Source organism: Azolla caroliniana, unplaced genomic scaffold, assembly GCF_043228905.1.
Source record: "Azolla caroliniana isolate FFs.n. ecotype wild unplaced genomic scaffold, voAzoCaro1.0.p SCAF_18, whole genome shotgun sequence".
Classification (NCBI taxonomy): domain Eukaryota; kingdom Viridiplantae; phylum Streptophyta; class Polypodiopsida; order Salviniales; family Salviniaceae; genus Azolla; species Azolla caroliniana.
The window spans coordinates 17,778,722-17,911,950 of record NW_028230453.1 but is presented as its reverse complement, the minus strand read 5'-3'; the positions used below and the strand labels follow the sequence as shown (position 1 = coordinate 17,911,950).

At 41.1% G+C, this 133,229-nt stretch overlaps 6 protein-coding genes and 1 long non-coding RNA gene across 12 annotated transcripts; 4 read left to right on the top strand and 3 right to left on the bottom strand.

The window, feature by feature from the left end:
• The first annotated feature begins 7,716 nt into the window (after positions 1-7,716).
• LOC147852569 (uncharacterized) lies at positions 7,717-10,307 on the top strand. 2 transcript variants are annotated; one of them, XM_087334365.1, is made up of 3 exons: positions 7,717-8,659; positions 8,693-9,012; positions 9,639-10,307. In XM_087334365.1, the coding sequence occupies exons 1-3, from the start codon at positions 8,101-8,103 to the stop codon at positions 10,080-10,082; spliced, it is 1,323 nt and encodes a 440-aa protein (XP_087190491.1). In that variant the 5' UTR covers positions 7,717-8,100; the 3' UTR covers positions 10,083-10,307. The 2 variants fall into 2 exon arrangements, with proteins under 2 accessions (XP_087190491.1, XP_087190490.1); XM_087334364.1 differs by having other exon boundaries at positions 8,690-9,012.
• Positions 10,308-13,405: 3,098 nt separating this feature from the next.
• On the bottom strand, positions 13,406-18,822 carry PAP18 (purple acid phosphatase 18). The gene is made up of 6 exons (XM_087334366.1): positions 18,635-18,822; positions 16,432-16,732; positions 15,215-15,591; positions 14,930-15,118; positions 14,747-14,835; positions 13,406-13,806 (listed from the first exon to the last, which is right to left on the bottom strand). Exons 1-6 carry the CDS (start codon positions 18,764-18,766, stop codon positions 13,602-13,604), a joined length of 1,293 nt encoding a protein of 430 aa, XP_087190492.1. The 5' UTR covers positions 18,767-18,822; the 3' UTR covers positions 13,406-13,601.
• A 3,052-nt stretch (positions 18,823-21,874) lies between these two features.
• On the top strand, positions 21,875-27,872 carry LOC147852567 (cyclin-L1-1-like). 4 transcript variants are annotated; one of them, XM_087333890.1, is made up of 11 exons: positions 21,887-22,158; positions 23,879-23,960; positions 24,054-24,194; positions 24,298-24,467; positions 24,585-24,855; positions 24,935-25,385; positions 26,531-26,569; positions 26,671-27,042; positions 27,342-27,411; positions 27,525-27,586; positions 27,682-27,872. In XM_087333890.1, the coding sequence occupies exons 1-8, from the start codon at positions 22,007-22,009 to the stop codon at positions 26,760-26,762; spliced, it is 1,398 nt and encodes a 465-aa protein (XP_087190016.1). In that variant the 5' UTR covers positions 21,887-22,006; the 3' UTR covers positions 26,763-27,042; positions 27,342-27,411; positions 27,525-27,586; positions 27,682-27,872. The 4 variants fall into 4 exon arrangements, with proteins under 4 accessions (XP_087190017.1, XP_087190016.1, XP_087190015.1 ...); XM_087333891.1 differs by having other exon boundaries at positions 21,875-22,158; positions 24,935-25,379; positions 27,525-27,872; XM_087333889.1 differs by having other exon boundaries at positions 27,525-27,872.
• A 5,094-nt stretch (positions 27,873-32,966) lies between these two features.
• On the bottom strand, positions 32,967-37,059 carry LOC147852566 (Ssu72-like family protein). The gene is made up of 5 exons (XM_087334342.1): positions 36,941-37,059; positions 34,769-35,023; positions 33,684-33,829; positions 33,482-33,600; positions 32,967-33,400 (listed from the first exon to the last, which is right to left on the bottom strand). Exons 2-5 carry the CDS (start codon positions 34,984-34,986, stop codon positions 33,299-33,301), a joined length of 585 nt encoding a protein of 194 aa, XP_087190468.1. The 5' UTR covers positions 34,987-35,023; positions 36,941-37,059; the 3' UTR covers positions 32,967-33,298.
• An 8,574-nt stretch (positions 37,060-45,633) lies between these two features.
• Positions 45,634-60,283, top strand: ECA3 (endoplasmic reticulum-type calcium-transporting ATPase 3). Its single transcript, XM_087334477.1, has 34 exons — positions 45,634-45,782; positions 47,962-48,012; positions 48,181-48,214; positions 48,974-48,991; positions 49,593-49,729; positions 49,813-49,887; positions 50,314-50,359; positions 50,444-50,503; positions 50,611-50,691; positions 52,344-52,429; positions 52,507-52,608; positions 52,917-52,970; positions 53,711-53,812; positions 53,891-53,949; positions 54,113-54,257; positions 54,342-54,449; positions 54,555-54,707; positions 54,794-54,898; positions 55,057-55,253; positions 56,402-56,513; positions 57,290-57,388; positions 57,480-57,625; positions 57,740-57,797; positions 57,869-57,961; positions 58,036-58,086; positions 58,160-58,291; positions 58,369-58,470; positions 58,905-58,959; positions 59,047-59,132; positions 59,207-59,355; positions 59,475-59,580; positions 59,676-59,729; positions 59,815-59,863; positions 59,958-60,283. The coding sequence occupies exons 1-34, from the start codon at positions 45,750-45,752 to the stop codon at positions 60,026-60,028; spliced, it is 3,009 nt and encodes a 1,002-aa protein (XP_087190603.1). The 5' UTR covers positions 45,634-45,749; the 3' UTR covers positions 60,029-60,283.
• Positions 60,284-61,496: 1,213 nt separating this feature from the next.
• On the bottom strand, positions 61,497-62,021 carry LOC147852564 (uncharacterized). Its single transcript, XR_015531456.1, has 2 exons — positions 61,674-62,021; positions 61,497-61,588 (listed from the first exon to the last, which is right to left on the bottom strand). It is a non-coding gene; the product is annotated as an uncharacterized LOC147852564 (long non-coding RNA).
• A 5,830-nt stretch (positions 62,022-67,851) lies between these two features.
• On the top strand, positions 67,852-72,533 carry LOC147852563 (BTB/POZ domain-containing protein At5g48800-like). Of its 2 annotated transcripts, XM_087334031.1 has the most exons (5): positions 67,852-68,128; positions 68,602-68,680; positions 69,091-69,587; positions 69,624-70,434; positions 71,620-72,533. In XM_087334031.1, exons 1-5 carry the CDS (start codon positions 67,992-67,994, stop codon positions 72,262-72,264), a joined length of 2,169 nt encoding a protein of 722 aa, XP_087190157.1. In that variant the 5' UTR covers positions 67,852-67,991; the 3' UTR covers positions 72,265-72,533. The 2 variants fall into 2 exon arrangements, with proteins under 2 accessions (XP_087190157.1, XP_087190156.1); XM_087334030.1 differs by having other exon boundaries at positions 69,091-70,434.
• Positions 72,534-133,229: the final 60,696 nt, after the last annotated feature.

Sequence of the window (133,229 nt, the reverse complement as noted above, 5' to 3'; positions counted from 1 at the left end):
AGATACGTGAAGAACCTTGGTATCTTATTTCCTTACTGTGTCGGTAAGTGTGCCTAATAATCCATATGCAACACAAACATTTCATCCAATGGTGTGAAATGTAAGACTGGATATTATGTTCACAAAACATGGACTTAAAGTGTCTCAAACATACACATGTCACATTCAACAGTATGGCATAGGCCCATTAAGAGAATAAATCAATATAATAATATAGCTAAGTTTTCCATCCAACGATACTAATTTGTGTAACCTTCAATTGTAAACTTCATTTATAGTCATTGCATGAAATATTTGCAAGCATGCGGTTCTCTTAAATAAAATCTAATATGTTCTTCCTTCGTCTTTTGCTTTGTTGTGAGGCAGGATGAAATTTGAATATTTGTGAGAAGTATGAATATCTAAAAACTAAAGAATGGATGACAAAAAAGGGTTTCAAGAAACCAATAACTGATATAGTTTGGGCATTGGTTTATGTGATGAGAAATTGGTGCAAATAAGAAATTGAAGCAAAGTTTTAAAAATATGCAATGTTGATAAATCGATGTATAGATATTTTAAAGTACTATGGCGTCATGACCCATTGCTTGAATAGAAGTGCCAACAAAAGATGTAATCTCCCCCATTAAAACGCAACAAGCAAATCAAGGTTTAGGTTTGGGGTTTCAGAGGAGGTGAAAGAGAGGGGTTTTGGACCTTGGTCACTCAATTAAGAATTGAGCATGATTAACCGTGCATTATTCAATGGGCCTCTCGATTAACAATGTTGTATGTATGTGGACACAATTTCCATTTTGTACTTTAGTCTTAATATATCAATCACAAGTTAAGCAAAGCAAACCAAAATGCCCATAAAATTTTATTATGCTAGAATATTTGAAATTGTCCTCTATAACAAAAGTATATACTAGATTCTATTATCCGACTATGGATAATGGGACGGAAATGAATGGGCCACAAGCTAAATGTCAAGACAATATATGCGATATAAAAGTAAGTGTACATAAAGCATACGATCAAATGAATTGGGAATTGGTTTACAAGTTATACTCGGAATAATTCTGGAAGTTAGATATTAATTCTCCTAGGACGAATGACTTCTTACACGGTTATAAATGGAAAATAGTCCAACGTGGTTATCATATAGCATGTGACATGTTATTTTCCTTGTAGTTTTCCTTTGCAATGATTGTTATGGAATGAGGAATATATCCCTGAATTGAAGCAAAAAAGATATTGGGAGGCCTCTGACTACCTATTGGGCAACACCTTTGCTTAGAGATATTCAGTTTTAAGATGGCCAACTCAAGACGCACAAAACTCTTTGGGTAAAATGGTGACACGTTTTTCATTGTTTGGTTACAAAAGAACTTTGTTGTTCGGATACATGATAAAAGTTCAAACGGTTGGTTGAAAACTATGGGAATTCACGTGCTAAACTAGACGAAGGGTGCAAAAAAGGCATTGGGTTCCCTTTCGGGTATCAGGAAAGTTGGACAAAGAAGGAACCATCAATGCCTCAAACCACAATAAAAAAGTATCTGACATTTACATCAACAAGATTTTATTTTGGTTGTGATATATTTACTTTCTTATTGTAGACACTAAAATCACTAATCAACAATGCTTGGAAGAAATGGTTAAAAACATGCATTCGAAATGAGCCAAGGAAGGGATGAGTACATATAGAAGATTGTGTTCACTTGAGATGGGAAGTGAGATTTTGATCACTAATCCGTCAATTTCGTTGAACTGAGGTTCAACAATAGTTGCATTAGCATATGGCAAGATGACTTAATGCCCCTTAACAAACCTCACATCAATTCTCTTCATGCAAAACCTTCAGGCTTCAAATCTAAGAGAAATAGGTTCCTAACTTATCTCACACAATCCTCTTTCTATAGATTAAATTGCTTCATGAAATAGCGAGGCAATCCAATGGCTCTTTCCTACGTTAATATGATACTTTCTAGGAATAAAGCATTGCATGGCCTTAAGGAATAGTCATACATGTCCATATAGAATAGTCAGATTTTTAATTCATTTCGGGAATCTACATGACAACAATGCCCATGTTGCCTAGATATACCAAATATTGCACAATGTGGAACAATTGTGTTATAAATATTAATGATGGAGTTAGCATTAGCATAGTAAAATAAAGGGAAAAGTACCAGGATACCCCTAGAAGTTCGTCTATTTACCAGAATGCCCCTGGAAGTTCCAAATTTACCAAACTACCCCTATGTCCAAAAAAATACACTTTATAAAATAATTATACACTCAAATCTACAAGCCCTATTTACCAGAATACCCTTAAAACACAAATTTCTTTACTTAAGAGATTCTTTGGGTCCTTTGTACTTACTTTATAAAGTGTATTTTTTTGGACATAGGGGTAGTTTGGTAAATTTGGAACTTCTAGGGGCATTCTGGTAAATAGACGAACTTCCAGGGGTATCTTGGTACTTTTCCCTAAAATAAATTAATGGTGTGAAGATCATTTAGCTTGTATGAAATTTACATTTTGAAAGTAGGAGTGTATCTATCTCTAAAGTGTCACGTTAACTTTACGAGGGATTCCTATCTTTAAATATATATGCTTGGCCATGATAATAGCTAGCTCATATTGGTTCATGTTATAAATTACAAGCCTATGTCGATTTCATTCTTACATGGAGGTGATGTAGGTGTAAGCAATGATGCGAAAGCTCAAGGTTGCATGCAATTATATAGTAACAATGTAAAGATGGTCCTCTTCAACCGCAAAACTTACACACGCAATGTAATGAATGTCCAAAAAGCACACCTTTGCTTAGGTTCATATATGTCATAGAGCTTTTTCAAGGATCTAGAATAGGGAAAGTTAGCAATTTTCTTGATCAAAACTTATTAAATGTAATGTTTCTAATCCATACACTTTTGTGCTTCTTTTATGCATATTACATAAGCCTCCTCATGGAACCGCATTTGATCATATTGTGCATGTGATCCGTACAAATGCATTTGACTAGTGGAATCAGTTAACGTTTTACGCGTACATCTTAATGATCCAAGTACATATGTTTCTAACTTTGAGGGATGGATGGTTATAAAATGAAGATCCTCAATGTAAACGGTTTTCCTTTGTAGGTTACATTGTTGAAGTTATAAACTGACAGCCTTCCTTTTATTGAAATTCAGCAAATTGAACTATAACTTAAATGGGCTTGTACTTGTGCGAATAATGCACGATCTCGTGATTGTGAACTACTTTAATCTTCAAACACTCTCCTTATCTGAATTCAACTTATGTTGAAATTAAAGAACAAAATTGCATGTGGAACTACATGTCATGTGATCAATGCCTTCTACCATATTGTTCATATATTTTTGATTGACCAATGTGTACAGGCAATTGGATCTCAAAAGAAAATCCCATCTTAGGCTCAGGCTCTTTTGCGCGCTTCTGGAAATTGTTGATGTGCCACATCGAGGAAGTCTTGTTAAGTGACGGAAGGGGGATTTGCAACCTTATTTGTTACCTCTTTGTCTTGAAGGTGTGTAGAAATGAGAGAAAGTCCATAGCCATTACATCAAACGACCATAGTTGCACCATTTCTCACACTTGAGCTCCTAGATAAACCCTTCCCAACTCATAGCATATGAATAGAAAGGATTTTTCATATTTGATCCCTTATCCTTAAAAAAAAATGTTGTTCTTCCAAATATCCTTTAAGCTTGCATTGTGGACCACCCAAAATCACAAAATAAAATATGATACCAATCTTTAAAGAAATCGTGCTTCAATTAATGAGTGTGGGAAATAGTCAAAAGATGTCCAAGAGGTTCACATCTTTAGCCCTAAAGATAAATGATTCCTAGAGAAACCTAACTACACAAGGTCGATTTGACACATTTGTAGTTATAAACAACAAAACATCAAATGGTAAATTTGAGTATATATATCCCTATTATATGCCTTGAGAAAACAACACCTACAGAAGCGCATCATGGCTAGCCATATCGTATGCATTGCAAAAAGAAGCCCCACAAAGTATAAGCAAAAGTATAAGCGAGCAAAGCACTAAAAGCGTTACTTGGCGGCTTGATTTCAAATTCATTAATAAATAACGACATTAAAGCAACATGAAAAAATTTAGTTGTGTCCCTTTGAACATTAATTATCGTTGACAATCGAATCGTGGTAGGTAATGCTTGGGTTTACAAATTAGGTAAGAAATTCTTTCAACGGTTGAAAATGTGTAGACCTATTTTATGCTCGTGTTAGCATGCTTATAAGCCAAACACAAAACTTTTGAAACACCCGTGTTTACGAAAGACATCATTAGTATACAAAACAATGGGGACATCAGTTTGAAAGTGTTGGTATTTTGTAGTATACAATGTACATTCATCTCTATGCACCCCATAGATGATTGCTCATGCATTCACCCTGTTACCAATTTCAAATATTTTTAAATCAAACAAGCTCGTGGATTTGTGACTCTAGTATCAAGCAATGTGGTATCTATAATGGAAACTCATTATAAGTTTAGTTTTGAGATCAAGTACAATATGGATGTTCCCCTAATAAAAATGGTTTTGCATTCACATTGATATTCACGCATTTTCTACATAAAATGAATCTTCCATGGGGCGCGTGTTATAGAATTTCTTCATAATCTTAGTTTGAGATCATTCTCATCGTTGATCAATTGTCCTATGTTTCTGTGGCATTTTGCACTTAAGTCTTACAAGTTCCTTATTTTCTTTATCCCTCATATATACATTCAATGTTTCAAAAATTCAAACTATCTCCTTCCTAATATATTTATCTTCTTATAATGCTTTTCAACCATTGTATTTGATTCGGTTTGACGAGTTGCATAGGCTAGACAATTATATGTCTGTGTCATACACAAACATCTGCAGTGATATAGAAAAATATTGAAAGACTACTAAAGGTAATGAATCCTTACTATTTGTATTATGCAATGGTGTGTCGTTGAAGCATATACAAATTTTCCACGATTTCTATCAATTCTCCATTATACTGCTTCTAGAGAACCCAGACACGATAGTGGGTGCTTTATGATCCATATTCGCTTATAATTGCCGAAGCCTTGCATTTGAGAGTTAAATGTTTTCTCGATTTTGGTGACTCATCCTCTCTATGTCTAAAAATGCATATATTCTAATCGGCACAATTATGCTTTTCACTTTTTGCACATCAACCAAATATGTGGTAAAACCCAACCAACACCAATAACATCTTTCCAAAGTTCATCAAGCATGTGTTAGTTCGTGGCCATTTTGTGAGAAAAAATCAACATGAGGATCACGACAAGAGTGCCTCACTTTGGAAATGGGCGAATTGCGAATTTACATCTATACAATGAGATTAGTATACTATTTCTAAAATGGGATTTTGTGCACATGAACGGGCTTTATTACTACATATTTCCAAACTCGGATTTTGCAAATGGAGGTATGTGACAAATTGCTTCAACTTGCATCGATCCTGTTGTATTATAATATTATATCGAAATGTTTGATTTGAGTGGCCAAGAATTCAAACTCATCAAAGTCTTCTTCAATAGTAGACATCATCACTTAACGAGACAATCGATGATTATTGAAATGTCCTACATGTAAATTGATCAATGTGTCTCTCTCGGCATCCATGATATTACACTACTTATTGACAAAAAGGTTCTGAATATTAAAAAGCCTGCACCATGCTTGACCATAGCAACCATCATACAATAGACAATTTTTTGGATAACATTCATAAAAAGATTATCATGTTCTCGAGTTGTTGGAAGAATTTTATAATTAATGGCCACAAGATTACAAAGATCTGGAATTTTATCACACACTAATCGACAAGGCAAGATCAAAAGAAGCACACAAGAATAGTGAGCATGCGAGATAACTCTTGTTAAGGCACATCCTTCGATGGGTTGTTGTGCTATGAAATGGTTGGAGGATAACATAGTTTGATGAGTAATGGTAAGAAGCCTCCACAATTCACTAACATCAATCTTATTCTACAATGACCAAAGACAATAAGAATTCAATGAGAGATGAAGACACACTCACAAATGATTATGCATTGTCATACTACATGATCAATGGGATCTAGAAAAAGAGTAAGTGTGAGAGACTCTCATTTGTTGACACATAGGGCATATATTCCCACTTGTAACTAATGCAATTTTCTCTAAGATTATCTCATATGCTTAAGTAGAGTCCATTTCTATGTCTATATATATAAATGGGGTACAAAGAGGTGCGAGGAGGAGACAAGCATGGGAAGAATACAAGGTCGAGCCATTAGGTTAATGGTTATCATCATCTCATGAGCTCTCATACGGGTCACGTTGGGCATCACAGTGTCAGAAGAAACGAACGCAGTCGTAGATATAGACATACAAAGGCATGGGGGGCACAAATGCAGATATAGGTTCAACAAAATGTGAGCAAGGAGGGACACAAGCACCCACTTGTAGACATAGACAAAGGCACAAGCATAGGTGTAGATATGGATGCTAGCTAACATAGAAACATGAAGGGCGAACGAAAGGGGTACGAGCCATTGCTGGGGTGGGGTGGGGGGGGGGGACCCCGACACCGACACTGACATCGACACTAAGACTAACATCGACTCGGATTTTAGACACACTAATACAAACTTAATGCAATAGGGCTACAGGGTTGAGGGGTAGGAATTATCGTTGAGGGATCGTGACACTAACACTAACACCAACACTAACACACTACACACTACACACTAACACTACACACTACACACTAACACTAACACTACACACTAATAGTAACCCTAACAATAACACTACACACTACACACTACTACTAACCCTAACAATAACACTACACACCACACACTAATACTAACCCTAACCCTAACACTACACACTAAACCCTAACACTAACACAAACATAGACACCGAGATTGACACTAAAACTGGCATTGGCATCGACATGGAGTCTATCTCGACACTAATGGTGGCGTAAACACATGAGGACTACGAGCCAGGATAGAGAGAGAGAGAGAGAAAGATATATTAACGTCTTCTAAGGCCAAATTTGGCCCACGAGAGAGAGAGAGAGAGAGAGTAGGGTCGTGAGACCCACCTCTTGTGGGAGGAGGAGGGTGAATGATGGATTGGGGAGGCACGCAGAGGGGGGCCAGAAACATAATAATCAGAAACATCAAGGTCAGATATGGGATTTAGGGTCTAGATTTCTGAGGCGATGGAAAGAAGAAGGGCGACAATCTCTGAGAGACATGGCAGCCTTTTTCCTTTCTTCTCTGTACACCAATCTCTCTCTCTCTCTCTCTCTCTCTCTCTCTCTCTCTCTCTCTCTCTCTCTCTCTCTCTCTTTTCCTTTACAAAAAGCCCTCTTATGCCATCGCCCCCACATCATTCCTCTTTCAAAAATTCCTGCCTTCCCTTTTCTTTTCTTTTTCTTTTCTTTTTCTTTTCTTAATAACCCTAATTCTAATCCTGGCTTTGCGACCCACTTCTGCTTTTCCATTCTCCTCCAAACGCTGTGAATCTATTGTTTTTGTCGCTCCCTCTCTCTCTCTCTCTCTCTCAAATTTGCCTTCTGAATCTGCAATTCTTTAATGAGTTCGGTTTTGATTCAATCAATCGGACCTGTGTAACAAGATCCTCACTAACCCTACACCCTAAGAAATCACTGGTTCTTCATTGACAAACATCATTGAAGATTTTATACTTTGCTTCATTGACAATCACTCCTTCATCCTCGTTGAAATTCGCTCCCAAAGTTTTTTCTTTCTTAAAATTGAGCAATGGCGATTAGAGCAATGAGAAAAGCCAAAAACCAGAGAGTAGAGCAAGGCAAGAAGGAAGCAATTATGTATGTCTCTAATGAGATGAAGGATTTCTGTTGAGAGAAAGAAGAAAGTGTGGTGTACAAATATCTAACTGTGGTGTTTTAGAAGGAGAATATGGAATTCAGTCCTTTTTGAAGGTACGGATTCTAGTACCAAAATGGGACAACACTGCAGCTGCTATGCATTGTAAATGAATGTGATTCTTGCCACAAGTGTAGCAGAGATTTATAATGAATGGAGTACTAGAATTGTTGTCGAGGCCGAATCGAGGATTGATGGGCGGCGGATTAATCGTTTCGGGAGAGTCTAATAAATTGAATGGGGATTCTTCATATATTCAGATAGGCATGGAAGGCATGATGAGTGGGAATGGAGATCTAAAATCTTCCTCTGCCAGTCTTTGGCCAAATATAGTGACCATGCCCACCACTGCAACAACAACCATATCTAATTCTTCAAATGCCCTACACAAAATGCTGGCTGAGCTCACATACAATGCTAGTAGTGGTGGAAGTAGCAGTAGTAGTGGTAGCTGTAATAGTAGTAGTAATACCAATACCAATCCAAATCCAAATCCAAATACGAATATGAATATGAATACGAATACGAATACGAATACGAATACGAATCCGAATACAAATAGTGCCCCTAGTCATCAATCTCCACACTTTCCTGCCTTGGTACAAACAAATTCATTCTCGCGATTTCCGGATCCCCTCGGAGGCAATGGCGGTGCCGCCTCTCCTTATTGGCTTGGCCATCTCCGAGGAGAAGGCGGCGGAGGAGGAGGTGGAGGAGGAGGAGGTGGAGGAGGAGGAGGAGGAGCTAATTTCTCTGAGTTTTACCATGGATTTGGTCCGGATTCGGATGACCATAGCCTTCGCCGGCATCATCATCATCACCACCACCATGGTCCTCGGCATAATAGTCTTACACAACAACTCTCGCTTAATGGCGGATCCCTCGTTCTCGACACCACGAGGGGTGAGCTCGTGAATGCGTCCAAGATGACCCCCAAGGAGCTTCTGGAGGCTAAGGCCCTCGCCGCCTCGAAAAGCCATAGCGAGGCGGAGCGCCGGAGGCGCGAGCGCATCAACACGCACCTCGGCACATTGAGGACTCTCCTCCCTAGCTCTACCAAGGTAATGGTGAAATGCATTGCATTAGGGATTTAGTAGAGAAAAATATGTATACATAATCCCCCCCAACATTGCATTCTGGTTCTAGGAAATATGTATGTATGTATGTATGTATGTATGTATGTATGTATGTATGTATGCATGTGTATATGTATGTATGTATGTATGTATGTATGTATGTATGTATGTATGTATGTGTGTGTGTGTGTGTGTGTGTGTGTGTGCATGCATGTGTGTATTTATCTATGTATATATGTATGTATGTATGTATGTATCTATCTATCTATCTATCTATCTATCTCCGAAGCATGTGTTTACTAATTACCTTAATTTACTAATCATGCATCTACTTAGAAAGTGGGTTTGTGTTAGTAATTAAGAAAGTCATAAACGATTTCTACTAATTAGTAATCTTGGTTAGAAGCCGGCTTCGGTTAGATGCTACATTAATCTATTCGATTCATTATTAATCTTGATTAGAAGCAAGCATAAGTACTAATTAATGGATATTGTTAGGCGCGTTTTAATTTAATCCTTGGTAGTTATGAGTAGGTGTGATGGGAGGTTGTCTAGTGTGTCTTTCATTATCTTTCTCATTTTTTATTTATTTAAACCCTATTGATTGTTAGACCGACAAAGCTTCGTTGCTCGCCGAAGTGATCGAGCAAGTCAAGACATTAAAGCGACAAGTCTCGGAGATTTATGAATATGGCCCAATGCCCACTGATCATGACGAGCTATGTGTCGAGAAAGTTGCTTCATCAGGGGAAGGAAAGCTATTGATGAGGGCATCTCTATGTTGTGACGATAGGCCAGACCTTATGAGTGACCTTAAGGATGCACTTGATGCTCTAAGCCTTAGAACTTTAAAGGCTGAGATATCAACCTTGGGGGGGAGAATAAAGAATGTATTCATAGTCACCGTGAAAGAGGACATTGGAGAACACGACAAGGACATATCGGAGAAACATGTCCAAGAGGCCTTGAGGCTTGTCATGGATGGGTCGGGTGGTGGGGAGCTCTCACCTGGAAGTTCTAACAAGAGACACAGGGTCTCAACCTGCGAGTCCTAAGGTGTGTCCTCATTGGATGGAGAGAGTTGTAGATGTTCTAACGAGAGACATAATATCTCAACTTGTGAGTTTTTAAGGTGTGTCCCCATTGGATGGAGGGATTCATAGATGTTTCCTAATTGCATTTACAATGTATACACATAAGGGAATATAGCTAAAAAGCTTTCTTGTTACTTTGGCTATGAACTTATCTATAGCGAGTTTTACAATGTCACTCGTTCTTGACATGATATGACTCATTGTAATATTTTATCTTCATGCATATATCATCCTTCCCTTTCTCGAATTGTCGTTTTCTATTTAATCTTAAGGCCTATTGAACTAGAGCATCCTATGTTTCGATATCTACTCTATCCAGATTCCACACATTACAGGCCAATGGATCAACTCAGTTTTATTGAATTTTTAATGTTGACATATGCTCATGCCACTTGATTGGTCCATGGTGTTAAAGTTATGACCATATCTGTTCAAGTCCTCGAGAGGATCCAATATTGATCATGAACAAAATTGAGAAACAATCACATTTAGAGATGGTCTTGTAAAATTGTGCGAAGTGGTGTGTCAAGAATTTTGTCAGTAACTCATTGTGAAAAGCATGTGTGAATTTTGGGAAAATGTTGTGCTTGGAATGTCATCAATGACTCATTATAAGAGCGTGTGTGAGATTTTGGAAGAAGAATTTCCTCATTCCATTCCATGTGCGAGTGTAGATGTGGACTCAATTGATTGAAAAGTATTGGCACAAGTGTAGGATATATCCAAACGTTGCTAATAAGATGTGAAATGTATCATTTGCAACTATAGAGAAAGTTGTGTTGATATTTTGGGGTCATCTTAAGAAGATCCAATATGCAATGGTTGGTGCCTAACATAAGAATGCCTTTCAAGTAGAGAGAGAGAGAGAGAGAGAGATTATGGATTTATTTGGGAGAAATTACAAGATATACCATTGTTGCAAGGATATGTGTCATTGAAAACAAATTTTGCACCTTGGGTAGATTGGCGGTTACAAGATGGTACACGCTTGTTACAGGTCAATATATTGTATCATTATGTGATGGCATCATTATCTTGGTTATCTCCTAAAGTAGCGAAGTTGTAGAAGTCAGATGCAAGGTGGTGGAAAATATTACAACGTGGTTGGCATTCCCATCTACCATTTCGTGCAAAGGTATTCATATGGAGTCATATGATTGGTGGGCTCCCATTAGGTTCGGCAGACGAGGACTAGGGTCTGGCACTTGTTTCTTTTGCACCGTTCCATTGGAGGATAGTACATTAGTTCAGTAAATGTCCTATGGCGTGTACTATTTGGCAAGTTTTAACCCGTTGTTGTTTGAGACCTCAACAATGGGTTTTTTATCAATATGTTCAAAATGGTTCAAATGATGAGATGGAGATATTGTTCCAATTTTTACGTTATTAGGGTCCACAACACAATTGGAATATGTGTAATGTTTTCATGTTTGATAATAGACATGGGGTGAAAGGCTATATAAAGAAGCTGAAAGGTATTCTCATGTGGAATTTTTGGATGTTAAAGAGTATGTGGGCATTATTTCCTCAAATGCATATTCAGGTTTTTTAATAGCATTACGAGACGTCCCTCTCCCTACATAGGCATATGATGGGTAGAGGGGACTAAGAAGTGGTTTAACTAAGTGGATTTTACATACAATTAATACAATTGTGTGCTTTTACCAAAGAGAGAGAGAAAGAGAATTAGAATTAGAATTAGAATTTTTATCGTCCATAAAGAGGCCAATTTTGACCTATGGGACCAGAGTATACATGTGTTCTTGATATGTGTCTCCTTCCTAAGACGGGGTATTCATAGATTGAAGCACAAAGTCTCTATGTGTGAATAAATCATACACATATGAGCTCAACCTTCTCGGTGGTGTCTTAAGTATGGCACTTAAGTTATCACTCCCTCTTAGTATGTCAGCATATCTTGAACGAACTGCACTATATGTCGAGCATGTGAAGAGCAAGTGACATTCATCCTCTACCATGCCTTTGTTGCATATTTTGCATGTCTTCAAATTAGTCACACTTTGATACCATGGTGCAACTTCAATACCTAACTTGTGAGATCGAGTGTGAAGTAGTTTAAGGGCTCTACGAGCATTATTGCTCATATTGGTAATGAGATAAGGTTGGATACAATCAATAGGCATTCTTGCTTTATATTGAGACCAACATTGAGGGTTGACATTTACAATGTAGTATTCTAGTTTTGTCCTCTTAGCATCTTCCCACTTCATCCTTAATGATTCCACCAACCTTTCCTCACTCATTACATACTGCATAGCATTGCCCGAAAGCTCTAAAAGATCTTCCAAACCCCATCTTCTAAACCATTTCCTTATGTCAAAAACCCAACCAGATGACATAATCTTACTTTTATGATTCTTTTGTATCTTACATCCAACATTCCAAGCAAGATGTGGTAATCGATGATTCGGCATACTTTGATTCTCATGTTCTAAAAGATCATCCAAACCCCATCTTCTAAACCATGTCAACAACCCAACCGGATGACAGAATCTTACTTTTATGATTCTTTTGTAGCTTATATCCAACATTCCAAGCAAGATGTGGTAATCGATGATTCAACATACTCTGATTCTCATGTTGAAAGCATTTTGATTGGAAGTACATGAATTGGGTGGATGATGCCTTTGTCAATTATAATGTTTTGATGTTGCCTAGTATGCTCTCTTACAAAAGTATGATGAATTGTCACGGCCTTATTAAGGCATTGTGTCCCTTGATGCACCTCAAAGCTGATATTTGTTTAAGATCGGATCGTCTTGAGTTTTCTTAGTGCTTGAAACTCCAAACTTATCATTTTTGCTACCTTGATGTGTTATGCAAAAAAAACCTTTCTGTCTGATTTCTCACCCTCTACATAGTTTAACATACTCTCTCATGGTTCAAATACTTATTTCCCTTGCTGTCAAGTGTCTGATCATACTATAATTCAGAGCCAGCCATTTATAATGCTCTCCAATAACATCAATGTCTAAAGGTTCCCAATTATTTCTTTTTTGATCAAGTTACCACATGAAAACTTTGTGATGATGGAACGGCTTCAATGTTTTCATAGAACTTGAGTTTTGCTCCTAAACTTTTCATACTATATACACTGGACTCCGAAAGGTGCTTCCATGTTGATCAAACTTGATCTTCTCTTAAATCAAGAAATGCTAAATACTAACTCGAATGAATAGTCCTCCGAGCTAAAATTTGATTTATTTTGGTAGTTGAATAATATTCAATCTGATTTGAGAAAAAACCAGCATTGGGCAAGCATGTGTTAGAAGGTTGTATCTGACAGATCTGTTTTAGTTTTAAGTTGACGTTATGATTATATTTACAAATGTACAGGCAGACTAAAAGTCGAATATGCTGCCTTTCCAGTTGCAATATGCCTGAATGTTCACTATCGTATATATAGTTACAGTGTACATAATCTGAATAGTGGAATATATATGATGAGAAAACATAGCATTACAAAGATCTATTTAGTGCTTGTCTGGAGCAGATGGGCTTAGACAACATGCTCTCTAACCAGATTTCATCCGCATCAAGTTCAGCACTATCTTGATTCCGGTGCCAGATCCAATGTGCATGGGTTGCATTAACCACTTTCAAGATACCGTGCCCATAGCTTGCATCGCGATGAACTGACCATTCAGGCACTGGATGTATGAAACTGCATCATTCAAAGCAAACGAAAGATCAGAAAAAAGAGAAAAGCAATGAAGTTATTTTCATGTCTACTAAAGGTCAAAGTCGGCCTATCCAACAATTCAGATATGTACAAAAAGTAGAGTTTCCAAGGTATTACAATTGAATAAACAACCTACAATGGAGAAAATATAAATGTAACAAAGCATGTAGTCAGAAAATCCGGGCATTCTTTTCAAGTTAATATCTGATGGGAACCATAGATAAAACCACCGTCAATCTTCAATGAAACATAGTTATCCCACATACGCAAACAAACATAATAGAAGTCTAAATGACAGGAAGAGCAGAACTCTGATGGTGCACAAATAGATAATTTCTACTTTAAAAAACTAATTTAGGTGAAGCTAATAAATAAAATAGGAACCAACCACCAGCTATTATCTTTAACTAATTTAGAGATTGCTTGTTTACCACAGCACGATTAAAAGAAACGAACACTCGAAAGAAATGCCACTATCATCAGATGACAGAAGCGATTCCGTCAACGAAATAACCACTGTTACAAAACAAAACATCCATGGACTGAACTCCAAAGTCACTAAATCCTAACGACCACAATCACAATGATCATTCCTAAGCTTCAGCAATATGCATGATTACCAAACCCTAACTAGGTCAGTGTAATTTGTGCTATAAGGGGTTGGAACAACCACAACTCATGATTCATGACCAAACAGGTGCAGCTCTGTTGGTAAGGTTGTCCTGTGAAGAACAAATGATCATACAGTCAACCTACACATTCTGCACTGCCATCTAGTAAATTACTGAGTTGAACACAGGTCTATGGGTTAATAAACTACCACTTACCCCCCTAGAGTTTAGTCAAACAACAAAAAACATCAGGGTCTAAAAACTCATTTTTTATGATTCCAAACATTTGTTAAAATGATGCAAATTTTTACTTCTGAGCAAGTCCTTCTCGGTTTCCACCAACCCCAACAGTTATATGAACAATTCCACATTCATCCAGATTTCCATCAAAAACCCTGGACTGCATGAATAGGAAAAATATGGTGTGTCAACATATTAACCTGACTACAAAACACTATATAGTTAAAAATATATATGGAAAAGAAACTCATTACAGTTCTCTCATAGGCATGGACATGGCCCGCAATCAACAAGTCTGTGTTTGCTTCTTTTAAAAGAGACTCCATAGATCTCATCATTGCATCACCTTCGCCCTGATGCTTATAATTGCTGTTATACCAAGGTACGTGTAGAACTGCAATCAACCATGGGGTTCTGCTTCTATCCACTTTCCTTAAATCCTCCTGGGGTATTTTTGTAAATAAAATACACAAAATCTAATTGACATATATCACATGATAACAAGGTTAATGGAAAGTATGAGCAGGATTTTAACTTGCCTGAAGCCATTTATATTGATTCGAATCTTGGCTGACATCAGCATAAGACCCAAGCATGAGGACATGAACACCACCAACCTCAAAAGAGTAATAGAGATTTGAATCAGATCCACACTCTTTATAAGGCATCTTCCATCGAGTATTGTAAGCTTTAAAAGAGTCTATTAGTAATGGAATCTCCTCTTTTTCATGGTTTCCTTGTGTGACCATGAATGGGCGAAAACTTGCCAATGGCTCAACCAGGTCACCAAATGAATCCCAATAGGGTTGATAGTAATTGGCATAAGATAAATCCCCAGGAAGTAGAAAGAGATCATAGTTTGACTGTTGAACATACTTCAGAGTTAAGGCAGACTCATCTGTCTGTCCAAGGTCACCTGTGTAATATCTGTGTTAAGCAATATATAATATGACCTGTATAATGTCTGTGTTAAGTAATATTTAACTTTAACATGCGACATGCTTATAGATTCATTCTTTCACTATGCATGCCAAAACAACAATGAAACATGGAAATCAAGCACAGTAACACATAAGAAAGAAAGAACGATATATTAACATCTTTTAAGAGGCCAAAATGGCCTATAAGACCAAACAAGAGATTACATCTTAAGTGTTGTCTGGTCTTTGAGAACAACAAAACAAAATAAAATAAGTATTACTCAGTAAATATAAAAGTAAATAAGATAAAAACAGACGAGGGAATCTGGTTTTCGGCACATGTGAGATTCTCAAGTTTTCGGCACATTGTAAGAGAAAACATTGTATGGACTTCTACAATCATTCAAAGAGAAGACAACTTTATTTACCTAGCTTTTGCAACAGTCAGACATAATGTTATATCACGCTCCAATATGTAAACCCATGTCTAAATCTTCTCAAGATTTGATTAATTCTACATAACACGATGAACTTTTTCAAATAAGAGTGAGGAAACTATCCAAAACAAGCAACTGGAGCTGCGCAAAGACAGATTCTAATGGACACAGAGCCTATTAATTTCTTACCAAAACAACTACTAATCATACCAACGATCTGTAGTAATGCTGATGTTGGACATGAAATGTTCCTCCAGTGCCAATAATCACTTTAACATTAAGATAAATTTGTTCATCCGTGACACATGTGCATTCCTTTAAGTCTTTTGAAAGAATGTGGCATGAAACATATATATTTAAAATGTAATATAAATCCAATATAGACAAATCAACGCTTACCAGTAACTGCAAAAGTTACTTCATTTTGTGAACCAAGTGCTGGTGGGGTTCTTAGAACATACTCTGGCTCTGCACCTCCACATTTGTAGTAATAAATAGAGCTTGAATTTAGGTTTTCAAGGACAACATTGTGAACTTGGCCTGACTTATAAAACATGAAACTGTAGTAATCGCTGTTCCCAACTGCAACCTTATCATATGATGCAGACACTGTCCCAAACTCCACCACAGAGGGAGCTGGAGGGCCAACAGTAACCCAAGATATCCTGATACTATTGGATCCAGCTAGTGATACATGTACCTGAAAATATTCATCTCTCACTAAAACTCTGCTCTTTTTTCTCAAACTCAGTCTCACATTCAAATACAAACGATTACCCCCATTACTCTCAGAAAAGCAGACTAATATCTGCAAGGAGTGCGTGATGATGATCAAACTTCAGAGGTCATCCAAATTCTTTAAAACATGCATAATCTCAAGATTTCTGTTGTTTTGAATTTTCCCTGTCTACATGTTTATGAACAAAGGATATACAATGCTCAAGGTGGAGCTTGTCAAAAGAGGTTTTGGTCTGTTTCTCATGGACTTATAAACACATGGGACATGTTTAATGGATAGCATGGAACCAGAAATTGGCATTCCCTGTTATGATCAGAAGATGCTCAAACAAAACAAATGATAAACTGAAAAATGGCTGTCCAATGTCAGACTACACATAAAATGCGTGTAATTATTTCAAAGCCCTGTTTGTTAGACAAAGGCATGCATGGTATTTGCGTTTATGGCTCAGTATGTAGTTTACAAAATTAATTAATCAATGTGAATGAGGTGGATTAGATGGAATTATAGAAGACCAAAAATGTGTACATGCTTGGAACTATCACACAAAAGAAAATCATGATTGCACTACATTATCAATGTACGGAATTTCCTATTTATGAGAGATTCCAGAGCTACAATACTAGATCATTTGCAACAGGCAATCAAATGCTTATCCCAAAAATTTGAAGCCCACTTATACATAGCAAGTTCAAGAATACCTTCCAATAAGCAATTTCAAAACTTCCGAAAAATTATAGAGGCCAATTTGTTTGCAGGATATTATAACATTTTTTTATTTACATACTCTAGATCCTTATTTGTTGCAGTGACATACAGAAATGACCAAATCAATCCAAAATGGAAATCATGCCCATCTCCACAACCAGACAGATTTTGGAAATGCTAGAATTATGTTACCATTCGGGGGTTTTCCTGATTGCATTAATAACATAATTATTTGAGAAGACCAAATAGAAGATACAGATTATGTCTTTCCAACCCATCCACATTCCCGAGCTCAGAACCCATTTGTTGAAAGATTGGGTGCATCCATACAATGCCCAAAGGCAACTGATACATCCACGGGATGTAAAGATGCATATGAGACATAGCCAACCATCACTATCATCATAGAGGAGGGGACATCCATGTCATGAGCAGATTCCACAATATGCCTCTAAACAATTTCTAGAGCTTAGTTAGATGTATGCATGGAGTGTGCTTCAAAGGGTGGGCCTTCACTCAATACATCCAATAACAGGAGTAGTCCAAACCATATCCTATCCACCCTATATGCTAACTGGCCTATGACAAGATTTTTACATACTTCTAGATATGGGATATGTGTGGAGCTCGTCACTAACTCGTAGACAACTTAGCTGATTGGGGCAATATGTTAATCGGTGCACCCATCACCTCTTAATGAGTTCTAATACCTAGCCAATAAGCCAATTAATAGCAATAACCCTATCTGTAGAATTTTAGTGACTTCTCTGGCCTGGCCAAGTTGAGTGTGTGCTCATTGACCATAGAGACCATGGTTTCTGCTTTACTATGTGTTTTTTCGAACACGCCTATTCAGTATTAAGGTCAAGATTTTGCTTTCCAATGTGTTTTTTCCAAGAAAATAGCTATTAAACATGAAGTTCGTGACTTTGCTTTCCAACGTGTTTCTTTTTCGAGAAAATGTCCATTCATTATAAAGGTCCTGATTTTGCTTATCCGATGAGTTTCTTCTCTGAGCAAAATACCTAGAGTCGCCATAAAAAGGTCATGAATTCTTTTCCACAGATGTTCTTTTGTCATCTACTACATAATCAACACAAAAAGGTCATGATTTTTTTTTTATCTTTTTCCGACAAGTTCCTGTTCTGAGCATACCTGGCCCGGCGTGGCGACATATCGATGGCCCGACAAGAGCTGATCCGATCGAAGGGAGGAGGGACGATGAGAAGAAGACTGAAGGAAGATGAGACCGAGCACAAGAAGCGCGGTTACATACACCCACACCATGGCCTGGATCAAGCTCTGTTTCTCAGGAGATAGACAGAGGAAATGATTCCTTCTTCTCTCTGGTCTGTTATATCATTGAGACCACAAACACAGAGACCATGTGAGGAAAGGAAGAACAGGGGAGAAGTGGGCATTTTTAAATATTAATTAAATTAAATTATTGGTTTTTGGAAGGAAAAAAAAAATTAAAATTAAGTTTGAATATGTATTAGCAGAGAAAAATAAGGCATCCCATCCATCCCCTGCCCCTCTCATCAGTCTACTTAATTATATTTTTGAGGAAATTAGAAGAAATATTTTAATTATTTTTTCCAAAAAGAAATTAGAAGAATTACCTCCCCCCATGTAATAATATTTCTCACTAATATCAGAAAATACCCTTTTCTCTATTTTTTCTGAGTACCCCTCTTGAGATTGTTCCTTGTTGTATATTGAACTGTTTTGGTTTGGTTTGATACTTGCGCAAGCAACCGCGTCTACACTCTCTCGAGAGCACAGTGCTTGGAGCATTTTTTTTACGTGTATTCTAGTGTTTCTAGAGGAAGGTCCAATCATGCACGCGCTAATTGTAGAACCCAGGACTTGATCACATCACGACAAATTAGGCATACCTATGAGGTGCTTCTTTAATTCTTATGATGAAATGTGCATCATGCCATTGCAACGAATTGGGCATACTGATTTAGGAGGTACTTCTTCAATTCTTATGCCTAAAAGTGTGCTACGGTAGAGCTATAAATATCGTAGTTTTCAATAACATGCGTCTAGTTGTTATAGATTCCTTGTAAAAGGGTATTCCTACTAGTTTTTACTTAGAAAAAGGTGTCCACTCCCTTCTCCCCACCCCCTCCAAATCAAACATCGTGGGTGTGGTGTGTTGGTCGAACATGTGATAGAGGGAAGCCAAAAAACATAGTTTCTTAGAGTTGTGTCTAGTTGTTTTGATTGCTTGCAATAGGTACTTCTCTTGTTTTTTACCCATAAAATAAGAGAGGTCAAGTTATGAAATGTTGGGATCAAAGCCGACCACAACGGTTTATACTCTAGCGTATGCGGGTGCAAAGATTTGAACATCAAGAAACATGAAGCTAAAATACACAAGTTCAATGACATAATATGGCTGTGGAAAACCCGAATTGGGAAAAACCACAGGAGCCCACATACTCTGAACTATCTCACTATCAATAAGAGGAATACAATAAGAACCTGCAAGGCACGCGACCTTGAGTTCTTCTTCGTCTAAGCAGACAACTATGGAGAAGTTACTCGCTCTCACTCTCTTACACTCACTTAGCTGCAGAGGCAACTACACGCTATAACTTTTCAACAACTACTGATACACTACTACTCATGTCATAATGATTGCACTAGATGTATTTATATTTATACTAATACAACATTCTGGACTACTCACAAATATAGCCCACAAAGGACCCAGTAACTCTATCTATAGATATAGCCCCGAGTCGGCTTCGATTTTCGGCCACGACCGAATTGAACAATCGGTTTGATTTTTCGGCCTCGGCCGATTTGCTGTTGATTGGTTCAGTTCTCCCTTTTCTTTGACTCGTGCTCCTCTGACCTGTTTACCTAACATGAAAGCATTTAGAAATGAAAGGAATTGTGTCACATTGAGCTTTAAACATAACATACTATGAGTTGAGCTGCTAAGTTTGTGCATGTACAAATATAGGGTCATGATTGTTACGTTCTTTGTGATATGTTATTCTAAGTCGATAATCAAGGATAGACTATCGTGTATTAGTGCCAATGAGCACCACATTTCAAAATTGCAACGTTTTTCCCACAATCAAAGAGCCATACTACCCCACCCAACCACAAAACAAGACCTACATTACCGTGGTATTTTAACATAAAACTTGACTTTGGGGAAATCCAAATAAATATGCATTTTTTGTTGGGTCTACATGCTTTCAGTATGAGTAAGACACACACAGGACATTCCATGTCCATTTACCCTAATCAGACAATGAAACTCAATGTAAGAGTTATGTTCAAATTCTAGACATTACGATGATGAAGCTCGTGTTCACGTGAACGACATGGAGTTATAGGGGTAGAAGGGAAAGAAAGCGTGGTATCCACCTTAACTATGGAACTTTTATACTAATCCTTGTATGCAATGGCCTTTTTTTTCACGATATGTTTTTATTCAAGTGAGAGGATGGGGAACATGTGCTAACCTTGAGTGATGGGATGTCAATAACCAAATGGGCGATTATCGTTGGTCCATGTACCCTAAAACCGTACAATGGTAGGCATAGGGACTTGATTCGTGACCAATCGATCAACTGAACAGATCGTTCGTGCGTCGAGAGTTTGCATGTGTTGAAGCTGAAAAAAAAGAAGTCGGGTAGGGTTTTTACACAGATTGACTAATCCATCTGGCATGGGCAGGAGGGGATGGCATACGCGACCATGGTGAGAGAGAGGACAACATGTGGGGGGGACGAGGCGTCCCACGCACAGAGAAGGTCATGCCTATTCAGATTGGCATCTAGTGAGTTATAGAAAATACCTATTCATGTATAAAAAAAAGGGAAAAGTACCAGGATACCCCTGTAAGTTCGTATATTTACCAGAATGCCCCTGGAAGTTCCAAATTTACCAAACTACCCCTAATTTTTTTGGACATAGGGGTAGTTTGGTAAATTTGGAACTTCCAAGGGCATTATGGTAAATAGACGAATTTCCAGGGGTATCGTGGTACTTTTCCCATAAAAAAACAAAGGTGTGAAATGGGGTCTCGAACCCAAGACTTATTGTTGCCGGTAGTCTAAAAACAACTTATCACTAGGGTAAAGCTAATTCACCACAGAAGAGAGAGAGAGAGGCCGCCGCCGTCAGAATTAACGGCCTGCTGGGCGCCGTTAAAGATGACGGCCATGAGCGGGGGAGGGGGGGGGGGTATGTTTCTGCGCTCTAAGCTATTTTGCTTTTGCTTTTGCCCGTGTCTCTGTCTGTCTGTCTGTCTGTCTGTCTGTCTGTCTGTTTTTAGGGTTCTTCTCTGCAGGTCCGCAGAAACGGAGCAGACGAAGACGCCATTCTCTCCTCGAAAGCTTCTTTCTGTTCTTCTAAGTTTCGCAGAAGCTTTTTCTGCCTTTTCTTCATCTTCATCTTCTTCTTCTTCGTCCTCTTCTTCTTTCTGTTCTCTCTTTCCTGTCTTCTTTCTCTGCGTTTTCTCTTTCTCTTTCTTCCTGTGATCTCTGACGCAGCTCCATGATCTACACCGCTATCGACACGTTTTACCTGACGCAGGAGCAGCTGCTCGACTCTCCTTCTCGAAAGGATGACATCGACGAACAGACAGAAAATAATCTTCGTCTTTATGGATGCGAGCTCATACAAGAAGGCGGCATACTGCTCAAACTGTATGTTACTATCTCTCCCCCCCCTCTCTTTTCCTTGTTCGTTTTCTGTCGGAGATTTCGTTCCTGTTTTTCTATCTGTGTCTATTCTCGTCTGTCTGCGCGTAGTTCAAAGGATTGAAGCTCGGATCATCTTCTATGACTAGGTTATCTGGAGTTCTCAGTATGATTTTATAACTGTTCGTCTGTTTCAATGTATACGTATATTTTACATAAAGATGCAGCTGGTTTAATCTGATGGAGTTTTTAGATACTCCCCTAAAGTTGTCTGTCTCATGCCTCTCTGGATTTCAAGGATTATGCGAGTCTGTCATGGAACAGAGAGATTCACTGTATCCCTATTGTGATCTTTTTCATCTTGTTTGTTTGCCAGGAAAACCTATATATGTAGGTTAAACGCTTTTATCTTTTCTTTTTTTCCCTGATTTTGGAGGTTTAGATTAATCTGAAAGTATGTTTATGTCTTAAGGATTTCGTTTCTTTCCCATCGTCTGACTTCAGAAATTCCTTCAAATTTGGAAATAAACAATGATGTTTACAATAGATCTTAATCCCTTCAAGTTATTATTTTTACCTAGTTGTCACCGTTTCATGTATAGGGTTTTTATCATCATCTCACATTAATTTGAGTTTCCATGCTAATATGCAAAAAAGGTCAGTAAATTTTGCCTCATCCTTATGCTTTAAGTAGCCATAGAGTTGTTCCCTTTACTAGTCTGAAGTCCCATACCAAGATGAACTCTATTTTTTCTTGTCTGGTTTTGGAAATTTTGGCAAATCAATGCATCTTTAATGAATGTTAAGATTTATCATGGGCTTATGCATTAAAGAATTTGTCAAATCATCTATTCTAGGTTCTTGGATAATTATTTTACTGACTAACTTTTTGTATTGTTCCCTAGACTCGTTATAGATTTCTGTATTTCGGCAAAATTGCAATGTGGCAATAATACTCACCTCTCCTTTCTGGATTGACCTATGCTAGAGATCCTTTGATGATAAAAGTTACAATATATCTAACTTGAGAATCTCACATGTACCGAAAACCAGATTCCCTTGTCTGTTTTTATCTTATTTATTAACTTTTATATTTACTGAGTAGTACTTATTTTATTTTGATTTGTTCTCTAAGACAAGACAACACTTAAGATTTAATCTCTTGTCTGGTCTTATAGGCCATTTTGGCTTCTTAAAAGATGTTAATATATCTTTCTTTCTTTCTTTGACTTATGGAGATGTTGAATATGAGTCAGTGATTTTAGATTACAATCTTCTCTTTTATGCATTTAAACTTTTATGATCTTCTCTTTTTTGTATTCATTTTTAAGTCTTTTGATCCTCTCCAATCTTGAGATAATTTGAAAATTGTTCACTACATGTTTGCTACTATGGGAAATTTCAACCTCATAGTCATCATCACATGTCTAGTCCTTTTATTTTATGGTGTCTGACATGGATATTTTTCCAAATTTACAATGGGATGGTAAGGTTCACCACATTCTATTGACATATGAACGTGTGACTGTAAGTCCTAGAATTCACCATATATTTTTATGCCTGAACAAGGCATATACATTCACTAGAACTCTGGGTCATAGCATTTATCATTGTAGCCTACTCTTGTGCATTCAATGTAGATTTCACCTTTGCACTAATTACTGATAGCTTAGTTTTCTTTGGTGGGAATTCGATTTTCTTATGTTTTATCCAATTGTCTCCGCAGACCTCAAGCAGTCATGGCTACTGGCCAGGTACTGCTTCACCGTTTTTTCTGCAAGAAGTCATTTGCCAGGTTCAATGTGAAGGTGTGCGTTTCTGTTGTTTCTTTTTCTTCACATTCTTGGTTTATGATTATTTTTTAAAATTCAAAACGTAATTATGGGTCTCTTCATCCATAGAGAGTGGCTGCTAGTTGCCTGTGGCTTGCTGCAAAACTTGAGGAAAGTCCAAAGAAAGCTCAACATGTTCTGAATGTCTTCAATAGGATGGAACGCCGTCGGGAAAACAAATCTCTTGAGTTCCTAGATCCTTTTTCCAAGGTTAGCTTGATATCCTTTTAGAACATAGATGCATGGTCAGTCATAATGCAACATCTAATGTGTTGGACGATATGCCCTAATATAAATAATCCTTTCTTTGCAGAGGTATGAAGAACTGAAAATTGATCTTATAAGAACGGAACGCCATCTACTAAAAGAGATGGGATTTATCTGTCATGTAGAGCATCCACATAAGTTCATTATCAATTATCTGCTGCAGCTTCAAGCACCTCCGGAAATGATGCAAGAAGCATGGAATCTTGCGAATGACAGGTACTCACATCTAGATAGAATGTATTGTGTGACGAATGCATTGTTATGTTGATTGACATGGCAAAGTGATCATTTTGATGGTAGTAGCTGTGTTTCATATCCTTGTTTTCTGCTCAGCTTAAGGACTACTCTATCAGTTCGCTTCAAAAGTGAAGTAGTTGCGTGTGGTGTTGTCTATGCTGCTGCTCGGAGGTTCAATGTCAGTTTGCCAGAATCTCCTCCCTGGTGGAAGGTATTTGATGCCGAGAAGGATGAAATTGATGAAGTATGCAGAGTTTTGGCAAACCTATACAGGCAGCCAAAGGCTAGCTATGTTGAGGTTGCCAAAGATTCAAAGTCATTTGTATTGATGAGTAGGGCATGGGAACCGCCACCATCTAGTGTAAAGGTAAGTTACATACTCAAGAAAAGTAATGAACTATAGTGAAACCTTTGTTTCCATTTATGCTTAGGCCTTGTAATTGCAGGATTCTTTGGCAGGTGCCGCCGTTGCAAATGGAGGTAAAGTAGAACAAGTGCCTGCATCAAATGCAGATAGTTGTGATACTTTGATTAAAGCAGCACTTGACAAGTTGAAGAGCTCGTCATCAGACCAAGGGAAGCCATATGAGGAAACTGTAGTGTCCAATGCCAATGGAGATGTTTCAGAGGAGGCAGGGAAAACTGCTCCACCTGAAGATGAAGCTTCTGATAGAAGTAAGGAAATGAATCCTTCAGACCGAAAAATCAAGGAGAAGGAAAAAGATAGGTCAAAATCTCGAGAGAAAGGAAAGGAAAGAGACCGGGACCGGGACCGGGACCGCGATCGGGAGAAGATGCGAGATAGAGACCGAAGCAAAGTCCGGGATAATGAATATGAAAGAGAGCGAGAACATGCAAAGGATAGAGATCATCGTAAGGATCGGAGTAAAGGTTCAGGTATTTCTCAGTCTGCTTTCCTCTAAATGATGTTGTTCGAAACTATAGTTTTTGTGTAGCTTTTCTGCAATATAGATTTTGACCCTTACATTACATTGAGGTGCATAGGAGAACTGTTTATCTGTTTTTGCTAATTTGTAAACATTGGGTCAAATTGGAAGAGAGATAAAACATGTATTTAAGTAGACCACAAAGATACCATAAATCTTATCCATGATCATAAAGTTTAAGACTCAGTCTGAGTACTTGTCTGTTCCAGTATATTGTTGATCAATTCAGTTTTTTGTGAAGGGCTGGGATACACACACAACTGGATCAGTTGTGATAATTGCCATGTGTAAACAATCAGGAATCCTTTGCTTGGAATTGCTAGTTTCTGCCACTATATTTACAAGTCTTGACTGTGAAAGGGGGAGGATCTGTACTCGGACCACTTGAATCATACATTACTATGGCTGTCCGCAGTTCAGTATGACATATACTGTTATTCAATAATCAGTTTCATTATGTACAGAACTCGCCTGAACTAGACGATATAGAGTGTTAGACGTATTTGGTTCTCTTGTATTATACAAAGAATGACGATGGCTGCTCACATTTCAGTATGACATCTACTATGATTCAATAATCAGTTTCATCATGTATATAGCTTGTTTGAACTAAACAAAATTGACAGTTAAGACCATTGTTGCTTCTCATGCAAACGAGCCGTAAGTTCATATAGATTAGATACTTAATCAAAGGAATTTTAAAAACACTGTATATTTAGAATATATTCATTGTAGTCAGATGTGGTGGATATTCAGAACTAACTAGAGTCATTCATGATACAGAATGTTGCCATTGTGGGCATAAGTACTAGGAATCTAGTACTTATCACGACGAATAACATGGTTTCTACCAACACCATATATATATAGTAAAGCCCTTGTAATCAAATGGACTGAATAGCTAAATCGATCTGAGTCTTAGAGGCAATTATGCCTACGTTTATTTCTGACAGCTCTTTGATAAATAGTTAAAACTGTATTTCAGTGCATTCATTTGGCCCGTCAATTTCATTTATAAGACTGTAGAACCTAGCTTTGATCATTAACAAGCTAGCATCACACAGGAATCTCACGTTTTATTGTTCCTTATGCCAGGATATTCAGAGAAGGTCAGGCATCATGGATCTAGCCGAGGTGTGCTTCTTTGACATCATTCTGTCATTTTTATGTGGATCAAATTGTCTTGCACTATTTTGTCGAGAGTTGTTAATTTGTTAAAAACGTGTTTTTTGCAGAGAGGGAGTATCACAGCTCTGAAAAGGATAGTTATGGCACATACAAAGTCATAAGAGACAAAGAACGGCCTCGGCATCATCCTTATTCTTGAAGAAACCCAACCCTGTTTCTCTCTTGGTTTCCACTTTGTTTTATGGATAATTAATGGTCCAACAGTGTCTAAAATCCAACACTAAACATTCATCTCACAAGGATTATTGATTCTGATCACTAGCTCTGCCAATTTTTTTGCTTACTGTTACCCGTAGTGGGAACTTCTTGTAGAGATGACTCTGCTTGGCGAGGAAAATTTTCGAGGAAAAGTTAAAACCAAAGCTCAAGAGGAATTGCTGTAATCGATCTGGTCTTCGAATCTGCTTCATAAGTTCACGGTCGGTTTCTGGACCCAATATGTAGTCTTGAATGCAAAAGCTTTCGAGTAAAACATATGGAATGTAATTTTATTAATTTCGTCAAGTTTGGACATTTATATTGTATCAATCTGATAAATGTTTTTAACTGCAAAATGTTCTCCCGTTGTTGGCCATATGTTTCTGTGTGATTGATGTGTAAACAAATATTTGTACATTCTTGCATGCTTATGTGTAATAACGTGTGTATGCCTGCATTAACTGTATTAGCTCCCTTGTATCAAAGTACCACACTATTCTCATGCGGGGAAATGTGGCAGGAAGTTCTTATCCTAATTTGGTGTGTAAGTGCGGATTGGATCAAGAGCTGAAAATTTAACTTTGCAGCAGGTAAAAACACCTACAAATAAGCCTATACTCGAGGGCTTATTGAGCTTTCTGGATCTTCATTTTTAAGGTTTTAATCCTTGAACAGTCTTCACTAAGTATCTTCTATTTTGTAGGAGATAAGGAAACACATCAGAGACTGGAACTGTTGTGTTTCAAAATTTAAGACATATCATGGGTTAGTTGTGGTGTATGGTTGATAGTGATGGTTCTAATTTTTTTGTGTTAGATTTTCAAATCCTTGAACATTTTTGGCATTGATGCAAGTAACAGGGCGTGATGGATTTTATTTTGATATGATTGGAACCAAGCCCATGACTAATTAGTCTACAGCTTGGTCAAGAAAACCTGGTAAAACTTCAATTCTCTACTATATTAATCTATCAATGGAACCTTTAATGATGTCTCATTGTTAGTTACTTGTACATATATAGTGCCCTGCTAAGAATTTCAATCTTCTGTACCTTATGAGCAATTTTATTTCTGAACTACATTATTCCCCCCTGCTGGTTTTCTATTTTACCTGTGTAGAGATGGATATCTTCTTGTATGGGATATAATTTCAGAAGATCCTCAAACATTTGTTTTTTAATACCTGTTAGACGTTGGGTAAGCTTAGTATCCCAACCATCATGTCAGCTTTGCCATTGTCTTTAATATTCATTAACTTTAGGGTATACTAGTAAGGCAAGGTTTCATTTATCGCGATCTGGCCTGGCCAGATCTTTTATTCTCTTACTCATTAGCTAGAAGCCAGAAATTACCACATTTCACAGATTCTCTAGAAATGGTCTTCTGGCCAACTATATTGAAATGTTTGAATATGTCGGTATACGTCTGCTGAGAAATAGGTGAATCTCATCCGTCTTTGGTAAATGCCGTACTGTATTGTTCTGCATCCTTGTTGAGATATCCTTGATTATTTAGGCAAATTATTAAAGAGCATAGCAGTAAAATCTCAATTCTTCTTCCCATCACTATTTACTGCTCACTTCTGCCAATTTTACCCAAATCCAAATAAAGAGGTATTATGTCCTTTAAGATGTGAGCCTCTTTAAGATGTTTTAATTGGAAGTTATGCCCTAGAATTTTTTGAGGTGAAGAACTAGATAATATGATAAAGACATTAAAATGTTTGTTGAATTTGAGTGCGCTGGAAGCAGTAAAATGTTTGGGTGTAAATCTGAGGTTATATTATGGAACCGTGTTGGAAATAAGATGTCCTTCATGGGCTCATTCTTCTTTGCGCTTTATTATTCTGTCTATTTTTTTAGTTCTGAATCTTTCATAGTGTTGTCCATTGAGAAAATTCATGTATGTTTTCGTGGTTAAGAAACTATACCGTAAAGCCAGAATTTGTTTGCAGGTAATGATAAAAGTCTTATTTTTTTTTTGATAGTCATAATAACATGCGAATGACAAATTACAGTTCCATTGAGAAATTGGATAGACATTCCACTACCTTTGATGATATTGCCTAAAGACAAATATGTGAATCTTAAGAAACTATATAGATTTGATGGGAAAATTAACAGGGGTTTGTAATTGAGGTGATTGTCTCAGTCTTTAGTGATGTTATTGCAAATAGAGGGTGAGCTGTGTGCTGTGTGCAGTAGGACATCGGCGTTGGGTTACACATTATTGGCTATCAATATTGAATTTGATGTGGAGTTTTATTCGTGGGCACAGAATTCTATGTGGTCTGTGTTTGCAATTACTGTAGTTCTTGTCCTCTTCATTTCACCAATGATGAAAATTGGCGTGCATCTTAACAATGTTTCCATGGTCACTGTGCAACTTCAACAAAATGTTGGTAGAGAAACTGCAGTCAAGTTAACGGTGATTTAAACTGCATACTGTTTTGAGATATTAAAACATTATGACAGTTTAAAATTCAACTCATTTCCTTCGTTTCTCTTATGTTTGAAAGTCACCCCAATCTGTAAACGTCTCAAAGGTGAATGTAAACTCTTCATTTTGGATACTTTGGTTGAAACATATTATTGATTATAAGCCATGATATATTGGAGTGAATGAAGGATATCAAATTATACTATCAGTAACTGTCATCATGAGATAACATTAGACTTTATGAAATCTACCTGTGTTAATAAGATAAAATTTTCAACTCATTTCCATCGTTTTTTTTTATGTTTTGAAGCCACCTGTCTGTAAATGCCTAAAAGGTGAATGATTCTTCATTTGGGTAATACGTTGGTTGAGACATAAGTGATTATAAGCCGTGATATTGTTGGAATGAAGAATATCAAATCATACTAATCAGTATCTGTCATCATGAAATCTACCTGTGTTATCTACCTGTCATCATGAAATCTACCTGTGTTAATAAGCAAACTCCCCAACATTGTATATCAGTCAAATCCCATCTTGTAAGTAATAATATTAAGGAGTACGGATTAATAAGATTTGGTGTACCACTAGGATATGGTGCATCTCGTCACTCATTATGTCACTCGAGACTATGCAACCATTCTATTGAAAAAATTTAGGAGCTTTTGAAGCATGAGCATTAGGAAGATCCCAATCTTGATAGTCAAGTATTTTGCCATTTATTTAGGAATCTGATTCACTATCATTACTTTGGATGCTTATTTCTTATTATTTTATTCTCTGTTGCTGGTGGGTGCACTTTCATACTAAACTACATGCCATGCTTTATTGGTCATCATGACTTGCTTAAACTAATTCGTAAGATTTTCTTTGTAATATGCAATTGAGTTCAAATTGTTGAAAGGGAGGAAGGTACGATTGAGCACCCATTACTAAGTACATGCCATAGAGTTCACATTTGATGGGCATAAAGTTTTATTGTATGTATTAAGTTTTATGCTCGCTATTTCATGCAATTGAAGATAACTAAATGGTGTTGCTCTCATGCATTTTCCCAAGTCTGCTGAGTATGTGAAATATATCATGTGAGGCTCGCATGAGGATATGCAACACTAGCCAATGTTGCTTGAATGCGTACTTCCAAGAACCTTGAACCAAGGTATGGTTATTCAACGTTATGGTCACCTCTACCCTCATGTATGGTGCATTCATATGGGCTTCATGCCTCCCCATGCACATCTGGATGCAAATAGAGCATCCACTATTGCAACAAGATACATGGCAACTCTATAACACTAGAAACTTGGCCTACACAAAGGGAGCCACTTTTGACGAAGATGTCCTTCTAAAAAGGTAGTTGTAAGATCTATGGATGAGCACTTTGCATGCCTAGAGCTAGGAGATTCCACAAACTATGCTAACAAGAGATTGAAAAGATAGGAAAATGTTTTTTGTAGGTGCCATGCTACCCTCTACATGGACTCCACCACCATTCAACAAATGGTGGGGAAGGTTGACCATGATAGTTTGCCCAAAATGTTGCTAGAGTTTCAAAAGCATAGGAAATCAACCTACACGTTTGCATCGAAAATCACACAAAATTAATTTCTTCCATAGCTCTTTCATTCACTAATGACATGTCAAGCAATCATCGTAGAATGATTAGAGAAAAGTAGTACGATAATAAAGGCATAATAAAGGAGCTTTAGGAGACATAGAGCTTTTATTTCTGTTGTTAGGATGGATGACATGAATTCCCCCGTATTTGAATAATGATTTGTGTCATAGGCCCATTTTGGCTCCTAGGAGATAGCAGTATCGTCTTCTATAGGGGGAAGGAACAAAGGAGAGCCCACGCACAGGCGCTTAGCAATTCACTGTACCCACCAAAAATTGCTCGTTGGTTGAAGAGATTGAACCTGCCTGGGTGAGTATTTGTATGACATTAACATTTCTCTTGAGGATAGGTTATTAGGGGCACTAATGATGAAGTGGTGTGATGCTAAAATGTCAAATTCGAAATATTACATTGAAAATATTAACCCTCAATGTAGGCCCCTAGTACAATAAAAGAAACTAGAATGTATCCAATTACATCTCACTACCCCCAAGAACCTTGGCTTTCAAAGAGCCTTAACACTTCTCCAAACTCGCTCACACAAGTGAGTTGTTGAGCTAGCATCATGACATGATCACCAAAATATGAATATATTCAAGATATGCAATGAAACCTGGTGGAGGATGAATATCACTCATCACATGCTCAACGTATAAGGTAATTCGCGAGCAATATAATGACTTGTTGGACAAGCATAATAATTTAAGTGTGATACTCAAATGTCCACAAAGATTATTTTCACATAGAAAGTTTTACTCATGGACGATAAAACATCTCTCTCTCTCTCTCTCACTCACACACACACACACACACACACAGTTGTCAAAAATGATTAAACGTTTGGTTCCATAGGTCATAATTGACCTCCAAGGACAAAAGAAAAGCTCTCTCTCACACACATACACATAGTAGTTATGTGCATCATCCATGTAAAACCATCTAAAAATCATTAGCCATCTCATGCATTGGGATCATTTGTATGGATCTTTAGGAAACCTAGAGCTTCTATTTTGTTTCAACATGGATAACTTGAATTTGTCCATATTTGTATTCATGATTTTGTCTCATATGATCATTTTGGCCACTCATAGGCATGCATGTGTCCTTCCACTCTTCTCTCAAAATACAAGTACAACAAATTCTCTTTGTATGATAGACAACAAAAAATTGGCCTCTTGTGAGTACATCCAAGAAGCTCATTGTCATGTTTCCCCTTAGCCTAAAGAGTGGTTGTGACATACATCATGAGCAAAGGAGTCTAGGGAAATTGTTGACAAATGGTATACATGTGACTCCTAAAGGTCATCAATGAGTGCTTTCTTGCGGTTAGTAGCCTTCATGTTCTTCAATGGAGGATGTAATTGTTGCAAGCATGTATGGCTTTTGTTTTGTAATTACTCACTTTTAGTTTGCCATTTCTAGCTCTTTCAGACACAAATTCAAGTTGCCTAGATAAAGATATTCACATTCATTACTACTATATTAATGTATATAAGTGGTTCCAAACATAAGATTATACTTGCTTTAATGTGAACTACAAAAATTGTATGTTGAATCTATTCAACAATATTATTACGATGTGACCAACAGCTGTATCTAAACCCTGAACCCTTGATGAGGAAGCACAAAATAGCTCTAATTATGCTCATTGACTGCATTAAGATACATGTCAATTGTCATGTAACACTTTAGGCAGTTTCCATGAATTTTGTATGCGCAAATTCGACGAATATTAAAAAGAAGGGCAGAAATCATAAGATCTACTTTTCCACTGCCCACCAAACAAGGCGTATCTACTTCAAATTTCCTTCAAATTTCTTTTTCAGCCGTAAACAGAGTTTTCTCTTAAATAAACACATGCCAAATTCAATTAGAATGTTTGCAACATAAGGAAGGATCCACTAGAATTGTAACCTTCACATAATCATCAAAACTTTTAATTTCAAAATTCTAGAAATAGATATATATTTGTGCCTTACGTTGGATTTAATTTTCCAAAGTCCACCCAAAATGTCACCAACAAATTTCGGTGCCAAAATACTTTGTCAAGGAGAGAAATAACTGTATCCCATTTTACTATTCAAAACCATGAGTATAATCCTATATATAACTTTCATAGCATGTAATACATTGTGAGATAATCACCAAGTATCCCGAGATCAATCCTCAAATGATACAACCAAAAGGCCCCTAGGTTACGAGATCTTCACTGACACTAACATTTTCCTTGTCATGCCATCACCTTTTCAAGTAATCATTTCTGCAACTCTCTGGGTTAAGCATAATTGCTCTGAATACTGATAATTACAAAGTCACAAGCTGGGATAATTGCATCTTGATCGCTTGCTTTGCAAATCAGTTTAAAGAGGCAAAAAGCCAAGTATGTGGGCTGTGTCTTTAGCTGGTATCTTCTCAACTGAATCAATAGAAGCAAACTGAGTAAATAGGCCTCCGTCGATATTGTTTCTCAAACTTCTGAGTGATGTTATCAATCTCTTCCTCCCACGACTCAACCATCTCAAGCTAGGACAAAGATAAAATAGAAAATATAATAACAAAATATGAAATGCAAAATAGATTTATCTTCAACATGATGAGACTCACTTGTCGGCAAAACTCAAGAGCCAGCCTCGCACCAGCAGCTGCACCTTCATGATTATCTTTCACATCAATATTAACCACCAATGCACTCTTCATCAACTTCATGTCTCGATTTTGCATGTCTGCATGTTTATATTATAATGACCATGCTCAACAAAATAGATCATAAACAAAATAACATCAGAAGCAATAACAGAATATATACCTTCAATAACCATGTCAAAAACCCTCCCTTCAAATGTGAATATAACATCAAATACACCATCAGCTGCATTCTCTTGCCAGCGTTGAGGTGCTTCTTTAACACTCAGATTTCTTCTTAGCATTTGTAGCAATCCATTCCTCTTATATCTTTGAAATGGGTTAAGGTTCAAGGACCAAATAATTTAGGAGTAGGGATACTGTTTGAAATATTCTGACATACACCTTTTTAGGCTGTCTAAAAGAGATTACCAGACAAGATTGAGATCAATGTGACACTAGAAAATATAACTTGCACCTTACACCAAAGGCGAGCTGGCCAGGACATTGATTGCCCAACCGTATTTAAGATAATTGGGGACACATTAGTAAGCCCACAACTACTAATAGTTACACCTAACCTTAAATCCAATGCCCACGCCATTTCCAGCAAGTACCCATGCCATTAACAAACCTAATATGCTTAGTATTTACTAGAATATCCCTAAATCTCCAAGAATTACTCACCACTGACCAAAATGTCCCTCAATCAAGCAATTAAAAGTATTTTGGTCTTTTCCCATTTTTTAAATGCATCCTGATGATTTAACAGAAAAAGAAACCAGATCTTGAAATTAGATAATACAAAACTAATTTTTATTGCAGTGCCTCTTGCTGAATTTATAGTCCACTCTCCATCCAGACAATGATTATAAATCAAACAATGGACCAGGAATAGCAGACATGGCTGCAAACATCCTCATTCAAACACATTCTTATAGCTGACAACGGATAAAAACGAAAAGGACACATGGCAATAAACCGAAGGCAATTGGACCCACTAACTTCATGATTATATTCCATACCCCATCCAGATAATTTAAGAATCAAACTGACCACAGATGCACCATATGGCTGAATTTTATAACAGAAAATTGAACAAATCCAATATAATAAGTTAAAGTGTATATAGAATGTCTCAATAACATGAAAATGTACACACTGTGACAGAATAGGACATAATTCACAACCACTCACATTACTTCTTTATAACCACATCCCTTCAATGTCCCACAAAAATGGTGTCCATGTTCACAAGTAAAAGGATACAATTCAGAGTCTTTGCGTTTGAGGTCTTCAAACATGGTTCGATAAGGTGTGCCAAATTTGTAAATATTTGGCTCCCTGATAGAAGGTCCGGGCAGCTTCACATGGGCACCAGTGCCATAAGAACTCACATCAAAGCCTCGCTTCTGCAAGAGAGCATGAGCTTCCATACTACGGTTCTGATTGGAAGCACACACCATTGCATATCGGAGCTTCATCATGTCTTGTATGTAAACTTGTTCCAAATACTGATGTACTCTGAAATAGTTTCAATCACCAGGAAAATTATTATGGATTAATTTTGAAACCGAATTTGGGCTTGTTATTGAGCTCTACCTTGAGCTAGATATTATTAAATTGCATCAATCACAAACCAATCAGGTCATTCAATCACCATGAAAAACATTGTGGCTAAACTTTAAACTATTTTGGGGTCCTAATGAAGCCTAGACTTTTTTTGAACGTTGCAAAAGTGAAACTCAAAGATATGCCCAAGATTGCCTAAAACATAATTACATATAGGAGACAAAAGGTATATTGAATTTTTTTGAGAATGATCAAAATCTAAAACCTTGCAAGAAATAGCAATGGATTCCCATCTCTCAAACCAATCATTATAATCAACCACTGGAGAAAAGATTATGGATTGACTATAAAACCAGTTTTGGGCTCCAAATCAAGCATGTAATTTTGAATAGGGTGCATAAGTGAGACTCAAAAAAATATATAAGATTGCAAAAACTATACATAAACTATGATTATGAGATAATCGAGACAACATTAGAAGATTCTGAGAGCAAAAGACAGCAATCCATTCCCATCACTCAAATCAGAATGGGAAAGTAGGAAACAAAGATAAAACTTCACAAATTCGTATAGTAATTAACTATCTTGGGTGATTTCTCCTACTAAAGAATAATTCCTTGCTAGGACCATTGGAAGAAAAGGATAAAAGGAAAAAGACAAAACAGATACCCATGAGATATCTCGGCTTTGTGATATCAAATAGGTTGTGCCAGATAATTACTGTCTCCTTGAAATTGCTTCACTGACAACCAAAGCACATCTATAAATCAGGCATTGCTTCAGGTTACATTTTCCATAGCCAGTGAAAGAAGAGGTTATTCATACCATGACAATGATGAAATCTATACACTACATGTAATGTTTTATTGTCATGAATTTGACGATGAATCCTCTCGAAAGATAGGCATCAATCAGTATTAAAACATACTGCAGAAAGCTAAAAGATCTGGAATTTGGACAGACATTTTGCCATTTTATTAAGTGGACGTTTACATATCAAGTTTGCTATAGCTAGCAAGATAATTAAGCGTTTCACCTCCTAGAATAATTTCTTACTAGGGTCATTGAGAGGAACACTAGGATGGAGCAGAAAAACCAATAAATTCTGATCATTGAACACTCAGAAAGGATGCAGAAATACGGAAACTCAGAAAATAAACATTTGACAGACAGAAAAAACATCAAAATTCTGGACAGAAAAAATAGCTGACACAAATTTTGGTTGTGAGAAGCAAATTCACCCAATTATAGAAGACTTTCTTATAAAATGTTGGAACAGGAAAAAGTTATACATGCAAAACGAAAAAGGGAAAGGTAAAAACGCAGCGAGATCAATTAGAGAAAAGACGGGGTAAAAGCAGAAAAAGAAAATGATCAAACATTAAAAATCTGTATATGCATCTGCACGTGTGCTTAAGTGTGTGTTTTGTAAAGATTATACGTTTTTGGTTCTGTGATGGGCACTAGACAAGTTTAGAGGATGAATGTAGTGAGTCGTTTACATGTTTGTTTTGGTCTGCATATGAGATTCGCCTTGTTTTGGGTTGTCAAGATCAAATAGTTAAACCAAACAGAAAAATGCAAAACGAATCAAGAACAAAAAACTCGGGTCTAACAGAATTTCTTACAGGAGAATATGATCAAACACAACAAATCAGAAAGAAAAATAGAATTAAGGCATTCGAGAAGCCATAGGAGAATATCAAATTCAGTTTAAATCGTACAACAGGTAATCCGAGCAAGCAGTCAGAAGAAGGACCATGACATCTAAACCCTAGAGAAAGAAAGAAAGAAAGACCAAACAGAGTTTTGGGTGAAAAAACACGAAAAGAAGAAGAAGAAGGAGAGAGGCACAACAAAAGAAAAAACCTGGATGAGATGATCTTCTCCCCCTTTTTTGTTTCTTCACGTCTTTCTTCGTGGCTCTCTCTGTTTCGGATTCTGCATCTGCAGATACTCTGTGCAGAGAGAGCTGCAAATGAGCTCTACTCTGTTTCTTTGTGATTATGTATGTATGCATGCATATAAATTGCATGTATGTATGTATGCATATAACATGCATGTATTTGTGTGTGTGTGTGTGTGTGTGTGTGTGTGTGTGTGTTTGTGTTCTCTCTTATGAAACATTAATGTGTATGTATTGAATATATGTATATGGGTTGGGCTTGGCTTGGTTGGGCTTCCTGGAAACCCGCTCTCATCCAACCGGCCTGCCGATGGCCTCTCATGACTTTTTCCGAGAAACATGCCCGCCCATCGGTGATCATCTTGTTTGCAATCCCAGGATCGTCATGTTCGGACTGCCCGCCCAAGATTGCAAACAAGACGATCACGCGATGGGCGCACGGTCCGAACACGGCATGTTTCTTGGAAAGAGTCACGAGAGGCCATTAGCTGGCTAGCTGGTTGGACGAGAGCGGCTTTTCGGGAAGCCCAAGGATATATATATATATGAGTTTCAGCGTACAATCAATGACCAACAACCACACAGTGTCTTGTCTTGTGGCCTCTTACGCACCATCGTGATATGCTTCAACGTTTCAATTTGTATGTGTACATATATACATACACACACACACACACATGCACATCTTAGTCTCTATCCTGACCATTCGTCGCTTGCCATTTACTCTCCATGTTTGGCAACACATCATCTTGACTTCGAGCCGTTTATTTTGAGATAAACCACAATATCTCGATGGCTCATATTCTCGCATTGGTTGTTTGCCTACGTATTGGATAGCTTGTTGCACCTTGTTTCCAACGACATCGATTCTTCGAGAGCTTACTACGCCAAAGTTTGAGAAAAAAGGTAGGCTCAAGTACCATATTGATGAAAAGTTGTGTTGTGTACTAGTTGCCTTTTGTTTATAGAAGGTTTGGCTTGAGTGCCATATCAAGACAATATTGCCTCCGCTACTTATTGCATTTCCCTTCTTAGTTCATAGAACCATCTTGTCAATTGCCAGTCGTGTGTCTTTTATCTAGTTCTAAGACAATAATGCCCTCCTTCACCAAAAAACATCATTTGCATTTTGAACTCAGAATGTGAATTGAAAATCTTTATAAATCGATATGTTCTTACGTAAACATGCAAATTTCAATTAAAGCTCCTACAAAAATGTAGATTTTACCGCCACCTTCAATTATTTCAAGCGTGAGAATGGGAAGTCCATGGAAATGGGGAAAAAAAATCCCAAACAATTCATCATATAATCCAAGTTCACTTGTTTTTTTGTTAAATACTTCATTTATGCTCCAAGTTCACTCATATTTTTGTTTAAAACTCTATTTTTTGCTAAACTTCTCTACATTCACGTAGTTTTACCTTTGAGAAAGTAAGATGTCAAACCCATGAGGCTCATGCCCTTTGTATAATTTGCAGTGGAAACATGCATCATTGCTTTATATTGCATAAAATTTAAGAACTTCAATTAATTAGCTTAATTGATTTAAGTACTTAATGATTGAAACTGCAAATCACTAAGTTAACAATTGCAACACTAAAGAGTGAAGAGAAAGAGAGGCAAAGTGACTTATGAGATTTCTTAATCTTGGAGTTTGTATCAATGATAACCATTAATTACACTAGGATATAAGTTATAACACCTCTCTCTTTAATAAGTTTATGGGTTTGTACTATGTTGTTACAACTACTTTCTCGGTCTTTATTTACGTGGGAAACAAATTACGTAAGCATGTGGTGTTATTGTTAACCCTAGCTCTATTGGCACCAATCTTATCTTAAGATGCAAAATTCTTTCAAGACTCCTAGGTGCATGACTCTTGCATGGATGGAGGTTTTTCTTGTCACAGTTTTTTACTCAACACAAAATTGACCCTAGGAAATAACATGGCTTGCTCAACTAGACTCAACTAAAGTTTTGTTTCTTTCAAGTGGGTTGGCTTGAGACCCCTGGAGCCAAACCGAGTTGAGTCATACTAATTTTGATTCCTAGTTCAGCATGGTAGCTTCCATTAGTTAGCAAATCATGCTTCCATTAGTTATGAGAACCACAAAGATATACAAGAGTATTAGTGTAAGGTTTATAGTAGAATGCTTAATGTTAATTTAATGAAAATGAGTGGAGAAAGAAGAAGAAAGAAAAAAGTATATATTGGACCTTTAAATACCAAACAAGAGATTACATCTTAAAATGTAGTATTGTCTTCAAGAAACAACAAACCAAAATAAATAAAAGTAACCAAGCAAAAAAGTAAATTGAAATAGACTAAGGCATGTCAAAAGAATCTCATAATATATGCATGTAAGATTTTCAAATTAGATATATTATAAAATTTGTCATTGAAAGATATAGAGTGTAGGTCATGGCGATGGAGCTTTTCCAAGTTGAGTCTCGAAGTAAGAGGCTACACACAAGATTCTTACCGCTATGTACATTGACTGCTTAATTATCCTGGTTTGCCTTTTTGTAGTTACTTGTTTGAGAGATGTAGGGATGGGATTATCTCATATGCATATCTCACGAGTTCTACTCGGATACTCATTGGAGTTTCGTTTCTTTATTTTGGTCTAATTGCACACGTATTGATCTAGGGCTAGGGTCTTGGTCTACTTGTGGTTGGTCTTACTTAGGCATTCCTTCAATGTTACCCATCGACACCTCTACTTATTATTCTTGTTGGAATATATCATTTTACATAAGCACATAATGCTATCATGCATTTGCTCTATTGGTGCCAATCTTGTCTTGAGATGCAAAATTCTTATGATGGAGAGGATAGCCATCATTGTTTCAATATCCACTATGCCCATTATTTCTGTCTTCTTATTCATGCAAGGTAGATAAATGAGTTTATACATGCTATATTGTTGATAAGGTATATGTGGCTAGGTAGCTAAGTTTTGGTTAGGTCTAAGTGAATGGGATATATGGGATGTGTTTGTTTGTCTGTCTTTGTTCATCACATGCTTTGCACCAAGGGTGAAACAAGACATAATCATTAACGAGGAAACTTTTTTTTGTTGATTTACAAATATCGATAGGGTTTCTTTGCATGGTACAAGGATCAATAAGTTATTTCATAATAGCCAACCCTTCCTCATCATAAACATTTTATATTGATCATGTACATCCCAACCACGATGATGAATGCATGGATCCAACTCATCTCTTGGATGAGGTTTTGAGCCTTCAACCATTGATTTACATTCCAATTGAATTCCCAAGGATCTTATGGTTGTAAGCTAGTAACCCTACTTCGAATTGGTGGTCTATGAGTGGATTCCCTTATTGCTTGTGTATTTCTTGGGTGTAAACTTGGACACAATAGATCTTATCACATTTTTGCATGTAAAATACACAAATGTCCAAAGTCCAATAGGAACAAAGCAAGCCTTAGGAAAGGTCATCCATTCGAATTGTAAGAAATTCATTGGTTGACCTCATGACCTTGTGTTGGGATTTCGGTCCCTCCGGATGGGATGTCCGGAGATGAATGACGGCAAGCCCGGTTCCGGTTACGGAGCCGGATGACGAAGACCCCGGCTACGGAGCCGGATGATGAAGACCCCGGGTACGGAGCCGGATGATGAATGTACCCGGAGAGAGATCCGGATGCGGGGACATACTTGTGAATATGTTTGCCAAGAGCCCTTGAGGCTATATTTGTAAATAGCCCGAAAGTCATATGTGTATAAATATGACTTAGGGCAAACAGTTTTAGTTGCTGCTTATTTTTCTGTTTTTTCCACTCAAGGGGAGTGAAGAGAGAGCAGCCGTGAGAGAGGGAGAGAGATAGAGCGCGAGAGACGAAGAGGTAGACGCCTCTGTGTATTTCCGCCGCCTGTGGCGAGGACAGCGAGCTCAAGGTCGTCGCCTTGCAGCTCGCCATTGTATACTTCTCTGTATAGTGTTTGGTTTGGAGTCTTGTACTCCCGTGGTTTTTTTTCCCGTCTAGGGTTTTCCACGTTAATCCCTGTGTACTCGCGTTTTATTTTGTTTCTCCGTGTGGTTCCTATTTTCTGCTCCATTGATCCGCGATTAATCGGTTGTGGCCGGTCGTAGAAGGTGAATCCAAGCGTTGATTCCCGACACCTTGAACATGAGTTAGAACTCAACCTCGTACACCTCAAACTTTCGTTTGATTATCATTTCCTTAGGTCTTTGGTTGAACCATCCACTATTCTCAACTTTACATCTTAAACAACCATTTTAGGGATACCCTAGTTATTCCAACAATCATGGTCGATGAAGCTCTCTCTCTCTCTCTCTTGTAATTGGTGTCATGGGCACAATCATGCCACTCGTTGTTACTAGGAGAGTGAAGTTAGTGTTGTTGCTCAAAAATTGGGCTACTAAGACATTGACCAAGTTTGTTGTTTAAAGGGTTTCATTGACAACCCATTACTTTGTGGTGCCATCACTATAGACTCCTTGTATCTAGTGTATAGTTCTTCTTGAACCCCCTTAAGAATGTCATACCAAACCTTTGTGTTTAATTATAACATCTCCTCAACATGTTTCACTAGAATGTGATCAAGGCCTTTATTTTCTAGGCCTAGGAGCCTAATCATCCGACACATTTCTTATATGTGTAGCTAGACTTTGAGTGTAAGGATTTGTTGCAAAAAAATGCAACCCTAACACCACCCTCCAAATGCACATTTTTGTTTAGTTGTGCATTGGAGTTGATGCCTATTGGCACTAATAACCTTGTCTCTTACATTTGTTTCATGTGGACGGCTATCCTCTACATGTTGGAAAGTCCATTCTTCGAGTTGGTCAATCCATATACTAGCTTCAATAGTTTTATGTTGTTATTCTTCTTGTTCTTGAAGGAGATTTGTATACTTTTATACTTACCTTATTTTCTCTCTAAGGTTTGTATACGCCACTAAATATGTAGGAAATCTTTCTTCTTGATCATTTGGTCTCACCTTATTTTCCTTGCCTTTTGATATTTGACCAGTTATTGAGGTCATACGATGTGATGCCTTATTGGGTTAGGACCTCCTTGGTTTCCATTCATATTTATGTATTAGTTTGGGTTCCCTGCTCATATTGCTCTAAATCTTGTGCAATTTGTTATCATTAGGTGACTACTTATACCCCCTACTTTTAATGACACATGAGAAAATAGGTTTGTGCCACAACCTTGACATCTGGCTTGTTTTTAAAACCAAACAATGAAGTCTTGAGCTTCTTGGTTCATAAATGTGGTTGGCTTAAAAAGTAGCAAGATGCCTATCTTATTGTATACTCACCTATTGGTTGCATGATTATGAAGAAATAACACAAATACAAAACATAATCATACATTGAGAGGCTTAATCTTCGTGGTTAACCTCACACTTTCTCATTGGGACATCTTCAACATAATTTATCATTTAAGTGGCTCCCCCACCACTAGTATGCAATTGCTTGCCTCAAGAGCTCATTGATTGTCTAATTGTCACTGATAATGGCGCAAAATTAGATGTGTCACCTCTAGTTTTGTTGCATAAAGCATGTGGACGTCTCTTGGTCAAAGTTCCATCTCCTTCCTAAGGACATGTCACAAGGTTTGGTTGTCATTTACCCTTTCATTGGAAAAATGGGAAGAGTGCTTTCAAACACTCTCAAGCTACTAACACTCATGTATCACAACTTAAACAAACTTTTCCTCTCCTCTCTTAAATAATTATTTTAACTAAGAAGCTAATTGGTGCCACAATGTGGCTTAATCATTCAACCCAAAATCCAACAAAGTGGCTCAAATTGAAGTTCAAATTTAATAACTTGAGCCATAACTTGCCAACTCGAGTGGCTCAAATTGAAGTTCCAATTTAATATAAACTTAGGAGCAACTCGGCGTGAAACCCAAAGTTTAGGCTAAAATCAAGTGACTCATTGTTGCCTCCTTAATCACCATTTCTCAATCCACTCAAGCCAATAAGCCATGGCTTTGCGGGGCTTCCGTGTGCTTTCACTGGAACACATCTATGAATTGATGAAGTTATACCTTATGTCGATGTTGTTGGCCTAGGATCTTAACTGGCGTATACCCTTTTGGTGGCGAACAAGGCCAAGGTGGTTGTCGAGCACCTTGGAGCTACTAGTGTACTTAACCTTGATTATTAACACTTATGCTCGCACACAAACACACACACACACACACCCTCTCTCTCACTCACTTTACTTTTTGTTGCACATAGACATGAATGCAAAGACAAAGAAGATATAAGAAATAATACACCATTTCTTATTGCAAGGAGGCTTAGCACCATACAACTGTGAAGAGATTGATGTTTGTCTTAATTAGCCCTTGTTGAGAGTCGAACTCAGCTTCCCATAGATAGGTTTCACACTAGCTCATGGACATGTTGGGCTAGTTTTGTAAATAGTAGAAAGGGCACTTGCCCTAGCTTAGTTGGTATATAAACCAACACATTGTAACTTAGTTACTGTTGGATGTTTTATGTTTGATGCATTTTTGGTTAATATACGTTTTATCTATCTCTGCCTTAAGAGCTCTCTCTCTCTCTCTCTCTCTCTCTCTCTCTCTCTCTCTCTCTCTCTCCCTCTATTGCCTCTCTCACACACACACACACACACTCTCAATCTTCTTCCGCTGCATTGCAATCACTCTTGCCTCCCATTCCGTTACAACCCTTAACTCTCTTAGCTCTAATGGGAGATTAAGGGGATAGAGTAGGAGCTCTACTGCGGTAAAGGAAAGAAGAAAAGCTATGATCGGAGAAGAGTTACAAATGTCACCAAATGGTGGCTTTTATAGCTTTTTACAAGGTTGATAAGTTTCTTTCACACTAAGTTGCCCATTGGCTTACATTTCTTCCTATTTAGTTTGCTATATCCCCTTCTTTCCTATGGTTTGTTGAGCTCAGTGTCTCTTGTTGGTGCCTCAATCTCCATAACCAGTGTCTCGGGTGCCGGACACTTAACATGGCTCAAGTGCAAATAAAGTTTTTTTTAAAAAGTGGTCTTAGCTCAATTAGATTCATGATTGAGCTCAAGGTTTGCTTTTTTTTATATGGATGAAAGCTAAGCCAGTTGGCTTGAGACCCTTCAAGCCAAATTGAGTCGAGTCACCCAGACATCGATTCCTAGTTCAACCTACTAGCTAATGATACATAAAAGCATGCACAAGTGAGCAAACAATGCTTCTAGTAGTTATGAGAACCACAAATGACATACAAGAGCATTAGTGTAAGGCTTAGAGTAAAATACTTGTAACTCAAGAGTAATCTCATTAAAATGAGTGGAGAGGGGAGAAGAGACAATGAAGAAGAAAGAAGTATAAATTAACTTCTTTTAAGAGACCCTTTTTAATGTAGTCTTGTCTTTGAGAAACAACAAACCAAATTAAATAAAAGTAACAAATATCTCTAGCATAGGTCGATCCAAAATGGTGGTCTCTAAAGTGAGGGAAGTACCTACAATGGCGTACAAGAAAGAATAGAATAAATGTTTTTATCATTCATGAGGAGATCAATTTTGACCTATGGGACCAAATAAACACAATATATTGTACGTGAATCCTTGTTAAGAATGGGGTTTACTACTCTGTGGTAAAAATTCTCAATGTGAAAATAATGCACACACATTTGTGATCGCCCTAAGCAAATTCATTTCAATCTCATTGCTAGTCCGCACTCTTGGGTAAACTCATGTCTTGTCTTGAAGATCACAATCTAATTGTGAACTTAGAGATTCTTTCATCAACTTCCACCAAATACTGTTGCCAACCTCATGTAGCCCTTGATGTTTCCACGATCCCTCTCTAGGGCCAATGCTCCATCTACTTTCGCAAGTCTAATCAAGGTGGACGTCTCACCTGTTTACTTCAAGAGACTTGTCACGATCTTGTTTTGTGAAGCAACCTCTTTCTTGTGCATTGTCGAACACATTTGAATGTATATTCTCCGTTTTGCCACAAAGTAGCTCCTCCACACCCACTCCACTCGCTAAGATAGTAACTACCCACAATGTAGTAAGAGTTTAGTGTCAATTCATCTCAGCTTGATTGTTCCATATCTTTTTATCTCGTCTAGCCCGTACTGTTTTTGCGATCCCTCTCTAGGGCCAATCCTCCATCCACTTTCACAAAAGCCCAATCCAGGTGGACATCTCACTCACTACATGTAAGGATCTAGTTAATTGAAGCACCCTCTTTTCTTGTTGCTTTGTCAAACAAGTCTGAATGTCGTATCTTCTCCACCTCGCCACAAAAACGCAGCTCCTCGGGGTCCATTCCATCTGCCAAGTTAGTCGCTACCCACAAAAAGTAGAAGAGGGTCTGGCGGTAGTTAAATCTTTGCTCGAGTGTGCCATACATCTGGGGTGTTAGAAACGGTACAAATCCTGGGATTTGTTCGGCCGATTTCTCGAAGATGAGATGGACGGGCGGCCGAAGCCGAAGGCCGATCGATGAATGAGAGGCAAGGCAAAGAGAATTGAAAAGAGAATGAGATTTCTTTTTGTTTTCTTCTTCTTCCTCTTCATGTGGGGCAGAGCACACGAGAAACAGGACTGAGATGGAATTGAGACACTGAGTGATGCAGACGCTTCTGTAGGGAAGAAGGAGAAGAAGAGAGGACGAAGTCCCTCCCCCTTCTTTTTCTCTTTTTTGCTTCTTTTGGTCTCAGCATCTGGCTTCAGAAAAAGACAGTGAGAGTGATAAAGCAAAAAGAGAAGGGTATCAAAAGAAGAAGAAGATGGAGGATGCTTATGCTCGATCTGTACATGAGGTTTTTCTCAGACCTTTTTTCTATGTAGATCTCTATTACATCACGTGTTACATCAAACTAAATTTTTTGGTTATGTTGATTCAGCTTACAATGTAAGTAGCTTATACGGCATAATTTGATGATAAATTGAACTGTCAATGTATAAGTGGAAAATTCATCCTTCTTGATACTGATCATTATCACATATAGCAACAAGGAGACATTTTTCATTGATTTATTAAGTTAGTTCAATCCTGACAATTATAGCAAAAGAAAATAACTTCCAATATAGGTGGACATGCATGTCATTTGTGATAAGAGGAGGAATAAGATGTTGCCATACATCTTCTAGAGGTTCGATAGCTCATGTCATATGATTATAGAACATGGATCCATTCTCTGTATCCATGTGAAATGTCACAGTGAATCCATGTGAAATGTCACGATGAATCCTTGTGAAACATCCAACCCAAATATTATGACAGGAACACGAGAAACTTGGAGTTGTGAAAGCACATGAAATCTTTCCTCTTTGCATCCAAATCAAGATTAGTTACATTCAACTTACATAATAATCTGCTCATTTTATTTGGACTGATATATATTCTATGATAATATTTAGATTAGTCCAACTCAATGCTCCTCGAGATCACCAGATAAACTTAGGTCAGTGACCTTTGTCCATAGAATATAACATGGGAGTATAGAACCAACAGAACCACTTCTTTAGTCTTGCAAAATCTTGCAATATCTCGTGCTATGTGGTCTACTACGACATTTACAAACTAGATGCCTCTATTAATGTGCATGCATATTCCTTTTTATAAGAGGAAACAAGAATCATTTACATCCTCTAAAGGCCTCTATCTATGTTCCCATTCTCTACATGCGACCTCATGTGATGATGACTGACCCATGTGAAACTTTCAAACAAAGTATTACGATAGGAACACAAGAAAGTTTGGGTAATGTAAGAGTATGAGATCTCTCATCTTTGTATTCAAAGAATCATTGTTAAACTAAGCTTACATTTAATCTTTCACTTGATTTGGATTGCTATACTTTCTATGATAATCTTGGATTGCTTATATGAAACAAGCCTCTTCATTGGTCCCTTAGATCAATAAGAGACTTAGATTAGTCACCTCTATTGTCAGAATACAACCAGAGAGCATGGAGCCAATAACAATAAACCATTTCTTTATCAAACGTTTACAGTTTTAGAGGTGGTGGTTCATTGAAGCCATTACCATCCTTGACTTAAAGTTCTACATAATCCATGTTTTGATCTAGTGTAGTACATCCTCAATGTGTTTCGATACAAAAATTAGTATCGTGTTTTGTAATTGAAATCGTTTGTTTATCATCATAAAACGTAGTATGTAATTTAGGCCTTGATCTTGAAATTCCATCTTTGATCAGTTAGGGTCTTGTCTATCTCGCGCTCAAACATCATTATCTGAAATTAGGTTTCACACAAAATCATCCAATGGAAACATTGTGCTAATGTTACCCACATATCCATATTTCACTAGCTATATTTTGTTTTTACTGTAATTACTAATGTATGCTTATATATAAAATATTTCATATGCTCATGGATATTGATAAAATAAGCAAGACTGCCAGGGCATTTATTACTTCTCATGGTGGATATGCTGGGGTTTCCATTGTGTTTTTACTTGTTGATTTGATTTTCTAGGATTAGTTTTGTGTAACAGCTTTAATAACTCCTTTTGTAACCATTGGAGCTGATTAAATCGAGGCTTGAACAATGTCATGTTATGTAGGTGATTTACTTTGATTGATTTGGACAATCATTGTTTCAGTGAGAATGTGCATTGAAATCTATATTCTGCTGTATGACACAACTTTCATAGATAAAATATAGTTTCCTTGACTGGATCCCATCAAAATGATTAGTTGTCTATGTCTGCAGAAAATCCCTACTGTAGTCTTAAGTGTTACTGCTGCTCCTTTTGGAGTTTTGAGATCAAAATAATATATGTATTGAATTTATTGTTTATGTGTATAAACACATGGGATGTAAGGTTTGAAGAATTACACTAGAACTATGCTGGTTACAATGACATATGTTTACTATATCAACTTTATTAATTTGAAAACTTTATCATTTTAAACTTGAATTTATAGCTTTGGAAAGTTCCAATATTGTTTTGTGAACTTCTATGTGTTTCAGGTCCTTGCATTCTTTCAAGTGAATCAAGATAAAGGGTTAACTGACTTACAGGTAACTAAGCACATTCATCAGCTCCATATCTTGCAAGATAAGAAGTTCTGTCAGAAGATATTGCATCTTCAGTGATTGGACTTTGTGATCACTTACATTCATGTTTCATAGGTTGGTCTATGGAATATTTCAAATTGTTTACAGTGGCATTATTTTGATCATCTGTAGGTGGCAAGTAGCAGATCTGTACATGGAAGAAATGGTAATTGATTTCTATAATTTCATTGAATGGAACCGTATTCTTTTGTATGAATGTCTTCTTCCACATCTTATGCTGGATTCCAAAAGTTCCTTCATGTGACATCAAATACATCGGATCCTATCCTCATTGAACTGGAAATTGGGCCATTACCCTTCCCTCCCCAGGGGTATTCCAAAGTCTCATTATGTTTTTGAAGTACATGGGGTAAGAAATTGGGCTGGTGGATCAAAGGACTTTTAGGTAAACTCAAGATGGAGATAACTGGAACTGTAGACAGTATCATCATACAACCCTTCAGCTCTGAACACCAAGGATAGTGTATCAGCCACTATTGGGCTGGTGGATCAAAGGACTTTTAGGTAAACTCAAGATGGAGATAACTGGAACTGTAGACAGTATCACCATACAACCCTTCAGCTCTGAACACCAAGGATAGTGTATCAGCCACTAAGGATGAATATTGTATGTGCCGACAATGCTGTGGCATTGTATATGTGTAGAGTCAAGAATTTTATAGTATCTTTAAAAAGATGCATGAAACTTTCAACTAGTAGAGGAACTACTTCGAATATGAGTAGCTCCAGTAAACAGATGAATAAAAACAAATTTCCTCAATGAAAAATTTCTTTATGTATGGATTGATGGCATGTGAGAATTCTGCTGCATGTATTCTTTAAGCAACAAGTTTTACGTGCTTTTCACGACTAACTGATATCTTTATGGTGTTTTGGCATGGGAAATCAACATCTTTCATTGCAGAGCTTCCGCCAGAGGAACGTAAGTTGGTTAAATGTTTATAGTTGGTGTGAAACCATAATTATGTTAGCTTTTGAAAGACGGAGATCTGAATAATTCTTTTTCTGATGGCATCTTGTTTATACTTGATAAATGTTCTTCCTTAATTTCTGTTGATGACCATATGGAATGAGCTGAACTCTTGTCTTTCATGAAAAGGATCAGAACTTCAATTTCTTCTTATTCATTGAGAGTGCCCTGTTTTATATTGTTTCTTTCTGATTTAGTTCAGTTCAAATGCATTTAAGATATCAGATCAGTTCGAGTGTGTGCCCATTTAGGTGGTCTCATATGTATTGTAGGCATCCATTCTCTCATTTTCTTTGAGTTTTAGGTTTCTTAGAAGGAGCTTTTTCCAAATCATGATATGATCCTTCATATATGCTTGGAATGGGAATTGTTTTCATGAGTTGACAAGCATGTATTTTAGTGTTGAAAGTAATGGCATAATGGTAGAATATTTATGGCCATGTAGCTTTTGGTGCAGATTAGAAATACAGAAAATGCATACATGTTTATAACCCAAAAGAAGTTTCATACATTATTTTTGTGATCCTAAACTCTATATGGATTTTCTTGTCAGGCACTCCTTTCTGGAAACTTATACTCAAGCAGTTTGATGACTTTCTTGTGAAGATCTTGATTGTTGCAGCAATTGTGTCTTTTCTTTTAGCTCTTATCAATGGGGAAACTGGTCTAAGTGCTTTCCTAGAACCAACCGTAAGCTTTCGCTCTGACAACCGTTTAGCTGGATAATACCAGATTATGTCAGTTAAAACATTTTTGCTGACTTGATTTACCAGGTTATCCTGATGATCTTGGCTGCAAATGCAGCAGTTGGGGTGATAACTGAAAATAATGCTGAGAAAGCTCTCAAGGTGACCCCTTTCTATCTAACTCAAGGATAGTATTCTGTGTGATACATAAATACAGACAACAATAATGCAAACTTTGGATATTTGAGGTGGTGCTACCCAACGAAATTCATGTCTTGCTAATCATCATTAAATCCGCAATGTCACAAATTTGGGATATCTGATGTTTATAATGGCAATGGGAAGGAAGCAGTAAAAAAAAAGGCGAACTAGAGTGTGAATGGGAGAAACAATATAATAATGCCATTTAACCACACCAGAGGATCTGTGAACTTTCGTTTATTGAAGGACAACCTATAGGATATCTCATAATAAATATACTTAAAGACAGTACTAGATCAAATCCAAAATACACTGTCAAATGCATGTATCTTTGACACCCAAGATCCATACCTCAACATCTCATCATATGTTTTTAATTTTTAACAGGAATTGAAAGCATACCAGGCTGAAGTGGCAACTGTTTTAAGGAATGGTATGGAATGCTTGTATGAGTTCATTTTGTGTTATGGTAAATTCAAACAGTCAAGTCATAGTTTTATACTTCTTTTGGGTGCAGGTCTTCTGTCAATTGTACCGGCTGCAAATCTTGTTCCAGGAGACATTGTTGAGGTTTCAGGTTACAAGTGAAACACTTCCGTTGCAATCTTTGGACAAAACATGTGCTCTTTATTAAACTCTTCCTTATGGAAAGAAATGATACAATTTGTTTTTGTTGTATTTCAGTTGGATGCCAAGTACCTGCTGACATGCGAGTGGTTGAAATCCTAAGCAGTGAATTGAGAATTGATCAGGCCATACTCACAGGTTGCCTTGTTTTTTCAACTGCTACATTTAATAACAATTCTGAATATAGTAGAGGGAAATGTGTCAAGACATCCCATATGTCTTAAACACAATATAGACGGTTGCTAAGATGCTTTTGACTCTATGAAAGGCTAAATTGTATGCCAAACAATGACCATTCTTACGTCGTACCTTGTTGGAGCTCTTTCAGTTTTCAGTACTTGCCAAATATCTTATTAGAGACATTATGATGTTATCATGACATCACTCTATTGTAGGAATATCAAGGGTCCTTCCAAATATGAATTTAGAAAAGGATTTTAGATATTCTGTACTGCACCAATTAAGCCATTATTGTTCATATTGAACAGAAAGGATGAGAAATGTCAGGTTGCGCTGCCTTTGAATTCATGTTAGTAATTCTACCTTCACTAGCTGTCTGTATTTTTGTAGGTTAAATGATACTGATAACATTATAGGTTGCATGCTATTTCTTCGGATATTAGATTATTAAGGGAATAACGGAACTTCCATAGTGATTCATTTTTTTGTGAAAAACATACTTGAGAATAGTTTGACTGAATAAAAGCTAATGGGATTTTTGCAAAAGCTTTGTCTACCCAATCAACAAAAGGGATTGGTGGACTGTATTGATTCATTGGGTATGGATAAGGTGGAATGAAATCAACGTTTTTGAATGTGTAAAGTGAAGATGTTGCAATTATGAGCATGTTTCCACTGTCTTTAGCTTTCTATCTTAGATAATATACAGAAGCTATTCCAAATGTCTATTGTGAATTACATAATTGGGCTTTCTTAAGAGGATGCATGTGCTGTCATGCACCTGCTAAATTCCAAGGAAAAAGGTTGTAAAATTGTGGTTATTAAAATTTACAGCTTTACTTGTGTAAATCACAGCAAGGTATCATGAATTTCAACTTTTGGATGTAATTGATGTTTTTCTTCCTAATTGACTTATAGGAGGTATTTGTTTGTGGATAATTCCTTAGCAGATGAATTATCATAGTTTCATTAGTATCTCTTCATCTCCCACAAGTCACGAGGATAACCTTATGGGATTATAGCAACCCACCTGTCAGTGAAACTGCAAATTGGCATCCCAGAAGAAGTGTTTCTCTAGAGGCAACACACTCTTTATTATATCGTTGGTCTTCGTTTCCATCAGTGCATGTTCCAGACACAATTGCAACATGCACTCACATATGATATGTAAAAGATATATTTTATATTATCTAAATTCTGAAGTATAACACCATATAAATTGCCATATTGTATGTTACAAAAGATCCCAGACCCCAAGTACCCTCATGGATTGCAGCTTAGCAATATATTGGGAGACTCTTGAGAGCCAGGACCTTCACATGGCAGCAGTAAACAAAGTGCAGACTACTGTTGACAAAAACCCATACCTTTGATGCCTGTCTGCTGCCACTGGCATCCTGGTGAAGTCTACCTATAATATCACACATAACAGAATCATGGTCTGTTATTCATGCAATAGTTTTGAGCATTGATGGTATTCTCACATATTTATGTATATGGTTTGTATATTAAATATATGTAGAGACATAAATGTATTTAGACATGGATTTGTTGCAAATGTTTTTTTATGTATAAAAGAGGAGCGCATCAATGATATGTTTGAAATACAGGGGAAAGTTGTTCTGTGACTAAGAACATTGATGCTACTAGTGCTGAGAGGGCTGTTTATCAAGATAAGACAAACATATTATTCTCTGTGAGAAGAACATTCTCGTCTCTGTTCTACTTTTGTGTGAACACTATGATGGTAGTATGCTAAAGCTGTTTATGCAGGGTACTGTTGTTACGGTTGGACGTGCCAGAGCTGTAGTTATCAGTATTGGCTCAAAGACAGCTATGGGGAAAATTCGTGATGCAATATCAGAAACTGCAGATGTAAGCTTATCCCTATTTCAAACTTTTATCATGGCTTAATGATTTGATCATAATATGTAGAATCATGTTTGAATATATCCTTAAATGTAAACGGAATACATGAATGGAAGCTTAGCGATTGTCACATTCTACAACAGTGGCTATATTACTAATTTATTAGCTCATTTAGGATTGTCTTTACATAGATGCTCAGTATAATTGCATTATAAACCTTATTGCTTCGTATCGAATGTCTTGCTTGCTCACTAGTACATTGGATGAATGGATGGAGGAATAGCGAGACCACTAAAAGTGATTTATTAATGCAGGAAATGACACCACTCAAAAGGAAGTTGGATGAATTTGGGGCCTTTTTATCGAAGGTATACATAATGCCTTTTTTTTAGAATATTTACATATGTCATATGAAGAATCAGAATGGATAGAGAGGTACATTGAATGTATTTTATAAGTCCCAAAGACAAACAAGTACTGCAATAAATTTGATGCATCAGAAGTATATATCCTATAATTATGACGAAGGTATCAGTTTAAGGCTAAAGTTAGATTAGCGAGCTCATTCAATGTGAAGTCTCAAAGGTTTGCAAACTATTGATGCCATAATAGAAACTGAATGGAAAACCATAAAAGATTGATTGACTTGCTTATGTAACTTAGTATATACAATATGTTCATACATTTCCTTTCAGGGGTTTATTGGTTTCTTTCCTATTCCTTCTGCAGACATCCTCCAAGGGTGATTCTTATGTAGCTATGATCACAGCGTCATGACTATAAATAATAAGATAAACCATGACTCAAGAAAACAGTACACCAGAGTTTAAATATCGACCTGTGTTATTACTCTATTGATTTGATTGCATTTGATACTCAGCTTACACTCAGGTTGGGATAATGTTAATACATTCTAAATATTTGAGAAGTATTGTTTCTAGAAAGGAAAACACCACTTTTCAAATCATAATACTATTACTGCTAAGAGAGGCATGGATCTTTTAGTAGGTTCAAGTGATACTGGTTTTATTTTGTGCACTTTAGTGTTGCATAGGCAGTGGAAAACCACGATTCACTAGGTTTATTAACCTGACCACTATTGATACAGGTAATTGCTGTAATCTGTATACTGGTCTGGATAGTTAATATCGGTCACTTTCGTGATGCAACACATGGAGGATTACTAGGTGGCGCAATCTACTATTTCAAGGTATTGTGGTTGTTTTTGGTTCTATTTAAACCATATCCATGGCGTGTTAAGTTTCACCATGTGCTGGGTTGTTGACAGATAGCAGTTGCATTGGCTGTCGCTGCAATACCAGAAGGGCTTCCTGCTGTTGTCACAACGTAAGAGCAATCATATTTTTCCATTCAGAGTATGGATATTGAAATGATTAAGATAAATATTATCCCATTGTAAGAAGTATCCTGGAAGGAATGATCAATGAACTTCCATTCACTATTGTTCTTATCCCACATGATTCTAAATAATGTGCACTGCCCATACCAGGTGTCTAGCACTAGGTACGAAAAAGATGGCCAGGTTGAATGCTATTGTGCGCTCATTGCCATCAGTAGAGACTTTAGGTTGTACAACTGTAATATGCAGTGACAAAACCGGCACGCTCACTACAAACATGATGTCTGTCTCCAAGGTGATTGTAGCAATGCTTTAGCTGTCTACATTTTTGGAAAAACAGATTACGTACAAGTGTGATAAGTTCTTTTTATCAATGCAGATATGTGTTATTTCATCTGTGCATAAAGGTGCATTATCTGTTCAGTATGAGGTTACTGGAACAACCTATGCCCCTGAGGGACTGATACTAAATTCTGCAGGTGTCCAGGTTTAGTATGCTTCATTATCTTATATGTTTTGCTTTTGATTATCTTCTATATTAATTATTAAATGATCTGTTTTCCCGTTCTTTTGGGGGAACATGGACCTGCAGATTGATCATCCTGCTCATCTACCATGTTTATTGCATATCGCAATGTGCTCTGCCCTTTGTAATGAATCATCTGTCCACTACAACACAGACAAAGGGGTTTATGAGAAGATTGGAGAATCCACAGAGGTTGCTTTGCGGGTTCTGGCTGAGAAGGTTTGAAACTGCTAAATTAGGATATTTATATAGACACTTCCAACAGTAAATAATCTGGTCGAAATTTTGATATTGTTTTTATGCAGGTTGGGTTGCCGGGCTTTGACTCTATGCCAACTGCATTAACAATGCTAAGTCGTATTGAACGGACTGCATACTGTAATCACTATTGGGAACAACAGTTTAAGAAGGTGTGCCTTTGTTAACATGGGTTTGACATGTTTCTGATTATTTATTGTATATCAGTCTTTATGCACTCTGCGATTCTTGTTCTTGTAAATTTGACTTTCTGCTGTATTAATCATTAAAAGTAGGACCTTTGTGAGTGACCTTTTTGTGATGATGACAGGTTGCAGTGCTTGATTTTACCCGAGAAAGGAAGATGATGAGTGTGCTATGTACAAGAAAGCAACAGGAGATTCTGTTTTGTAAGGGCGCTCCTGAAATAGTTATTGCAAGATGTACATATGTCCTTTGTAATGACGACGGTTCAGCGGTTCCTATGACTTCAGAAATCCGTGCGGAGCTGGAAGAAAAGTTATCCAGGTATTATTACCCGAGTTTCATTTGGTATTGTTTTCAGCCTTTTTAATGTTTCTATATTCTTTCCATGTCCTGTTTTTTGTTTCTCCACTGAGCACACTGAAAGCACTTTTCAACTGCTGCGGTGAGATATATGCGAATGTACTTGTTCATTATCCAATTTTCTGTCTAACAGGAAAGAAAGGGATATACCTGAGGTATCACCAGCTGGACAAAAAAAACGTACATGATGGGCTCACGTGTATAAAGACTTAAGAGACATTATGAATTATATTGCTTGCATTGCAAATGATTTGTATACATGACTATAGACTGAGGAATGTCTTCCCGTTCCCCTTTCTTGAAGCTGTTGGTATGTGTGTGAAAAGCCTGGTTAGGAGTCTCTACTTATCCAACAAGTGAAACTGATCACTGATGCGCAGCATGCCTGTTATAATAAAGTACAGTCTAGTGCTCGGTATCCACTCTCGTTAGAGTTCCTTGATCTCTGACCAAGATTCCTGCATGAACTAATTGAACTATATTGCTGCATTGCAAATGGCTTGTATAGATGACAATAGACTAAGGAATGCCTTCCCTTTCCCGTTTCTTGAAGCTGTTAGTATGTGTGTGAAAAAGCCTGATTAGGACGCACTACTTATCCAACAAGTGAAACTGATCACTAATGTTCAACATGCAGCTTATAACACAGAACAGTCGAGTGCTCAGTTTCCACACTCGTTGAGTTCCTTGATCTCTGGCCAAGATTCCTGCGTGAACTAATTGAACTATATTGCTGGATTACAAATGACTTTTGGTATCCATGACAATAGACCAAGGAATGCCTTCCCTTTCCCCTTTCTTGAAGCTGTTAGTATGTGTATGAAAAGCGTGGTTGGGATTTAGTGCTTATCCTAGAAGTGAAACTGATCTTCAATGCTCAGCATGCCGTTTAGAATACAGTAGTCTAGTGCCCAGTTTCCACATATGTTAAAGTTCAATGCTGGGTTTTAAATAGAATTCGTCAAAAGAATTGGTCAAGAATGTTTTGATTTATTGCCCTCAAATCACCTAACAGTCGCTTGAAGTGAAATAATGGTTAAATAAAATTATTTATCATCATTTGTATTTTATGAACTAATCCATAGGAGTGATTTTATTTGTGTCTGAAGCTTTGGCAAAAAGGAGACATTGCGTTGCCTCGCAATTGCACTAAAGCTTATGCCAGTTGGCAAGCAATCATTGGCCGCAGAAGATGAGTGTAACTTAACATTTGTGGGCTTGGTATGTGATTCTACCTTGAATCCCTTTCAAACTTTGAAGTATTGGATGCACTGATTCATTGACATAGACTTGAAACAGATTATGCCCTTTACAAAATTGTATGTACAGTAATTGGTTTAGATGCAACTGTTTCCATGTATCTAAATCTTCACAGTGAGTAGTTTGTAGTTGGTATCAGAAAAATAAAACAAAACTTGTGACACGAAGAGCAATGGATTTTGTGAAGGAGTTTAGGGTTTATTTGTAATTTGACCAAAAAATTAGGGATTGCTTGTAATTTGATCTGAACATAAAGATAAATATCACATAAAAATGTTAAATACTCAATATATACTTGCAAAGATCCTATCTTTCTCCTCTTTTCTCCTTGGAAAGGAGTCAAAAACTGGAACAACTACATTTGCACGCAATTCATTCACATAAATGGGCCAACTTGGCTCTGAAGAGAAAAAAACGCATCCCTCAATTTCCAACATATGTAGGACTCGATATTTGCACACTTAATTTCTGGATGAACACTCTGTAGCATTCTATAAAAATAAGTAACTGAGAACTCCACAGAAGACTGACAGAATACTTTTAGTAACCCGTTTTAATAACTAGTAATCAGGAAATTCTCAGAAGCCTAGCAGGAAGACACTTGGAACTCCAAAGTATGTGTTACAGCTATCAAATCTTTTATATTATAACATGCCGCCAAATATCACAGACATCGTCTGGTGGGATAATACTTCTCTCCCTTTTGCTGATCTGGTTCACATGTTGACCTCTTACAGCTAGGGATGCTAGATCCACCAAGGGAAAATGTTAAAGATGCGCTAGCAGTTTGCAGGGCAGCTGGAATCCGTGTCATTGTTGTTACAGGGGATAATAAAGTGCATACCTTCGACTGCTTTGATGCTTTTCTCTCTGAACTGTTATCTCAGATTAACATCATTATCACTCTATTTGTTTATTTGGAAACAGGCAACAGCAGAAGCAGTCTGTGAGCGCATTGGGATTTTTGATGACTTTGGTGATAGAGATGGGAAATCCTATACAGCTTCAGAATTCATTTCACTCTCTCCAATGCAGCAGACTATGGCCTTACAGAAATTAGTCCTTTTGTCAAGGTACTCAGACATGCATGATTGGTTCATTAATCCAAGTTGTAGCATTGTTGCCACAGAGACCTATGGTTGGGCTCTTGTTTTGTTGCTTAAATAGGATATGTTTGGCATGTCCAGGGTTGAGCCATCACATAAAAGCATGTTGGTAGAAGCATTGAAACGTCAAAATGAAGTGGTAATTGTTCAACAATGTGAGTGACTCTATCATAAGATGAGTATCTGTATGTGTAAAACATATTGGGCCAGGTTGCCATGACAGGAGATGGAGTGAATGATGCTCCTGCATTGAAAAAAGCTGACATTGGTATTGCAATGGGCTCTGGGACAGCTGTTGCTAAGGTACAGTTCTAACTTCTCTGAACTATAAAATGATCTAGGGTAAATCGCCTAATATTTCCCCTACATTTCTGCAGGCCGCATCCGACATGGTGCTGGCAGATGACAATTTTGCCACAATCGTAGCTGTGAGAATATGCTTTCTACGTTTATTCAAAGATCTATGCTGTAAACCTAATCACCAGCATGCTGGCTTTGCAGGCAGTTGGAGAAGGAAGAGCAATATATAACAATACAAAGCAGTTTATACGTTATATGATTTCTTCCAACATTGGAGAAGTAGTCTGTATATTTGTTGGTGCAGTCTTGGGGATGCCAGAAGCATTGATTCCTGTATAGAACATACCTTATGTCATTTTATCCCTTTCATACACGTGCATGGAAATATTTTAATATCTGTTACCTTGTAGGTTCAATTGCTTTGGGTGAACCTGGTGACTGATGGACTTCCAGCAACAGCAATTGGTTTTAACAAACAGGATCGCAATGTGATGATGACGCGCCCCAGAAAGGTATCTGTTATCATGGCATCTGTGAATCTGCCCAAGTAGTTTAAACCATTTGGAATACAGCAGGCTGTCTATTTTAGTATTTATTTCAGAGTAATGCAGTTGCAAACCATGCCATATTTAATAGCTTCTGATCTGCTTCATATAATCACATCAATGTGTGTCAATGTTTGGATGTAAAATTATGATATTATTTTTCTAATCAACAACATTCACAAGCATGTAATTCTTACGGTACTTGTGAGAAAGAGCAGGTATGTCAATGATAAGGGAAGTTCTTGAGCAGATTTGGTATGCAAGTTTTCATCTTTTCGTTCTTGTAAAAGGGTTTTTACATTGATATTATCCTGTTTCACAGTTTCAATTTACAACCTTTTTCTTGGGCATTAGAGATAATAAGTTGCGAGTTTCTGAGTTTCTGTTTATACTTGATGCAGATGGATGAAGCTATCGTGAATGGATGGCTTTTCTTTCGCTATCTAGTTATTGGAGGTACTGAATGTAGATTTGTTACCATCAGAATGTCTTTAAGCTATCTTGTCGGATGTACCTGATAGTGAATATCTGATTCTGTTTCAGCTTATGTTGGTCTTGCAACTGTTGCTGGGTTTGCATGGTGGTTTCTTTATTTTGAAGATGGGCCCAGGTTATCCTATACAGAGCTGGTAATAATGGTAACACGAGTTTCATCCTGTGCATTTCCCCATAGCATGAAGACACTCACACTTTTGATGGGCAGGTGAATTTTGAGAGATGTGTGGAAGGCAAGTTCAGTTATTCTTGCACCATATTCCAGGATAATCATCCATCAACAATCTCTATGACTGTGCTAGTCGTAGTTGAGATGTTCAATGCACTCAATAACTTGAGTGAAAATCAAAGCTTACTGTTAAGTATTTTCCATACACTGTCATCTATGTGCTGGTGTTATTTTTTACACATGGATTTTAAAAGAATGTTGTGATGGTGTTAAAAGGTTCTTATGTCATTACTGTTTACTGTTATAGTTTTTTGCCTCCTTGGAGTAATCCATGGCTGCTAGGATCAATAGCTGTGACAATGCTGCTACATTTTTTAATCCTCTACATACAGCCATTATCTGTTATGTTCTCTGTAAGTGTTCAGGATAAATATGCTTACAACTTACCAATATATATGGTTTTTATATACATAACCCCTTTGTCACAACTTCCATCAATGCGTCACAGGTCACTCCGCTTTCGTTTGCAGAGTGGAAAGCAGTGTTCTGGCTTTCCTTCCCTGTACGTTGTAACCCATATATATATATTTCATGATTATAATGCATTTCATTTGGTAGCACATCATCTTCTTTTTCTCCTTTTCTAGGTTATCATTGTAGATGAATTATTGAAGTTCTTTTCCAGGAGCACCAGAGGTAATATAAAATACTTAATAATAGATCATCCACATCTGGCATTCTTTAATAATTATGTAATAAACAATTTTAAGTCGTGTTCTTCTCTTTGCAGGATCACTTTTGCCCTTCAAATTAAGAAGACGGCCAGATTTTCTACCAAAAAGTCAGACACGACAAAATTGATTGATAAATCATTTAGCAGTATAAATATTCAGATTTCACTAATTGCTCTTAGACTTTCTACACATCTGCCCCATAATTTATACATAGGTGAGGTTGATCATATCTTTTGTGTCCCCGGCAATCATCTAATTCCTCAAAAGTTAGGTCTGAGAAATTAGTGGAAAGTTACATGTCCAAATCCATAATTTTATCAACGTATATACTCTTGACATTCTGTTTCAACTTTCAATATTCAATTTCTAAAATTTAATTCAAGGGATTTTTCCCTGAGAAAATAAATGACGTGTGACTTATATTTCTTGCTCATTGTTATAATCCCATCTGATGTGAGGTGAAATGTTTACGAAGTCGCAAAAAATAAGTTTGAAGTGAGGTTTATATCACCGAGTTGTGAATAACCAAAGGAATGATTCTGCTCCATTGACATGGATTTAAAAGACAAAAAGTTAATGGTGGCATAACTTGTCTAATCAGCCAAAAACCTTATTCTAAATGTTTGCTCGCATCAATAGAGATGAAGGGAATGCGTGCAAGATTCTTGCGATGTCTTGCTTACTCTTTGAGCTCATGCACAACACTGTTTTATGAGCTTCACCTAATGTGCAAACAGGAAAAATCCTCTCAGGATTACAGTTGCCAACATTTTAGAAGCAAGTAGCAGTTTCTTTTTTATATTTTTTTGGTGTCAATGGACTTATTATATTATGCGTGAGTTTGGTGCCAATGGACAAATAATAAGACCAGGCAGGGGTTTCTATAAGACCTTGTTATGATTATCGATTTCTTTGTGAGGACATTTTAAACTCGCTTTTTGCTTATTACGAGCAATCTCTTAGTTTTCAAGATAAAACTTTCTTACCAATCAAGAAAAAATCATTTGTACTATTCCTTTATCTACACATCCCCTTATCCTACACATCAGAAATAAAGTATGATTAATTTGCGTTGAGGGTCGGTATTGAATCATTACCGCTCATTGCGTTTTGATAGAATGATTCCTCCATTCATTTCACGACCAGAAGGATTATCACAGAAATTCTTGGTGAATAGCCACACCGGAATTCTATGATAAGGCTATTCCAATTGAAGTTACTTATCAGAAATTTACGTATGATTAATTTGCATTGCGGGTCAGCATTTGTTCATTACCGCTCAATGTGTTTTGATTAGAGTGATTCAACCCTTCATTTCATAACCAGGAGGATAATAACAGAAAAATTCTTAGCATACATTATAGCGAAAGATATATCGAGCTTTGGAGAACTATAGAATGAACATTCCCCTCATTTTCTACATCCTCATTATGATTGATATGAAATGATCTATATTTGCTGATTTCAATTTAGGGTTTCAGGTTGAAGCTTCATAAGAAATGTAAAATCTGCATATTTTCATGGTCACTCGAAAATAATGCTAAACTCTTCATACTCAGAGAGATCTAGGGTCTATGGCTTTATACAGATTCGAGCACAAAAAGCTTTTCTTTCATTTATAATATAATGGGATTCAAACAGAAGAAGAAGACGAAAGACATATGTACACGCAACTTCGACCCAAGAACTGCATAAAAAGGGAAGAGATGGAGAGCATGAATAACTGACTGAAACCAATCAGAAACCCAGAGGCCCCTTGCCCAAACTCTTACCCTGCAGATTTGTCTGGAGGAGCGAGAGGGGAAATACCCATGGATTTGTGAAGGGTAACTAAGGAAAGGCAACATCGAATACAAAAAGAGAAACACCCAGCGCCATTCTCACTCAGAGGACCTGAATGAGAGGAGGCGAGTAGGGTTTCAGAGCTGCTGTTGCCGCTCCACTCTGCCCTTCAAATCCTGTCAGAGAGAAACAAAGAGGAAGAGGCGATGGAAGGAAGGAATCTGTAGCTGAAGAAGGAGGCCATGGATCACAGAGGCAGAGATTAGAATCACAGAGGCAGAGAGATTAAATAGAGATAAAGAGGGGGGTTTGGTCTAGGGTTTTCTCTGTCTGTTCACACTTTCTTTCTCTCCATGTGAGAAAAGAATGAGAATTGGGGGGGGGGGGGGGGAGTAAACTGTAACAGTCGGCAACGGTTCGGTTTGAACCGAATCAAACCACAAAAACGCGGCTTTAACGGTTTAAACGGTTTAACAGTTTCCTCTTTTTTAAAATAAAAATAAAAAAACAATTAAAAAAATTGTTCTTAAACCATCTTTTCATTTCCATGCCTTATTCTCGCATTTGGGGATTTTTTTAAATTTAAAATAATGAAATTTTTAAAGTTTAAAATTTGAAAATTGACCTAAGTTGAAAATCGAAACTGAACCACAAAACCGCGGTTTTACCAGTTTAATGACTTAATGGTTTGAAATTTTTTTAGTGGTTCGGTTTAACGTTTTCGTGGTTCAGTTCGGTTTGGTTCAGGTTTCAAAAAATTTAAACGGTTGGGTTTTGACCCTCTCGAACCGAACCGTTGCCGATTGTTAGAGGAGAGATGGATATTGACATTTGTGTGTTGGTTGGATAATGTCTCGTAGCAATAGGCATTCGTGTGTCTTTGTTAGATACGTTTGGTAGTGATGGACATATGTATGTGTTTGGTTGTGATGGCCATCTATGTGCTTGATAGCGATGGGCGAGATTTCTCTGTTTGGTAGCTATGGATATGTATGTGTCTGGTTGTGATGGCCATCTATGTGCCTAGTAGCGATGGGCTAGATTTCTGTGTCTAGTAGTGATGGACATGCATGTGTATGGTTGTGATGGCCATCTATGTGCCTGCATTGCCTCGTAGCAATGGGTGAGATGCGTGTGTCCAGTAGCAATGGACATGTATGTGTTTGGTCGTGATTGCCACCTATGTGCCTACACTGTTGCCTGGTAGCGATGGGCGAGATCTTTGTGTCTGGTAGACTGGTAGCAATGGACATGTATGTGTTTGGTCATGATGGCCATCTATGTGCCTGGTACCGATGAACGAGATTTGTTTCTAGTAGCAATGAACATATATGTGTCTAGTTGTGATGGCCATCTATGTGCTTGGTAGTGATGGGCGAGATCTGTGTGTTTTTTAGCAATGGATATGCATGTGTTTGGTCTGGATGGCCATCTATGTGTCTCGTGGCAATGGGCGGGATGTGTGTGCGTCGTAATGATGTGCATCTCTGTGTCTGGTTGTGATGGGCATTTATGTTATCTGTGTGTTTCGTAGCAGTGGACATTTATGTATGTGGTCATGATGGGTCAATGTCTGTAGTAGCCATGCCTGAGATTTGTGTGTCTAATTGTGATGGGTATCTATGTGTTTGGTAGTGATAGCCATTTGTGTGCATAGTTGTGATGGGTATCTATGTGTCTTGTAGTGATGGCCATTTGTGTGTCTAGTGGGTACATGCGTCTGTGTGTCTACTGGATATAGGCATATGTGTGTCTAGGGGATATGGGGATTGTGTGTCCACATGTCTAGTAGAAACCAAGATTTGAGAAAGACATGGATTTGTTGTAACTTAACTTGATCTTTTCATATAGTGGAGTGGAAAGCTCCCAATCTTGAGGATAATCTCCTAGTCTTTGGATCTTCTAATCTCCTAGTCTTTGGATCTCCTAATCTCCCAGTCTTTGGATCTTAATTTTCATGTGATTGGTAGCCTCGTTGAAACATACATAGGTAATTCTGAATACAAGCAAACCATGCTCTTATTATTATTCTTATTATGCACTCATATGTTTTGGCTAGAATATGGTATTGTGTCCTCATTTTTTTATCTTGTTGTGTTTGAATGTTCAAATCTTTGTCCATACCTGCCATACTTTCATCCATCATTTCACAAATTGATATAACATTGTATGTCTCTTTCACACACACATATATATATACACACACACACATCACAACTTGATTGATTATTGAATATCGACCCCTTTGATTCACAATGTCTTATTTATGTTTGTTCAATTATCATATTCAATGGACATGTCCAATTGAACTCATTGCCATGGCTTATAAACCTTTAGACCTAATTACAATTAACCACATATATCTCTCATTGTGCAAAAGGTAACATATCATGATGAAAGCAACCATCCTCCACACCAAGATAGAACTTTATGATTATTCTTTGTACGATATCTTTCTCATTGTCCATGTAATGCTTCAACATTTTAGAAACTTTCATGTCTCTTTTTGTAAAATGCGCCCGATATAATTTATAATGACTATCCATAGGGCTATCAGGTCAAGGTCTAATGCAATGGGTCCCTTGTCAACCCCATCCACCCCAAATATATCTAAAACTTTTGTTATTCCAAGGTCTCCTTCACCGCACCACAATTGAACTTTTGGAAAAGTTATTACGGGAGAGCTTCCCTCTCTATGTGTGTGCATGTGTGTGGGTTGGCCGGTGGGGGGTTGTCATACATATATGCCCACACGCACGTTTAATGCAAAGACTTATTCCCAGAACATATTTTCCTTCTTCTTCTCAACATGCAAACATATGATATAGTGATAACACATTCGATTTAAACACCATTGCGAAAATCATTACTAGAGGACAAAGGTGAACACAATTATATTGTCATTTTCTTTGGGCGTGTATGTGTCTTATTATGACATTCCCAAGTTGGGCGTCTGGTATGCAGAAAGGACAATGAGTTTCTAAATAAATTGCAATAAGCTCAATTTCTGAATGAATTTTATGGTTTTTCCCTTTATCATCCTTTCACACTTCGGGGTCTACAAATGTAAAGCGGCACACATAAATCTACCATGGTTTTATTTTATATGCCCCTCGGTTTCTTTGGCAAGCTCCAAAGACTTATTTTGCTTGCAATTATCTACGTGGAGTTGGTTGCAGAATATACTAAATCAAGTAGCAAGCTGGATGTTTCTTCAAAGTTGTAATTTATTGTGTCTATAAATCATATTCATTGTCTTGTGAACGATGTCCATTGACTAAGGTCATGTTTCGCCAATTATGAACAACTTGTGCCTCATGGTATCAAACAAAGTATTTAGTGCAAAATATAATTGTGCATTTTTAAAGTGGTACTTATAAATGATATCTACATCCGATTTGTCAAAAGGCAATCCTATCTTAGATGGCAAACCTTGATTTGTTATGTAGATTCTGCCATGTAGTTATTGGGCAAAACATTATCTCTTTTGACAAAATGCTCATGGAAATTAGTCAATGGAGATTATCACACTCATCCATTTGGATGTGATGAAGGGCCCCCTTTTGTACATGTTTATCTTTTACTAAAGCAAGTTAAACAATAAGAGACCGCGTTATTTCCCATCTAGTCATCTATAAATGAATATGGTTATTGTAGGTATTTAAATATGATGGATTGATAGATATATAATTAAAGTTCTCAAATTAGACATGTAGGACAAGGCCAAAAGCCCATTTGGGGGGGGGGGGGGGGAGTTGAACTTGGGTTCTCTAAAAATTATGACTTACGTAATAATTAAACAAAGAGAAGAAAACATTCAAGTATTGAAACGAAATATGGTCATTTTTAAAAACATGAATCATCCCTTTGTAAATAAGTTGAAAACCCAAGGCTTTTCAAATTCCAATCCATGGACAATGAGACTTCCTCTTCCTCATTACTACATGAATGAAACGACAATAATGAAGATATTACACATCAATATCACAAGCAAGTTAAAGTTTGTATGATTGATATATAAAAAGGTGAGAGTTCAATACCATGAATATGCCAATGGCCAAAACCAACAAAATTTCATATGTTGGCTCAGGCTATTCGAAAAGGTTTCAAGAGTTCATTGCATACACTAGAGTTAAACTTAGAAATAGCTCTTTAAAATAGCAAAAGGGATAAATGATACAACACGACAATTTAGCAAGAGAGCCACTCCAAAGAATCCAATTTGGGATTATACTTTCATCCATGGTGGCATGCTTCTCAAAAACAATGTGTGACATTGTAACCTTTGGAATAACCGCCAAGCTCTTTCATTGTTCTTAATCATGAAAACTTGACCAAGTTCGACGCATGCCTATGCATGGTGCAAAGCAAAGGCAATAACTTTATGAGCTTATCTTGCTACATTTCACTCCCTCTCACTATGTCCCACTTCTTATGTGACCACATTGAGCTTTTTTTTTTTGTCGGGTTTGCAAACAACGAAAGCTTTGAAACTATAGTTGAGGTTACAAATGATTCAAATGAAGGCTAAAAAAAATCCTTCTCACAAATTCCTCCAAGAGGATTTCATTGGCGCCTCACCTCTCGCATTATTAATATCAATATGAGGACCATAGATTAATCAAGTATAAATATGACAATGATGAATGCACACAATATGTACAAATAGAACCCACAGAAAATGAACAATTCTCCTATAGAAACTTACCACTACATCTAACGAATGGTGTATCTTATCCTAGATGTTTTGGCTTAAGAGGGATTCAAGTGTTGATTTGGTCCTTGAGCAATGAGTTCGACCAAAACGAATTCCATAAAAAAACATCTTAGTATAGACTAGTTAGACATCAATAATTGAGAAAAGGAAAAGGACAAGTTGTTGTCTTAGGATAACGAGTGTGTGTAAAGTACGCACATTATTAAATGACACAGAGTTTTAGCTATACTATCCTTATCCAAAAAGAGAAGTTGTTATGCCCAATGATCAAACCTATGGAGATGATAAGAACGAATCGTTGCGGGTAGGAATTGCATGGAAATATAACTCATTTCAATACACTTGAAACATGAACAATGTTGGGTGATAATTTGGGAATAGATGGGAGAGCAAGGAAGGGTAAGCCTTTGGTTGACCCCACGGGTAAATTAGCAAGTTGGCAACTAGCTCTTGCTTGCATTGTTAATAAACCAAGGGTGTGGGTTGTGCATCATTAAGGACAAAAAGCAAGTAACCAATCTCACCACAAACTGAGCTAGGTGTTGACAAATAAGATCATCATCATGGGATTTTATTATGAAAAGACACACAACACGAATTCCGTCGTTAAGGGGCAAGTTAAAAAACAGAACATCTCCTAAGGGTTCGAGCAAGGCAAATGTAGTAGTATTAGTCATACCAATAGGACGGCCCGAAAAGTGCGGATTCGGACACGAGGAAACCAATTTAAGCAATGTTTAGAAAAGGTGGAGTAAGAGCCGGGGGCAGGGAGAGTCTAACGGATGGCGAGTGGGTATGTGGCAAACTAGGGGAAGCAGGTAGCGAGTGGCATTGGTTTTGTCCTGCAAAGGGACCAGAAGTCACGGGGCGTCACGAGGGAGTGAGGCATAGCTAAATAAAGCAAAGATAGAGTAGAGATGAGCAAATGAGGCTAAAAAGGAGACCATGATCAATCAAGCCATCACCAAAATTGATCTAAGAAATGGATGGATATATATATGTGTGTGTGTGTCTCAACCCTATCCACAATATTCTTTGACCCAATTAAAATTATGTATGTATGTAGTAACATTGAAAACCATTAAAAACAAAAAGAGTCAAAAAGCTTCATGATTTTTATATAAATAAATAAATATATAAAATATGTTTTTTATTATTCATATAAAATAAAAATAAAAATAAAAATAAAAATAAAAATAAAACTAATCATAAAACAAAATGTGTTTTCTGTTATTTATGTTTCTTAGCCCACTCAAAGTAAATGCACCTTCTTTTCTTTTATTCTCTGCTCTTCTTTCTTTAGCTATCTATACATATTGCATTTATTAAATGATTTTACAGAATTTATTGATTAAATTTTTAATTAGGTGCAAAATAAATAAATAAATAAATAAATAAATATCATAGGCTATAGTTTGCTTTTGCTTCTTCCTTCATTATCTCAATCAATCACCTAATGGGAAAAATAGCGTTTATGCAGCTTAGTTAACTACTTAATTAATTTGCCAGCTATTTTTCATAAGAAATTAATTTAGCCTAATAAGTCCGAATCCCACCAATCCATTTCCATTCCATCCTAATTCATCGGCAAATGGGCGCCGTCACTAATTATAAGAGTAACAATCATATCTCCTCCAATAATGCTAATACTGAATCTGCGAATAATACTACTGATGATTTAATGAGATCCCATGGCGCCGCTAATGCTAATGGCAAAATCGCCCATAGGTACGTGCATATATGGCATCAGATCTACTGGTTTAATTGTGTTCCATCGATCTGCTAATTTTGTTCAGTGTTGGGATTCCATCGATCGGCTAATACTTTTTTGTTTTCGGGTTTCCATTGATCTACGACTGTTTGATGTTACTGAGCTTCCATTGATCTGATCGTGTTTGTTGTTATTGAGCTTCTATCGATCTGCTAGGGTTTTTTGCCATCGGACTTCCATTGATCTGCTCCTGGGTTACGATTTCCGTCCGTCGTTATGGGCTTTCAATCGATCTACTTGTGTTCTGTGTCTTTTGATTAGTTGGGTTTCAATCGATCGAGTCATTGGTCTTTGGGTTCGATTAATCTTCTGCTCTCTTTAAAAAAATAGGTTTAGGTTTAAAAAAAAAATAGTCATAATTTAGGCATCGTTTGCCTGAATCAACTGATGATTGATCGATACAAATTACAACGATTGGTTTCTGGTGCAGGAATCCCTCAGAGGAAGAGATTCCTCCCACTAGCGATGTCTCGGTGATTGTTGATGGTGTCTCTTATGCGCTCCACAAGGTATATCTACCATTGATTGATCACCAATCCAGTGCATAGTTGCTGTAATATTATCTGATGAATGATAATTGATGAGTGATGAGTGACTGATGAGTGATGAATGATCATTGGTATTTGATGAGAATGATCATTGATGAATGATGAATGATGAATGATAATTGATAATTAATCAATGATGGATGATAATCGATAATTGATGAATGATAATTGATAATTTATAATTGATGAATGATGATTGCTGATTCATGATTTATGATTGATAATTGATGATTGATAAATGATGATTGATAATTGATAATTGATAATTGATATTTGATAATTGATGGTTGATGGTTGATAATTAATGCATGATGGATCATAATTGATAATTGATAATTGATGAATGATGAGGGAGATTGATTGTGGAACAGTTCCCACTCATGAGACACTCGGGATGGATGCGTCGGGCCATCGAGGATTCAGCCGCGGCCGCCACAAATGGCGGGCCCGAACCACCGAGCGTGATCATCGAGATACCGGCCTCGGACTGCTTCCCGGGTGGCTCCGAGACCTTCGAGCTAGTGGCCAAGTTCTGCTATGGCCAAGTGTCCGAGATGGACCCGAGGACCGTCGCGCCCCTCCGGTGTGCGGCCGAATACCTCGACATGTCGGACTCATACACGCCCGGAAACCTCATCTCCCAAACCGAGTCCTACCTCACTCACCACATTGTCCGCTCCCCGCACTACAACCTCCACAACATCGTCCTCGTCCTCCGCTCGTGCGAGGACCTCCTCCCGATGGCCGAGGAGCTCGGGATCGTAAAGCAATGCGTGGCGGCCGCGGCCGGGAAGGCCGTGTCCGACCACATTCTAAGCTACGCGTCCGTGCATTCGGTTAGGTCGAGCCCGACTGCCCACCACTTCGGGTCCTCCCCCGGAAGCACGACCACCACCACCCGGAGGCCGTCCCGGCCGTCCCTCGGCACCCCGGCCGAATCGTGGATCGAAGACCTCTCCCTCCTCGGGATCAATTTCTTCCACCGCGTCATCTCCACCATGAAGGCCCACGGCACCGTCCGCCCCGACAGCCTCGCCGCCGCGGTCGTGCACTACGCCAACCAATCCCAGCCACTCCGAGGCCTCCTCAAGAAGCCGAGCTCGTTGGCGAAGCTCAAGCGTGGCCGCCGCCCTTCCGACCCCGCGAAGCGGTCGGCAGAGCACGAGCTCGTGGAGAAGCTCGTGGTGATGCTCCCGAGCCAGCCCAACGTGTGCTCGGTCGGCTTCTTGCTCGCAATGCTCCGGGCCGCCATCTTCATCGACGCTTCCATCGTGTGCCGGATCGACCTCGAGAAGCGGATCGGATGGCAACTGGAGCAAGCGACCGTGGACGACCTCCTCATCCCGTCTTACAATTCGTGTGTCACCACCGATGACACGACCATGTTCGATCTTGACACGGTCGCCCGGATCGTCGTAAGCTTCCTGGAGTACGATAGGATGAGATCCGAGGGTGATCTGCTAGACAACGCACCACCCGACGAGATGCAGAGTTTTTTCGACCTTGACCAGAGCTCGACGGATCCCTATAGCTCATCGAGCCCCCCACAAAGCAAGATCATGAAGGTTGCACGCCTCCTCGACTACTTCCTCGCGGAGGTTGCGCCCGACGCGAACCTTAGCGCTGCGAAATTCACGGCGTTCGGCGAATTGATGCCGGAGTATGCTCGTGTGGTCGACGACGGCTTGTACCGTGCCATCGACATCTACCTAAAGGTATTAGCACATTCTTACTCTCATTTTACCATCTCTAGGAATGTTTCCCATGGGCTTGTTTTGTTGTATGAATTTGTCACTTGTCATTTGTGTGTGAACATGGTACTGTAACACGAGAAGATTTTCGCTTTTTCGCTTTTTGAAGTGTTTTGATTTCTTTTGTTTCCATTATTAATAGGCACTTTCCTTAGCAAGATGTTCATCAAGTTCCCCATGAATGTTGTCAATTACCACTTCTCATTGTTTAACACTTTGCTTGTAATAATTAATACCTATCAAATCATTAAAAGACCTTCCAAGTACTTAGCCCCCCAAAGGTATAGATGAATTTCCCTTTCAATGTTTCCTTTACTTGTCATCACATGGAAACAAGGACTTTTAAGTGTGCTGATTGGGTGCTTAGGTCTCGTCCTGTTCAAAACTTTAATGTGTATGTCCCTCGGATACTTAGGCATGTCCCCCTCGGCTTTAAATAAAACAAGAGGGCAAGAAAGTAAAGGTTCATGAGATGGTGTGTGGGTGATCATGTGGTAACTAAGATAGTAAAATCGAGATCAAATTAGCTTTTGGCACTCACCATCAATACACTCCGCTTCTTAAATTCGCTGCAATTATCCTCCAGATCTAACTTAGTTTTATGTCATTTAGTTGATCTGGCAAAAAATGTGCCCTGTAGAGTTTCTTTATGCCATCTCATTAAGACACTTTAAGTGTACCATATTCTTGTTTCTTAATTGATAAAATCTCTTCAAGTGTACCCTATGATCAAAAGACTATGAAGTGTACCCATTGTTTGTTAATTATTTGTTTACTAATTTCTTGCCAATTGAGTTTGATTTCCAAGAGATCAACATGTACATATGCATCTCGCTTGTTGTGCTCAGTTGTATCCACTAACACCCAAAGTGAGGTTATTGTCCCCTAGGTTGAGAGGGACACAAACTTCCTAAGTATGAATAGATGCTTGTGAAAACAACAAAGAAAAACAGAGATGATCATGTATGTAGATGTGTGTGTGTGTGTGTGTGTGTGGAGATGACAAATGTTTTTCCACCCCACACACATGAAAGGAGATTGGATGTGTAATATGTATGTGTGTGCATGCACGTGCATGTATTTTATTTGTATACATGAGCACTTCACAATTTCTTCTCATGACTAATGCATTAAAGTTAATTCTCATAGGCTCATCCTGGGCTCGATGAGCTTGATCGAAAGAAGATATGTAGCTTGATGGATTGCCAAAAGCTTTCACAAGAAGCATGTCGGCATGCTGCTCAAAATGAGAGACTACCTGTGCAAGTGACAGTGCAAGTACTTTACTTTGAACAAATGAGGCTAAGAAAAAACTATGCAAATGTGACATCAACAGATCAATCACCTCATAGCAACAATAGAATTACCACTAATGAGAATACAACGCCACTTATATCGCCGAAAGATCGCGAATACATGGCAGCAATGCAGAGAGAGAACATGGAGCTAAAGATGGAGGTAAATAGAATGAAGACAAGGCTTCAAATTAATAATAAAATCAGAGCAGAGGAGGTAGGGTCTGAGAGGGGGGGTGAAGAATCTACGAATGAGGATGATGAATTTATAGAAGAAGGGAAAATGGATAAAAGGGCAATAGTGGGCTATAATGGTACCCCTAATAATGCTAGCAATGGTACTAGAGGAAAGAGTAGATTCTTTGAGTCGATGAGTAGAAAGTTGGGCAAGCTTAACCCTTTTGGCCGAAATACTTCCAATGTTGAGAGTGGCCTCAAAGTGTCATCGAACGCTGATGTTCGTACGTCTCGTAGGGCTAGAAGACACTCCATGTCTTGATCCCAGCTTGGTTATGAGTTGTATTTTTATTCATCGGTAGACTTTAGACCAAACCTCATAGATGGTTGTATGAAATGTTAGGGTTGAATGCATGATTTGTCTCGTAGCATACACATAGAAAGTGTCTAGCAACATGTGTGTGCTCAATATGTTTTTTGTTTTCTCTCTCTCTCTCTCTCCCCCTTGGAGAAGGCCTGACATGGATTGTTTGGTGTCATGTTCTTGTATTTATAAACCATTTCATAATCAAGAAACATTTTGCTTGTGTATATCTACCATCATGATATGTGCTCACTTATAAAATATTCAACCTTAAGCTCCCCATTTGTGTATACTTTATGACATAATCGAACCTTAATCTCTATAGTCTATACACAAACTGCCGTGACATATAAGCCATGTGATAATGTGTTCTTGTATACTTATTAGGTCACCACCCTACATTGAATTGTGGTGACCACTAACAAACTTAACAATCATCGAATGTCGCACTACAATGATAATTTAAACCCTTGTGGATTTGTCATTTGAATTTACCATTAATATCCATGGGTAACCCTCCCACATAGATTCCCATGTCGAGTATGTTTCCCATTCCATAGATTTAGTAACTAGATATTATAATTTCACAACCATAAATGGAATTACACCTTCATGGCGGAAGTTCGAAGTGTTTCTTTGAAGGACTACTAATCATACCCAAGAAATTAGCAAAACTCGTGGACAATTCTGTTGTCTAAAGCACGAATACATTCCCTTGAGGAACAATTCCCTTATCTTGGAGGAAACTTCCCTTGTATATATTTCAACCTACATCTTCAATTGGGCTTATATGCAAAGTATGCAATCACAATATGATTTTTTGAACAAGATTGATCATGTGTATGCATTGCAAGAGGAGCCAATGAACACCTTGAGGTGTGTTGTGAGTGCGATGCAAAATGTTTGGACAACAAAGTCAATGTTTGATGTATTCAATGGTAATGTCATATTTAATTCCCCTATCATTCAAATCATCATTATAAAAGAAGGTTTAAAATGTAGATGCACAACAATGACGATTCACAAACATTGTTATTTGTGGGAACATGAAGGAGAATTTAAAAACATCTTCATTGCTTGCAAATGTTGTCATGCTCTTTAATACATGTGATGGCATGCTTGGAATCAATTTTCGAGGGGTACATATAGTTGGATAACCAGTACCTATCTAAAGAACGACCACTTGTATGTAAAATGGCTAATGAAAAAAGGAGAACGATCATTCTTGGGAATCATTGAACTTACCTCAAAGGAACATAATGCTTTGTGTAGATCATACCTTTGCACAATAAAATGTTTATCACAAAGAATATGAAGAGAAAAAAAAAGTAAACTCAAGGATCTAATGGAAGATGAAAAGATATATGAGGGAAGACAAGATTTTTTTTAAAACAAAAAGATACAACTTGGTATTATAGATACACCTTGGTATTATAAAATCATAAGAAATACAAAAGTTGTGTTAGATAAACGAATATACCAACCAATTCCCTTGTACTCTTATCATGGCCGATTTGATGTGTATATACAATAACCACACATATTTGTATACCATATCTCCAAGATTATTGTGGTCTACTCCTCCCAAATGGCAAATGAACATGCAATGTAGCCTATACCACCAATATTATGTATAGAATCCATAAACAAAGTTACTAGACATTGTTTCCCAAAATGATGGGAACAATACACATCCATATTATGTGATCTACACCTTCCCTAAAAATGAGCATTGAATCCCATAACATTTTAAAATGCATTTGCTTCCAGAAAATAGCATCAACATTGCCTGTGAAACTTTCCTATTGACCACGTAATGTATGAATAATCAACAATTAGCATTCATTGATTATAACAATAGCATCATGAGTGACATTGTCAAAAATTAATCGCCTTCCAAATCACCCACATTAGAATAGATGAAATTGTTTTCCAAATAATATCATCCATAATTTGCAACCTGTCAAATAGAAAAGGCTGAACCATTTGTACATGAGGAGGAACTATGTGAAAGGCTTCCACTATATCCAAGTTCCTTTTCATACAACAACAATTGTCCCTTTAGGATGCCCCACGAAAGAGCACCCCAAGTGATCACACAATTAGAATGTATCTATACCAAGAGCCTTAAAACTCTCTTCCATACTTGTGCAATATTAGGTCAAGACCATAACACATGCTTAATTGATTCCGTCATACAACCACAACCAAATGGGCTTCGACTTACAATATATTTGTCGTAACCAGGCTTGAACTAGTAAGGCATAATGCATCAATAACTAGCGAAAAAGTACGATCTTCCTAGGAATCGACATACTCCATAACCACTTACAAATATTTAGATGCATCTATTAAAGAGGCCCCATTTGCAAACCGCACTTCCGGTGGACACAATTTCTTACTTAAGAGAAACTTTTGTAATAGCTTCACAAGATATTGAAAAAATTGAAATAAATTTAGTTTGAGACGAAGAATGTGGATGTTTCCAAAGATAATCTAATGGATCCCAATGCGGTCTAACAACGACTTCTTTTGAAATACCCATAGTTGGCAAAATAACATACTATCAAAAGGAGAAGGATCTAAAATCAAACTTTTACCTGACTTACCAACCACTTACACCAGATGTTGCAATGTCGTTTGCCAAATCGGAGATTCAACACCAGCTTGCCATATTCTTCCTTCCTCAGATACATAAAAATAATAACAATCTCCTTGAGAAGTTGTTTCGTTTACTCCTATAATAACACTAAGTAGAGCAAAGTATCCAAACCAAACATGCACAAAAGAAATTGATCAATTAGAGAGAAAATTCCCTAAAAATAACTGAATTGCATTAAACTATCATGATATGGCAAGACTCAAACCCATAACCTTATGTTATATGGGTTGAGCTCTTGACCATTACATTATCTATTGTAATATGCAGGATATTATTTTCATTTAAGATTTACTATAGAAAATTATTGTATATTCTAGATTTCTCTGCAACATTCTAGAAGCTTCAGGACTATTCTTGAGAACACTATAAAAAGAGGCACAAGGCATTATTTCGAACCAAATTGGTTCAAACTGTTAGGAATAGTACTAAAACAGAGAGAGAATTAGTACTAGAGAAGGGAAGTACTATTAGTACTAAGAGGACGGACTGCGTAAGACTCACGAGAGAGAGATAACGAAGGTGAGAGAGAGAGAGAGGATGATGATAATAGATGATATATTATGTGAAGAGTAAGTACAAAATAGCTATGAGGCTTAAGATTGGCGTTGAACCAATTTGGTTCGAAATAATGCCTTGTGCCTCTTTTTATAGTGTTCTCAGGAATAGTTCTGAAGCTTCTAGAATGTTGCAGAGAAATCTGGAATATACAATAATTTTATATAGTAAAACTTAAATGAAAATAATATCCTATGTATGACAATAGATAATGTAATGGTCAAGAGCTCGAACCATATAATATAAGGTTATGGGTTCGAGTCTTGCCATATCATGACACTATCCCCTCTTTAACACGACGAGTGTCACGAGTCGGCGCTAATTGTGGACTGGGTTTGTCCGGATACTTTCGGTGGAAATCAGCAAGAAGATCCTGAGCATTGGCGACATGCTCGACGGGTTCCCAAGTACGTTCGCTCGGATTATAGCCAAGTCAATCAACCAAATAATAAAGTCTGTTGCGAACAAACTTGGAGTCGAGGACGACATCAACTTCATACTCCGGGCCAATGCCCAACTCAAGCTAGGGTGGCAGTGGTGTAAAACGATCAAGAATAGTGTTGGCCTGATAAGGTTCGAGAAGAGAACTATGGAAGACCGGATGTATCTGAAGGTGCGGAGGAAGATCAAGGTGTGACATCATTAATCTTGCCGGTAATACGGAAAGGGCCGAGTCGTCGATAATCCAATTTGTCGCACGATTGAGTCAATGTCTTGATGTGACAACGTAAGAGCTGTACTTGATCTTTGATGGCAAAAGAGGAGGGAAGCCGATGACGATCTGCATAAGTGTTTTGAGTGTTTTGAGCATGACGAAGATGAGTAGATAGATTCGTCTGAATCTTGCGTAGCCTCTCCAAATGATCCTTGGCACAAGTATTGGTAGGTAGCTCCAGAGTGTCGATCACAGACCAGCGAGGATGAGAATTGGTATAAGCGTAAAATGGCGAGACCCGAGTCAAGGAGTGAATAACGTTGTTATACGCAAACTCCACAAAGTGGAGAATTTCAACCCAATCGTCCTGTTGATAACTCAAAAAACACCGAAGATATTGTTCTAGTGTTTGATTTGTTTGTTCTGCTTGCCCATTGGTTTGGGGATGGTAGCCAGAGGAGAGGTTGCAAGAGACCTTGAGCATCTTGAAGAGATGCTTCCAAAATTTGGAGACGAATTGAGGTCCTCTGTCATTGATGGTACTATCTGGGAGGCCATGATGCCGAAATACCTCACGCATGACAAGGGTTGCGGTTTCCTCATTTGGAATTGGTAAGGATTCCAACAAGCCATATGGATGATGTCGTGACATCTTTGCTCGGAAACAAGCATCAGAGGTCCGAACATAGTTGTCGACAAAACGTCGCATATGGGACCACCAAAAGGATTGTCGAACTAGATCCAACGTCTTAGTACTACTGAAATGTCCAGCTGTATGGGTGTCGTGACAATTTTGGACGATTTGAAGGCGACAGGAGCAGTCGGGAACATACACGAGCTTTTTAAAGAATAATAAACCATCATGATATTCGAATTGTCGGTAGTCCATACCTGGTTGTTGAGATTGGGAACAAGATGCCCGAGAGGCATCAATTTGCGCTAGAATGGCTTGAGCAAAACTATCTGTCTTCAAGTTGGCACGTATAGCATCGATAATCCGGGAATCCATTGGAGTGTGAAAAATCCGTGTTGTGTGCAAACGTGTTGGTCCCAAGATTACCTGCTTTTGATTATCAAATGCTGGATCACCCGGACAAGGTGCAAGATATGAACGTCGCGATAGTTCATCTACTTTTCCTTGCTGCTTCCCCGGTCGATATGTGATTTTGAAGTCAAAACGCGTTAGGAATTGGGCCCACTGAGCTTGCCGTCAATTTAGTACACGAGCGTTCTAGAAGTAAGCAAGATTTTTGTGATCACTGAAGACGACGACCTGATGAGGAGAGCCCTCTAAGAAGTGCCGCCATTGCACAAACGAATCCACGATGGCTAATAACTCCTTGTCATGTATCTCGTAGTTAATTTCCACGGCATCAAATTTGCGTGAGTGGAAAGCCACAAGATGTAACTTTTCTTTATCTCCTTGTTGTTAAAGGATGCTACCGAGGGCAAAATCCAATGTGTCGACCTCTATGATGAATGGTTTGTTTGCATCCACATGAGCTAGAATAGGAGCTTGTGTAGGATCTATGTATTGATGGAGTTAACTCCTCAATGTCATTTGCGGAGTTCGGACCGGTGTATACCCTTTTGATGACAAATCGGGTGAAGATGGTTGTTGGACACCTTCGAGCCTCACACTCACTTAACGATTAATAAATGATTAAGCACGATATCTCACTCACTCTCTCAAGCTCACTCTCATAGACAATAGGGCAATGAATATAGACAATAAGAGTAATGAAAGACCGAGAGACGAATGGAAGACCGCTTTTCGCACCCGATATGGGCACTTTGAGTATACCGTTATGCCGTTCGGTCTAACCAATGTGCCCGTAGTCTTCCAACTCATGACAAATGATATATTCAGAGATCTATTGGATATCTATTTGATCACCTATCTGAATGATCTATTGATTTATTTGAAGACCTAGGAAGAGCATGATTCTCATGTACTATTAGTACTAAAACGACTCTAAGAGCATGGTCTTTATGCCAAACTAGAAAAATGTAGCTTTGACTGCAAGCAAATGGAATTTCTAGGCTACGTCATCTCCTCAAAAGGCATCTCCATGGATCCAACTAAAGTCCAAACTGTGCTAGAGTGGCAAACTCCATGTTCGTTACGAGATGTGCAATGTTTCCTAGGCTTTGCTAACTTCTACCGCAAGGTTATACAAGATTACTCGAAGATTATTTTACCTCTCACACAACTTACCAAGAAGGGACAATCATTTCTTTGGTCCAATGAAGCGGACATGGCTTTTATGCATCTTAAGAAAGCCTTTACATCAGCTCTGTTAAGCGCTTGGAGCGCACCACGACTGGAATGTAAATGCTCTATAAACCACATGGTGGTAGCTTTGTAAGGGTTCTTCCATTTGTAAAGATCTCCCTATTGATTAAGAGCTAGAGCTTCCTCTCCTCCTTCTTGTAACCTTTAAGCTTAAGAGAGATAAGTGAAGTGTTTAGTTAGAGAACACTAATCTCTCTTCCTTGTTGGTGCTAGACCTCTTAGCAAAGAGGGTTAATAACATATTCATTACTCTTATTGTCTATATTCATTGCCCTATTGTCTATGAGAGTGAGCTTGAGAGAGATATCGTGCTTAATCATCTATTAATCGTTAAGTGAGTGTGAAGCTCGGAGGTGTCCAACAACCATCTTCGCCCGATTCGCCATCAAAAGGGTATACGCTGGTCCGAACTCCGCAAACGACATGGAGGAGTTAACTCCATCGATACATAGATCTTACACATCTATTTGGCGCCGCTACCGGGGATAAGACCGACTCTTGAAGCCGATTTCGAGTGGTTAAACACTCGTAGGAAACCCACTTAACGAAGGAAGAAATCGAAAGGAAACCACTATTTTCTATTTTTTTATGCTCGCCATTTCACATTTTAATTAAGTTAATTTTCTGTTTTTTGTTTTAATTTACCCTTCCTTAATCGCCCGGTTAACGCTAAGCATTGTTGAGATTTAGCTGTTGCAGGGCAAGAATAATCACCGTGATTCTCGTTGAGTACGACAATCCTACGGGACACGAAACGGCCGTTGGCACCAACAAATTCAAATTTCCCACTCAAAGTTCGTCGAAAGGTCAGAGTTCAATAAGGGAAGCATCCTTCGACAAAAGATCAAAGTTTGCCAAACCTGCATCTTTCAATGAACCCACATCCTTCGACGAAAGATCAAAGTTCGACGAACCCACATCTTTCGACGAACCCACATCCTTCGACGAAAGATCAAAGTTCGCCAAACCTGCATCATTCGACGAACCCACATCCTTCCACGAAAGATCAAAGTTTGCCAAACCCACATCTTTCGATGAACCCACATCCTTTGACGAAACATCAAAGTTCGACGAACCCACATCTTTCGACGAACCCACATCCTTCGATGAAAGATCAAAGTTCGATGAACCCACATCTTTCGACGAAAGGTCAAAGTTTGCCAAACCCACAAAGTTTGATGAAAGATTAGGGTCTACCAAACCCACAAAGTTCGACGAAGGATCATCTTTCGACGAACCCACAAAGCTTGACAAGAGAACATGGCCGGATCCTCATGGACAGAGATGTTCAAAACCCAACCCACAAGCCAAGAGGAGTCCACCCAAACCAACCAAACACATGGTGTTGACCCATCTAACCCGACTTGATACCACAGAGGGTGGTTAACTATGGGGACACTACCAAACATGAACCTCCCATCGAGCCCAACAACTAAAGCACCTCTCAACACACCCCCACTACAGGGGAGCCCAATGACAGACCCACTCATCGTAGAGCGACACATACAGGATGCCGCACAGGAGTTACGGGTGATAGAACAAGAAATCAATATATGGACGATACAACTCGTGAAAGGAGGACAACCGGAAAGCATCACCCGAGATATCGAAGCCGCTTTGGTAGAAAGGAAAGACAGATTCGCACGAGTGCAACAAAAACTTCACCTCCTAGAAGCATCGTTGCATACGCATTGCCGAGGCCGTGAGTGCAACCCAACGACGAATTCAAGCACAACGGGTGACAGTCCAAAGGAAGCCCACACGCAATGACACCCGACACCACCACGTATGGACACGACCCCTACACCCGACCAAATTGCCTTGACATCCCCAAACGCCGAACTCGCACTAGCGTTACAATCCATCCAAACCCTCGTTGTATTGATGGAAAAAGAGCGAGCACCCATGGACCATTCGAGAAACCCTACAAACGACAACGGGACGAGTGCTTCCATTTCTAAACTAGTACCTTGTTTTCTCGGTTTTGGTGACGCCTATGATCATGTAGACCACCAAAGTAGCCGTATTTGGGCTCACACTCGATGACCAAGTCAGAATTTGGTTTAGAACCTTGAATGAGGACATCGTCACAGACTTCGAGTACGTCATCGAAGATTTGTTGATAAACTTCGCTCGTCGAGGGAATAAATGGAACCCAATTGACCAACTTTTTGCCCTCAAGCAAGAAGCGAACGAGACGGTCAGGGACCACATACGCCACATGAAAAGCCTGCACCATCATTGTAGCCCGAACGACAAGATGTCGGATGTCAAATTGATGAGCCGCTTCATCAATGGGTTGTTCGATCCGACGCTCCAAAATTTCCTGATTGCAGGATGTGTCGGTCGTTCGCAGAAGCTTGCACGGTAGTGATGACTTTCAAGGATTCAATGAGCAGGTTATGGATACCCACTCAAGTGCCTACGAACAATCGTGAGAAGCCCTCAGACCCCACCCTACCCATGCCACCAAGACCACCCCGTATAGAAAGACCCCAAGCATACGCCCAAAGAGAAAATGTAAGGTGTACAGTATGCCATGGCCATCACAAGGGGCACGAATGCCCCCTTCTCCACCAACAACGACCGCAATACTATAAGTGGTGCAAAGCTTTCGTGATGCATTCTCAAGAGAACTGCTGGCAAGCCCCAAACGGAAGGTATAGCCAAACACCAATGGTAGAGCACCCACGCTCACCTCCACCGTTTAGCCGCCCACAACTACCAGCAATACTTCCCCAACAACCCCCACTATCACATATCGACACTTGCCTCGCCGAACTAGAATATACCACCGATAACCAAACTCAGGTTGGGGGGGGGGGGGCACCCCCGAATATGAAGCATACCAGGGGTATGGGTATGAAGAAGAGGTGCTCTCCCACTTTGTCGACTTCGAAGGCGACCAAATACTAGTCTATGTCTTGAGAGGATAACAACGGGGGCCGTCGATGGGATATCGCAACAATCATAGTCTAAGGAGGTCAGAATTGAAATGTTTCAACTGCCAAGGCCCACATATGGTTAGCGAGTGCCCAACCAAACATGAATACTTGTTGTCCTCTGGAATAGTAACTGACGGATAGGAGCGTAGAAATATAGAATATAGTAAAAATGTAACACATGTAAACGGTTCACGCAGGAAGCATGAACAGCTAAAAGACCCTGTGTCTATAAAGGGCAGAAATCCTCTGATAGAGGTAGCGTGTAATTTTGAATGCAGAAAGCGTATCTTAAAGAGTTCTATCTGAATCTACTGATCCTTGCGCGTATCTGTGGTTAATCTATTGTGTGTCTGTGATTCTTGGTGGCGTAGCGTAATCATAACAGCGTAGGCGTGAGTGACAGTGTGGTTACTAGTGCACGGCCTAAGGAGTTCGGTTGTAGCCGTCTCCCTTATATGCTACTAGGATACAAGAGGTATCCCATTAAGTATTATGATATGACGGTACCATTCGTGGCAACGCAGTCACTTTGAGGTCTAGGTCAAAGGACTGATTGTAGACCGTGTTCCTAATCGGTAACACTTTTGGCAGGGTGGAAGCACGCTATGGTGTACCAGAAAAGTACTGTTTTTGGCCACACAAAATGTCAGTCCTTTCGATATTGTTAGTACTAAATAATTGAGAAAAAAAAGCAGAGAAAAAAAATCGATTTTGGGGAGTGGGGTGAATATAGTACAAGTGTCATTTAAGACAAGGAGTGGGGGTAACACGTGAGGAGATGTTCTTTCCATTTTGGGGGCTATTTTCCCCTCACGTCGTTTTTTGCGCTTCCCCTCAAACCAACTCCTCTTACTCCTCTTCCTCTATCCCTCTGAGCTCTTCATCTCAGACATTCATGTCAGTTTTTTGGTTTTCCTCCAATTTAAGAGGTTTGTAAGGGTTTAGGGAGCATATCTCAGACATCCATGTCAGGTTTCTGGTTTTGGGTTGAGGATTTCTTGTTTTGTTAGGGTTTCTGTTTTAGGGTTTGAGTTGAGGATTAGAGACTGTTCTGAGGCCTCTTATAATAGCCAATAGTGACTTCGTCGAGAACTATTTTCTTGCTTCTTCCACCGATTGTAGTTTATCTCGCGGTGATTTGAGGTTTTTTCCACAGAGGCGAGTATCCTTCCATTGAATTGAGGCGGCATATCACACAGATTCAAGGTTCCCTCCACCATTGGAGGTTCCTTCCACCAAATCGAGGCGGCATATCACACAGATTCAAGGCTCCCTCCACCAAATCGAGGCAACATATCACACAGATTCAAGGCTCCTTCCACCATCGGAGGTTCATTCCACCAAATCGAGGCGGCATATCACATAGATTTAACGCTCCCTCCACCATTGGAGGTTCCTTCCACCAAATCGAGGCGGCATATCACACAAATTCAACGCTCCCTCCACCATTGGAGGTTCCTTTCTAGTACTAAATTTCAGAACTATTTTTTCATTTTCAGTACCAAATTTTTTCATTTTTAGAAATTTGTGAATAAAGAAATGTTAATTGTCATCTTTGATCCGTAATTCTAATGTCCGAAACGAATTATTTCTCACTTTGCAAGCCGCATTTAAAAACATTTGATTGTGATTTCTTATTGTAGTCTATATAACATTAACTACTCTCGCAAGAAACTTAATTTTTTTGGATAAATCTAGTGACCAAATGGGGATCCCCAACGAGAGTGAGTTGTCAAGTAACTCATGTATATCTGAAAGGACCAAGAGACGAGTGGTTCTTCACATAGTCCGTTATTTGGTAGAAGTAACGAAGAGATTTGGTGAAGAGGATCGTAGGGATATTATATGTAGAGTGTTACACCATCAACGTTTGAATGAAGACATGGGGAGAATAAAATTTAGGGACCAATGTGTTTCAGAAGAGATTGTAGAGTCTATGAAGTCATCCCTAGACTTAGTGAAAGGTGTAGAGAGCATAGACAAACTTGCTGCAAAGAGGGCAGCCCTACACATGGTTGTGAACGGTGCGAGAGAAAAAAAATATAGTGATACTAAAGTTGCCTTAGCACTGGGTATTCAAAGAAGGAACTTGAGGAAACATCGCCGAAATATACACTCAAGCCAATTCAAGTGGCTGGGGTTGGGATGTAGACGACGATGCGATGCCTTATCTCAAGAGATTATTGAGAAAGTGGATTCATTTTGGGCAAAAAATACGCGTGTCTCACCAAATAAGAAGGACATGTGTAGACAACGAATAAGTCAGGGTAAGCACCAGATTCACCCTAGACACTTCTTGGAGATGACGGAGGTATTCCATTTTTTTATATCAATTCACATTCCATAAATTTTTGTTTTGACCAAGTGTATATTAATGTTTGCTATATATATTGGTTGATGTAGGCTGAATTGTACATGAACTTTAAAGATCAACATCCAAGCTTGACTGTTGGATTCCGCAAGTTCCAAGGTTTGAAACCATATTATGTTAGAAAATTAAATGAGAGGAATACATGTTGTGTACCATGTGAAGATGGACATGTTAAGGCTTGGAGTGAATGCAATGCATATTGATTCTAAGGGTATACACGGGCAATTATGTGTCTGCACTTGTGAGGTTTGTAGATTGAATGGGGAGGATAATAGGTGTAATGCACGAAACATGACTTATGCATCCGTTTCTGAGTTATGGAGGTCTTGTGTTTGTGAAAAAGAACCATCATGTGAGTGGCATCGTCGTACATGTCTTTTAAGAACATGTAAGGTTTGTCCGCTACCATTATTTTGTAGGCAGGAGCTTGATTTGGGAAACAATCATATTGTGAAATGGAAATATTTAGAGTATGTGACTGAAAATATTGGCCAGGGACTTGTAACTAAGCGTATCAAGGAAGTATATAAGGAGACATGTGTTGCTACCCTTGTCTTAGAATTTAGGAAACAACTTGGGGAGTTCATTCCACATAAATTCCGGAGTTATTGGCAAAATTCACAGTTCAAGGAATGTATTAATAACTTACCAACGGGTGTCATCGTATCCGTTATTGACTTTGCAGAAAACTATACATTTAAAGTTCAAAATGAGGTTCAATCAATGCATTGGTACAATGATCAATGTACAATACTTGTACATATTTGCTATTGGAGACAAGACGGTGAGTTACATAAGAAATCAATATTTTACATTTCAGATGATAAAAAGCATGATACACTATTTGTTCAACATTGTTTTAAGCTTCACCATGCAGATTTATTGTCTCTAGGGTTTAGCTTTAACCGTCATTGGGTTTGGTCTGATGGTGCTGCATCGCAGTTTAAGGCGGCACGATCGTTCTACTTTATCGATAGGTAATTTTTAATCCATATGTTTAGTACTTTTAATGCAATGTCTAAGGAAGTAAGTCTTGTGTTAGTGCACGCATACTAATTATGTTTGTAACTATTCAAACACAGTACTATTCAAATGGATGCATGCATACTAATTATGTTTGTAACTATGTTAAGTGTTCTTGATTGATCACATAGTACCATCCTGTCACGTGGATATGTGTTTATTATCTTTTAATCCATGTGAAGTGTTTTCCATAGACACATTTTACTGTGTTGTGTGTTGTATCTGTACTAAATCAGTATTTATTGAAGGATGTAAAGTACTCATAGTATGGGCCATTCTTAAGAGTTTGTACTAAGTATCTTTTAGTCCATGTTGAGTGCTCTTCATGGACACATTGTATTATACTGTGTGTTGTATCTATACTAAATCAGTATTTATTGAAGGATGTAAAGTACTTGTCTTGTACTCATAGTATTGTTCGTCCTTAAGAGTTAGTACTAATTATCTTTTAATCCATGTTTAGTGTTCTCCATGGACACACTATATTGTACTGTGTGCTGTATATGTACTAAATCAGTATTTATTGAAGGATGTAAAGTACATGTCTTGTACTCAGTACTATCCTATATTGAAGAGTTTGTACTAATTATCTTTTAATCCATGTTGTGTTCTCCATGGACACATTGTAATGTACTGTGTGTTTTATCTGTACTAAATTAGTATTAATGGATGTAAAGTACTCGTCGTTAGCAACATAGTACTGCCCAATATTGAAGAGTTTGTACTAATTATCTTTTAATACATGTAGGGTGTTTTCCATGAACACATTGTGCTATGCTTTGTGTTGTATCCGTACTAAATTAGTATTAATGGATGCTAAGTACATATGGTTGACAACATAGTACTATTGATCTTTTAATTAGTGTAGAGTGTTCTGCATGGATATGTTGTGCTATGCTTTGTTTTGTATTTGTACTAAATCAGTATTAATGGATGTATAGTACTCTCGATTGACAACATAGTACTAATGTTTGTTGGAAACCTGGGATACAAAAGCAGATACTTCTCCTTATTCAACATTCGTATGCAATGGAACTACTTCAGGTCTGGACATGGAAAAGGAGAGCATGATGGCGCGGGGGTTGTGATCAAATGTGCCCTTACAAGTGAGCAGTTGGATAATAATGGTGCTAAGTTACAAAATGCACATGATGTTGTGGAGTGGCTAACATGGAAGATGTCAAATGATGGTAAGAACAAATTGTTTGTTGAGGTTCGCGTTAATGAGGTTGAGAGAACTAAATCATATGGTTGTAAAACCGTGAAAGGCACACGAAGCACCCATTGTGTATTAGGGTTTAGCCACAAGGACACAACACAATTGTTACTCCGTACTTTATCATGCTTTTGTTCCATGTGCATAGATGAAGCTTGGGATAAATGCATCAAACTATCAATCGTGGAGCCCTAGAAGCTACAAAAGCTTGAGCTTGAACGACAAGATGATATTGAAGAGGATGCACATTCAAACGATATTGTATACTACAACCAACATCAAGACTTGGCAGTTTTATTGGAAGTTGGAATTCATTTTGCGGTGCTCAAATCTCCTCAAAATGAAGATTTAGAAGACTACTACATTGTGGTGTGCAAGCAAGGAAAGACATTATTGAAAGAAGTGGTGAGGGATGGCTGGGGCAACATGTTCAACGTTGGTGAGTCTGTCGTGTATGGAAACTATTATGCAAAGTTGCCGTAGTGCAAGAACACATATGCATTACTAAAAGATGCACCCATCGCAATAATCTACACTGCTGCCATTCTTGCGATAAAGTTCAATATGACTCAAGCAAAGCACAAGGTTAAGGGATATAACACTGTTTACAAGGTCCCCCAAGAGGTTCATGAGCACATATTAGGGGAGGTCTCTCTGTTTAATGCTTGAAAGTTACCCTATTAATACATTATAGTTGGCAATTGAAAAACATCCGCTTGTAGTTCACTATTTGATGTATTGATATATTAATTTTGATGATTGACAAATGAATCGATATATTTCATCTTTCTTCTAAAGTGTTTAGAGTATTTATTGAGCTTGTTTTGTAAGTGTTCATGGTAATTATAGAGTTGCTTGTTTCTATGGTTTAGGGTGTGAAGTCTTCAATACTTAGCAGCATCAATATGGCCCAAACTTATTCAACTATCAATACCAGTAGTCTAATCCCTATTGTGTTAAGTCTCTATTCGACTCTGACTATGTGCACTCAAGGAGACCATACTTCGAAAGTATCAATATACATATTAGTTTAGTACTAATGTCAATTGTAAGTGTTCACTAATACATAGTAGTCTCCCGAAGTATCTCAGTTAGACAGATACATACATCTTATTTTAGTACTAATGTGAATGTCAAATTGTTCCATACTACATTCATGGCTGCATGACAAATTGACAATAGAATAAAATCTCATTCTCTACAATTAGCAATATAGAATTTTATTTGTAATTAACACAATCATGGCTGCATGACAATTGACAATAGGATACATTTTCATTCTCTACAATTAGCAATATAGAATTTCACATTACACTACAACACTAGATGGTTGGTCTGATCTTCATAGCATTTCACAGGGGCAATTTAGACAGTACGCTGGTAACAGTTCAATTGTAGTTCAACACAATCAGGGTTGCATGACAATTAACAATAGAATACATTCTCATTCTCTGCCATTGACAATATAGAATTTCACATTACGTTAACAACACTAGATGAGTGAACTGGAGTCAGTACAACATTTCACATTAGCAATTTAGACAGTATTTTGGTATACCAAATAGTTCAAGTTCAGACATCATTAACAGTTCAGCTATAGTTCAAATACAATCGAAAGACAATCAGGCACCATTTCACAATTTCCCCGATCTTGTAATGCGCTTGTTATTGGTGCCAGTTTTTTGTGATTTTACATTCTTCTTTATCTTAAAGCCTTTAGGTATTGGCTTACTAAGTGGCACTTCATCATCAGAGGCATCAGAGACAGGTGTGGATGTACGGGCACCTTGTACCAATGGCAAGCTTGAGAGAGAAACTGTGTTTTCTGCAACTGCAATGCTTGTACACACATCCACAAAGGTACTGTTGATAGTCAAATTATCACTCATCTCCTATATGTGGGCTGTTTTAGTACTCATGTTGTTGCTAGTATGCTCATTCTCAGTACAATTAGGCTCCTGTATGTGGACTATAGCAGTACTCATGGTGAACTCCTCTTGGCTGGTGACAGTCACCTCATTCTTAAGACCACCGTGCTCCCCTTCTTGGGTGGTCTTTATTGCCTAGTCCTCATGGGTGATGCTAGTATGCTCTTTCTCAGTACAATCAGGCTCCTCTTCATTACTAGTTATATTCTTTCCACACTCCTCATGGGCTTCTATAGAAACTACTAGCACATTCTCAGTACAATCAGGCTCCTCTTCAGTACTAGTGATATTCTTTCCACACTCATGGGATTCTTTAGACACTACTAGCACATTCTCAGTACAATCAGGCTCCTCTTCAGTACTAGCGATATTCTTTCCACACTCATGGGATTCTTTAGACAAATTGTTGTTTGTACATGCCAACTGCTCTTCAAATATGAATGCTTCCTTTTTTTCACAGTCCTCATGTGTGGAAGATGTGCTCCCAAAGTCTGCCTCCGTGTAAAGGTTAATCCCAGAATCTGACTCGGCACTTGTGCTCCATATAGTTCCCGATTCATTTGATTGCAGTTGGGAATCAGACTACTCTTGTAAACCTAAATAATGGGATTCCAGAGAATATTAGTATCAACTCACATACTCAAAAGTTTGCAAACATACCAACAACAATGAACATAAGGTTAATAGCCACATTTTTACCTATTGTTACATCGTCATACTGTACAGTTGTAGACAACCCATTGCAAATGGTAGGCTCGGTCATCTTGTCCACAACATCTAAGTGTTCAACAGGTTGGAGCTCATTGTCAATAGAAGATTTCATAATAGTATCTATAGAATGCACCAAAAGCACCATTATAATAGGGTTGTTATGATCTAAATCATTGTTTTCTTAGAGGGCTTTTGACGTGTACCTGGGAGTGTGATAAATTCATCTTCATGATCAGGTTTTGGATTCGTATCTCCCTCACCAAAGATCATTTCGTCATCAGCTAGTAACACAAGTACATGGTATTAGACAATGCATTAGGTTGACAACTCTCCGGATAGGTGAGAACATGAATGTGACTCACCATTGCATTCAACTCTGCCTTTCTTGCTCTTTCCATACAACTTTCTTGCAACATTCCTCTTCTTAGTGGGCTCTTTTTTAAAGACATTAGGCATTCAACATACACACAAATGAGAATTAAGATATGCTAACTCAATTTGTGTTACCTGGATTGTTTTGATGTTGACCGGAGCTTGGGGAATTTGTTTGTAGAAGCATATGTTCCACTGCTCCAATGGCCCTTCTCATACATTCATCTTCATCATAAAACTCATAGGTTACTGGTAATGATGGTCCCTGAACCTTGGAATGTGCAGCAGATATCAAGGGTTTAGGCATAGGGGTTGGTTGTTCCATTAACTTCCCTGGCGTGGAGTTGCTTGACACTACAACATTCATTGCAAGAAACAAAAAAAACCTTCAACGTTAGTACCGTGATATTAAAATACAATGTAGGTCACAAGAACTGCATTACTAAATCATTAGGCTACACCTAGTTCCCATATTACACATCTAGTACTAATCGTGAACAATGTATTACTCAGCTCCCAAATTACACAACTAGTACTAATCATGAACAATGTACTACTCACTTAGTTCCCAAATTACACAACTAGTACTAATCGTCAACAATGTACTACTCAGTTCCGAAATTACACAAGTAGTACTAATCGTGAACAATGTACTACAAGTATAGTGTGTACTAACACTAGTACTAGGCACGTTGTAATATAGATTGAACTAACATCTAATCCAACAAATGTAGATTGGACTTTAGTACTAACATGGTATTTTGCACACAAGTAATACTAAACATGATATGTGTTCTACACACCTAATTACATAACTAGTACTAATTACACCAACAGTATTAATCTTCAACAGTATTAGTACTAAACGTGATATGTGTTTGACACACCACATTTCCAAATTACAGAAACTGTACTAATCTTCAACAATTTACTATACACCTTGTTCCCAAATTACATAACTAGTACTAATCGTGAACAATGTACTACACAACTAATTCCCAAATCACACAAATAGTACTAATAGTCAACAATGTACAAGTATAGTGTGTACTAAACTAGCACTAGGCAAGTTGTAATATAGATTGGACGAACAACTCATCCAACAAATACATCTAAACAACTTCCTTCTTTAGTACTAAATTGGTATTTTGCATACAGTAGTACTAATCATGATATGTGTTCTACACTCCTAATTCCCAAATTACAGGTTTATTACTAATCGTTCACAATGTACTACATACCTTGTGCTCAAATTACATAACTAGTACCAATCCTGAACAATGTCACACCTGGTTCCCAAATTACTCAAATAGTACTAATTCTGGAAAATATCCGTTCAACTACCCATACCAATACTAACCCACATAAATATGGTTCCACATATTAGTTGTTGGAGCTACACTAGTACTAATCCATTGTTTTCCTAAATTTGAAGTATGAATTGTGGCGTTCACTAGTTCTAATCCAAATGTAAATTGACATCATATAATACAAACAATAGAATAATACAGCCACATACCGTATGGGTGTACTTTTAAACCCCAAGCATAGTACCACTCAGCAGCAACTGTAGTTTTACAGTCATACATGTATTTTCTTTCTCAAAATGATACTTAGCACATAGCACATGATATGTGTGCAAGCATGGTGTAATCACAACATCCATAGCCTCAAGCTTGAATCCGAGGCCACAAAATATACACTTGGCAGATTGCAAACACAAGTTATAATATATTAGCTAATATGATATTTATACCACAAAAGTAGAAATAAATAACTTTTAAAGCCAATACCGTGATATAGCTATACTAGTAATGGTACTTTCCATACCACTTGGGTGCTCAATTATAGATGGACACAAAGTTTCAAAACCTTTTCGTTTTAAATCTTGCATTAAGCACGCAAGGTTCTCAGAATGCAACTTTAAAGCTGTCAATTTATTATCTAGTTCACAATGTGCAATTCTGCAATTCTGCAAGTATCAAGGTCTCTCATCTGTGATCCTAATTGAGTGCCCATATTGTTCAGCTCTTTCTTCAACTCCTCTTTCAACACCTCACTTTCTGAATTTTGGATTGTCGATGCAATCCATTCATATGTAGTCTTTATTGAAGAGAATTTCTTTTCTGCCTGTATCTCAACTGATTTAACTGCTTCCAAATCAGCAAGTAGTGCTTGTATTCTTGAGCTCATAGAAGCTATGCAACCGGCCATCATCAGTTCATGCTTTTCAGTCATTGTGGCCTGTAGCTTTGCAGATTGAACTTGGTGGACAGGTGTTGTAGTCGGAATATCCACATGAGAGGTTCCCGATGACTTCAAGCCAGTGTTGGTATTGGAGGACCCTTTATAATGTTCTGATCGGTGACAATTAAAATCTTCCCAATCTACGTCGATGCCACCCTGAACTTCACATGCAAATGCATGTGCAAAATGTTACCGGCCGGCAAAGGAGTCCAGAGTGGGAAACGGAGAGTTATTTAAGTAGTAGGAATGTGGTTGTAATTAAGCTATGAGTGTGGACGGACGGACCGGAAACAGTATGCCGTTCCGGATCCGGACCGATCCCGAACAGGTGCGGATGGCACCGTTTTGTAATACAGACCGGAAACCTATTTAAAAGGCCGGATACAATGTAATCAGGAGCGGTTAATTAATGAAAGCTTAAGCGTTGTTATCTCTCTGTGTTAATTGCCGTTCTGTCTTAATTGTTATATCTTACGCGTGTGTTATGAAAGACGATCATAATAAGTAACTTAATCAAGTAGGATTAAGCGTTGAAGTCTAATCCGGTTGCCGTAACACCCTTTGGGGAAGTGTCTTCCGTAGACACCTTGTGTTAGGCCATTGTCCGGCCCTAAGAGTTAACACAGTTTCTGGCGACCACGACGGGATGTTTTTGCAGCGAACGACGGCATGGATGGATGTCTAGATCAACGCACGACCTGGTCACAGATCGAACTCGACGCCTTGCCGAAAGGCAAAGGAGACGCGAGGCTTTCCAGCAAGCGGCGCAGGAAATTAGAGCGGATCGCTCGTTTTCCAACGTAATCCGGAGAGTAGCGGAGGACTCCCTCTGGTTACAGCAAACATCGCACCCGGACGACGGCAACAGATACCTTACCGACACCGGAACCGGAAGTGCTAACGCTGGAACCCCCGGAACCAGCAGAGGAAGAGCGACCTCCGACACCGGAAGTCGAAGAGGAGAGGCCTCTGTCACCAAAGGAAGAGGAAAAGAAACCGACGCCGGAGAAAATTCCGGAATGAGCACCAACACTACCAGCCCGTGCACCGATACCGGACGACGACATGCCGTTCCAGTACTCCAAGTATAGAGACGACCCGAACGCGGAAGCTCATGTGCACGCCTTTGAACAGACATGGGAAGCCAACCATGTGTCCTAGCGATTGACCCAGGAGGAAGAAGAACGTTCTAAGATAGCGGAATTTTGCGTCACATTGGAGGGACCGGCAACAAGATGGCGCCGGACGCAGGACCCGTCTACCATCAACACCTTTGCAGATTTAAAAGCTAAATTCTTGCATTTTTTTCAAAAGGAGAAAGACCAGACCGTAATGGTAGGCTTATTTTATACCATCCGGTAAGAGGCAAGGGAGAGCATTCCCCAATTTGTCATCCAGTTTCAACGGATGCATAGTCAGCTTGCCCGCGCACCCCTGGAGGAGAAATTACGGACTATATTCCTAAACACGCTTAGAGAACCCCTACGCACGGTTTGCACGGTAATCGACTTCCGCACAAGTACCATCGACCAGGTCATTGACCGGGTGAGAGAGATGGAAAAGACAAGCTCCTGGCTCACACTGGGAGCACTTCAACGGGCGTTACCGTCCGATGAAGACCTTCGGTTTCGGCAAGCAATACAGTGCACCACCTGCTTGAATTCCGGACACTCGGCTCTAGAATGCACTATGAGGACGCAATGTGTAATCTGCCAATCCAAGAGCCATACGACGGATAGGTGCGAGTATAATCTATTGAATCGGCAAGCACCGCCCGTCCGACAAATTGAGCCACGCAGCAGCCGGGATGAAGAAGACGAACGCTGGCGGCGAATGGACCGTGACCGACCGGCACAGGATGTCCGGTATGGTGATCGACGGGAAAATGAAGTCCGGTACGGTGATCGGCGGGATAACTATGACCGTCATGATCGGTCCCAGGATTACAATAGACGATACGAACATTACAACTGGGAGCACTCCCCCGGGTATCGTCAGCAACGGGAGGAATACGGCAGATATAACGGGCAACCCCGTCAAGAGTACCGTAATAAGAAGAGCTATAACAAAAAACAACATTTTAAAAAAGGCGGCTACCCCCGGGATCCGGAACAAGGAGCTCCAAGCAGCCAACCGGTACAAAACCCCGCGCGTACCGCAGGACCTGCCCCGGGTACAACCGACAATGCCGAATCTAGCAATACCCGGAAGGCCTACTACTACTACTACCGACAGGAAGGCCATTATAGTAACCAATGCCCGATGAAGAGCTACGAAAAACGACCGGCGGTAAATATGGTAGTCCCTGAGGTGGCAGATCTGTAGCAGGTGACCACAAGGTCGAAGGGCATGGCCAAAGAATGGGAGACACAGGAGACCATCCGGAAACAAGCAACGGAATGGGTAAAGAAAGCAAACGAGCAGAATGTCACAGACTTACAGTGGCAAAAGGAGAACACCGCAGGGCTTGTCGGCGGTAGTCACTCCGAGAACGAGACATGGTAGGCGTTGCAAGAATGCCAGATTACGTTACCACTAGGAAGACTCCTACAACTCGTGCCAAGATTCACGGAAGGACTGAAGATGGCCATGACAGCAGGAGAACCATCACCGGCACCGGTACTCTTCTTGAATCCGGAGGAGGGACCAACGGTGGTGGACACCAGCAGTCCGGTAATCACTGCCATTGTAAAAGGGAAAGAACTCCCCGACACAGTTATAGACGGAGGCTCTGGGGTGAATGTAATAAGCCTCCGGACGTGTGATGCCCTAGGAATCCACGAGTGGGAGCCGTGTCCGTTCTGGTTGCGGATGGCCGATACAAGCTCAGTGCGGCTGACAGGATTAATACGGAAATTAGAAGTCACCGTCGGCGGTCATACATTTCACATCTCGGCCGTAGTGCTACAATTACAGGCACAAGGCGCATACCCGCTATTGCTGGGGCGGCCATGGTTGAAAACGGCACATATCAAACAGAATTGGCAAAAAAATATAATTACCTTCCGGCGAGGAAAAGCCAAGGTACGGGTACCAACACAGCCAAGGACGAGCACTGGCAAGGAATGTACACCGTTGTATGCGGAATGCGTCAACATGCTAGAAGGGTTAGCGGACGAAGAAGAAGCTCAGTACCTGCAGGAAAACCCAAAGATCATACCCCTCTTCGAAATTGACATTGCCGAAGCAGTAGCACCATACTTACCGCAACCGGAAGAGGTTGAAGCAGAACCGGATAAAGACGCAATCCGGGAGTTACGGCAAGCGCAGGAAGCGTTGGAATGGGAAATGGCCATTTCACAGCGCGTGAAAGCGTCGCAACTGGAAGAGGTGAACCTAGGCACCACGGACGAAGCAAAACCGGTGCACATCGCCACGGAGATGAAGTCCGAAGACAAAACGACGATGATCACACTTCTCACGGAATTCCGCGATGTGTTCGCCTGGTCATACGAAGATATGCGAGGACTCGACCCTCAGTTATACCAGCATCAAGTGCACTTGAGCAAGGACGCAAAACCAGTGGCACAAAGACGGTACGGATGAATCCCAATTATGCCGCCAAAGTCAAGGAGGAAATCAACAAACTACTAAGAGTGGACTTTATCCGTCCGGTAAAGAAAGCGACATGGCTGAGCCTGATCGTAGTCGTACCGAAGAAGAACGGAAAAATTCGAGTTTGCGTGGACTACCGGAAACTCAATGCGGCTATGGTAACGGATGCGTTTCCACTTCCGTTCACAGATGGAGTGTTGGATGCCGTCGCCGGCCATGAGGTCTATAGCTTCCTAGACGGATTCAACGGGTATAATCAGATCCGGATGCACCCTGACGACCAAGAGAAAACGACATTCGTCACCGAATGGGGGGTGTTTGTGGCCGTAGTGATGATGTTCGGACTCAAAACGGCACCGACAGCATTTCAACGAATCATCATGGAAATATTTGGTGAATATATACCGGCTTTTATGCAGGTTTTCCTTGACGATTTCGCCGTCTATAGCCGGGAGGAGGACCATTGTCAGCACCTCCGTCTTTGTCTAGAAAAGTGTAGAGCGTACCGGCTAAGCTTGAATCCGGCAAAGTGTGTATTTGGCGTGTCCAGTGGAACTTTATTAGGACATATTGTGAGCCAGGAAGGTATTGCAGTCGACCCGGACAAAGTGAAAGCCATATTAGAAGCACCGGCGCCGGTAACGGCAAAGGCATTAAGCCGGTTCTTAGGCCAGATCCGGTGGCACAGCCGGATGCTCCGATACTTGGCCGACCTGGCTACACCGTTGCATGCCGCCGTACATCGGACACCATTCCAGTGGACCAACACCGAGGATAGAGCGTATAGGGCCCTCAAGGTACTATTGTCGCAGGCACCGGTAGTACAACCTCCGGATTGGAGTAAAGAATTTCATGTGTTCGTGGACGCCTCCGACATCGCAATCAGAAGCGTACTGATGCAGCTTACGGAACCAAAGTGGTACCGGCCAGTGTACTATGCTAGCCAGAAGCTATCCCAAGCAGAACGGAACTACTCTACTACGGAACGGGAAGCTCTAGGGATGATCTACAGTGTGACAAAGTTTCGGCATTACTTATTGGGAAGGAAGTTTTCCTTCCATGTAGATCATTCGGCACTCCTTTACTTGGTGTCCAAAGCGTCACTCACCGGCAAATTGGCTCGGTGGACCTTACTGTTATAGGAGTTCGAGTTTGAAATATTCCACAGACCCGGTATACAGCATGCCGTGGCGGATTACTTAAGCCGATTAGAGTCCGGAGAGACGGGGGACGGAGTAGCGGATGAGTTTCCGGATGCAGAGCTGTTTCGAGTCACTACGGAGACGGCAACAGATGAGATGGTGGCACAGGAAGACAAATGGCTAACAAATATGCACCAATTTCTGAGCACAGGATTGCCTCTGGAAGAGATGAACCGGGACGAACGGAAACTCCTGGCGGTGCAAAGACGACATTTCTGCTTACTGCAAGACACACTGTACCACAAGGGCGCGGACGGCATATGGAGACGAGCGGTGCGCAGCGATGAAAAGGAACTGATACTGAGGGAAGCCCACTGCGGAGTTGCCGGCGGTCACTATGCCGGAGATGCGACGGCCAGAAAAATATGGCAAAGTGGCCTATGGTGGCCAACGACATTAAGAGATGCGATACGGTACGCAAAAGAATGTGACCTATGCCAGAGAATGGGCCAGCCAACGGAGCAAGCTCGTATGCCACACCAGTTGGTACTACCACTTGAGCCATTCCAAAAGTAGGGACTGGACTTTGTAGGACCGTTCAAGCCACCGGCAATGAGAACGGGTAATCGGTACGTTATCGTTGCTACGGATTACTGCACGAAATGGGTGGAGGCCAAAGCTTTACGGGATAACACCGCTGCGTCAACGGCGAAGTTTCTATATGAGTACATCTGGTGCCGTTACGGATGCCCAATTGAATTAATAAGTGACCAAGGGGGGCACTTTCTCGGCCAACTAGTGGAAAGCATGACGACATTCTATGCCGTTGTCCACAAACGGAGCACACCTTACTATCCATAGGCGAACGGTTTAGCGGAATCAACAAACAAGACGCTCCAGAATATCCTCCGGAAGACCGTCAACGAAAACCGGACGGATTGGGACACAAAGCTACATAGCGCGCTTTGGGCATACTGGATGGCATACAAAACGAGCATCCGAACAACACCGTTCCGGTTAGCGTTCGGACTAGAGGCGGTCATGCCGGTAGAATTCCAAGTACCCAGCTTACGGATCCAGCTACGGGAACGGCTGAACGAGAAGGAGTCGGAGGCAATACGGTTGATAGCGCTGTGTGAGCTCGAGGAACAACGACTGGCCAGCATCCTACATTTAGAATTGGAGCAACGGCGACGGAAAGCATTTGTCGACCGACACAGGAAAGGTAACGAAAAAATGTTCGCAATCGGCAAACCGGTGTTAGTATTCCAAACCCGGATGGGCAAGATGCCGGGTAAACTACGGTTTAGATGGACTGGACCGTATTGGCTAACACGGGAGTATAATGGGTCCTACCAGTTAGGGACACTTGCCGGCGAGGTGCTAGGCAAATGGGTCAACGGATTCCGGTTGAAGGCATATAGAGGACCGATGCCTAAGAACCCATTTGAGCAAAGGACCGACACCAGTGAGGGAAACGGCAACCACCAAGACAACAGAGAAGGCGAGCCGGTAACTGGGGAGAATGAGGCCGGTAAGGGTCCGAGAGGACCAACGGACAAGTGACGTCACACTAATAATAATAATAACTTTAAAAAAAAAAAAAAAAAAAACAATCATGCAAAAGCGAGGAATGAATGGATGAAAGAGCGAGGAGCGAAAAGGTACGTAGTGGGCATTTAAAGCGCCACCACAGGACATAATGCTATTTTAGTACATGACATGCACACACTCGAAAAAGGCGCCAGAATGCACAGACAAAAACCACTACGCGTAGAGACCCTCTACTTTCGCGAACCCAGGAGCACAGAAGCACCAAGACGCTGCAAGATCATCAGACGAGAACCTGCACACAGAGAACCCATGCCTTCTGAACTCTCTCTTTCTCAACCTCACTCTCATCACCATCCAACCTCGCCACTGCCATCCGACCTCGACACAGACATGGACCCGCAAACGCTGTCGGAAGCTGCCAAGACATGGCTGAAGCAACACGGGCTCGAGGGCTTCTTGATGATGATGGAAGTACCGCCACACAAAGAAGCCGACAAAGTGATCAAGGAAATCGATACAGAGGTCATAACGGCAGAGGCGATTCGAGCGTTAACAGGCCTTCCGGAGGGAGGCATACTCACGATCGACAATCCAACCCCGGAGCAACTCATTAGGTATTTTGGTGAGTACTCTCTAGCCAGCAAGGGCTACCGGACACAGGGCGGCGGAGATATGCTATTCCGCAAAATTGCTCGTGTGCTCCATGAATACAGCCATGTGTACCCTAGACCCCCTGTCATGCCGCAGAACCGGGCAGGGATGATCATCGCCACCTATGAAGGGATCAAGGTGGATTGGCCGGTATTGATCGTAGACGGGTTGTGTGCGGCGATCGAGATCGTCAGAGGCAAAGACGGTAAAGAAGGCCGAGACGGACGGAGGATATGGCACGCCGTAACGCAGTGGCTCACCTTGCTTGTGCCACCCGTCCAGCCCGTTCAGCCCAAGAAGCGAGGAAGAGTGGCGGACGACACCCCAAGGACGGCTTCCAAACGGCAACAGCTGTTGGCCTCTAAGGCCACTAAGGGAAAGGCGGCGGATGCAGAATAGGCGGCAGCTGAAAGCGCCCAACGGAGACGCAGGAGGAACCACCGACACGGCCCGTAAAGGTCACACTCCGCCGACCGGTGAACAGAGAAGCGGACCCCTTGGCGGTAAAACTCAATGCCGGAGCTCAGGAGGAGGAAATAGAGGAGGAGCCTACGGAGCACCTCCAGCGACGGTCGTTGGCAAGGACCGTTGAGATAGCCGGGAAACGTTCGGACCCTCAGACGGAGGGAACACCAGCTCCCCTTAGTGAGACTCCCACGCCAAGGAAGGAACCGGAACCGGTGCATATGGCACCGGAAACAGAAGCCTCGGCACCACCGGCCACACCGGCAAGTCCCATCCCGCTAGAGGCGAAAAGGTCCATGTAGCCTCCCTCGGTCAGCCAAGAAGAAGCGCAAGGGGAACCAGGACAACAGGGTGGTCCACAGGCAGAAACGGAACTGCAACTCGGCGCAACCAGGCGGGACCACCCCTCTACAAGTGAGCCCATCTGTCAAACCTCCGTGCAAGCACAACAAGGCACCGGTAGCCTTTGGCTCCAGTGGATAGGCGAACAGATAGCCGGAGCAGTGGGGTATATTGAGGCGGAAGAAAGAGCGCAAAGCAAACGGTTGCTCGTCACAACCGAACAACTAGAGACGGCCCGGTCTAGAATCTGGTGCCTTGAAAAAGACTTGGATCAGGTCACGACAGAGATGGCCAAAATGGCCTTAACGGCAACACAGATCCAATCACCGGTGACTCCGGTAAGTGTACAGAATAAAGAAACGGAACGACCTGTACATAGCAATAAGACCCCGACAACGGAAACCGTTCCGGCGAGAGATACGGCGCAAGCCCAGGAGCTTGCGAAATTGAGAGATGAACTTGCCGCACAAGAAGCGCTAAGGAACCATGAACGAGAATTGAAGACGGCGGCCGAAGCTGAATTAAAGAAGACTGCTGAGAACCTTCGCCGGGCAGAGGAGAGCCTCCGGAAAGGCCATCAAGCATACGACCGGCTAAAGGAGGAGAAAGACAAAGTGCTGCAGGAAAAGGACAAGCTGCGGAAAACGACGGAAACAGAGATTGAATGGCTAAAGGAAGAGCTCCGCCAGCAGAAGGACCGCGAGGACCGGGCCCGTCGTCAGATCAACGCACGGCTCAAGCAAAAGACGGATGATTTTGAGCACCTGCACCGGGACTACAAACGGCTGGAAACGGAGCATAAAGAACGGATGGCCGAGCTCCAGCAGGCAGTTGATCGGGCCGCGACAGCGATCACCGACGAATGAGCGGAAAATACAAGACGCTTGGACGAGGCGAAGAAGGTCCGGATGGAGCTCCAGAGGCAGCAGCAGGAAGACAAAAAGAGAGCGTCAACAGTATTGCAGAAATTACAAAGCACATATCAAAGGCAATTGACGCATTACAAGGCGTAGGCGGAGGAGGACGTCAAAATCATCAAACAACTGAAGGAGGAACGGCAAGTGGCGGAAACCAAATCGCAATTGGGAACGAGCCGGATTCAGTCCATCCTCCGGGCATGGCTGAATCAGACAAAACACTTGATTGATGAAAGCTCCGTAAAATGGTGGACAAAGTGGGCACAAAACGCGGCGGAACTCCAGTTGCTACGGGCAGATGTGGCAAATCGGCGGAAGGAAGGAGATGATTGTTATACGTTGACTTCCGAGGACTTTACCGCCATACGGGACGAGCTGGCCGACGACTTCCAAGTCCTGGCAGATGAACAGCTGGCGCAGGTCAGGCAGCTCGTAGCTCAGCTAGACGATGATAGGCTGGACGCTCAAATCCAGTTTGAAAGCTATGAGCGGTCCCGGGTTCGGGAAGAAAAAGCACGGGAAGCGGCAACGGTTAACCTTAGTGATGAGGAACCGTCGCCGACTGAGGGCCAGCCGGGAACCAGTCAACTGGAGACCACTACGACGCAGGGAGCAACGACGGAGACGCCGGTGTCAGAGCCACAAACGGAGGAGCAGCCGCAGCAACCACCAACGGACCCGCTGCAGCAGACAGCAATAGAGCAGCAACAACAACAACAACAACAACCACTTCCAGATGAACCATTGGAGCCTCTCGAACAAAGCATTTTGGACATTTTGGACGAAGAATAGCAAGTGTCGGTTGTGGATTCGACGTACAAGGTACTGTCCCACGGGCGTGCCATGTGTTACCGGCCGGCAAAGGAGTCTAGAGTGGGAAATGGAGAGTTATTTAAGTAGTAGGAACGTGGTTGTAATTAAGCTATGAGTGTGGACGGACGGACCGGAAACGGTATGCCGTTCCGGATCCGGACCGATCCCGAACAGGTGCGGATGGCACCGTTTTGTAATACAGACCGGAAACCTATTTAAAAGGCTGGATACAATGTAATCAGGAGCGGTTAATTAATGAAAGCTTAAGCGTTGTTATCTCTTTGTGTTAATTGCCGTTCTATCTTAATTGTTATATCTTACGCGTGTGTTATGAAAGACGATCATAATAAGTAACTTAATCAAGTAGGATTAAGCGTTGAAGTCTAATCCGGTTGCCGTAACACCCTTTGGGGAAGTGTCTTCCGTAGACACCTTGTGTTAGGCCATTGTCCGGCCCTAAGAGTTAACACAAAAACAGTACCCACCTCATTGTTACAAATTTGATTACTATCATAAACATGTTCATATCTCGTCTTCAATAAGTTCACATATTCCTTCTTCAATCCACTTATGTGGAATCCTCGCCTTGTACCGGATGTGGTGACTCCCAAGTTTTTATCAACCACTCTCTCAGCTCTTCATAAACCTCAGGTCGTGCTCGAGGATATAACTCCATCCGAGAGATGTGTCTCGAATGATGGAGTGGCACATCTTCTTTCTCTGAGTTGATGAGTTCATCACCCTTTCTCTTGTGGGTGTCTTCTTGCTTTCTTTTATAGGTGTCCTTTTTCTTTCCTTCACTGGTGTCTTCTCTTTCTCTTTCACCAATGTCTTCTTTATGGGTGTCCTTCTCGTCATTGTCCTAGTCTTCACTATTCTTGTTGAAAGAATATGCATGTACAAGAAGAAAACTCATCAAAATACTATCAACAACCAGCAAATCATCATAGCCAACTCAATCTAAGTTGCATGTACAAGCCATGTCAAACACACTTTAACCCTAAATAGTCGGAAAAAAACTCATCCATGTCAAACACACACAAAATAAAAACACACGGATAGGAAACAGAAAGAAAACGAAAATATACCAGTTGGGCATGCAACACATCGAATATGATTTATCAAACCCTAAAAATGCAGCACAGAGAATACCTGGAGGTCATACAAGTTGCAGATGGAACCATGGGTCGAAGGTAGATGGAGCCAAGGTCAAGGCAGAGGTACCACACCGTGTTGATTTCTTCACCTTGGGAGCACACCAAGCTGAGAAAATCACCTATATGCAAGAGGTTGTTGATGAGGCTACTGCAGAGCAGACAAACGAGCATACACAGAGAAAGCACATCAACAACAAGAACAATGAGCATAGAGGGGAAACAACAATCTCTACATATACAGAGTTCAGAGATCGTAGGGAAACAACAACAAAAATCAGGCACAAAGGGAACACAACAAGAATTACGCGGGGAAATAGAAAATCGAAGGTGAAGTGAGAGAGAGCAAGAGAGAAAGAGAGAGAGTAGATATGTGTTTTGATTTCTAACTTTCTGCCATTGTCTGATTGACAACTTTGAGATAGAAGAGAGATAGAAGAGAGAGAGAGAGAGAGAGAGAGAGAGAGAGAGAGAGAGAGAGAGAGAGAGAGAGAGAGAGACTGTCCAACTAACACATTCGAAACCTTCTCCAAGTCTGCTTTGTACAACTCTACCTAGGAGAATGAAGTTATAGTTAATGTATTAAATACATCCTTGGGACACTTCGATTGTGACGTATAATATCTTTGTACATTCGTATTGAATTTGTTATTTGAACCTGAACCTCATTCAATGGTTGATAATCCACTATTTTTTGCACTAATTGTTTTATTTTCAATTTTTATGTATATTTTCTTCCCCGATTTAGTACTAAATTTTTGGCCAAAAGTTGGTACACCGTAGCATGCTTCGACTTGGCACGCTTGGTGATCTGTGTCTCCACACAGAAGAACAATGACGAATGGATGTTTAGCCACAGACGTCCTAGAGAACCAACACGACAAGACTGACCAATCACACGGTCCATCACATGCCACACAGAGGAACGCGCACGACAGAAACCTCGCCTCAGTGACCTCAGTGATACCTATCGAGACCACAAAGATGATTTCTCGCTCCCCAAATACCGCGGCGACAAGCATGAAGCGCGCTCACCACATAAGCACTGTGGTCTTTCCTTGCCCGCCGTAGCGTCTAGCATGGCCTTCTCTTATCCTCGCTTCAACGGCAAAACTGACGCTGCAACCCACATTCGACTGTTCCTAAATGTCTAGAATGCAAATCACATGGCGCAGAAACTTTCCGAAGAAGTAGCGCACTAGTCCAAAATGATAGAGTTCAGATTAACCCTAGATGGGAGAGCGATGTTTTGGCATTCGTAGATGGATCTGCCAGGAATCACGACCTTCGACCAGCTGCAGTCGGCCTTTCTGCGTTTCTTTCATCGGAGGGTGCCGCAACGCGAAATCCACGAGTAGTTTTATACAATTAAACAGTTTCCAGCCGAGATTGTAGCGGATTTCAGTTTACGCTTCCAAAATCTACGACGGAAATTAGAACGGAGGAGAAGGCTCGGGAGACATTTCTAGCAGCTTTACGACGACCGATACGGATGATGCTCAACAACAATAGCGTGAAAGGAGAAACGACCGATATGGTCATAGAACGAGCGCTACAACTTGAGCTGGACGAAGAAGAGGAAAGGTTTTCCATGTCCTCATTACAACAAGCGTTACCTCAAGACGAGGAACGACATTTTCACCAGGCAATCCAGTGCACGATTTGCTTAAATTCTGGGCATTCCGCAGTTGAATGCAACATGCAAATTCACTGCCCAATCTGTCACTTGAAAGCTCACACGGTCGAGCAGAGTGAGTACAATATGTTGAAAAGATCCATGCCCACAATATGAAGCGTGGAAACACAGAGCCCCCTTCGCCGTAATGAGCAAAGGCGCCAAGAAGAACGATCCCGGTATACGGATCGGAACCCACGCAATGACCGGCACTACTGGAATCACCGGAATAACAACGATTCCGAAGAAGAAGAACTGGAGGATGAAGACTACCGAGCCAACCACAGATATAATAAAGGAGGCCGACGCTACGAGAATTGCCGCCTGACGAACAAACGGGGCGGCTTCAATGGGCCTCACGGGAAACATCGTCAGTATCGGGACCAACAACGGTATGATGAAAGTTCAGGCGATGACCGGCACCAGGAACCGCGCTGGGACCAACAACAACCACCGCGTACGCTCAGAAGAATGAATCAGGACCGGGAGGAGCAAGTCACACTCAGGGATCGACACGCACCACCAGTTTTCGAGAAAGGTGAATCTAGTGTCCATTGCTTTGGTTGCCAACAGCTAGGACATTATGCCCACAATCCGGCTATTAAGTTGATATTGCACGGTCAGGAAATCACAGGATGCGTAATCGACGACGGCTCTGGCGTCAATGTAATTAGCGCAAAGACATGCGAACAATTGGGAATTTTAGAATAGGAAGCTTGCCCGTTTTGGCTTCGCATGGCGGATACCCGCTCCGTAAGGCCTTTAGGCTTAATACACAAGTTAGGCATTATCGTTAGAGGACATCGCTTCGACGTCTCGGCGGTGGTCCTCGCCCTTGACGCCCTAGGAGCATATCCTATGCTACTTGGCAGACCGTGGCTTCGTTCAGTGAATATCAAACAGAGCTGGCAACATAAGTGCATCAGCTTTCGACGCGGACGCACCAAGGTTCACGTACCAATAGAGGAAATGGCAGCACAACCCAAGGGCATCACACCGTTATACGCGGAAGATATAAATATGCTGGATGGGGTGGATGATACGGAATTAAAAGTATACTTAGACGAGCACCCCCGAATCATTCTGCTATTCGAAATTGACATCATAGAAGCCGCAACGGAATATGCCACGCCCGCTGTGCTCCACGACGAGGCTTACGAACCAGACCCAGAGTCAATATTAGAACTAAGCAAAGCACAGGCAGCGTTCGAGAGGGAAATGGAAATTTCACGATGAGTCAATACCTCAGCCCTAGAAGAAGTAAACATGGGTACGACGTCAGAACCCCGATTCCTCTCCATTGCAAAAGAATTACTGCCGGATCAGAGAGATGCGATAATAGCACTACTCATGAGGTATAAAGATGTGTTCGCTTGGTCCCACGAGGACATGAAGGGGTTGGATCTGAAGTTCTATCAACATAAGATCAATTTAGTGGCCGATGCGAAACTGGTCTAGCAACGTCGATACCGCATGAACCCAAACTACGCGGCTCACATAAAAGAAGAAATTGACAAACTCCTCAAGGCTGGATTCATTCGACCAGTCAAACAAGCTACATGGTTAAGCCCGATAGTAGTGATCCCAAAGAAAAATGGCAAAATACGTGTATGCGTGGACTACCGGAAATTGAGCGCCGTAACCATTACCGACACATTCCCTTTACCGTTCACTGACAACGTACTAGACACATCGCAGGGCATGACATGTACAAATTTTTAGATGGCTTCAGTGGATACAATCAAGTACGCATGCACCCCGATGACCAAGAGAAGACGACGTTCGTCACGGACTGGGGCGTCTATGTCGCAGTCGTCATGATGTTCAGGCTAAAGACGACGCCGACTACATTTCAACGGACAATCACAGAGATTTTTGGGGAATATATACCGGCCTTCATGCAGGTCTTTTTAGACGATTTTGCGGTATATGGGACAACAACCGAACATTTTTCGCATCTAAAGCTTTGCTTGGAGCGTTGCCAAACCGCACGCTTAAGCCTGAATCGCGCCAAATGCGTCTTCGGCGTTACCAACGAGGCTCTCCTCGGCCACATAGTCAATAAGGAAGGGATAACGGTGTCATGTGGTTTTTCACACACGATATGAAAACTATGTAGAAAAATAATGAAATAATTATTTTAGATTAGATTAGTAGCTTGTTATAGAAAGATAGATGTACTCAAGAGCTTTAAAACACATTTCACTACATACAAAATGGAAGTTATGAGAACATGGAGTTTGAGAAGATAGGGAAAATAGAACTATGATTTATCCCACATAGATAGGAAACTTAAGGCCCTGGCTATATAAGCACATTGAGATCCCTCATTTTTCATTTGTGCTAAGAGCACTTTGGCCACTTTGTCTAGATGGATGAATGTGGCCAAGTTACAAAAGAAAAAACCAAACTAGAACTAGCCAGAAAGCTAACTGGAACCAGCCGAAAAGCAAACCAGAACCGGTCGGTAAGCAAACTGGAACTGGCCGAAAAGCAAACCGGAACTGGTTGGTAAGCAAACTGGAACCAGTTGGAAAGCAAAAAGGAATCGATCGCTAAGCAAACTGGAATTGGTCGGAAAGCAAACCGGAACTGGCCGGTAAGCAAACCGGAACCGGTCAGTAAGCAAACTGGAACCGACCGGTAAGCAAACCGGAACTGGTAGTAAGCATTCCGGAACCGGCCGGTAAGCAAATCGGAACCGGCGAAATCGGCAATCAGATGGTGTCGGAAACTGGGCGGATCCGACAACCGGCGACGATCGAGACGGACAGATGATAGGATCATGTGGCTAATTAAAGTAAAGTAAAGTAAACTAAAGTAAAGGTCATGTGGATGGTCGCATGCAACTAAAAGAAAAAGCCATGCAACTAAAAATGGATGCAACTAAAAGCAGAGGCCATGCAACTAAAAGTGGACATGCAAAGTAACATTGAAGGCGATGATCAACGGAGAACTCCATATATATTCCATTTTTTTCCTATATTGATCCTCTCTCCATTTTTTATTTTCTTTTCCTTCTTAGCTCCCTTATCTTATCGAAGTGATAACACTCAAAAACCCTAATTTTCCATACGGAAGCTAATGGAACTCATAAACCATAATCTCTTATCAAAACCAAAAGACCGTAATTTTCTATCGAATCCATATCTCAAATTCTTCTAATCTATTACTCTAGCAATCTCCATTAGCTAAGCTTTTGTAATCCCATCTTGGGATTAATTGTAATCTTTCATTCTATTTGTTAATGAAATTTGTCAATCTTTCTTATTTCGGTTAATTCTTAGTACATAAATACACGAATTTGATATTCTCTGGCCGAAGACCTCGGGGTCCTGCCTCAAGTTCACGTGTCCTCGTTGTATTTTCGCGACATCTTTAAGTGGTCGATCTGAACAAAATCTCCGCGATTACTCATGCGACAACACCGAAAAACGCGAAAGCACTCAACCGGTTTCTGGGAAAAATACGATGGCACAGTCGGATGATACGCTATTTGGTGGACTTCGCCACGCCATTACATGCCGTCGTTCATGGTACTCCTTTCAAATGGACAACAATGGAAGAGAAGGCGTATGATGCGCTAAAGATAATGCTAACGCAGGCACCCGTCGTACAACCACTAGTGTGGGCAAAACCATTCCACGTGTTCATGGATGCCTCAGACATAGCAATAGGTAGCGCGTTAATGCAGCTCACGAAGCCGAATTGGTACTGACCAATGTAGTACGCTAGTCGGAAACTATCAATGGCTGAGTGTAACTATTCCACAACGGAACGTGAAGCGTTGGGTATAATCTACAACATCAATAAGTTCCGGCATTATCTGCTAGGGCAAAAATTCACGTTTCACGTGGATCATTCGGCATTGCTATATTTGGTAGGGAAACATGCGCTGACGAGGAAATTGGCTAGATGGATGTTGTTGCTTCAAGAATTCAACTTTGTAATTCAGCACCGACCGGGTACGCAACACGTTGTCGTGAAGATTTTCGTCCACGAGCGGAAACCCGAGCAACGAGAGCCAAAGAGCGATGTGTAACGTTGCACACGTACATAATGTATTTGTAATAATAATAGGGGAAAAGGGTATGGTGCTAGAAATGCCCCATAAGATCCCTAAGGTATAAAGGCGATGTGGTCTTGTGCGCACATCCACGCGAGAGAGAGAGAGAGAGGTACTATGCGGTACATAAGTACCTAGTTGTTTGTGAGGAGGTGGGAGTTAAGGGGCCATCAATCTCACCCTCCCCAAATCAAGGCAAATATCCCCTTTGAATGAAAGGGGATATTTTAGTCTCGTTTTTGTAAACGGTCTTCCCTCGTGCTATAAAAGGAGAGGGAAGGCACCATTGTGGGGGTTGCCTATTTTGAGTGTGCGAGGTATACCACATAGGTCGAGCGTTAGGGTTAGGGTTAGGGTTTCTTTGTCTTTTCTTCATCTTCGTCGGTTAGGGTTTCGAGTAGTCGTTTGGTGCGGCCTACACGGCCATCGTTTTGTAATCGTTCCTTTCGTTTTAATATATCTTGTTGATAATCTTGTCTCCATCTTCCTCTTGTTCGATCTAATCTCTTGTTCATTCTTCTTCTTCTTGAGCAAAGCTTCCATTCCATGCCCGATTTCTTCTCCTCTACTCCTTAGTCCAAGACCCCCGTGGTCCCGCCCTTCTCCACGCACGCGCGTAGCAACGCGACATATTTGGTGAACCCGACGTGAAGAGGCAGCAAGGGAGGAAGGAGATGGAAGCCGGAGACATCGCGGAAGTAATTACGAGAATGGCAAGGGATTTCGCAAGGAGGAGAGAAAGACGGGAAGAGGCGTACAAGTACGATCGACGCGAGTTCGATCTATGGGTGTCATCGGCAAAGGCTCCTCGAAGCACAATGAAGGCATTCCGGGAGTTCGATCTCCGGTTTTCCCAACTTTCGGTCCGGGATCAAGAATCGGTGGGGGCGGACAAGGTCCCACTTTTCTTGAAGTCGGTCAACGAAAGGGGGAGAATGGCCATTTTTCCCTACCTCGAAGACGATGAAGGGGCGTATGGCCTCATCGAAGATTGGAACGAGGTGGAATGGGCGTGCATACAATGCGATGAGAGGCGGTCGGCCACAACGCGGCCCGCGAGTGGGGGAGAAGAGAGAGCGGCGACCGACTACGCACTACCGCCGGAAGAGAGCTCAACGCAAATCGGTTCGGAGGAGCTCGACATCGAAGCCTTGGTGCGGGAAGCGTACGAGATCGTAGAGGCACAAATCGAAGCCGAAGAGGGGCTTATTGCGGAGTCGGGGCTGAGCGGATCGGAGGATGAGGAGGCTGAAAGAGAATGGTACATCAGTACCATGGGAGAGGGTGCGGAGCAAGCCACCCTCTCGACATGCGGAGAAAGATCGACCGAGGACGAGGTCGGGGACGGTGAGGTGGCGATCGCCGGTTTGAGCGGACATGAGCGAGTTCGGGCATGGAGGCCCGAAACATCGAGCGGGGAGAAGACGGGCGGTGGTGCCGGGACCTTACGCACACCGGGCCTAGAGACTCCGGCAACCGGCCCGAGAGTCGGTGTGAGACCTAGAGTGACGGGCGGTGGCGGCAGCAAGGCGGGTGACCACGATGGTGACATGGGAGAGGGTGCGAAAAGAGCGACTCTCTCGTCTTGCGGCGAATGGACGGCCATGGAGGCCGGTAACTACGGATTCGGGACATGGCGGCCCGAAACATCGAGGGACGAGGAGACAAGTGGCAGTGCCGCGACCTTCCACACACCGGTCCTAGAGACTCCGGCAACCGGCCCGAGAGCCAGTGTGAGACCTAGAGAGACGGATGGTTGCAGCGGCAAGGCGGGCAACCGAAATGACGAAGAGGAGGTTTGTAGCGGACGGAGGCGAGATCCCTCGAGACCGGGGTCGGAGACTTCGGCGGTTGCGCCCGAGCGCGGACATAAGACCGGAGAGATGGGCGGTGGCCGTGAGGATGAGAGGCCCGGAGTGGGCATGTGCAAAAAGGCTGAAGGAGAGGTCCGGAGCGGCATCGAGGAGCGAGTCGGGAACCGACCCAACCGAAAGATGAGCCGGTCGGTAATCCGACCCGACCGGGAGGCGGAGCGGAAGAAGGGTGAAGTGGGGTCCGGTAAACCGGGCCCAAACCGAAGAAGAACTGGCAAGGCCGGATTTGCGCGGACAAACATGTACCGGCCGGTTACGATTACGGAAGGGAGCCGACCAAACCGGAACTCAATCGTCCGAGACCGATCCGGGCGAAGGCTAAGTCGGCATGATTGGAGATCGGGGAGGACGGGTCACAACACGCGACGAGAGCCGGTGAGCGTATTGAGGAGGCCTAGTGGGCACGGTGATCGCGGCTTGCTAGAAGACCGAGAGCGAGAGGGACCTTCCACACCCATTCTAGAAACTTCGGCGGTTGCGGATCAACGTGAGACCGGTGAGACGGCGGGTGGCGGCGAGGAGTCGGAGGCCGAAGCGGACAAAGTTATCGGAGCAGGTATCCGGTATGAGATGATGGATGAGCGGGTCCAAGATGGCGAGCCCGGGTCGGAACGGGCTACGGTGACAAATGAAGAAGTGGCCGACGCAGAGGTCGGGTCTACGACGGACGAAGGGCGTAACACGAAGCATGCATTACGGTCGGTGAAGGGCCCAAGAACGAGCATGCATCCGAGAGAGCGTCGACGAGTGACCAGAAACGGTGGACCGATTGAGCCTTTGAGAGGCGAGGACTCGGTGGTGGACCGAGAGTGGGAGGAACCCTCCACACCTACCCGTGAGGCATCGGCGGTCGCGGATAGAAAGGAGAACGAAGAAACGGTGGGTGGCGGCGAGGAGTTGGAGACCGACGCGGAGGTCGGGTCTACAGCGGAAGCGCGACATGAGACGCATGCAATACGGCCGGTGGAGGGCCAAGACACAAGCATGCATACGGCGGATGGGCGACAACGATTGACCGATGATGACGGTCGGGTCAAGCCTTCGAGAGGCAAGCGCGGGACGAAGGACGGTGCGGCGAAACACCAAGATCGACGACATGGGCCGAGCGCGATCGGCATGAGCGGAGAGTCGTGTCTTGAGAACTGAAGAAGGTGTGCGGAGAGCAACGGGCTATGCGCCGGGAACAGGTAGCGCGGCTTCCCGGAGGGCATGCAAGGCCAAGCGGGCCAAGAGGGCGCAAGTCGAGGCGAAGCGGTAACGAGAGCCTCGAGGGACACCGACACAGAGGTCGGATGACAGTACGCTCTACCGCGAGAGAGCACGGCGAACAATGGGGAAAGCCTACGGAAGGCAAGCGCGGAGCGGAGAGAATCGGCACGCCGAGATGTGCGGCACGCAAAGGGTGGAATCCGGCATGCGACCGGGAGCGCATCCTGAGGATATACGAGGTGGACAAAGGAAGAGCAACCGGGTCGGCGACGACATTCGAGAGGACCGAACGGGGAGGAAAGCACGGGCATCGGATACGGCGGGACGGATGTAGTCGGTGGTTCAAGGACCCACAGTGGACGTGGCGGATCGGGTGGAGGCAACGACTCGGCGAACATCGTCGAGTGTGGCGGATCGGATGGCGCCGACGGTTCGAGACCATTCGGCGAGGATGGTGGACTGGAAGGCGGCAGTGGTTCGTGTGGATGGGGTGGTCTTGCTCGAAGTGGAGGACAAAACCGGGCGGGCCCACGAGGATGCTAAGGACTCGGCCGGTCGTCGTGTTCTCTCCCCTATGTTTTGGCACATACCGGTGGATGTGCGGTTAGGTGGGGACGGATGTTGTGAAGATTTTCGTCCACGAGCGGAAACCCGAGCAACGAGAGCCAAAGAGCGATGTGCAACGTTGCACACGTACATAATGTATTTGTAATAATAATAGGGGAAAAGGGTATGGTGCTGGAAATGCCCCATAAGATCCCTAAGGTATAAAGGCGATGTGGTCTTGTGCGCACATCCACGCGAGAGAGAGAGAGAGAGGTACTAGGCGGTACATTGATGCATTGCATCAGATTTTAGCTGGCAATCCTCTTTCTTTTCAATTGTTTTTCATTTTTTCAAAAAATAAATAAAAATATATTAAAAAAGTGGATTTCCAACTGAAATCTAATGCACTACATCGAATTTCAATTAAAAATCCAAATTTCTTTTAGGTTTTTCATAAAACAATGAGATAATAAAAAGATATTACATTTTCAACAAAATCTGAACCATTGAGTCGGATTTCAATTGGAAATTAATGTTTTATGAAAAAACATAAGAAAAATATTGGACTTTCAACGGAAATCCGATGCACTGCATCGGATTTCTGTTGAAACTCAGTGATTTTGAACGGAAATCCGATGCAGTGCATCGGATTTCCATTGAAAATCCTGTTGAAAATGATCTGTTTTCAACGGGAATCCGATCATGCACGGGAAAAAGATTTTACAGTTGGGAAAGCGGTATTAGTTTTCCAAACATGCATGGGGCATATGCCAAGAAAATTAAGATTCCGTTGGATAGGCCCGTACTGGATAGTGGGAGCGTAACAGGGTACGTTTCAACTTGGCACGTTGGCCGGGGAAGTGTTACAACAAAAAGTGAATGGGTTTCGCCTTAAACCTTATCTGGGACCTACGCCACCTAACCCGTTCCCCGCCGGATAGGACAAAGCCGGGAAATCCGCGGAGTAAGTATGGGGCTCCATTTGTACTATAGTGTAAAAAGAATATTGTATGAAAAAAAAAAGAAAAAAAGAAAAAGAAAGAGAAGATAGCGACGCTATTAAAAGGACTTAAGGCATGCATAGACTTCTAGGCCAAGAACACGCGACACCACGATGGCTCACCGACCAATGAACCCTAGGCCACAAAAAGAAGGAAATAGAAGGTTTTCTGCATAGTACAGAAACCAACCTTCTAACTCTCATCGCTCTCATCGCTCCCCTCCCTCACCCTCTTCTCCATCCTATCACAGAGCTCAAGTTTGCCATAGCCAACAATCCTCACCCATTAGCCACGAGCCTAACCATCCGACTATGCCGATACCTATTTTTGCTGCCTTGCATCAATGGCTCGTGGAGAAATGCTTGGATGGATACATCAGAGTCGCTGAGGCACCTCCCTACCCTGACGCACTGGACATCGCTAGGAAGCTCAATATCAACACGGTCACCAACACATCCATCCGGAAAAAGCTTGACCTGTCATCACTAGGAGAAAGCCATTTTGAAATTCCTCCTGTGGAAACTTTGCAGAGATATTTTGGGCCATATTCGGCGTCCGCCAAGGCATACAGAACGAAGGAAATCCCCGACCCCTTTTTCCGCGAAATAACCAAGTTCCTATTGGAGGTCGGATGCGTACATGTAAATGCATATGGGATGCCCAAGCAGAAGGCAGGTATCATCATTGATACCTTTGAAGGGCACATGGTCGATTGGGGGGTCATTACGGGAAAGCCTGCACGCGTATCAAGGAGGAAAAAAGCTAAGGCCTATCATACAACAATATCTCATGATACTATTCCCACCCCGAGGATTGCCAGCACTGCAACCCAACAAACCCACGCCGCTGCCACGATCCGCAAAGCGAAGGTTAGCGGAGTTGGCCACCACAAAGTGGGAAGATGAACCCCAATCAGCCCAGACAAACACGTGAAAAACATAGGAAGAGCGGGCGAGCATAGTGAGGAAGTTGCGCAAGAGCTAGAAGCCGAGCCAAGTCAAGGAAGCCCGAGGCTGAAACGACGGAGGCTGGATAGGAAAGATGGGCGCGGGTTAGTTAAAGACACACTCGCGGCCATAGAGACGACAACCGTGGTCGACAACTCTGTAGCTACGGAGACCAACACCACCTTCGAAATAATCCGGGAACCACGACCGATCATTACGGCCCAGTCATATCGGAAAGCGAGGTTCTGGCGTATCCGGACATTCCGGACACGACCCATGAGTTCGGCGCACTATTACAGTTCGGAACCACTTTCGAACTCATGGAATTTTTGGCAACACAACAAATAAAATTCTCACAACGAATGGCCAAGGAGCACGCGGAGCGCCAAATGATTGAGCGCGCGCTAACACAAATGGTGGAAAGCGATGATGAGGAGTAGTTAGCCAGAGTCAACAGACAACAGAACGTCAATATACGCCGAATGGGGATGGCGAAGGTCAGCGGCTCTTGTCAAAGTTCATAGGTAACTGGCGAAGGTCAGTATGGGCACCAAGGATATGGCGATTAAAAATAAAAATGTCTGGAAGACTGTTAAACTAACCCAAGCCGAGCTACAAAAGGCCAACGCACACATCGCGGAGTTGGAACGTAACGCAATTACGGCGCAACAGGCAGCTCAACCAACAACCAACACCACCGGGGCCCTAAGACCCCCATTGCCTCGAAAGCAAAAAGGGCCATGCAACTGGTGGAATCGGAGATTGACCGTCTCCGCTCTGAACTTCGCCAGTCCTTGGACAAAGAAAAGGACATCCAGGCCAACGGCCGAAAGGCAATAAAGACCCTTGAAGAGAAACTCGCAGCGGAGGCAACACAACACACCCGCATGAAAGAAGAAAAAGCCAAACTACAGGAGGAAGCGAAAAAATCGGAAGTAGCGATTACGGGACTCCGGGCGTTATTAGACAAGAAGAAAGCATGGTTCAGCAAGCAGCTGGTAGGGGAACAGGAGAGGAGGCATCAACTCAAAATCTGCCTGAACAATGAAATGGGAAAGTTGGAGGAATTACATTCGAAGGAATCTCAGCTATGGGCAGGAATGCAGAGCACTTATGAGGAAGTGGCGGCGGTTAGTAAACAAGAAATCGAAAACCTCAAGGAAACCGTAGAAGAAGCACGCAACCATTGCCAAGCAATAACCGACCACGTGCGCATACTCCTTCAAACAAATTGGGAGATGTTTACAATGCAATTAAAAGCAGTGCTAGACAAAGGCTGGATGGCGTGGGCCGCACAAGCGGCAGAATTGCATACATACCAAGCGGACTAGGAGAACCGAAGGAAAGATGACCGAGGGTTCTACAAGCTCAATGAGGAAAGCATTGTGGCAGTACGCGAGGACCTAGCGCAAGACTATCGCACGCTAGCGGACCAACACTCCGAGGAACTCGCGCAACTACTAGATGATTTTGGTGATAGTGAGGAGGACTTGTTTCACCAGATCATGCAAGCCGGCAGCACGCGAACAAACGAGGAATCCATCATGATACCAATTCCGGATACTTCCAAACAAGAGGAACCTCAGCCCATGTCACCGGAAATAACCGCTATGGTGGACAGCACGGAACGGCAAGCGGAGCCCCCTGCGATACTAGAAAGCGAAACCGCCGACCAAGAGGAACCCCAACCCCATTCACCGGAGCGTACGACTACAGCTGACACCACGGAGGAAGTTACAGACGAGACAGAACCTCGACCTACCGCAAGCCGGCCGACGGCTGAACCAACCACAATAGCACAAGATGAGCCAGCAGAGCCCGGATTGCCCACACAAGAAGCCAACGACACCATGGGAAGCCCTACCAAGCAAGTAGTGGAACCACGCAACGACGCGCCTACGGACACTACACCATCCCCAGACCCGGACACCGGAGCAGAACCAAACATCAGGGCCATTTTGGAGGAAGATTAAAGGGGTGGGTCCGATGTGCCATGGACTGTCCCATAGGCGTGCCAGGTGTTGTCCTTTGGAATAGTAACCGACGGACAAGAGCGCAGTAATATAGAATATAGTAAAAACGTAACACATTTAAATGGTTCACGTATCTGTAGTTAATCTACTATGTGTATGTGATTCTTCGTGGTGTAGCGTAATCATAAGAGTGTAGGTGTGAGTGACAGTGTGGTTACTAGTGCACGGCCTAAGGAGTTCGGTTGTAGCCATCTCCCTTATACGCTAATAGGATACAGGAGGTATCCCATTAAGTATTACGGTACGACGGTACCATTCGTGGCAACGCAGTCACTTTGAGGTCTAGGTTGAAGGACTGACTGTAGACCGTGTTCCTAATCGGTAACAATACTACAACGACCACGACACTGCTCACTCGAAACACCCCCACAACCACCGGCGCAAAGTCTCACCCAATAGTCACAAAACCTTATCGAGTGGTTCCAAAGAGAAGCATCATACCCAGGGTGTGGTAAGGAGCACTTAATAGCTGATTGCCCAGAAAAGAAGGAAAGGATTGGTGCAAATCTGTTATCTATCGTAACATCAACGGTTGGCGCCATCGTCATCACACGAGCTCAAAGAGTAGCTCATAACTTAAAATACCAAGATCAAAGCCCCCCCGCGGCTATGCGTAGGAGACGAAAATCCAGAAAAAATGCATCCACGCAGTGCCTCAAAACAAGATCAAGAACCGGAGGGAGACATAGAAACAATACCCGTCAACGCTAACCAAGAGCTACTGGCACACCTAGCAGCATATACCCAAACCCAGTGGCTGAAAAACAAAAGGTCAAAGAGTACATTAAACTCATACGCCACGAACAGTTCGAAAAATCGCTTAGTCTCCCAAGCTTAAACTTCGACCAACTCGAAGAATGGGTAAACCCCCCACCCCAACACATGGATACACCTCCCACCTGCCATCCTAACCTGATCAAAGAGGTCAACACAGCTCTGCTCCAACAAATATTAAATTTACAATTACAACTCACATTACGCGAAGTACAGAGCTACACTAGCACCTTCGTGGCCGACAACCCCCAACTACGACCTCTCCTCGCTAAGGAAATAGAGTTCACACTTGAAGAACTACTCAAACTTGACTCCAACCATGGCACAACGTCCTTCGCCGCCTCAATGGAAGCCTATCAGCAAGTTATGGCAAAAAGATACACACCCACATTCCTCGTACGTCCACAGTCCTCAAGGAACCCGAAGGACCACTAGTCGATATACGCGAAGCTCACTTTGAGAGGAACGATACCAGTTTCACTCTACCCGTCTACGTGAATGGTACGACGTGTGATGCAATCATTGACTCCAGAGCATGGGTAAGTATCGTCAGCTATGAATGTTGGTGAGTATCGTCAACTATGAATGTTGGTGTAAGTGGAGGAGCCCAAAAATGCTTCCTTCAGATGTCAAACTACGAATGGAAGATGGGTCCATCCAACGGCCAGAAGGCATGATCCCTACACATCACTTCACTATCCACGGAGTCGAGTTCAATCTCACCTTTGTCGTCACAAGATCATCCAATCATGTGGACTACGAGTGCTTACTAGGAAGACCATTCCTACGTGTAAGCCGCCTGGTAATGGATGTTGGGAATGATACAATCTATATGCGTAAAAACAACAAAACCTTCCGCATCAAAGCATACACACAAAGAGTGCATGAACAAGAGGGCAACCCTCTCGTGGACGACTAGTCAGAAACCATTGAGTTTGAGACCAACCTCCTAGCGTGAAACCCCACAAAAACAATTCAGATCTTGGCCAGGGGCCAACCGTTCCCCCAAAAATCCGCCAATCCTAAAGCGGAGAATGCAAGAGAAAGAGAAGACCAATCCGTAGCTTTCGATACGTCAGAGATGAATTGGGTACACGCTCTCGCCACGATCGATGCAATATATCCCATTGGTACGAAGTGTTGCGACGAGGATGGAGACTCGATCTCTTGCTTGAACGTCACCACCCTCGTACCCCAGCGAAAACAAGTAGACGTAAAAGACGAAGACTTGGCACAACGAGTCACATGTCAAGATGAGACTGCGACCACTCGAAAGACCTCGACAGACGTGGACTGCCCAGAGCAATTCAAACTTTATGAACAATTGAATCGGGCAGTGGCTTGTAAGAGACCATAACGCACCCCTCAAAGCCTAGGTGAGGTATGCGACGGACCGGCGAGGGTTAAAGAAATCAACCTTGGGAAGGGGATGGACTCCAAACCAATGTTCATAGCCACAGATCTCCAGTCGGACGAGGAGACGTCCTTGATCACCCCCCTCCCGGATTTTAGCGACGTGTTCGCATGGTCGTACGTAGATATGAAAGGGGTTCGGCTGAGGTCGTCACCCATAGTATCCCCATGCGAGCCGACACCCGCTCAATCTGACAAAGGCCGCGCCCAATGAACCCTAACTACGCCCAACAAGTAAAAGCTGAAATCAACAAAATGTTAGACGTAGGCATCATCTACCTGATCAAACGAACCACTTGGGTCTCCCCGATCGTAGTCGTCCCGAAGAAAAACGGCCAAATCCGCATATGTGTCGACTACCGCCAAGTCAACGAAGCCACCATCAAGGACAACTACCCGATACTCTACATCGAACATTTACTCAAAAGAATCGCGGGAGCGAAAGCTTATAGCTTCATTGATGGGTTCTCGGGGTACAACCAAATATCGGTGGTGCCTGAGGATCAACACAAGACGGCCTTCGCCACTGAATTTGGTATGTTCGTGTATAAGCAGATGCCTTTCGGACTGAAAAGTGCCTTGAGCACCTATCAAAAGGCGGCATACCATATCTTCACGGCAAGGTTACGACAAGGGGTGGAGTCCTATGTCGACGATTTATGTTGCCATTCGAAATGGCATGACCATCTGGCGCTACTCCACTTGACGTTCGAAAAATGCAGGGCCTATCAACTCTCCCTCAACCCACTCAAGTGTCAGTTCTGGGTCAAGCATGGATTAATATTAGGCCATGTTGTGTCCCGACATGGGATCTCGACCGATGAGGCAAAAGTAAAACTCATCCTAGACATGCCACCTCGTGCCAACGAGAAACAACTAAAAGGGTTCATGGGATATGCAGGTTACTATAGACGCTTCATTAAGATGTTCGCAGACAAGGCCAGACCACTCTACGCCCTACTAAAGCAGTACACTTGGACAGAAGAGTGCACACACTCGTTCAAGATCTTGAAAGAGTGCCTAACTAAGGCCCCCATCCTCTGATTCCCAGACTGGACCAAAGAATTCCATGTTCACACCGACACTTCTGCCTTCGCGATTGGTACAGTGCTAGCTCAACCCAGTGAAGGGGCACTCGACCTACCGATCACCTTCGCTAGTCGTCAACTGAATGTCGCGGAACGAAATTACTCCACGATGGAATGAGAAGCTTTGGCCATGGTTTACAACGTAAAAAAATTCCGCCATTACCTCTTGGCGTCACGTTTCTCGTTTTTTGTAGATCATCAAGCCCTCCTCTACTTGGTAAACAAAACACACGCCACAGGACGCACATATCATGATGGATTGTAACGTTACTAGAGTTCGACTTCAAGGTGGTGGTGAGAAAAGGAAAATACCATGTACTCGCCGATCATTTCTCCCGAATACCAAATGGAGAAGAAGCCACTAGGGTCGACGATGAAGCACTATATGCAACATTATTCACGATCGACACCATACCAGCATGGGCATCAAACATCGTTCACGTCGGTTAAGGAAATGTGGCCCCTTCACGATACTCAGAGACAACTTGTACTGAAGAGGTAACGATGATGTACTTCGGAGGTGTGTAACAGACCATGACGTCGTCACCGTCCTCGAACAAGCTCATTGCGGATGTGGAAGCGGTCATTTCAATCACGAGGTCACCGCACGCAAGATCCTCCAGTCCGGCCTATGGTGCCAACACTCTTTTAAAGACACATATGAGTATGTAAGCCGATGTGATGAGTGCCAACATTTCAAACATCCGCCAAAAGCGGATTTCAACACATTAAACCTAGTGGTGGCATGACAACCGTTCGAGAAATGGGGTATCAATTTTATTGGTCCAATCAGCCGAGCTTCCAACCTCAATCGATACATAATAACTACCACTGACTACGCTACCAAGTGGGTAGAACCTAAAGCTTGCGTTAATGCCAACGCACGTAGCACCGCCAAATTCCTATACGAAAACATCATATCACGGTTTGGATGTCCGCTTGAGATCATTAGCGATCAAGGCTCCCATTTCCTCAACGAAGTGATATCACATCTACTAGGCGAATTTATGGTGACACACAGCAAGAGTTCCCCTTATTACCCTCGATGCAACAGACAAGTAGAAAGCACGAATAAGGTGTTATGTGCAGTGCTCACAAAGATAATCGCCGCCTCACGGTCTAATTGGAGCACCAAACTCCAAGCGGCATTATGGGCTTTCCGCACTTCCTACAAAGTCGCAACTCGCCACACGCCATTTAAACTAGTATATGGACAAGAAGTGGTATTGTCCCTAGCCTCTGGATAGTTGTACAAGAACGATGGGATGGGGACCCCCTCCTATCACGCCTAGAGAACCTAGAACGACTGACCGAAACTCGCCTTCTCGCATTCCAAGCACTCTTGGCAAAGAAAGCCAATAGAAAGGCGTGGCACGACAACAAAGTAAGAGATAAAGATCTCGCTGAAGGAGACATGGCTCTCAAATTTGCCTCTCAACGGCACAGAAAGAAGCTTAAATTACGTGGTGAAGGCCCATATGTGGTCTCAAAGATTACCAAGAGGGGAGCATGTCGAATACGCGCGCTCGAGGGCCTCGACATCAACAGATTCATCAACAGGAGCAAGCTCAAACATTACTACAGACCCCTCACCCTCGAAGCTCTACTCATGGCTTGGCAACGAGAAGTGGAAGCCAAACTTAAGGCATCCGAAGGCCAAATGGCCCAACTCGAAACCGACCTTCGCAATGTGCAAGCGAGATTGAAACGACAAGGGGACACCCAGCCGGAAGCCATGGCTAAGGTGGTCAACTCTAATGAGGGGACAATGCAACTACCATGCTTCGCCGACGGCATACCTTTAACGGCGATAATCGACATGGGGACGTCTAGGTCGCCCAAACCTCGAAGTATGCAATGACAACTTTCGTGGCTTCGATGGTTCCACATCATGCTGCCTTGGAACCTTCATGTGTAACATCAAGACAGAATACAACGACCACTCAATCCGAGTTCGGGTAGTCCCACCCGAAGTGATGTACACATAGTGCCTCCTCGGTTTAGATTGGTGTCACATAAGAGAATGCCTCTTGTAGCCAAGCAAGAACATCGTCTCCTTCCAAACGAAAAATGGGGTGAGGTCCAAGAACCTCGTTGCAACAACACTCGAATCACGTCCCATTGACCTCGATGAACCCCAAAGCGTGAAACCGCCCAACCAAACAGAATGCCAACACCCACCGGCCATCTATGACTAGAACGCCGCTAGCATTAGAACAAAGACACCCACACCACGCAAATGGGTGAACATCCACACGGTTTTCGCAGAAGGACCACGCCGTGGAGAACGTGCTATTTGGCCAGTTAGAAAAGCACTCACAACTACCCAAGGTTGGCACAAAGGCGTCCCTAGCTTCTGGGTCCCAAACGAAGCCGGCTCCCCACCCGCGACCACACCATGACTACATGGGACACCCGACAATTGCGCACATCAGTCAAATACCCCGCCCAGGTTAAGGCCATAGAAATCGACAAGACTAAACAGCTAGGGGGCTGAGCGCCCCATAAAAGTACTCCACAAGCCCCCCTCATCCCTTTGACAAAGACGTCATAGGTCTGGGTCCTTAAAAATATACAAAGACCCTCAGACAACACTCGAACGACCCACCCCCCGCACCCACCGGTTCAAAGAGAGGTTCTCTTCGAACCCCCTAATCCCGGTTCGAGGAGACTAACTCTTCAAACCCCTTCCTCCTCAAACCCCTCACTAGTTCTCCACACCCTTACTCCTTGAACCCGCTACCCCCGGTTCGAGGAGACTAACTCCTCGAACCCCTACCCACCAGTTCGAGGAGAGGTTCTCCTTGAACCCCTACCCACTTAACTCCTCCAAACCCCCCATCCCATGAATAAACTGTTCATGTCATTAGGTCCATACAATATCGTGGTCAACAATATAAAAAAAATATTTTAAAAAATTTTGAAATAAAAAAATAAAAAAATAAAAAAATAAAAAAATAAAAAAACAAAAAAAAAAGCTAAAAGAAGAAGAAGAAGAAAAAGAACAATTTGAGGTAGACAAGGGTCAAGACACGCAAGAATGGGTACACTACTAACCTTTGTCCTGGCAGGTTATAATTGATGGCGTCCACCCAATTCACCAAGCTCCTCCGTGTCAGGAACAATACTGAGATAGAGAAGGAATTAGTACTAAACGAAGGATTAGTACTATGAGAGGTGTAGAACTTCTTCGAGAGAAGGAAGGAGTGAGCGAGACGGAGAGAAAGAGAGAGATCGAGAGAGAGAGAGAGAGTGATGATAAGAAAGATATGTATTATATGAAGAGAATATACAATGGTGGCTAAAAGGCTTAAGACTGGTGTTGAACCAATTTGGTTCAACATAATGCCTAATTCCCTCTTTTATAGTGTTTTCAGGAGTAATCCTGAAGCTTCTAGAATGTTCCAGAGAAATCTGGAATATACACTAATTTCCTATAATAAAATATAAATGAAAATAATATCCTATGTATTACAATAGATGGTCTAATGGTCAAGAGCTCGACCCATATAACCTAAGGTCATGGGTTCGAGTCTTGCCATATCATGACACTATCCCCCCTTTAAAACGACGAGTGTCATGAGTCGTCTTGGATTGAGGACCCAGTTTGTGTGGATATTGACGATGGAAGTCTTCAAGAAGAGCACGAGCATTGGTCACATTCTCGATCGGTTCCCAAGTACGTTCGCTGGGACTATAGCCTAGCCAATCGACTAGATAGTAGAGCTTGTTGCGAACAATCTTGGAATCAAGGTTGGCCGCAACCTCGTACTCCGGCCCATCTTCAAGCTCGATCGGGGGTGGAGGTTGGATAAGACGTCCTGGGATGGTGCTCTCGTGGTAGGGTTCGAGGAGAGAACTATGAAACACCGGATGTATCCGAAGTTGAGGAGGTCGATCGAGACGAAAAGCGACATCATTAATCTGTCCAATAATACGGAAAGGACCTAATCACCGATAATCCAACTTCTCACATGGGCGAGTAGTCTTGATGTGTCGTCGTAGCAGCCACACCCGATCTCCAATATTAAAACTGGATGGAAGTTAATGACGATCCGCGTAGACCTTGTGTGTTTGTTGAGCTTGCTGGAGATGAGTAGATAAATCCGCTTGTATCTTGCGTAACCGCTCCAAACGATCCTCCGCGCACGGATTTGTGGACACCTCTGGGGTTTCAAGTACACTCCACCGGGGGTGACATCCTGTATAAGCATAAAATGGCGTAACTTTAGTGGATGCGTCGATAGAATTGTTATAGGCAAATTCGGCGAAGTGGAGAATATCTGCCCAGTCGTCCTGATGATAACTGAGAAAGCACCGTAGATACTGCTCCAGCGTTTGATTTGTTCGTTCAGCTTGGCCGTCGGTTTGTGGGTGGTAGCCGGAGGAGAGGTTACAAGAGACCTTGAGCATGTTAAAAAGGTGCTTCCAGAATTTTGACACGAACTGGGGTCCACGGTCGCTGATGATACTATCGGGAAGTTCATGATGCCGACATACTTCACGCATGACAATTTCGGCAGTGTCTTCACTGGAGATCTCCTTAGTACATGGCAAGAAATGAGCCATCTTCGTGTATCGATCGACCACCGTTAGAATCGCATTGAACCCCTTAGAGACTGGAAGATCTGTGATGAAGTCGAGAGCAATGGATTGCCACTGCTTGCTTGGAATTGGTAATGGTTCTAATAAACCATATGGATGATGCCTTGGCATTTTCGCTCTGCAACATGTATCACAAGTCTGAACAAAATCCTCGACAAATTGTCACATACAGGGCCACCAGAATGATCGTTGTACTAAATGTAATGTTTTAGTACTACCAAAATGCCCAGCTGTATATGTGTCATGGCAGTTTTGAGCTACTCGAAGGCGGCAAGAACCATTAGGAACATACAAAAGTTCTTTAAAGAAGAGTAATCCATTTTGGTATTTGAATTGCCAATAGTCCGTACCTGGTGGTTGCGACTGTGAACACGACGCTCGAGAGGGATCAATTTGTGCTAGTATAGCTTGGGCGAACGCATCTATCTTCAAGTCTTCATGTATGGTATCGATAACGCGGGAATCCATGGGCATGTCAAAGATCTGTGTTGCTTGTAGTCGTGCCGGTCCCAAGATGACTTGTTTTTGGTTATCGAAAGCTGGCTCGCCGGGATGGGGTGCTAGATACGAACGTCGTGATAATGCATCTGCCTTCCCTTGGTGCTTCTCGGGACAATATGTAGTTTTGAAGTCGAAATGCGCGAGGAAGTGGACCCACCGAGCTTGACGTCGATTCAACACACGAGCATCTTGAAAGTAGGCAAGATTCTTGTGATCACTAAATACGGTGACTGGATGAGAGGATCCCTCCAGAAAATGCCTCCATTGCATAAAAGAATCCACTATTGCCAATAGCTCCTTATCATGAATTTCGTAGTTAATTTCGGCGGCGTCAAACTTGTGTGAGTGAAAAGCCACAGGATGTAGCTTCTCATCATTCCCCTGTTGTGACAGAATGCTCCCGAATGCAAAATCCGATGCGTCAGCTTCGATAATGAATGCTTTTTCCGGATCAACATGAGCTAGAATTGGAGTCGATGTAAATGCCTTTTTAAGACTCTCGAAAGCCATGTCCGTTTCTTCAGACCAGATGAACGGTTGTCCCTTCCTGGTAAGTTGTGTGAGAGGTAGAACGATCTTTGAGTAATCTTGTATGAACTTCCGGTAAAAATTGGCAAAGCCTAGGAAGCATTGCACATCCCGCACCGAACGCGGAGTCTGCCATTCTACCACCGTTTTGACCCTAGCTGGGTCCATGGAGATGCCTTCTAACGAAATGATGTAGCCGAGAAATTCCACTTGGTTGCACCCGAAACTACATTTTTCCAGCTTTGCATACAGACCATGTTCTTGAAGTCGTTTTAGTACTAATAGTACATGAGAATCATGTTCTTCTTGGGTCTTTGAATAAACCATTAGATCATCCAAATAGATGATCAAACAATCATCCAATAGATCTCGGAATATATCATTAGCCATGTGCTGGAAGACTGCCGGCGCATTAGTGAGGCCGAACGGCATGACCGTATACTCGAAGTGCCCATATCTGGTGTGAAACACGGTCTTCCATTCGTCTCCTGGTCGGATCCGTACAAGGTTATATGCTCCCCGTAAGTCGATCTTTGTGAAGAACCTGGCACCATTGATCCGTTCTAAAAGACTTGAGATAAGGGGAAGAGCATACCTATTCCTGATTGTAACCTTATTCAAGCCACGGTAATCTACAATGAGACGAAGCGATCCATCTTTTTTCTTGACGAAGAAAATGGGCGCGCCGGCTGGAGATTTCGAATGTCGAATGAAACCATTTTCCAAATTCTCCTCGATATAGGCCTGAAGGACTTCCAGCTCGGTTGGTGACAAATTGTAGATTGGTCCCCATGGCGGCTCTTTTCCCGGTTGTAAATCGATGGGGCAATTGTACGGTCGATGATGAGGAAGTGTGTTGGCTTGTACTTTATCAAACACATCGGCGTAATGACAATACTTCTCGGGAAGTTGAACGGTGGATTCTTCTTTAGTGGTGCTGGAGGGGTTTACTGATATTGCAAAGAGGAACATTTCCTCCTCGCGCCCTTCGTTACGCAACTAACGTAGCGAAATGGTTGCCATCTTCTGAGTTGACCCTTGGGTTTGTCGACACCGGATTTCTCTTGTTCTCCAATCTATGTCTGGGTTATGTAACTCGAACCACGGTAATCCTAAAACTATAGGATGTTCTGGGATACTAATAATATTAAATGATACTACACATGCTAAGTTATCTAGGACAATATTAATGGGCTCTGACTCTTCTATGATATTTCCGGAAGCAATGGGACGTCCGTCAATGACTACTACAGAGGCTGGACACTGGAGTTTTCTTAGGGATATCTTATGAGCTTGAGAAAATTTCTTATCCATAAAGCAAGAGTTAGCTCCGGAATCTAGGAGTGCTAAGACATGTACTGGAGGGTTACTTTTAGTACTAACTATTACTTGGGCTACGAACACATCGCTAACTTGCTTAGAGGGAATGGAACCACTAATGGGCTGCACAGATCTAGGGCTGTCCAACCAAACGGCTCCTATTTTGGCTGGACTTAGTCGTTTAACTCTTCTTCTAACTAACTAAGGACATCAAATTTGCTCGCTAGATTTGGGCTATTAGTACTATTAGGACTATCAGATATCCCTACTGAAATAGGCTCGGGTTTAGTACAATTAGAACTAGTGATTATTTGGTTTACCTGTCTTCGAGGCCTATGGGGGCAATTTATTGCGATATGTCCTGGTCCACTGCAGTATAGACATAGTCGATTTGTACGGCGTCGCTGCTTTTCTTCTTCAGATAATGGCCCTCGACGATGTGTAGTGTCAATCTCCATCGGAGTCGGAGTATTCGCTGGAGGCGCATTATATGACTCCCTCGGAAAAGGTCTTGCTACCACTGAGGCGTAGGTGGGTTCTGATCTTGGCCTCAGCATCTGTAGCTGTCTTTCCGAACGTCGCTCAAAGAGGCGGTTGTCACATCTCACCGCGCGACTGATTGCTTCTGTTAAGGACTTTGGATCTTCGGGGAAGGTCAAGAGTAAATCCTTGACGTCGTTGCGTAAACCATAACGGAATTGCTCCATCAACGCTTGATCATCCCAAGGGATATCGGCGGCGAGTAGGCGAAAATCTGCAGCGTATGCGGAGGCTGGACGGTCACCTTGGCGTAATCGCCGAATTTTGTTGATTGCGGTCCTGATGCTGTCAGTATCTCCGAAACATGCTTTAAACTCACCTAGAAACTCTTCAAAATTGTTGAGTAACGGAGATTCCTTTTTTAATAGTGGAGCGAACCATGACAACGCTGGGCCACTTAACAAAGTGCCTACTAAACCCACTAGTGATGCATCGGTGGGATATCGGGAAGGATGCATTTGGATAACTAATCGTACCTGGTTAAGGAACCCTCTAAACTGCGATCGCGTTCCATCGAACTTCGTGGGAAGGTCAATCTTGGGTTCTTTATGAATCCCTTGTGTTCCGGGCCCTTGTTGTTGCATCGCTATGATGGTTGCTTCGAGTTGTTGCACGCGTAGCGCGAGTTCCCCATGCTGTTGTTGCGTTTGCTGCTTTTCTAAGGAGATTTGCTGAAGATCCCCCAACAGCCGTTGGTTTTCTTGTTCCAAAGCATGGAACTTCTCTTTCAAGCATTGAAATTCCGAGAAAATAGATTGATATTCTTCAGCGCTAACAGTGACCATGGGATGAAAGAAAAGAGGAATAAGAGATTAGTAGGAAATGAGAGAGATAGAAGGTAGGGAAATTGGTTCAAACTGTCAGGAACAATACTGAGACAGAGAAGGAATTAGTACTAAACGAAGGATTAGTACTATGAGAGGTGTAGAACTTCTTCAAGAGAAGGAAGGAGTGAGCGAGACGGAGAGAAAGAGAGAGATCGAGAGAGAGAGAGAGAGAGATGATAAGAAAGATATGTATTATATGAAGAGAATATACAATGGTGGCTAAAAGGCTTAAGACTGGTGTTGAACCAATTTGGTTCAACATAATGCCTAGTGCCCTCTTTTATAGTGTTTTCAGGAGTAATCCTGAAGCTTCTAGAATGTTCCAGAGAAATCTGGAATATACACTAATTTCCTATAATAAAATGTAAATGAAAATAATATCCTACATATTACAATAGATGGTCTAATGGTCAAGAGCTCGACCCATATAACCTAAGGTCATGGGTTCAAGTCTTGCCATATCATGACACTCCGCGCGAGTCCTGGTAATTCAACCCGAGTTCAACAACACCCGTTGTACCTACCAGGCCTCACGTTCTTCCTCAGGATTGGCCTTTGGGGTGTACTTCCCGAGCTGGTCAGTCGGTTCCTCACAGGATACAACCCCGATTACGGCCATGTTTACATGCACACCTTCGTGGATGCTACCCTTGTTGAGTTCCAGTTCAACATCGCCGACGTTTGCACTATGCTACATTTGTTGGTGGATGACATCCCCTTCCGCACCACGAAAGCCCCTAGCGTCGTCTCCAACATCATCTCTGCCACCTACTCCGAGTATGCCGGACGCGAGGGTTGGTGTTTCACCGAAATTCCCTCTCACCTCCACGATCGTTGTAGCGCCATCGCCTAGATCGGTAACACTGCCGCCATCGACGCCATCAACCGTATCACTGGTGAGTTCCTCAAGTTGACACATGATCCTCAACAGGTCCAATGAGCCCACGAACTCGCCACCGACCAGCCTCGACGCCCGAAGCTCCCCTCCCACAATGCACCCGGGAGTGTGCACTCATTAGGTCGGGGGGGATGTTAAGCGCTTGGAGTGCACCACGACTGGTAATGAAGAAGAGCACATCAACAAGGCCATAGTATAGCTAAAGGACCTACGAAGAGGGAATGGCAAGCGGAAAGAGGGCTAAGAGACATCCAAGTGTGAAAGGTCCATACCCTAAATGTAAATGCTATATAAACCACATGGTGGTGGCTTTGTAAGGGTTCTTCCATTTGTAAAGATCTCCCTATTGATTAACAGCTAGAACTTCCTCTCCTCCTTCTTGTAACCTTTAAGCTTAAGAGAGATTACTGAAGTGTTTAGTTAGAGAACACTAATCTCTCTTCCTTGTTGGTGCTAGACCTCTTAGCAAAGAGGGTTAATAACATATTCATTACTCTTATTGTCTATGAGAGTGAGCTTGTGAGAGTGAGAGAGATATCGTGTTTAATCATCTATTAAGCGTTAAGTGAGTGTGAGGCTCGGAGGTGTCCGACAACCATCTTTGCCCGATTCACCATCAAAAGGGTATACGCCGGTCTCAACTCCGCAAACGACATCGAGGAGTTAACTCCATCGATACATAGATCCTACACAAGGTCCTATTCTAGCTCATGTGGATACAAACAAACCATTCATCATGGAGGCCAACGCATCGGATTTCGCCCTCGGTAGCATCCTTTCACAACAAGGAGATAAAGAAAAGTTACATCTTGTGGTTTTCCACTCACGCAAATTTGATGTCGCGGAAATTAACTACGAGATACATGACAAGGAGTTATTAGCCATTGTGGATTCGTTTGTGCAATGGCGGCACTTCTTAGAGGGCTCTTCTCATTAGGTCATCGTCTTCAGTGATCACAAAAATCTTGCTTCCTTCTAGAACACTCGTGTACTAAATCGACGGGATGCTCGGTGGGCCCAATTCCTCACACGTTTTGACTTCAAAATCACATATCGGCCGGGGAAGCAGCAAGGAAAAGCAAATGCACTATCACGGCATTTGCACACAACGCGGATTTTTCACATTGCACTGGATTCCCAGATTATCGATGCCATACGTGCCAACTTGAAGATGAATAGTTTTGCTCAAGCCATTCTTGCGCAAATTGATGCTTCTCGGGCATCCTGTTCCCAGACTCAACAACCATGTATGGACTACCGACAATTCAAATATCATGATGGTTTATTATTCTTTAAAAAGCTCGTGTATGTTCCCGATTGCTCCTGTCACCTTCAAATCGTCCAAAATTGTCACGACACCCATATAATTGGACATTTCGGTAGTACTAAGACGTTGGATCTAGTATGACGATCCTTTTGGTGGCCCCATATGCGACGTTTTGTCGACGACTATGTTCGGACCTGTGATGCTTGTTGCCGAGCAAAGATGCCACGACATCATCCATATGGCTTGTTAGAATCCTTACCAATTCCTAGTAAGCCGTGGCAGTTCATTTGTCTTGATTTTATCACAGATCTTCCAGTCTCGAAGGGTTTCGATGCTATCTTAACTGTTGTCGATCGATATTCTAAGATGGCACATTTTGTGCCTTGTACTAAGGCCATCACTAGTGAGGAAACCACAGCCCTTGTCATGCGTGAGGTATTTCGGCATCATGGCCTCCCAGACAGTATCATTAGTGACTGAGGACCTCAATTCTTCTCCAAATTTTGGAGGCATCTCTTCAAGATGTTGAAGGTCTCTTGCAACCTCTCCCTCGGCTACCATCCCCAAACCGATGGGCAAGCGAAACGAACGAATCAAATGCTGGAACAATATCTTCGGTGATTTCTGAGTTATCAACAAGACGATTAGGCTGATATTCTCCACTTTACGGACTATTCCTGAGAACACTATAAAAAGAGGCACAAGGCATTATTTCGAACCAAATTGGTTCAACGCCAGTCTTAAGCCTCATAGCTATTTTGTACTTACTCTTCACATAATATATCATCATTCTCTCTGTCTCTCTCTCTCTCTCTCTCTCTCTCTCTCTCTCTCTCTCTTTAGATATAAAGAAATTAGGCAAATACATTCTAGAGCTAAAACAACACAGAGAGAATAAGTTACAAAATGTTGACAATAATGTTTCTAATGATCACGATGTCGCGTTGTTACACGCGTGCGTGTAGAAGGGGTGGGACCACCGAGGTCTCGGACTAGGGAGTAGAGGAGAAAGAATAGGACATGATATGGATGCTTCGCTCAAGAGGAGAAGAGGAAAGAATAAGACCACGACATAGAAGGAGAGATCGGCGGAGGCAAGATGTTCAACAAGTGATATTAAAACAACGAATGGTTACAACAATGGTGGCCGCCATGGCCGCACCAAATGACTATATGAAAAACCCTAAAGGAAAACCCAAGAAGAAAACCCTAACTGAAACCCTAAAACCAAATAGGAAACCCTCGACCTAAGTGGTATGCCTCTCTCCCTCAAAATAGGCAACCCTTCATAAGTGACCCCTCCCTTCCTTTTATAGCCCAAGGAGGGAGGGACCTTACAATGTGGGATAAAATTTCCCCTCTCTTTCTATACACCATATCCTAGTTTACATGTGCACATGTAGCACACCACCGACTTGCCCTTCCCACCCCGGTTTCCGCCTATGGACCAAAATCTTCACGACAACGAACATGTAACAAATGAAATTTTTCAGGAATAGGGGGAGACAACGAATGCCGACACACTTGCACCACTCGGCCTTTCCATTGATGAGGCAGAAAACCAGAGAAGAACCAGACGTCCTCGGGTGCCAGGTTTCAAAGCAACTCGACGTGATGTGGAAGCAATATTGAAAATAAGGGAACGTGAGCTACACCGCCTAGAAGCCATGGCTAGGGCACTCTCTACATTGGAACCACGGGTCACACCCACATCAAGACCCTTTGACCCTCCACTTCTTTTCGAGAGGCTTGGGTGGAAATAAAATTAGGCTTAGTGTATAGTCACTTTCGAGTATACTACGTATTGTACACTACTAGAACTCTTTTAGTTTAAGTTCTATTTTTTATTTAATTTTATTTTAGTTATGATGTCTGGATAAATACTCTTTTGTTGTAAACCAATTGTCTCATGGGCCAAATTTGGTCTTAGAAGACGTTAATATATCTTTCTTATCTTTCTTTCTTTCTCGTGAGTCTTACGCAGTCCATCCTCTTTGTACTAATAGTACTTCCCTTCTCTAGTACTAATTCTTTCTTTGTTTTAGTCCTATTCCTGACACAAACATAAATGTAAAACCCCTACACATGGGTGCATCAATCTGAGAATTATGAAGATGGACAAACATAATTTCTCCAAGAGGCTACTGTGAGCCTTACCATTATCCAATTCAGCCCAATGTAATTGTGGTCTACTTCCAAGCAAAACAACCCTATCATCAAAGGCTGCTGCAATAGTTCTTCATTTGAAGATGGGTTTCAACAGATCAAAACAACCTTAACAACATTCGACACTCTACAAATGCTAACCATAAAACCATCTTTCGGAACATGTATTTGTCTTGTCTTAAAATTTGACATGAATGACCATCTTGGAGATGACTTCCAAGAACCACTAGTAGACGGTTTAATATTAACAAATTGGTTTAAAAGCAATTCAGACCATATACCTTGAGCAGGCAACATAGCTCTAACAAAATTTTTGCCAAAAGAGCCTTACATTGACTGTATGGATCTACCAACCCTAAACCACCATTACATAATTGTGTAGTAAGTATAGACTAAGCTACCTTTGCATGAGCATCATAATTACTTCTTCCTACCCAAATAAAGTTCTTAAACAGTCATTGAATCTGCAACAAACATGATCTAGAGAACAAAGATGTAGATGCAATATACCACATAGATCAAAGGAGAACCTGATTAGCTATCACAACTCTGCTTGCCAAAGACAACTATGTATTGTCCCAAATCAATAACTTTTTCTTGAGTGATAACATTAGAGGAGCTAACAATTGCTCATTATGCACATTTATACCAACCAACGTGACAACCTAAGCAATGAATTGAAAATCCTTCTTGAATCCAACAAAAGGACTCAAATGGTCTCCATGATGGTAGTGGCCTCGTAGAAACCCAAAAACCCATTGATTTACACCAATTAACTTTTGCACCAAAGGCAATGCAAATTTTTTCCATTGTAGCCTGTGCTTTACACAAATTACCTTCTTTAGCATGCATGTATAGTGTAGTATCATCTGCAAACTCCACATCTAAAATAATTTGATTACAGATTGGTGTGACCGACCCTTGGAACCCAGCACTTACATGATTTAAATATGCTGAAAATACTTTTGTAACAATAAGAAAAAAGAAAGGGCTAATGAACCCCCTTGAAGAACTGATGAAATTTGAAATCTTCATCCTCTACCTCATGTAACTAAGATATAACTACAAGCTAATCTATACAAAGCTACCACTAGAATAATCCAAGCTTTTGGAAACCCTAATAGCCTCTTCTAAAAAGTCCCAATTCACTCTATCATAGGCCTTTTCAAAATCTAATAATAAAATTACTAGGTCCTCTTTCTTGGCAATAGCCGAAGTGGACAACTCCCAAAACAAAAAAATATTATCAAATATACTCCTATCTTGCATGAAACCTATCTGAGAAGTATGAATAATATCAGGCAATAAAGGTTGCAAATGCAACACCAATACCTTAGCATAAATTTTATAAGTTGTATTTAGTAATGTGATCGGATGCCATGCCCTAATGTCCTTAGAAGATCCATCCCCGTTAGGAATAAGACAAATTAGCCCCTCCCATTCCTTTGGCATAGATCCAGAATAAAAAATTATTCGAAAAACACTAGTAAAATCATAAGCTATAATCTCCCAATACTGTAAGAAAACATCTTGTATTAGTCCATCCTCTCCCAGGCAAACCTCAGAACCCAAAGATTTTAATGCTTGCAGAACCTTAAAAGAAGAAAAAGGGCATAAAAGAGTTTGAACCATTCAATCCGTTACACATTACTTTATTGCAATAAAAATTATTCCTCATTTCCAATACATTCTGACTCATCACCTCTTTAGTGGACAACAACTATTCATAATACCGAAACACTAGCTCTTGCATTTCATCCGGATCCGTTGAGAGAGTACCATCATCCATCTTCAATGCACCCATCTGAAACTTACGCAGTCTTGGAGTAACTATATCAAAAAATAATTTAGACATTTTGTCCCCTCTTTGAGACCATTTGACTGCAAATGCATAATATTTAAAATTAGTCATTTTAGACTGCATAAGAAAAATCTCATATCTTAATCTCCACAAGTTGTTTTCAAGATGATTTGAATTTATATCTCTTTCATACAAGCATTGAATCAAAGCCAACCCTCTTCTTGTATTTGTCAATCGAGAGATAAGAAAGTTTGTCTTATCCTTAGCCTT

Excerpts from the sequence above, each read along its gene's own strand:
- LOC147852566 (XM_087334342.1), bottom strand. The coding sequence starts at position 34,986 with ATGATGAAGCTCCGATATGCAATGGTGTGTGCTTCCAATCAGAACCGT. Across the intron at positions 33,601-33,683 it reads TTTTGACATGGTTATTGAAG|ACATGCAAAATCGAGACATG; the intron begins GTATATATTCTG and ends ATAAACATGCAG. Across the intron at positions 33,401-33,481 it reads CTCTTGAGTTTTGCCGACAA|CTTGAGATGGTTGAGTCGTG; the intron begins GTGAGTCTCATC and ends TCTTTGTCCTAG.
- LOC147852563 (XM_087334030.1), top strand. The coding sequence starts at position 67,992 with ATGGGCGCCGTCACTAATTATAAGAGTAACAATCATATCTCCTCCAAT. Across the intron at positions 68,129-68,601 it reads AATGGCAAAATCGCCCATAG|GAATCCCTCAGAGGAAGAGA; the intron begins GTACGTGCATAT and ends TTTCTGGTGCAG. Across the intron at positions 68,681-69,090 it reads TCTCTTATGCGCTCCACAAG|TTCCCACTCATGAGACACTC; the intron begins GTATATCTACCA and ends ATTGTGGAACAG.
- ECA3 (XM_087334477.1), top strand. The coding sequence starts at position 45,750 with ATGGAGGATGCTTATGCTCGATCTGTACATGAG. Across the intron at positions 45,783-47,961 it reads ATGCTCGATCTGTACATGAG|GTCCTTGCATTCTTTCAAGT; the intron begins GTTTTTCTCAGA and ends TATGTGTTTCAG. Across the intron at positions 57,389-57,479 it reads TTGTTACAGGGGATAATAAA|GCAACAGCAGAAGCAGTCTG; the intron begins GTGCATACCTTC and ends ATTTGGAAACAG.
- LOC147852569 (XM_087334364.1), top strand. The coding sequence starts at position 8,101 with ATGAATGGAGTACTAGAATTGTTGTCGAGGCCGAATCGAGGATTGATG. Across the intron at positions 8,660-8,689 it reads AGAAGGCGGCGGAGGAGGAG|GAGGAGCTAATTTCTCTGAG; the intron begins GTGGAGGAGGAG and ends GAGGAGGAGGAG. Across the intron at positions 9,013-9,638 it reads TCCTCCCTAGCTCTACCAAG|ACCGACAAAGCTTCGTTGCT; the intron begins GTAATGGTGAAA and ends ATTGATTGTTAG.
- LOC147852567 (XM_087333890.1), top strand. The coding sequence starts at position 22,007 with ATGATCTACACCGCTATCGACACGTTTTACCTGACGCAGGAGCAGCTG. Across the intron at positions 23,961-24,053 it reads TTGCCAGGTTCAATGTGAAG|AGAGTGGCTGCTAGTTGCCT; the intron begins GTGTGCGTTTCT and ends CTTCATCCATAG. Across the intron at positions 25,386-26,530 it reads GGATCGGAGTAAAGGTTCAG|GATATTCAGAGAAGGTCAGG; the intron begins GTATTTCTCAGT and ends TCCTTATGCCAG.
- PAP18 (XM_087334366.1), bottom strand. The coding sequence starts at position 18,766 with ATGGTGTGGGTGTATGTAACCGCGCTTCTTGTGCTCGGTCTCATCTTC. Across the intron at positions 16,733-18,634 it reads ATGTCGCCACGCCGGGCCAG|GTACATGTATCACTAGCTGG; the intron begins GTATGCTCAGAA and ends GAATATTTTCAG. Across the intron at positions 13,807-14,746 it reads CGAGAAGGACTTGCTCAGAA|TTTCATACATCCAGTGCCTG; the intron begins GTAAAAATTTGC and ends TGAATGATGCAG.